The sequence below is a fragment of the Panthera pardus genome, unplaced genomic scaffold, assembly GCF_024362965.1.
Source record: "Panthera pardus isolate Hobbes unplaced genomic scaffold, ASM2436296v1 HiC_scaffold_13, whole genome shotgun sequence".
Lineage (NCBI taxonomy): Eukaryota > Metazoa > Chordata > Mammalia > Carnivora > Felidae > Panthera > Panthera pardus.
The window spans coordinates 83,264,294-83,408,472 of record NW_026526688.1 but is presented as its reverse complement, the minus strand read 5'-3'; the positions used below and the strand labels follow the sequence as shown (position 1 = coordinate 83,408,472).

General features: G+C 36.2%; 1 protein-coding gene across 3 annotated transcripts; it reads left to right on the top strand.

Moving 5' to 3' along the window:
• The first annotated feature begins 70,536 nt into the window (after positions 1 to 70,536).
• USP38 (ubiquitin specific peptidase 38) lies at positions 70,537 to 139,217 on the top strand. 3 transcript variants are annotated; one of them, XR_008421659.1, is made up of 14 exons: positions 70,537 to 71,789; positions 73,416 to 73,551; positions 80,278 to 80,407; positions 82,365 to 82,466; positions 86,085 to 86,243; positions 89,402 to 89,595; positions 92,167 to 92,260; positions 94,605 to 94,711; positions 95,844 to 97,197; positions 102,132 to 103,043; positions 118,334 to 118,425; positions 126,530 to 126,713; positions 131,904 to 131,957; positions 139,032 to 139,217. XR_008421659.1 is itself a non-coding variant. In XM_019420401.2 (10 exons), the coding sequence occupies exons 1-10, from the start codon at positions 71,108 to 71,110 to the stop codon at positions 102,291 to 102,293; spliced, it is 3,120 nt and encodes a 1,039-aa protein (XP_019275946.2). In that variant the 5' UTR covers positions 70,537 to 71,107; the 3' UTR covers positions 102,294 to 103,789. The 3 variants fall into 3 exon arrangements, 1 of the variants encoding a protein (XP_019275946.2); XR_008421660.1 differs by lacking the exons at positions 126,530 to 126,713; positions 131,904 to 131,957; XM_019420401.2 differs by lacking the exons at positions 118,334 to 118,425; positions 126,530 to 126,713; positions 131,904 to 131,957; positions 139,032 to 139,217 and having other exon boundaries at positions 102,132 to 103,789.
• Positions 139,218 to 144,179: the final 4,962 nt, after the last annotated feature.

Sequence of the window (144,179 nt, the reverse complement as noted above, 5' to 3'; positions counted from 1 at the left end):
AAAATCACAATGATTTTTTTTGGATTTGATACCAAAAACAAAGGCAAACAGAGCAAAAATAAACACATAGTACTACATCAAACTAAGAAGCTTCTGCATTGCAAAGGAAATTATCAGCAAAATAAAAAGCAAAATATGGAATGGAAGAAAATACAGGCAAACCACGTACCAATTAGGGATTAATATCCAAAATATATAAGAAACTCCTATAACCCAATAGCAGAAGAATAAATAACCCAATTTAAAAAATGGGCAAAAGACCTAAATAGACTTTTTCCAAAGAAAACATATGAATGGCCAACCGGCTCATGAAAAGGTGTTCAACATCACTATTAGGGAAAGGCATATCAAAACCAAAATGAGGTATCACCTCACACTGGTTAGAATGGCTATTATCAAAAAACACAAGAGATAACAAATGCTGGCAAGGATGTGGAGAGAAGGGAACCACCACACACTGTTAGTGGGAATGTAAACGGTACAGCCACTATGGAAGTTCCTCAAAATATAAAAGTAGAACAACCATATGATCCAGCAATTCTACTTCTGGAATATATATCCAAAGGAAATAAAATCATAAATCTTGAAAAGATATCTGCACTCCCATGTTCACTGCAGCATTAATCACAATAGCCAAGACATGGAAACAATTTAAATGTCTGTCAAAGGATGAATGAATGAATGGATAAAGATATGAGATACATAGACATATAGATTCATATATAGTGTGTGTTTGTGTGTGTGTGTGTGTGTGTGTGTGTGTGTGTATAATTCAACCTTAAAAAGAAGGAAATCCTGCCATTTGCCACAACATGGATCCCATTTGCCACAACATGGATAAAGCTGGAGGTTTTATGCTAAGTGAAACAAGCCAGAGAGAGAAAGAAAAATACTACATGGTATCACTTATATGTGGAATAAGAAAAATAAAAAATAAAAAATAAACTCATAGAAATAGTAGATTGGTGGCTGCTGGGAAGTTGGGAAAATAGGAAGAAGTTGGTAAAAGGTACAAATTTTCAGCTATAAGATGAATAAAATCTGAGAATCTAATGAATAACATGGTGACTATAGTTGCTAATACTGTATTATAACTGAAATGTGCTATGAAAGTAGAACTTAAATGTTTTCATCATAAAAAAGGTAAATAGGTAAGATAATGGGTGTGTTAATTAACTCAATGGGGGTAATTTTTTCACAGTGTATACATATATTAAGTCATCATGTTGTATACTTTAAACATCTTATAATTTTAGTCATAAATTATACCTCAATAAAGCTTAAAAAAAGAAAAAAAAAAAGGATGAAATGGGTCATGAACTCCAATCCTTTCTACTTGTAGATGAGATATTCCAGTTCTAGAAGTTTAAAGAATCTGTCCAAAATTTAACTAGAACATGGCAGCATGAGACATTAAACCTGGTTTTCCGATTAACTATCCAGTATGTATAAAAAGTTATAATGATTCAAAAAGACTGACATTTGTCTTCATAAAAGCAAGGAAACAGAGAGAAAGGGGTGTTTCACAAGCTGGTAAATAAATTTTCTCCTATGCTTTTTAAGCTTCACTAAGTTTTTGTGTTAACTATTTCCTAGGTCAAAGACAGAAGCATAAAAAAGGCTCACTTATTATTTTTTTTTTTGAAGAATGACTGAAATTATTCAAGATTTGTGTGAGAGTAAGTGAGTTTTAACCCTATTAAATTTAAATTACATTTTCAATATGGCAAATTAGCATGGGCTGCTGGCTGTCTTAACCAGAATCAACCCTGGAGAAACTATAAAAGCAAGAGGAAAACACAGGATTCCAGGTATTAACAGCAATGATGGCTGCAGGAGGCATCCATGCAGAAATTAAAGACTGTGTCTTGAACAGGTGTTGGAGGTATGGCTACAGCCCGGGGCAGAGAGGAGCAGAAAAGACTGCAGTGAAAAGACAGGTTGGGGAAAAATATTTAGGCTGTATTCTTGTCCATCCCTACAATTGTCTTAGGATAGTTACTATTTGCCCCTTCACTGCAGAATTCAACTAGCAATAGCCCACCTCTTGGGTGACTATGTATGCATGATAATGTCAAGTCAGGGCAAAACTTTGCTGGAGGCTGTGATTGAAATAGGGCTGGAGCTGATCAGAGAATTGTGGCATTTTCTCCACTCCTCTTCAATAAGGTCAAGGCTGGGGAATGACACATAGTAAGACACCTCTTCCTGAAGTGCTTCTCCATAGGCGCTTACAGGTGGAATTCTGACAAGAGACGTCACTGAGTGATGGAATAACCTAAAGGAATGTTGCAAATGGAGTAAAAATTGGTGAGCCAGTGGTGCCTTGGGCTTTGTCTGCCCCTCCCTTTAAAATCATCTCTAATGAACTAGGCCAGGGATTTATATCCTTCCCAGAAAAACAGTATCCTTCAGTCACTGGTATTGCTAGAGAGTCATAAGCTCACAATCCAAATAATTAGACAATGTATTACAGAAATACATTTTGTATAAAAGAAAATACAATCTAAACACTGTCTAAAGCATAATTTTGAGGTTAGTCAGACCAAGAATTTAAGCCAAACATAATACACATACTTAGGGAGATAAAGGAAGATATCATTAGCATAAAACAAGAATAAGAAAAGATAAAAAGAAAGAACTATATGGAAAAATTAAAAAATATAACAGTTGAAATAAACAACATGATAGAATAAGATGGTATTTTTAAAAAATAAGATCAAATTTAGAAATTCTCTCAAAAGGCTAGAGGAAAAAATAAAGAAATAGAAAATGTTTTAAAAAGCTAAGAATATATAAGTACAAATGCTAAAATTTGGTCACAGGATTCTTAGAGGGAGACAACAGTAAAATTAGAGAAAAAGAAATATTTGAAGAAATAATGAAGATAAATTTCCAGGAATTCAAGAAAGATGACAAATCTCAAGTAGAAAGTGTTCATAAAGTAACAGAGAAGTATGACTCCATGCCAAGACACATTATAGTATATTTCAAAGAGAAAATTCTAGAAAGTTTCCAGAGTAAAAGAGCTTGTCACCTACAATTAAGAAAAAAAAAAAGGATCAAATTGTCCTCAGACATCTCAGCACCCATAAATAAATACAAGTAGTCAATGAAGTAATATTTTTAAAGCATTGAAGGAAAAGAACTCTGAACCTAGAATTTCCTATAAAGCAAAATTAAAATGTGAGGATATAATAAAAATAATTTTAGGCATACAGGGTCTCAGAAGGTCTGCCACACAGAAATCCATGTTAAATACTACTTGCCAAAATATAAGAAAAAAAGAAAAAGAGAGAAAGAGACAAATAAAGGTAGGGAAGAAAGAAGGAAGGTAGGATTTAAATTCAGGACATACTAGAAGGACATGCAAAGTAAGAGTAATTATATATCTTGGCAAAGTTTCTATTTGTCTAAAAGATGAATTTAAAAAATTTAAAACAGGGAAAGATAAATTATATCTATTACCCAGAACTAATACTCTGGATAATATTTCTATGATAGGCATAGAGAGAGAAACCGAAAAAAAAAGGCATAAGAATATATTAAAGTACTTGTCTTATTAAGAGAAAGAGAAATGTATACATTAATAAAATAAATTAGTTGGGATACATAAACATCAGTACCAGTCTTAAGGGCAACAAGCATTACAAAGGCAACCAGCATGAAGACAAAATAGAATACAGTAAAACCTTGGTTTGTGAGCATAATTAGTTCTGGAAACATGTTTGTAATCCAAAGCACTTATATATCAAAGTGAATTTCCCCATAAGAAATAATGGAAACTCAGATGATTCATTCCACAACCCAAAAAATATTCATATAAAAATTATTACAGTACTGTAATATAATACAAAATAATAAAGAAAATACAAAATATAAAGAAAAATAAACAAATTAATCTGCACTAATTTGGAAAATCGCCATGAGGGAGACAAGAGAGAGTAGGGTTATTGTGTAAGATAACTTTCACTAACATTAATGGAATTCCTGCTATCTATGGGCTCAATGGAATCTTTTTCTTTTTGTGCAACTTTAACAAGGAGCCTATCCAATGACCTAGAATGAAGCAAAGCATTCCTAAGATTACTCTTGTATGGAAAAGCAAAGGACTGTCTACAGAGGTTTTGAAGTGACAAAAAATACACTAATGCCAGTTGTGGGCACCTTACAATGTTCTGAAAAATGAGATGTTCTGCCAAACACCATGGTCTGAAACCAAGCATCCTAGCATGGGAGACGATCACCCACAATCCTGAAGCGAGAGAGAGAGAGAGAAAGAGAAAAGAACCAATGGCTCAAGGGTACCTGAGTGGCTCAGTCAGTTAAGTGTCCAACTTCAGCTCATGTCATGATCTCACAGTTCATGAGTTTGAGCCCCGCATTGGGCTCTGTGCTGACCACTCAGAGCCTGGAGCCTGCTTCAGATTCTGTGTCTTCCTCTCTCTCTCTGCCCCTCCCCAGCTCACACTCTGTTTCTCTCTCTCTCTCAAAAATAAATAAACATTTAAGCAAAAAAAGAACCATTGCCTCAGTTTTGATCATGTGACATTTGGCATCACATACTACTCATATTGCAAGACATCACTCATCTATCAAGTTAAAATTTATTAGACATGTTTGCTCATCTTGCAGAACACTTACTTAACAAGTCACTTGCAATCTAAGCCAAGGTTTTATTGTATATAACTTTAAGCCAAAAGAAATAAATTTGATCTTTGTAATGGGGGGGGAAAAGGAGCGAAAATATACAGTAAGTAGAAAAATATGCTGGGAATGCAAGCTGGTGCAGCCACTCTGGAAAACACTATGGAGGTTCCTCAAAAAACTAAAAATAGAACTACCCTATGACCCAGCAATTGCACTATTAGGCATTTTTCCACGGGATACAGGTGTGCTGTTTCGAAGGGACACATGCACCCCCATGTTTATAGCAGCACTATCAACAATAGCCAAAGTATGGAAAGAGCCCAAATGTCCACTGACAGATGAATGGATAAAGAAGATGTGGTATATATATATATATACAATGGAGTATTACTTGGCAATCAAAAAGAATGAAATCTTGCCATTTGCAACTGTGTGGATGGAACTGGAGGGTATCATGCTAAGTGAAATTAGTCAGAGAAAGACAAAAATCATATGACTTCACTCATATAAGGACTTTAAGAGACATAACAGATGAACATAAGGGAAGGGAAACAAGTATAATATAAAAACAGGGAGGGGGACAAAACATAAGAGACTCATAAATATGGAGAAAAAACTGAGGGTTGCTGGTGGGGTTGTGGGAGGGGGGATGGGCTAAATGGGTAAGGGGCATTAAGGAATCTACTCCTGAAATCATTGCTTCACTATATGCTAACTAATTTGGATGTAAATTTTAAAAACAAATAAAAATTTAAAAAATTTAAAAAAAAAATCTTCTTCTCCAAAAACAATAAGATACCTAGGAACAAACCTAACTAAAGAGGTAAATGTTCTGTACTTTCAGAACTATAGAGCACTTATGGAAGAAATTGAAGAGGACACAAAGAAATGGAAAAGCATTCCATGCTCATGGATTGGACGAACAAACTGCTAAATATCTATACTGCCCACAGCAGTTAATGCAATTCTTATCAAAATAAAACCAGCATTTTTTCACAGAGCTAGGACAAACAATACTAAAATTTGTATAGAACCGCAGAAGACCCCAAATAGCCAAAAAAATCCTGAAAAAAGAAAAACAAAATTGGAGGCATAATGATTCCAAACTTCAAGCTAGATTACAAAGCTGTAGTCATCAAGACAGTAAGAAACTGGCACAAAAACAGACACACAGATCAATGGGACAGAATACAAAACCCAGAAACAGACCCACAACTATATGGTCAACTAATCTTTGACAATGCAAGAAAGAATATCCAATGGAAAAAAGTTTCATCAACAAATGGTGTTAGGAAAACTGGACAGCAACAAGCAGAAAAATTAAACTGGGAAACTTTATAATACCATACACAAAATAAATTCAAAATGGATGAAAGACCTAAATGTGAAATAGAAACCCATCAAAATCCTAGAGGAGAACATAGGCAGCATCCTCTTTGACCTCGACCACAGCAACTTCTTACGAGATACGTCTCTGGAGGCAAGGGAAACAAAAGCAAACATGAACTATTGGGACTTCATCAAGATAAAAGTCTTCTGCACAGCGAAGGAAACAATCAACCAAACTAAAAGCAGATATTTGCAAATGACAAATCTGATAAAGGATTAGTATCCAAAATCTATAAAGAACTTATCAAACCAAACACCCAAAAAACAAATAAGCCAGTTAATAAATGGGCAGAAGATATGAATAGACACTTTTCCAAAGAAGACATCCAGATGGCCAACCAACACATGAAAAGATACTCAACATCGTTCATCATCAGGGAAATACAAACCAAAACCACAAATACATACCACCTCCCACCTGTTCAGAATGGCTAAAATTAACAACACAAGAAACAACAGGTGTTGGAGAGGATGCAGAAATCCCTCTCGCAGTGCTAGTGGGAATGCAAACTGGTGCAGTCACTCTGGAGAACAGTATGGAGGTTCCTCAAGAAACTAAAAATACAAATACTCTATGATCTAGCAATGGCACTATGAGGTATTTACTCAAAGGTTACAAAAATACAGATTCTAAGGGGTATATGCACCCCAATGTTACAGCAGCATTATAAACAATAGCCAAACTATGGAGAGAGCCCAAATGTCCATCAACTGATGAAAGGATAAAGAATATGTGGTATATTTACATACAGTGGAATATTACTTAGCCACCAGAAAGAATGAAATCTTGCCATTTTTAATGATGTGGATGGAGCTAGAATATATTATGCTAAGTGAAATAAGTCAATCAGAGAAAGAAATATCATATGATTTCATTCATTTTTGGAATTTAAGAAACAAAACAGATGAACATATGGGAAGGGGGAGAAAAAGAGGGAAACAAACCACAAAAGACTCTTAATGATATCTCTATCACCAAACTGAAGATTGACAGAGGGAGGTGGGTGGGAGATGGGCTAGATGGGTGATGGGTATTATGGAGGGCATTTTTTGTGACGAGCAGTGCATGTTGTATGTAAGTGATGGACTACCGAATTCTACTCCTGAAACCAATACTGCACTATATGTTAAGTAACTAAAATGTAAGTAAAAAAAATATTTTTGCTTAAAAAAAAAGAAAAAGAAAATAGTAAAAAGCAGTATGTAGTAATGCTCCAAATTGGATAGAATTTAGGATAAAGTTCTATGCATGTACATACAAGTAATATCATGCCTTGTTTTAAATAAACATGGCTGTGTTATGTCAATAAAAAAAAGAAAGAAAAATATACAATGTTATGGAGCAATAAATCTGAGTAGAACTATATAGCATGATACCTACAAATAACATAAATATATTAGTTAAAATAAAAGATACTCAAAATTGATTTTTAAAATGGCTCAGCAAAATGTGTCTAGTAGAACACACTTAAAACAAAAAGACAAAGAAGGGTTTAAAATAAAGATTGAATATGAGGTAAATATGAAACAAAAGAAATCTGAACTAACAAATTTAGCCAAGGTGATAAATATAATTTTAGGCCAAAATTATAGATACTGTTAAAAAAGGAGGTTCCCAAAATGGAGTCACTTGTGCTAAACCCCATGTCAGCAAATCAAGACTTTATACCTAATCTAACTGCAGTTTCAACCACCCAGGAATGTAAAATTTCACCACTCAATCTGGAATTACCTGATCAGCACTAAGGAGGTAACCCACCTAATAAACCCTTCATTCCTCTTGGGAGGGTGTCCTTGCCTGAAACAATGCATTCTTTACTAATGATTTCCTCTTTCTGCCCCTTTTCTGCCTTTAAAAACCTTTTCTACAGCTTAATGGAGCTCCTTTCTATTGCTAACGGGGATGCTGCCTGATTCATAAATCATTGAATAAAGCCAGTTTGGTCTTTAAATTTACTCAGTTGAATTTCTGTTGTTTAACAATAGATGGACACATGTATATGTAAATACACATAGGTATATATTTATTATATATTTGCATGCCACATATATATGTATATATATATATATATACATACATATATATATATATATATATATATATTGAGAAAAAAACACAATAATATATTGGCAGAGAGAAAAATAGAAAAAGACATATTTATTATAAATGTAAATGTACCTAACAAGACATCCTCAGAATTAGGTGGTAGCCAAATTGATGAGAGTACAGCAGAATCACTTGAATTTGGGATATATTTTGAAGGTAGAGCTGAGAGGACTTGCTAATTGACTAGATTTGGGGAATGAAGGAGAAAAAAGAATCAAGAATTCATTGAGAAGGGGAAGATAAGAGCCAGGTGGCAGTTGTGGATGTTGGAGATTAAAGTGCTCAGTTTTGGACTTGTTAAATTTGGGATGCTCATTTGACATACTATTTGAGACAACAAGCAGGCAGTTGGATATGTAAGTCTGTAGCTCATGGAGAGTGCAGGATTGTAAATAGAAATCTGGGAGTCATCACAAATAGCGTTTAAAGTAATGAGTCTAGATTAGATTGCCTAGTCTAGTCTAGATTAGAGCAAACATACAGAAGACAGTGAGCTAAGGACTGAACCCTGAACACCCTACCATGAATAAACCAAACAGAAAATGCCATTCAAGCCAAGGAGACTAAAAAAAAGCCAGTGATGTCTGAAGAAGCCAGGATGGTTGCTTAGATGCCAAATACAGTAAATTTTAAGAAGAGAGCAGTCAACTGAGTAAAATATTGCTGAGAATGTGAGTATCATAAGGGGAGGAAATTAGCCATCAGATTTGGCAAGAAGGGGCTGGTGGTTGACCTAAATAAGAGTAGTCTCAATTAAATGGTGGAGAAATCAATATCTTGTAAGCTAGTTGAGCATGAGGCTTATCACCTGTAGGTAAATAAATCAAAATCAGTTTTTGAACCAGTAAAACTGAATTCAGTGATCTGTTGAGATGCTGCCACCTGCTGCCACCCCACTGAGAGAATCAGTTACCAACCCTTATCCTTCTGTCATGTTTGATGACCTTTTTAGAGTACAAATAGAAGTTTTAATATGATACTTTAATTGCACTGTGAGACTCTATGCTGACAGTAATCTAATGGTTAATTCCTCTGTCAAGTGAAGAATCTGCTTAAAAACCATTTGATCTCTCTTTTTAAATACATGAAAAATCTTAAATATTTCACTTTCATGAAGGATGCACTTAGAGAGAGAAAAAGACAGCCCACATCACAGGGCAGTTATGCAGAAATTCCAGGCTTGTAATAGAGAGCAGAGGGGGAAAATGGAAAATTTAAGAGCAGAGTAGGTTTGCTTTCAAACTCTTCAAGATATGGCTTATTCAGGATTAAAAACCTATAGAAATGTGATCACAAAGAATGACACATCCTACTTACTGGAGTGCTGAATCAAGTTGGTTGGGAAACAGGAATGTTCTATAATCCAATAAAGGCCCTTCCTCTTTTTAGGACCCTTGAGCCAGAATGGGGATGGGGGAGAAAAAGTGAATAAGAAAAAATATCTAACCTATATCCATAATTTTTGGCTCTCCTCCATTAGCTTCTATAACCCCACCCCTCATCTCTTATTCTTCAAAACCCATATATACATTCTCTTTCTTTTTCTCATCTTTTCTGACCTGGACACACCCGTGAAAAAAACTAAGAAAATCTCCCAACATTACCAGTATGAGAGAAAAGATAAGTAAAATTCAGTAACGATGAACACAAATCAAAATGAACTTTGCATATATGAAAGCTTCCAGTGCCTATTTCTCCTCTACTAATTTAAAATAGATAATGACTTTTTCAATAGATTCATAAGTACCTCATAAATGACTAACATTTCAAAGTGAATGTTGACTAAGAAAAGCAAGAAAACAGGGGCACCTGAGTGGTTCAGTCAGTTGAGTGTCCAACTTTGGCTCAGGTCATCATCTCACGGGCTCGTGGGTTACAGCCCTGCATCGGGCTCTATGCTGACAGCTTAGACCCTGGAGCCTGCCTCACATTCTCTCTCTCATTCTCTCTCTCTCTCTCTCTCTCTTTCTGCTCCCCACTTGTGCTCCCCACCCCCTCTCAAAAATAAAATAAACATTAAAAAAAAGAAAATACATGTGACTCTGAGAAACAGCAGTTAAATTGGAAAATAAAATACTAGTTAAATTAACCTAAGGATGTGAGATTTGTGCCTTATTCTGCATTCCTATTACTATTTTCGACCATATTTTCATGATCTCACACTTGGATTATTATAATGAGATCCTGTGTGTGTATGAATCTGTGTGTTAATATCTGACTCTCCTTCTCTATATAGTCTCTCTTTCTCTACATATATTGCCAAATCAACCTTAGCAGTAGCAATATACTGCTTTACTCATACCAATTCCCCAGTGAAAAATGTATAACTCTCTTTAACCCAGCACAAAAAGCATGACAGTCTATAGCCATTTACATTTACAATAGGCAGAGAGTCCAGTGTTCCAATAACTTTTCCCTCGTTCAATTCTTTTCATAAACTGACTCCATACCCTACCATCCTAATCTTATTTCTCATCATTCTCAAACGGATAATCACATCTCTAAGGCCTGTCTCTTCCCAGCTCCACACTTGTATTCCCAACTTTTTAGAAAATAGCTACATTTCAAAAATGTTAATAAATTTGACAACATATATTTATTTAGCATTTTCTGTATACCAAGGACACACTGAGTTCAGAATGAGAGAGAGAGATAACTCAGAAATACCATGGTTCCTGAAAACAACAGATTTTCTCAGATAAAAACAGTGATTTGGGGAGCTAGTTAATCAATTTGGGAAAGTCCATGCTGATCAAGAATATGTTCATGTTCTATTCATGTTTTCTGCCCATTTCTTCACTGGGTTATTTGTTTTTCGGGTGTGGACACTTCTCTAAAGAAGACATCCGGATGGCCAACAGGCACATGAAAAGATGTTCAACGTCGCTCCTTATCAGGGAAATACAAATCAAAACCACACTCAGATACCACCTCAAGCCAGTCAGAGTGGCCAAAATGAAGAAATCAGGAGACTATAGATGCTGGAGAGGATGTGGAGAAACGGGAACCCTCTTGCACTGTTGGTGGGAATGCAAATTGGTGCAGCCGCTCTGGAAAGCAGTGTGGAGGTTCCTCAGAAAATTAAAAATAGACCTACCCTATGACCCAGCAATAGCACTGCTAGGAATTTATCCAAGGGATACAGGAGTACTGATGCATAGGGGCACTTGTACCCCAATGTTTATAGCAGCACTCTCAACAATAGCCAAATTATGGAAAGAGCCTAACTGTCCATCAACTGATGAATGGATAAAGAAATTATGGTTTATATACACAATGGAATACTACGTGGCAATGAGAAAAAATGAAATATGGCCTTTTGTAGCAACATGGATGGAACTGGAGAGTGTGATGCTAAGTGAAATAAGCCATACAGAGAAAGACAGATACCATATGGTTTCACTCTTATGTGGATCCTGAGAAACGTAACAGAAACCCATGGGGGAGGGGAAGGAAAAAAAAAAAAAAAAAAGAGGTTAGAGTGGGAGAGAGCCAAAGCATAAGAGACTGTTAAAAACTGAGAACAAACTGAGGGTTGATGGGGGTGGGAGGGAGGGCAGGGTGGGTAATGGGTATTGAGGAGGGCACCTTTTGGGATGAGCACTGGGTGTTGTATGGAAACCAATTTGACAGTAAATTTCATATATTAAAAAATAAAAAAAAATTAAAAATTAAAAAAAAAAAAAAAAAAGAATATGTTCATGTTCTTCTAAGCAGGTCAGCTATAGTTACCCTAGTCAGCACTGGAGAATACCCTGCACAATTAAAAGTGAGGCCTAAAATTCAGAGATCTTGGGATGAGAGAACACACTGGTATAGTGAACTGGTGAGTAAATACTCTGGTTTTGTGCTTACTCTACAATTAACAACCTGTGTTACCTTAGGCAGTCCCTTAACTCTGAGTCTTTTCATTCAGCTGGATAAAAAGTATTGATATGATTGACTCAACTGTCTTTTCTAATTCTGAATTTTTATGACTTTAACAGGCATTTCTGGGGGCACCTGGGTGGCTCAGTCAGTTAAGCATCCAACTTCAGCTCAGGTCATGTTCTCATGGTTCATGAGTTTGAGCCCCACATTGGGCTTGCTGCTGTCAGCATGGAGCCCACTTTGGATCTTCAGTCTCCCTCTCTCTCTGCCCCTCCCCCACTTGCACTCTCTCAAAAATAAATATTCAAAAAAACAGGTATTTCTGGCACTCCAGATGTTTACAAAGCTATTGGAGTAATTTCTAACTTCATCATGATTCATGTATGACAAACTATCACAGCATGTATTCATGTATTTAACAAAGATATTAGGTATCTATCATATATGAAGTACATGCTAGATCCAGAAAATGCAAAGATAAATCATTGTTTGTTCTTGAGATCATAACTGAAGTGACATATGTCCAACAAATAATTCAAATATTCCATACACACTGTTTCAAGGTGCTATACCAGTTGCTGTAATAACCCGAGGGAAAGCAACTAACTTTTGGGGAAGGAGGGAAGCAGGTCAGGAAGTCCTTGAAAAAAAGGCTTGAGATGAACCTGGAATCTCTTGATTGATAAGAATTCCCCACCCATAAATATAATTTCCATTCATGGCCCATTAGGTGTGGTGATACAGCAGTTATAGATGCCTGGCTATCTACAGGGGCCTCTCTGAATTGTTAAAAACAAACAAACAAAAACAAAAAGTAAACAAAAGACCTCACCATTTAAAACAAAGAAAACAATAAGCCCTAGATTTTGTCTTTTTTTTTTTGAGAAAAATAAATCTTTGCTTGTTCTTTATTAATTTATGTGGTCTTGGAACCAAGCTATTCTGAAAATGAAGTTAGAAAAATTCATTCACAGAAAGGCATTGTTCATCTTGACATTTTATTCAGCTTTTATAACTTCTGTTTGCAACTGACTGGCTCCACTGAATCATAATTCATAAGTTTTTCACAATGATAATACATTTAAAACTCAAGAAAGCAAAAGTCATAATAAAGCTCTCAGAATTTTGCAATTTTAAAAGAACTTTTTAATTTTATCAGTTTCCCAAGTAAGATCTTTGCATCTCCAATGCTCATCACAATGCCTAATATGTATTTGGTATCCCACAAATACTTGTTAAATTTACATTTAATAAGTAAGTATAGGTGAGTAAAGAATAATATAAAGACTATAACATGAGGTATAAGTATAAAGAATAAGTCAAAAAAGAAGTGAATAAAAAAATGGATGAATATTAGAGACATTTTCTGGAGATGGTATCAAAAGAGAGATAACCAAGACTGTTTTAAAATGCAAATATTGAATTTGATCAAATTTCTCTCATCAAGAAGTACAGTCTATTTCCCAGTTCCCTGAATCAGAGTTGGCCTTTGAGTTTCTTTAACCAGTAGAATGTGGCAATGTAATGCTACATGACTTCTAGGCATTGGACCCAAACTTTAGAATTATTTTCTCACCCTCTTGAATATTTGCAATGGTTGTATTGAAAAATTAAGGTTATCCTAGCAGAGAAGACCTAAAACTAAAAAAAGCCCTCAGCCAACAGCACCAGTAAAAAGCCACACATAACCCAGTGGAGCAGCCAGATTACTGCAGCCACATTGGTGACCCCAAGAAAGACTAGCAGAAGAAACACCCAGCTGAAAATGGTCAAATTGCAAAATCAAGAGTAAATAAGTAGGTTGTTGTGTAAAGCCACTAAGTTTTGGGGTACTTTGTTAATGCAGTAATAAATAATTGATACAGAAATTGCTAGCTAGAAGTAGGATGCTGACTTAACAAACAACACGCATCATTGTATTTGGGATCCTGTAGTGAGCTGGAAACAAAGCAAGGATGGCTGGGAGAATGGTAAACAAACTGTTGGTAAACCTCATGAGTGGTGATGATTGTTATTGGAGTCTGAAAAAATGGAAACTCATGGTATGTAATGGAGTAATAACTGACGATACTGTTAGCTGAAGTAACCTGAAAGCTAGATAATATACCTAATGAATTTGTGGATCTAGCTAATGAGTTAATCAGAATGTTGAAAATGCACTTGTCTTCCTTGAGCTGTGTATGATAAACACAGGGGCAGCAATTAATATTTATAAGAAGATGGAGATTACAACGAAAAAAAATAATCAGTTTGCAAGCAGTATACAGGAAATACAGAGGTCCCTGGACTTGCTGGGCTGCAATATAAAACTATTTCTCAAAACATCTCTCCAGCAAAAAACTCTTAAAGTAAGAAATGGCCTCAAAGTAAAGGTCAGCTGAAGGATATCATTGTAAGACTTTTGCTAAGACCTTAGAATATTTGAGACGGTGCCCAGTAGACTCTCAATTACACAAATGGCTACTAAGAAATTTAACAGTGTTTTCCTGCAGCGTATGAAGAATGCTTCACCCGGAAGGAGGTCTGTCTCAAATTATGGAGGCCGTTTAAAAGATTAAAAGGATTAAAAGAGACTAAGATTGTGCAAATTGAAAAAAGTCCTCCAACTTTTGACAGCAGTGGATACTTTATTGTGCCATCCAGTATCCTTTCCAGAAATGAAGGACTTATCCCATTTTTAGTTACTCTGGCAGACATCTCTAGGCCACAGTATCCTCTAAGAATTGTCATAGCTAAAGAAAGCCAGCTTGGTCAAAGTCATGTCTCTGTTCTAATAGTCCTATATCCAGTAACTGATAAATTGTGTGTATAAATGCCCAGCCCTTTCTCCTCAGCACATTTGATCTTTATAACCTCCCCCTATGGTCAGCTGAGGCCTCCATTCAGACTTCATTACAGCAGCATAGCATTTCATTCTGCCCTATCCTGTTTCTTCCATCCACATCCATCCACAGGCATTGATCCCACAAGCATTCCTAATGAATCTCCCACACACTAATTCTATCTAGAAATCTACTTCCTGGAGAAGCCAACCTGCAAAAATTGGTACCAAGAGTAGAGAAAAGTAGAGGTATGTGAATGGATATATATGAGTGGGCATGAAGTGTGAAAATTCTCGCTTTACATTTAATAGCCACCAGAAAGCAACCACCACAGAATAGTCATTAAAAAGCCAGGTAAACAAAATGACTCAATCAGATAATGTCAACATTCTCTGTCGTTGGCCATCCCAGTGCTGGTGTAATGGACACATGAACAGAGTATCTCTGGTGTCAGGAATACGGACCATGCATGAGTGTAGTAGCATAAGCTCCCACTTACCAAAACTCATTAAGCTATTACACAACTGAATGTCCAATCTGCCAACAACAATAATGCTGAGTCCTTCATATAACAAGCACTATCCCTTGAAAAGACCAACGAGCCATATGATGGCAAACTGATTGCATTGGAACACTTTTACTCAGAAAGGGGCAGCAATTAATCTTTATAAGAATTCTGGGTATTGGTTTGCCTTTTCTGCCTCAATACATCAGACTTCCCCTCTCTCAGAGCGTTGATTGAATGATCCACCAACATGTGGGAGTGAGATATAGCACCACCATGATGAGATATAGCATCTCATCAGACTAAAGGACCCACTTAATAGCAAAGAAGGTGTAAGTATAGGTACCTGTACTTGGGTAAAGGCCATGAGATCCACAGTAATATCACCTACTATACCATCCTGAAGCTACTGGTCTCATAAAGCAAGGGGACAGACTGCTGAAGGCATAGCAGAAGCATATTTGAATGTGATAATTTCTTAACATAGGGCTCTGCCCTCCAGAATGCAGTGTACACTTCAAATCAACAAATATTAGATAATGCCAGGTCCCCAACAGGAATAATACTTTTGCCTGGGACCCAAGGGGCTCCTGCTTCTCATCACTTCCACTGACCCAGTAGGGAATGTAAACTTCCCATACCATCAGTTCTAAGTTCTAGGATTCAGAGTTCCTGTTTCGCAATAGAAGAATGCTTGCACTAGGGTTTACAGCAAGAGTCCCATTGAACTATAAGATGTGGCTGTCTATGTATTTCAGGCAATTTGTTTTAAAGGACAAGCAGGAAAGAAGTCATCATATTTCAGGGATAATTGTCAAGAGGAAGTAGGACTGCTGTTATACAATAGGGGCAAGAAATAATATGATTGATACCAGGTGATCCTGCTATGTACCAGGTATGTCATGGTACTCTTTGCCCAATTTTAACGGTAAATAGACAAATGCATTGACTCCATAGATCAAGGGCTCAAATCCCTCAGGGATGAGAGCCTGGGCCATGTTACCAAATAAGTCACTGAGACCACAAGGTCTAGCTGAAAGTGATGGCAGTACAAGATAATAAAGGGGGTAGAAGATGAGACTCAATTGCAAGGCCAGCAATAGTGGAGGTTATAGTTCCTCCTAGTAATTTTTCTCTTCTAAGTTTTAGCTAACAGAATCCTGATGAAACTACTTTCAAAACTTTTGAGAAGAAACTGATCTGAGCTGTATAAGGAGTAGACTGTGGTGGATTCTGTGATGCACCACTCAGACTCTCCTTCAAGAATGAGGAATCCATTATCCCGGCCTCTGGGAGTGCTACCAGCAGACAATCCTGAGTCATCAATTTCCTTCTTCAATTCAGCTAAAGAAAACAACCTCATCCAAAGTTATATCCACTTTCAGGGTAGCTTACAATGGTTTAAAGGCCCAGTCCTCTAACTCCAACTTGGTATAGCTTTGAGGAGTCATCCTACCTGTGGAATATATTGGAGGGACAGTGCAGGCTTCCACTGAGACTGCATCACAGCTCTAATTCACCCCTGCCCAATCTTACTCCCTTTCCTTCCCTTCAGCAAGTGTTGATCCCAAGAATACTCACCAATAAACCTCCTGCATACTAATCTCCTTCAAGGAGTGTGCTTCCTAATAAAGTCAATCTAATGGCAGACAAGACACAGTTTGCAGCCACTGAGCTGCAAACACCAGTCATTTCTTCTGGAAAATATTTGATTCCATTCCAAACTGGGTGTTCTTCAATTGAATTCTGGCACTAAGCACCTGAAGTCAGCATAGACCCCACAAGTTAAGGGCTCAGTCCTCCGCAAGACTGCCCTCACTTCCAGTGCCAGCTGCAAGTTCAGGGGGTCCCCAAGACACCCACATTTCTAACAAACTGGCTACAAATCCAAGGGTTACTACAACCCTCAGGTTCAATAATTCACTAGTATAGAACTCAGGAAAGCACTATACTTACCATTATAGTTTTATAATAAAGTATACAACTCAGACCCTCCCAGACTTGTAAAGTTCAGTCAGAAACACTTACCATTTTATATTCTAAAATGTCATTGTGCTTCCTACTATATATTACGTCCCTTTCAGTTCCAGAAAATAGTTTGGCAAAAGTATGGGCATTTTAGAAATTAATTTCAACTTGAATAATAAAATCAAAGGTCATGTTTCCATTTGTTTGTTTGCTTACACACTCCCAGGTTAAATAAGCTGTCCTTCCCACTTTCAAATTGGGAATGATTGTGTCTTTTTGGAACACGAAAATTTTTTTACATTAGGTTCTATGTTTTATCTTTTAAACCTATAGACACCAATGGAAATGAGTATAAAAACTTCTATACCTTTCTTTTAAAAAAAAGTTTACTTATTTATTTTGAGAGAGAGATAACACTTGAGCAGGGGAGGGGCAGAGAGAAAGAGGGAGAGAAAGAATCCCAAGCAGGCTCCATGCTGTCAGTGCAGAGCCCTACTTGGGCTCTATCCCATGAACTGAGAGATCATGACTGAACCAAGATCAAGAGTCTGACACTTGGGACACCTGGGTAGCTCAGTCAGTTAAGCATCTGACTTCAGAGATTCAGGTCATGACCTTGTGGTTTGTGAGTTCCAGCCCCAGGTCGGGCTCTGTGCTGACAGCTCAGAGCCTGGAGTCTGCTTCAGATTCTGTGTCTCCTTCTCTCTCCCTGCCCCTCCCCTGCTTGTACTCTGTCTTTCTCTCTCTCAAAAATAAATAAACATTTTAAAAAATTATAATAAAAAGATTTTAAAAAAAGGACTTAGCCAACTGAGTCACCCAGGTGCCCCTATGTCTTTCTTGACTTGTGTTTTTAAATATTCTTGGTGAGATCATGTATGATACTTCCTCCAGGAAATATATTTCACATTCATTTATTCCTTCAATGATATTTTTAATAATTCTTTCAACATGCATTCATAGGGCATACCTAATATACACCAGGTATTCAGTGAGCATTGTGGATGAAAAAATCCTGAACTTTCCCTAGTTTGGAAACTTCTAAAATTATAAAGTTCTAAGAATCCCACTATAACTTCTTGTGTTGAAAGAAATAAGATTTAGCATTATAAATAACTTACAACTTATCATTCATTCATTCAAAGTATTAAGTTGCAAACAAATGTTTTTTTCCCTGTCATTATCTAGGTTATGTCCTCCTAACATTATTTTATAACAAAAATTTCCATCTAACAATCTGAGCTTCTTTTGGTATCATTTATGATTGTGTTCACCTCTAAACTAAAAGCTTGACTGATAGTTGTTCATACCACAGGAACCTATTTAGCTCATGAAACAGGATGTCTGGGCATAGGGGATCCAAAGCCGCAATGGTGTTATCAAGCAAACTGACTCCTTCCATCTCCTGTGCCAGCATCCTCGGCAGGGCAGGGAGTTTTCCTGTCCATGCATGCAATATGGCTGTTGCATTTGTAGGCACCTGCTAGGAATCATCTCATCCAGAAAAAAAAAGGGAAAAAATAATTCTATTTATTTACCTCAACTATGTCACATGGCTCACCTTAGCTTCAAGGGAGTCTAAAGAACATGAATCTTTAAGATTTTTAACCACCCTAGAAGGAAAAAAAAGGGGGTAGGAGGGGATTACAAAAGAATTTGGTGTAGCCAATCTATTACATCTGCCACACTCTTCCAAAGCAGTTATTCTCAATAGATTTCATCCCTCCACAACTCCTTCTCACTTCAAATAAGAATCACTCTAGAGTGTTGTATTTCTCAGATTAGTTGGAGTGAGAAAAGTTTGAAAGGCATATATTATTCTGGAGAGAGTGGAAAATCTAACTTCTTTTGAAATATAGTTGGAAAACGTGATTTTTAATGTTGGAAGTTCAGACAGCTTCAACTCACCTCCGTGGGTTCTAAATTGTAAAGTACTCTTACAAAGAACTTATAAAAATAGAATCTATTTTATTCAATCAAGACAAATGCACAATCACTTTAAAATTAAGGTCTATTAACAGCTGGATTTGAGAACATGGATTGAGACCTAAGTGGGCATCCTACTAACACCGAGTCTGGAACTTAAGACCCACTCCTGGAGAGAAGCAGATTCACAGAGTAGACTCTAAAGCTACTTGCCAAGCAGCCAGCTGCTAGATGGCACAACTCTAAGGGCCTCCAGCCACATAGAGCAAAATGCAGTATATAACATGCAAAGATAGGCAAAAGCCTTGTAAGGACAGTGGCAAGCTCAGAAGAAAACACTGCCTACTTTCTTTCAATTCTATCACATAGTCAGAAATGCAAGGAAGTAATGAGAATAAGAGCCCAAATTAACTTAGCTCAGAGTGCAGCCTATCTCCCTATCTCCTTCAACTAACAAGGTAGAGAGAGGGATAGAAGACTCCCCACAACCTCTTCCCCTAGAGCAGGGGTCAGCAAACTATGACCTCTAGGTCAAATTCATCTAGCCTTTTATTTTTGTAAAATTGTATTGGAAACAGCTATGTCCAGTCATTCACTTATTTTTCATGGCTGTTTTCATTTTACAATGGCAGAGTTGAGTAGTTGCCACAAACACCATATGAACCACAAAACTGAAAATATTTACTAGCTAGCCCTTCACCAAAAGTTTGTCAATCTCTTTCCTAGAGCAACTGACTTGGCAAGACTTTTTTTAATCATACTCACAGTAAAAAATATTATTTATTATAATGTGATCTACTTCACAAAATAATATAGTTGTATTACAGATATAGACATGTAGATAAAATTTGAAGAAGTATTTCATGAGATGATACCCCCTTATCATATGTGATATACTCTGATATTTTCCCTTCTCTTACATATCATTTTTTAAAAAATGGTCCCAACCCACTAAATTGACTCTGCAACCCATTTATTAACCCATTAATGGGCTGTAAACTAAACCTTCCCTGGCACAGACATATAGGAACAACAGTTTCTCCCTATACTTAGGTGCATAAGAAACACAGAAAAAATAATTGTAGTTGCTGTTTGTTATTTACTAACTTTCTATTAAAATATATCATTTTAGTAAAGAAAAAACATATATTTAGACTTGTCTGTGCTCAATATTCATTTATTCAACTAATATTTCATCAAATATTTATACACTACCTATGTTCCAAATATTTGCTATAGGTATAAATGCAAGCAAAACAGACATGGAACACAGACTTCAACAGGGAAAACAGATTTGAAACAAATACTTACAAAAACACATAATTACCAACTTTGATAGGAGGGAAAATTACTAAGTCCCATAAGTTTACTATGAGAGGGAGATAGAAACATTTAGTTTTTGGGAAGGTAAGCCTCTGTCTAGTTGGATGGTTTTACTAGAGAACTGAAACTGGAGGTGATAACTTTAAGAATGAGAAGTTAATTAAGCAAATACAATGAGAGAGGAGGAGAGCAAGACCCAGAAAAGTCCAGTTGAAAATCAATTTTAATATTTACAATAGCTAGCATCATACAGTATCTGTTATACTTCTCTAAGTACTTTACACACAGTAAGTCATAATACAGCTAGTAAGAGGCAGATGTGAAACCAGGAGCAATGCCCCTAAAAACTACAATACCAAACTGCTAACTGAGATCAAATAAGATGTTATTGGTATCCCTGGAAGGCAACCTAAGAGAATGAGAGAAACAAGGACTACAGCTACACATGTATTTAAAACTTCAACTGAGTGACCCTGGGTACTTAACTTCTCCAAATCTCAGTTGCTTTGGTATAAAGTTAAATTTTATGAAGACTAAACTAGATAATATATTATACTATTGCCTGACATAAGGTAAATATACAAATATTAACCCTTTCTTTCTATATTCTACCCATTCTCCAGACTCTGAGTTCCTTGAAGTCATGCAACTAAACCTAAGTTCTTTATTTATTCATTCATCATATGAATTGTTGGGGAAAAGCAAAAGGATAAAAAAAAGGAATTCCTTCAACATTTTGAGGGAAAATTATTTTCTACCTAAAATGCTATACCCAGCCCCTCTATTAAATGAGTGTGAGAGCAGAAAAGATATTTCATGATATGCAAGATCTCAATAATTTACTCCAGTGCACCATTTCTTGGGTAGTTAATGGAGAATAAACTCCACTAAAATGAAGAGATAAACCAAAAAGGGAGAACATTCTCAGCATGTTGGTGAAGGGGAGTCCCACCAAGCCTACTGAGCTATTAATCCCAGCTGTGGTCTAACAAGGGCTCTGAGAGCCCTGGCTCCAGAAAAAGAACGTAAAACTAACAAATCATCAATGTATTTTACTATGTCAAGAAGCATGCCAAAGTTCCACAGGAAATTTAGAGGCTAAATTAATAAAATAAATGTAAGAACAGAATACAGAGCCCAGAAATAAATCCAGGATTATATGGTCAATTAATCTATATCAAAGGAGGTAAGAATATACAATGGGAAAAAGACAGTCTCATCAATAAATAGTGCTGGGAAAACTGGATAAATACATGTAAAAGAATGGAACTGGACCTCTTTCAACACCATACACAAAGCTAATCTCAAAGTGGATTAGAGACCTAAATGTGAGACCTGAAACCATTAAAATCCTAGAAGAGAATACAAGCAGTAATTTATCTGATATTGGCATAGCAACATTCTTCTAGATATGTCTCCTAAGGAAAGAGAAACAAAAGCAAAAATAAACTGTTGGGACTATACCAAAATAGAAAGCTTTTGCATAGTGAGGGAAACCATTAACAAAACAAAAAGGCAGGGGCCCCTCGTGGCTCAGTTGCTTGAGCATCTCAGATCATGATCTCATGGTTCTTGAGTTTGAGCCCTGCATCAGGCTCTGTGTTGACAACTCAGAGCCTGGAGCCTGCTTCAGATTCTGTGTCTCCCCCTTTCTCTGTATCTCTCTCCTTCTCATGCTCTCTCTCCCTTTCTCTCTCAAAACTAAATAAACATTTAAAAAAAGGCAGCCTACTAAGTGGGAGAAGATATTCAATAGGAGTTAGTATCCAAAATATATAAAGAGTTTATACAACGAAACACCAAAAAGAATAATTTGATTAAAAAATCGGCAGAAGACCTGAATAGACATTTTTTCAAAGAAGACACACAGATGGCCAACAGACACATGAAAAGATGCTCAAGATCACTAATCATCAAGGAAATGAAAATCAAAACTACAGTGAGATATCACCTTATACCTGTCAGAATGGCTAAAATCAAAAAGATAAGAAATAACAAGTGTTGGTGAGGATGTGGAAAAAGAGGAAACTTCATGCACTATTGGTGAGAATGTAAATTGATACAGCCCACTGTGAAAAACAGTACTGAGTTTCTTCAAAAAATTAAAAATAGAGGGGCGCCTGGGTGGCGCAGTCGGTTAAGCGTCCGACTTCAGCCAGGTCACGATCTCACGGTCCGTGAGTTCGAGCCCCGCGTCAGGCTCTGGGCTGATGGCTCGGAGCCTGGAGCCTGTTTCCGATTCTGTGTCTCCCTCTCTCTCTGTCCCTCCCCCGTTCATGCTCTGTCTCTCTCTGTCCCAAAAATAAATAAACGTTGAAAAAAAAAAATTAAAAAAAAAAAAAAAATTAAAAATAGAAATACCATATTATCCAATAATTCCACTACTGGGTATAGATACCAAAAACACTAATTTGAAAACAATATATGCACCCCAAGGTTTATTGCAGCATTATTTATAATAGCCAAAATATGGAAGCAATCTGAGTCCATGGATAGACAAACGGACAAGTAAGATGTGATGTGTACATACACACACACACACACACGCACACATACACACACACACACACACATGCCCGCACAGAGGAATATTATGCAGCCATAAAAAAGAATAAGATTGTGGCATTTGCAACAACATGTATATACCTAGAGGGTAATATGCTAAGTGAAATAGGTCAGATTGAGAAAGACAAATAAACACATTATTTCACTCATGTGGAATCTAAAAAACAAAAATGAATAAATAAACAAATTAAAGGACAATCAGACCTGTGGTACAAACTAACGGTTTTTAAAGGGAAGAGGGATGCATGGGAGGGATGGGCAAAATAGGCGAAGGGGAGTGAGAGATACAAACTTTCAGTTATGAAGTGAATAAGTCACAAGAATAAAAGCATAAGTAATATAGTCAATGATGTTATAATAGCATTGTATGATGACAGATGCTAGCTACATTTGTGGTAAGCATAGCATAATGTTTAAACTTGTCCAATCACTACGTTGTACACCTAAAACTGATGTAACACTGTATCAACTACACTTAAATAAAAAATAATAATAATTAAAAAGAAGAAACATAGATAACAAAGCAAATTTTTTAAATGAAACAATTGTTAACTCTATGAAAGATAAAAATTGTATAAGAAAGGAAATATAAACTAGGCTTAGCTATGAACAATATTTACATATTTATAGCTATATGTACAAATATTCATTTAAACAAACATTATGACACAGTTACATGGAGAGGAAAGAGGGTGAAGGAATGTGTTGGTCTGTGGCTGGTTATGTAATGGGTAGCACAGAGGGAAATACAAAAGCTATATGTTCATCTTCCATAGTAGGAAATCAATAGAAACAGAGTCTAAAATTTAAAAATTATTATCTCATCATCGTCTAATTTCCTCTTTTTTTGCTTTTTAATGTTTTATAATAATTATTTCTGAATTTTAAAAATAGTGAAATTTAAAAATCAAGAAAGACTAGAATCTAGAAATATGGTAGAAATAACAGAAGAAACAAGCTAAAATAGTACTGAAAGCAGCAGAGACAGGATAGGGGGTAGGCAGGGGGGACAAAAGAACTGTTGCTTTTGTTACAAGCCTTATAGTAGTTTTGTGTATTTGTGTGTGATAAATAAAAACTTAACTTAAAAATGATATTCAAATTCAATGTTTGCAGAACCCTTCAAGTACCTCTGCACACTTCCATAAAATAAGTGTTTTAAAATTATTTAGATATCCATCAGGAATCTCTTAGAATACTGGACAAGGTGCTAGTGCTTGCACAGTAGATAACAAAAGCATAGCGAGTTTATATAAATATTTTATTTGGGTTACTTGAATTATACTTATGACAATGCTATAATGTATCATTATCCCATCTGACAAATGGAAAACCAGTTTAAGTAACTCACTCAAAAAAGCACTGTTAGTACAAACAAGGTGTGTGTATAGCTCTACATAGCACCGAAAAAGACATTCACTTTCCCTTGAATATGAAAATCACAATGCTAGGGGTCAAAGCATTTTTTCAAGCGCCTAATACACATTTCTTTTCCTGAAATTTAATCATGTTCAAAGAGAAATTGGAAAAGTTGTTGATCATATTTCTACCTGCTATTCATTCCACTAAACTATTTTTATTACTGTTCTATTATTTATTGTCAATAATAAAATTTACTACAAATTCACAATGTGTGAAAAGTTATAAGCAGCAAAAAAATATATGAGCTGTAAAACTCCACAAAATCATGAAAACTCATTTATGGGGAATGACGGACAACAAATGATAATTGCATACTGATAAATACATAACAATAACCTGTGAGAATACCATATGTCCTGGAGTCAGATTCTATTTTTGATAAGCTAGTCATTTAAGTGTGAAATTATGGAGAATGCCTATAGTACATTAGGACCCACAAATTTAACTGGAAAGTGTCCTAAATAGTGTGAATAATCTATGATGAAGAATTTGGCTGAGGATTAAGACTTCATTCAGCATTTAAATAACCCCAAGCAAATCAAACATTATTTTTGCCCTTCGACCATCTGTAATGTAAAAATTCTTTAAAGGTGCTTATTTTTTTATAAATAAAAAGAAATTTGCCTCAAAAACTATTCCTATTAGGTTACCTACTAAACAAAAGTGACTCTAAAAAGTTAATATAATTATTCTGGGTGAATTATCTCCTTACTCCCTACATTCCATTTTCTATTATAGGTTGGAGTGATGGAAACAAACAAAAAGCAATTACAAATGAAAGGAATGGTTTCCTGGTAGGACCTCAGTGTTTCTAGGCAATTCTTTTATCTGTCTCTAGAGTAATCCCCCCTTATCCACTGGGGGTTCAAAGACCCCCAGTGGATGCATGAAATCATGGATAGTACCAAACCCTGTATATACTGTTTTTTCCTATACATGCATACTTATAAGAGAGTTTAATTTATGAATTAGGCACAGTAAGAGATTAACAACAATAACAACAAAAAAGAACAATTATGATAATATTTTGTAATAACAGTTATGTGGAGGAGACTCTCGGAAGATAGCAGCATAGGAGGACACTGGGCTCACCGCGTCCTGCTGATCACTTAGATTCCACCCACATCTGCCTAAATAACCCAGAAAACCACCATAAGACTAGCAGAACAGACTCTCCAGAGCCAAGCGTAAACAAGAGGCCCACAGAAGAGGGTAGGAAGGGTGGAGAGGCGGTGCATGCTACATGGACTGGCAGGAGTGAGCCAGGGCGGTGGAGGGGCAGTCTGCCTTGCAAGGCAGAACCCCTGAAGTCTGGCTTGCAAAAGCTGAGGGGCCAGACTCCATGAGTTCTGACAGCCAGTGGGACTTAACATCTGGAATGTTAAAAGTCAACAGCTCTGCTCGGAGAGTGGGAGGGCGAGAGGACACCAGGAGGGAGAGGTGTTGAGCCCTATAAGACAGAGCTCAGCTCGGCGGGGAACAAAGGCACTGGCAAGTGCCAATACCCTCTCCCATCCCCCAGTGGAAATTCCAAAGGGAACCAGTTCCCGTCACCAAACTTGCTTGCACGGTGCAAACGCCCAACACTGTGCTTCTGTGGATCCATCCCTCTGACGGGTCTGCCTCCCTCCCGGTCTGCAGGGCCCCTCCGCAGGGAACCACCCATGGCAAAGCAAGCTAAGCCTGCCCCTCCTGCCCCTGTGCACCTTGCGAATCCACCCCAACTAATACGCCAGATCCCATTGAAGCACACCACAAGCCTGGCAGTGTGCAAGCAGCCCAGACAGGGACTACACCACTCCACAGTGAGTCCTGCCCCTGGGAGAGGGGAAGATAAGGTACACACCAATCTGTGGCCCCAGCCATGGACTGGGGCAGACATCGGGTCTGACTACAGCCCCTCCCACTAACACAAGTTACTCTGGACAGCACAGGGGAAGTGCCCTGCTGTTTGGAGCCACTTCAGGGACTACCAAAAAGACAAAACAAAAGAATTCTCCTCAAAAGAAACTCCAGGAAGTAGCAACAGCTAACGAATTGATCAAAAACGATTTAACCAATATAATAGAACAAGAATTTAGAATAATAGTCATAAAATTAATCGCTGGGCTTGAAAAAAGCATAGAGGAAGGCAAAGAATCTATTACTACAGAGATCAAGGGACTAAGAAATGTCAAGAAGAGCTAAAAAAAAAATGCTATAAATGATGTGCAAAATAAAATGGAGGCAGCCATAGCACGGATTGAAGAGGCAGAGGAGAGAATAGGTGAATTAGAAGATAAAATTATAGAAAAATAGGAAGCTGAGAAAAAGAGAGATAAAAAAATCCAGGAGTATGTGGGGAGAATTAGAGAACTAAGTGATGCAATCAAACAGAACAATATCCGTATCATAGGAATTCCAGAAGAAGAAGACAGAGAGAAAGGGGCTGATGGTGTACTTGAACAAGTCATAGCTGAGAACTTCCCTGATCTGGGGAAGGAAAAAGGCATTGAAATCCAGGAAGGACAGAGAACTCCCTTCAGACGTAACTTAAATCAATCTTCTGCATGACATATCATAGTGAAACTGGCAAAATACAAGCATAAAGAGTGAATTCTGAAAAGCAGCTAGGGATAAACAGGCTCTGACTTACAAAGGTAGACCCATAAGAGTAGTTGCAGACCTATCTACTGAAACTTGGCAGGCCATAAAGGAATGGCAGGAAATCTTCAATGTGATGAACAGAAAAAATATGCAGCCGAGAATCCTTTATCCAGCAAGTCTGTCGTTCAGAATAGGAGAGATAAAGGTCTTCCCAAACAAACAAAAACTGAAGGAATTCATTACCACTAAACCAGCCCTACAAGAGATCCTAAGAGGGACTCTATGAGTGAAATGTTGCAAGGACCACAAAGTACCAGAGACATCACTACAAGCATGAAACCTACAGACATCACAATGACTCTAAACACATATCTTTCAATAATAACACTGAATGTAAATGGACTAAATGCTCCAACCAAAAGACATAGGGTATCAGAATGGATAAAAAAAAAAAAAGACCGACCTATTTTCTGTCTACAAGAGACTCATTTTAGGCCTGAGGACACCTTCAGATTGAAAGAAAGAGGATGGAGAACTATCTAACATGCTATTGGAAGTGAAAAGAAAGCTGGAGTAGCCATACTTATACCAGACAAACTAGACTTTAAATTAAAGGCTGTAATAAGAGATAAAGAAGGCCATTATATAATAATTGCAGGGTCTATCCATCAGGAAGAGCAAACGATTATAAATGTCTATGTGCCGAATACGGGAGCCCCCAAATATATAAAACAATTAATCACAAACACAAGCAACCTTATTGATAAGAATGTGGTAATTTCAGGGGACTTTAATACCCCACTTACAACAATGGATAGATCATCTAGAAAAAGGATCAATAAAGAAACAAGGGCCCTGAATGATACATTGGATCAGATGGACTTGACAGATATATTTAGAACTCTGCATCCCAAAGCAACACAATATACGTTCTTCTCGAGTGCACATGGAACATTCTCCAAGATAGATCATATACTGGGTCACAAAACAGCCCTTCATAAGTATACAAGAATTGAGATCATACCATGCACACTTTCAGACCACAATGCTATGAAACTTGAAATCAACCACAGGAAAAAGTCTGGAAAACCTCCAAAAGCATGGAGGTTAAAGAACACCCTACTAAAGAATGAATGGGTCAACCAGGCAACTAGAGAAGAAATTAAAAAATATATGGAAACAAATGAAAATGAAAATACAACAATCCAAACGCTTTGGGATGCAGCAAAGGCAGTCCTGAGAGGAAAATACATTGCAATCCAGGCCTATCTCAAGAAACAAGAAAAATCCCAAATACAAACTCTAACAGCACAGCTAAAAGAAATAGAAGCAGAACAGCAAAGACACCCAAGCCCAGCAGAAGAAGAGAAATAATAAAGATCAGAGCAGAAATAAACAATATAGAATCTAAAAAAACTGTAGAGCAGATCAATGAAACCAAGAGTTGGTTTTTTGAAAGGGCCATATTTCGTTCTTTCTCATTGCCATGTAGTACTCCATTGTGTATATAAACCACAATTTCTTTATCCATTCATCAGTTGATGGACATTTAGGCTCTTTCCATAATTTGGCTATTGTTGAGAGTGCTGCTATAAACATTGGGGTACAAGTGCCCCTATGCATCAGTACTCCTGTATACCTTGGGTAATTTCCTAGCAGTGCTATTGCTGGGTCATAGCAACGTGGATGGAACTGGAGAGTGTGATGCTAAGTGAAATAAGCCATACAGAGAAAGACAGATACCATATGTTTTCACTCTTATGTGGATACTGAGAAACTTAACAGAAACCCATGGAGGAGGGGAAGGAAAAAAAAAAAAAGAGGTTAGAGTGGGAGAGAGCCAAAGCATAAGAGACTCTTAAAAACTAAGAACAAACTGAGGGTTGATGGGCGGTGGGAGGGAGGGGAGGGTGGGTGATGGGTATTGAGGAGGGCACCTTTTGGGATGAGCACTGGGTGTTGTATGGAAACCAATGTGACAATAAATTTTATATATTGAAAAAAAAAAGAGAAAAAAAAAAGAGAAAAAAAAAAGAAAAAATAAACAAAATTGATAAACCTCTAGCCCGGCTTCTCAAAAAGAAAAGGGAGAGGACCCAAATAGATAAAATCATGAATGAAAATGGGATTATTACAACCAATACCTTAGAAATACAAACAATTATCAGGGAATACTATGAAAAATTATATGCCAACAAACTGGACAACCTGGAAGAAATGGACAAACTCCTAAGCACTCACACACTTCCAAAACTCAAACAGGAAGAAATGGAAAATTTGAACAGACCCATAACCAGTGAAGAAATTGAATCAGTTATCAAAAATCTCCCAACAAATAAGAGTCCAGGACCAGATGGCTTCCCTGGGGAATTCTACCAGACATTTAAAGCAGAGATAATACCTATCTTTCTCAAGCTGTGCCAAAAAATAGAAAGGGAAGGAAAACTTCCAGACTCGTTCTATGAAGCCAGCATTACTTTGATTCCCAAACCAGACAGAGACCCAGCAAAAAAAGAGAACTACAGGCCAATATCCCTGATGAATATGGATGCAAAAATTCTCAACAAGATACTAGCAAATCGAATTCGACAGCATATAAAAAGAATTATTCACCATGATCAAGTGGGATTCATTCCTGGGCTACAGGGCTGGTTCAAAATTTGCAAATCAATCAATATGATATATCACATTAATAAAAGAAAAGAACCATGTGATCCTTTCAATCGATGCAGAAAAAGCATTTGACAAAATTCATCATCCTTTCTTAATAAAAACCCTCGAGAAAGTCGGGATAGAAGGAACATACTTAAACATCATAAAAGCCATTTATGAAAAGCTCACAGCTAATATCATCCTCAATGGGGAAAAACTGAGAGCTTCCCCCCTGAGATCAGGAACACAGCAGGGATGTCCACTCTCACTGCTGTTGTTTAACATAGTGTTGGAAGTTCTAGCATCAGCAATCAGACAACAAAAGGAAATCAAAGGCATCAAAATTGGCAAAGATGAAGTCAAGCTTTCACTTTTTGCAGATGACATATTATACATGGAAAATCCGACAGACTCCACTAAAAGTCTGCTAGAACTGATACATGAATTCAGCAAAGTTGCAGGATACAAAATCAATGTACAAAAATCAGGTCCATTCTTATACACTAATAATGAAGCAACAGAAAGACAAATAGAGAAACTGATCCCATTCACAATTGCACCAACAATCATAAAATACCTAGGAATAAACCTAACCAAGATGTAATGAAGAAGAAAACCAAAGCGGGAGGCATCACAATCCCAGACTTTAGCCTTTACTTCAAAGCTGTAATCATCAAGACTACATGCTATTGGCACAAAAACAAGACACATAGACCAATGGAATAGAGACTCCAGAATTGGACCTACAAATGTATGGCCAACTAATCCTTGACAAACAGGAAAGAAAATCCAATGGAAAAAAGACAGTCTCTTTAACAAATGGTGCTGGGAGAACTGGACAGCAACATGCAGAAGAATGAAACTAGACCACTTTCCTACACCATTCACAAGGATAAACTCAAAACGGATAAAGGACCTGAATGTGAGACAGGAAACCATCAAAAACCCTAGAGGAGAAAGCAGGAAAAAACCTCTCTGACCTCAGCCACAGCAATTTCTTACTTGACACATCTCCAAAGGCAAGGGAATTAAAAGCAAAAATGAACTATTGGGACCTCATCAAGATAAAAAGCTTCTGCACTGCAAAGGAAACAATCAACAAACTAAAAGGCAACCAAGGGAATGGGAAAAGATATTCGCAAATAACATATCAGACAAAGGGCTAGTCTCCAAAATCTATAAAGAACTCACCAAACTCCACACCTGAAAAACAAATAATCCAGTGAAGAAATGGGCAGAAGACATGAATAGACACTTCTCTAAAGAAGACATCCACATGGCCAACAGGCACATGAAAAGATGCTCAATGTCTCTCCTCATCAGAGAAATACAAATCAAAACCACACTGAGATACCACCTAATGCCGGTCAGAGTGGCTAAAATAAATGAATCAGGAGACTATAGATGCTAGAGAGGATGTGGAGAAATGAGAACCCTCTTGCACTGTTGGTGGGGATGCAAACTGGTGCAGCCGCTTTGGAAAACAGTGTGGAGGTTCCTCAAAAAATTAAAAATAGATCTACCCTATGACCCAGAAATAGCACTGTTAGGAATTTACCCAAGGGATACAGGAGTGCTGATGCATAGGGGCACTTGTACCCCAATGTTTATAGCAGCACTTTCAACAATAGCCAAATTATGGAAAGAGCCTAAATGTCCATCAACTGACGAATGGATAAAGAAGATGTGGTTTATATATACAATGGAATACTACTTGGCAATGAGAAAGAATGAAATCTGGCCATTTGTAGCAACATGGATGGAACTGAAGAGTGTTATGCCAAGTGAAATAAGTCAGGCAGAGAAGACAGATACCATATGTTTTCACTCATATGTGGATCCTGAGAAACAACAGAAGACCGTGGGGGAGGGGAAGGGGTAAAAAAAGTTACAGAGAGGGAAGGAGGCAACCATAAGAGACTCTTAAATACTGATAAGAAATTGAGGGTTGATGGGGGTTGAAGGGGATGGGAGAGTGGGTGATGGGCATTGAGGAGGGCACCCGTTGGGATGAGCATTGGGTGTTATATGGAAACCAATTTGACAATAAATTTCATACAAAAAAAATAAAAAATAAAACAAATTAGCATAAAATAGAAGTACAGTACACTATAAAGTGAACAGTTCATAGTCTCTTAATTAATAATGTATGGAGAAAAAAAGTCTCCACATATTGGATCTACCTGAAAATTAGCAGGTAGACTTATAATCGACTCTCAGACAGAAATTGTGTTTCCAAAATATTAGCAAACTTTCCTTCACAGCAAATACTATTATATCCAGTAAGCTTGGCCTAACCAAAACACGTGGTTAAGCTCATTTATCACAAGACTCTAGTTCTTGGTTCTTTGTTGATTGTTCAAAACATAAAGGAAGTGAATGTTTTTAACTATTTTCAATACCCAGGGAAGTCCACCAGTAAGAGTAGCTGGGTAGTATTGAAGTTTTGAAAAGCAGTTTTAAAACTCTTAATTGTCTTTAAAATATTGTTTTCAATAAATAAATGAATAAAACTTAATTGCCAACAACCTGAAGAACTTTGGGTATTGAAAGAGATGCAGGGTGAAAAGATTTACTCGGAATTTTTTAGTTTAACATAAGAATTTAACCATAAAAAGTTTGGGCAATGGTAAAATAGTTATCACTTGATATATTATGGAAATCTTATTAAAGAGAAAAATTATACCACTGAATTTTGTGTGCCAATTCTAAAGTGGGAGAGACCTTACAGCAAAAGTTGAGAGAATTACTCTTTACCTGATAGGCTGGAACAGGCTAATATCATTTGTATCCATAAATACTGATCTATTAGATATTAGCCTACCTCTTATTGTCTATGATCAGTAACATTTTGTCTTGTCTTGATTGGAATATAAAAAACTTGCCCCATCTATATCTAATTCTCCTTAAGAAAGGTTTGGTTTGGTTTGGCTTAACAAAGCAAAAGAATTAACCTGAAAGTGTGCAAATAACTAGGAATATTTAATTGATCTTTTTACCATGTTCTGAAAAAAATTGCATAAATGCCATTTTTTCCATTATTTATCTAATCACATATTTAGTCAAACATACACAAAATTAATACTGTTCACTCTTTAAATAAACAAGACAATGTTATAGTCCTGATTCTCAACTCAAAAGAGTCAGACAAAGAAATATTCAGAACACCTTATTTTTCATTATTGAGTAAGCTCTGCTTTGAAACCTTCCAGAAGAGTTAATTGGAAGATCAAGATTAGTTCCTTCACAGATAACACCACAAAATCAATGAAGCAGCATTATTCACAGAAAGAAAAAGGAAATGTACAATTTTTACTGCCATTAGGGGGGGGAAAAGTTAAAAGGCAGAGTTTCCATATCATCACACAACAAATCTTGGTCACAAATTTATGTCATTGTGTGTATATGCATTTGAAGAGTTGGGAAGGGAAATTGTTCAGATTTTTTTTTAATGGATAAAGAGTAGAGGCAATTCTAAAGAGAAAAGCATTTTTCAAAATCCTGCCTTACTCCTGTATACAAAAATATTATTTCAAAAAAAATTATTGGTAAATAATGCATTGGATTCTTTCTAAAATATTTGGAACCCAAATTTATACCTTCCTTAGTTCCGTCTAGAATAAATAAATGCACAAATCTAAAAATGTATTTTGTTTGTTTTTAGTACATATGAAAAAAACTGGTATTTAACTCAAATTAATCTAAACACTGAATATGACTAATAATATATTTAACTTCTGGCTTAACAACAGCAGTTCCCATAGGTGATAATAGAGTAAAAATAGTGAACATAATGTGATGAAAGAAATATACGTAATCCATTCCAGTTTCCTCTATAAAATTTGATGAAATTAACAATTCCCTACAAGACCAATTCCCTACTGTTGAAGCTTTCTGAAAGCTTCATAAATCATTCTGAACATTTCAGTTTTGGACTGTCACTATTACATTCTTAAAATCTTTAGGAATAATCAACATTTTCATCTTATTGAGAAAAGAAACTGCAAGAACAGTTCATCTTTCATTTGATGTACCAAGTCTATTTCAAATATACACTCAATCTCTAGAGATAAATTCAATGGCATGTTCTCAAGAATAGCCTCTCAGTCAATACTATCTTCAAACCAAAGATAGCTGTGTTGCCAATATATTGTTTCTATGTTTTGATAAATGGCTATGGTAACATATCGTTCCAGTTAAACAGGCTCTATTCACCCTGTATCTAACTCTTTGTATCAGTCACCAACATTCATTTCTTAGATTAAACTTTGTTTCCTTCACGTTTTGTACAATATGTGCTTGAGAATAAACATTCAATTTTCAACACCATCATTATCATCCCTAACAATATCCTATAAGGGTAGTGTGGTACAGTAGAAATTAGATGACTTTGAAATAAGACAGACATTGGTTAGAATCCCAAGATCACTCACTCAATATAGGACCTTGAGAAACCTGAGTCTGTTTCATTATCCATAAAATAGGAAGAATAATAACTTCATTTGCAAATTTATTATAAAAATTAGATGTAGTACACATAGAAAGTACCTCTCCTCACCAAATACAAAGGCTTACATTAAAGCAACAAGTTCTCATTCTCTTTTTTTGATCTCTATCTTTCTGCACAGAAAGATATGCTTTTATTACTATTGCTATTTAGTAATGCTAAGAAAGCTTCCATGAATTATTTAATCTCATTCCTCACTCCCCATATTATCATTGATATATTTTCTACCTCTGTTGCTTTCATTCCCACCCAGGTGATCCTATGAGAACTGGACCCACCTCTAGAATTTCTATATAGCAGGGACTTGGAACAATGATCTGGTAAGAAGGAGACCTTGGAAAAATTGTCTTAAAGTTCAATTTGTACAGCAAGGACATTATTTTAGTTCCAGTGTAAATAGAGGGATTTCTGCATTGATGCTATACTTACAAGCAAGGACCCTGTTTCACATGTTATATGTTTGAGAGGTTTCTCAGGGTGCTGGTGTAGATACACAAGACCCAAAAATCCCCTTCTACTTACTGTGCCATGCCATCATTTAGCCTATCATCAACCACTAGCTTCCATGACACTTTTCAAAATTGCATTCTTAGATCACGTTTGTATCTATATCCGGAACACTTCTTTTCTTATAACCTATCTCCTCTCCCGTGTCCATGCCTATCCTAAGAGATATTCAAAGTTATAAGCTGTTCATTATAAGCTGTTCATCTAATCTTTTAAAAGTGTATATTTGTTTTGAAAGAGAGAGTTCAAGCAGGGGAGGGGCAGAGAAAGAGGGAGGAAGAGAATCCCAAGCAGGCTCTGAGCTGTCAGTGCACAGCCTGACACAGGGCTCATTCTTACAAACCCTGTGAGGTCATTACCTGAACCAAAATCAAGAGTCGAATGCTTAACCAACTTAGCCATCCAGGTACCCCCCACCTTCCTAAAGTTTGAATATATAAACATTAGCTATTATTAACCTTTATCTAAGTTAAAATGGTACCATCTTATATATATGCAGCATTCATGTAGGCACTTAACCTATAAGTAAATGCCACATAAGCAGGTCCTTCGGATATTTAATAATTAAGTCCCATTAAGCTGTGCCACAAATCCATTCTTTTTCCATTTTTTGATTTGTGTTATTTTTTTCGTTCATTCTACGTATATTTATTGAGTACTAACTATGTGCCACACACTGCGCTGGAAGCTGAGAATATAACAGTGAATAAAAACAGATTGTTTCCCCTTGTGTTGCTTTTGTACAGTGGAGGAGAGAACCACAGTTCCAATAATCATAAACCAATAGAAAACATTAACTATGAAAACTGGTACAAGGTGAGGAACATGATGCTGTAAGGTGGCCAATTTGCCAAAAATCAATTTGCAGAAAGTCAATTTGCCAAAAGTCAATTTTCCAAATGACTGATTCACTGAATTCCCTAACAGACTATTCACTGAAAGTGAGTTCGCCAAAAGCCAATTTCTAGAAAATCAATTTGATGAAAAGTAGTCTGCCAAATCATCATTTCACCAAATGACCAATTCACTGAATTAGTGAGGATTTTTTTGAAGTCTTCATTTCACAGAAGTTTCAATTCAGTCCTTTTATGACAGATCTTCAGCCCCAAATTCGACAGACTATCTGGGCTGAGTATCAATTTCATGTTTTCACATTTCAGATGCCAAGCCCTTTTCTAATGTCCAATGATCTACTGTAAGCAAATGGTGGGCTTCTCTTTAAATGCAGTTTACTCTCTTCACAGTTAAGCTTCTGCCTGTCTCTACCTCTTCCAGAAAGACAGCTGCAGAGAACCATCCAAGACCAGGATGATGAAATGGTCATCTGCAAATTGGCTTTTGCCAAATTTGTTCTAAGTAAATTGTTGATTCATGGAATTGAGTCTCACTTAACTGTTTCTCAATGAAATTGAGAGTCCATAACTTGAGAGGCTATCAACTGGGGAATTTGACCTTGTCAGACAGGTGGAGGAAGGCTTCATTGAGTAAAAAATAACTGATGTCAGAAGGATAACTTTAAAAACATCCAAACAACAGGAAGAGGAACAAAGAGAACAGCATATACAAAAACTATTTGGAAGGAAAAAGCACCAAAATCACAACAGTTTGCAAAATGACCAGAGTGGCTGGAATACAGAGAGCAAGGAGGAGCATAGTGTGAATCGAAGCTAGAAAAATAGTTGGGAGCTAGACCAGGTTGTGCCTCACAGACCATAATAAAGACTTCCATAAGTATGATAAGAATGAGGATCCTTAATATATTTTAAGTAGAGAATGACATGATAAGATTTTCATTTTGAAAGATCATTTTGCAAGTGATGTAGAGACTATTTTTTAAGAGTGTGCTGGCATAGGCTATTTTCTTACCTGGAAATTTATTATTGCAGTAGTTCAGGAGAGTAAAGACAGTACTTAGATGAGAGGTATAGGAAAAGTGGAGTAAAACACATCACTTACAGAAGTTTGTTAAATGTAGAAACAACAGAATATTGGATATGGGGAGGAAGAAGTGAAAAGTACCATGGACAACTCCTACATTTCTGATTTGCAGAAGCAGATGGTGTTGCCATTGCTGAGAAAGAAAAAACTAGACTAAGTTTGTGTAGTATTCTCTCTCAATGTATTGCTATACATGTGTATATTTTATATACCTATAAGAATATCTTCTTTCAAATTTTAAGCTATTGAGAAATTAAATGTGAATTTGGTTGAGGATTTATATGCAATTTAGTGCCTCATGTATGTAGGTATTTAATAAACCACAATCATTGTGATCCAGCCTCCTTTGTTTACTAGCTGGTTGACTTTATGCCTAACTTAAACTTATTATGCCCCAATTCTTCAACCTCCAAATAGGAATAATACCAGTGCCTGCCTGGGAAGAAACCAGCTAGCAATATTCCTGCAATCCATTCTCTCCTTTGACAGGAAGGCCCCTAGAAAAGAGGGAAGTTGATCAAGTCAAATCTCCTTATGAACATACTAATGACAAAACTGGCAAACACATTAATTATGCCAAATCATCATTTTACCAAATGATGCTAGTGAGAGAGTCCTTGTTATGGACTGGATGTGTCTCCCCTCCCCCAAATTCAATTAGGTTAAAGCCCTAACTTCTAATATGACTATATTTGGAGACAAGACCTATAAAAAGGTAATAAAGATTAAATCAGGTCGTAAGGGTGGCCCTTAATCCAATAGAACTGGTGTCATTATAAGAACAGGAGGAGAAGGGCGCTTGGGTGGCTCAATCGGTTAAGTGTCTGACTTTGGCTCAGATCATGATCTTACAGTTTGTGGGTTCAAGCCCCACATCAGGCTCTATGCTGATAGCGTGGAACCTGCTTGGGATCCTCTCTCGCTCTCCCTTCTGTCTGACCCTCTCTGAATTGCACTCTCTAAATAAATAAACAAACAAACAAACTTAAAAAAAAAAAAAAACAGGAAGAGACACAAGAGACCTCTGTACCTCTCCGTATTGCACAAAGGAAAGACCATGTGAGGATAGAGTGAGAAGCCTACTACCTAGGACTAGGAAAAGAGACCTCATCAGAAACAAACTTTGATGGCACCTTGATATTGTATTGTTAGCCTCTAACTCTGAGAAAATAAATTTCTGTTTTTTAAGCCACCCAGTTTGTGGTGTTTTGTTATGGAAGTTCTAGCAAACTAATACAGTCCTTATCTATGGAAAGCCTGCAACAAAACGTACCTCATCTGTTTTGATTGCTTATAGTACACGAATCTAGAATCTAGGGATTTGGGGGTTCAGGTACCGAAAACTACCTAAGTATAAAATGGAAATGTGTCATTATTAAAAAATCTACCTTTTGTGAGGGCGCCTGAGTGGCTGAATTGGTTAGGCATCTGACTTCAGCTCAAGTCATGACCTCACAGTTCGTGGGTCCAAATCCCATGTCGGTCTCTGTGCTGACAGCTCAGAGCCTGGAGCCTGCTCCGGAATCTGTCTCCCTCTCTCTCGGCCTGTTCCCTGCTCACTCTCTCTCGCTCTCTCTCTCTCTCAAAAATGAATAAACATTAAAAAAAATTTTAATATTAGTGCAGTTTCTAAATAAATGTGACTTCAATCCAGGGAGCTACTAACATCAGGAGAAGTACAAAAAAATAATAATCGAGAAAACTAGTGTTTTTACTCCATTTCTCAAAATGTAATTGCTACCAGGTCACATAGTTCTTGTCCCAGATGCACCAAAGAATTAGAGACCTAAGACCAAAATGGGCAGATAGAGTTTATTGAGTAGGTAAGTATAGCACATTTTCAAGAGTGAAAGCAGGCCACTGCCTGAGCAAGAGTGGCAATGGCCCGGAGAAGCTCTTGCTGCATGCATCCTTTTAAGACTGCTTTGTGTACATGTAAACTTGGCTTTGATCAACATTTATGATTCACAGTTGGTGATTATATTACATTTTGGTGTCTGCGCATGTACCTACTACCCATGATGCATTCTGTTATAATTGTATTTATTTATGTATTGCATATTTACAGACTTTTAATGAGCTCTATTGTGACCTTAAAATTACTTGAGGATGAGTTGCACCCTCCGTGCACTTGTTCAGCTCTTAGAAGTCCCCTTGTGGCTTATCAGTCAGCTCTGTAGCTAGGCCTTTCCTGATCTGTTAGCCTTTAGAGGTGACTCAGAAGATGTGGCTGTTAATCCTTGGTGGGGGTACACCAAGTGTGTGGCCAGCACCTGCTTTATCCCTCCTCAGTCATGTCTAACTAAACCTGTAACATAATGAGCCTTTGATAGTCCACTGAGCATAACCCTCACCCTTCCCTTATGGTACCCCAAAAAGAAACATGGGCCAGTCAATTCTGAAACAATAAAATAAAACTGGAGTTTTAAGAAAATTAACAAGAGGTTTAAGTGAGTTTCTTTTTCCTCTCTGTATTCATAGATTATGCAAGCTGTTTCATCTCCCCATTGCTTTCTCATATACCACAGTAGGGATAAGCAAAGAAGAGATACAAGCAACTCTCTCAACTTTGTTAAAAGTAATAATTAGATCAACATGTATGACTAAAATATTATTTTGAAGGATAAAAGAGTGTTGATTTGATTTGAAATTACATTTAGAAATGACATAGGCATCCCACAACCTTTATTACATAAATGATACTCATAAACTACAGGTACTCAATTTAGTCTTATTCCATTTTACTCATTAAGGACATTTATTTTTTTAAAAAAACACCTGTAGATTGGATATTGAATCCTATTTCCACAGATTTTTATCAACCTACATAAAATTGAAAATAAAATAATTAAACAACAATTTTCCTGGAATTGATGCAAGTAACTGGGAGGAGATTATTTTAAAATGTTACCCAGGAAGGATTATGGTAGCCATGTTTCTGCCCATTGTGGCCCTGTTTTCAGTCTTGGTATCAAACAGGAAGGAATTTTTCCTGCCAAAGGAAGTAGACCATAGCCTTTTTCATTGCAGAAATCAGGGTATAACAATGAAAACAAGGTGTATAGCAGTCATATTAGGAAAAGACCACATTTAAAGTAAGGTCTAGAAACTTCAAAATGCATAGAAGAAGAAATTTCTGCAAATAATAAAGGCTCTGATACAAAAAGAAAAGTCACCATTCCATGGAAAGTGTGCATGGAAACTTCCAAAGCAAGATTAGGAAGACCAAAAAGAAATTAAATCTAGATTGGACCAGAACAGAGAAAAATGCTTATTAAGAATAAATATAAATTGACATCATATCCCATTTGTGAATAATTTATACTTTATTTTATATACCTATATATAGATATACCTTTCAACTGCACATGACAATGCATATTTGTTGTTTTTAAAAATCCTAATGTGAAGCATTTCTTTCTCTAAGCATTGTTAGAAAGAGATACCATAACTGAAAGGACCTATTGAAAGAGGTGATGCACCATGAGTAGTTAGGATCCTGCACATTCTTGCAGAGTGTGCCAGGAATGCAAAGCCCTGACCACTCTTTGCCTAGGCCTTTTCTAAAGGTTGTGTTTACAGTGAGCAATCTTGAGAGAGAGGGTAATGCACTCATCCCAAAGAGCAGGCTTGCTCACTGCCTGCTATAAAAGCTGTGGATTCTCACATGTGGTATTCTTCTCTCGTAACACAATCAACTGCATAAGTAGGCGTGTAGTCCTCTGTGCCACCTTCATGTGAATGAAAAGCAAGGAGAACTGATGTAAACATACTGATGCTCATGCATTGATGAAACAGTTACCAGGCTAACTTATTAGCTTGCAAGCATACTAAAATCAAGTCACAAAACCAACAAACCCTGCTTCACTCTGTAATAAAAATTTCAGGGCCCAGAATAGACAAATGAGATAAATAGCATCTTTCATAATGTGTTTTTAATGGATTTTATTTTTTAGAGCAGTTTTAGATTTAAAGAAAAATTCCCCCAGAAAGTTTAAAGTTTTCATATACCTTCAGGCCACAATTTTATTATTAACAACTTGTGTTCATGTGGTACATTTGTTACAATTGACAAATATTAATACTTTGTTATTAACTAAATCCCATAGTTTACATTGGAGTTTACTCTATGTTGTACATATTCTATGGGTTTAACAGATGCATAATGTTATGTACCCATCCTGACAGTATCACATAGATTAGAATAGTTTTAATACCATAGAATTCCCTACACTCTACCTTTTCATCTCTTTCTTCCCCCTAATCTCTGGCAAATATTGATCTTTTAACTCTCTGCTTAGTTTTATCTTTTCCAGAATGTCATATAATTGAGATCATAAAATATTTAGACTGGCTTTTCACTGACCTTTTCAGACTGGCTTCTTTCACTTAGCAACATGCATTTAAGGTTCTTCCATGTCCTTTTATGGTTCAATAGTTCATTTCTTTTTAATTTCATCCCCTTGTGGTCAGAGAAGATACTTGCATAATATCTGTCTTTTCTAAACTACCGAGACATAATATGTCACCTAACATATGACCTATCCTAGAAAATGTCCCATGTATACTTAAGAATATGTATGCTGTTGTTGGGTAGAGTATCCTGTATATATCTGTTAGATCCACTTATTGCATTGCATTCTTTTTTTTTTTTTTTAGTTTTTTTTTTCAACGTTTATTTTTATTTTTGAGACAGAGAGAGACAGAGCAAGAACAGGGGAGGGTCAGAGAGAGAGGGAGACACAGAATCTGAAACAGGCTCCAGGCTCTGAGCAGTCAGCACAGAGCCCGACGTGGGGCTTGAACCCACAAGCTGTGAGATCATGACCTGAGCCGAAGTCGGACGCTCAACCGACTGAGCCACCCAGGCGCCCCTGCATTGCATTCTTAAAGTCTTCTAGTTCCTTATCTTTTGTCTGTTTGTTCTACCCTATATTGAGAGTATAATGAAGTCTTTGAAATATTATTGTAGAATTGTTTATTTCTGCCTTGTTTTTCCAGTTTTATTGAGACATAATTGATATATTGTGTTAGTGTAAGGTATACAACATAATGATTTAATATATGTATAGTTGCGAAATGATCACTTGGTCTTTTTTATTCAAGTTCGTTAACACATTCATTTGTTAACACATTCGTTAACGTATTTATTTCAGAAGTAGAACCCAGTGATTCATCTCTTACATATGACGTCCAGTGCTCATCCCAACAAGTGCTCTCCTTAATGCCCATCACCCATGTAGCCCATCCCCTACCCACCTCCCTTCTAGCAACTTCCAGTCTGTTCTGTTTAAGAGTCTCTTATGGTTTGCCTCTGTCTTTGTTTTTATCTTATTTTTCCTTCCCTTCTCCTATGTTCATCTGTTGTTTCGTAAATTCCACATGGGTGAAATCATATATTTGTCTCTCTGACTTATTTCACCTAGCATAATACACTCAAGCTCCATTCATGTTGTTGCAAATGGCAAGACTTCATTCTTTTTCATAGCTGAGTAATATTCTATTGTATATATATACTGCATCTTCTTTATCCATTCATCACTTAATGGACATTTGTCTCTATAATTTGGCTATTGTTGATAGCGCTGCTATAAACATTGGGGTCCATGTGCCCCTTCAAATCGGTATTTTTGTATCTTTTGGATAAATGCCTAGTATTGCAATTGCTGGGTTGTAGGGTATTTCTTTTAATTTTTTGAGGAAACTCCATACAGAGTGGCTGCACCAGTTTGCCTTCCCACCAGCAATGCAAAAGTGTTCCTCTTTCCCTGCATCCTTGCCAACATCTGTTGTTTCATGGGTTGTTAATTTTAACCATTCTGACAGGTGTGAGGTGGTATCTCATTGTGGTTTTGATTTGTTTTTCTCTGATGATTATGATGTTGAGCATCTTTTCATGTGTCTGTTAGCTATCTGCATGTCTTCTTTGGTGTCTTCTGCCCATTTCTTCACTGGATTATCTGTGTTTTGGGTGTTCTTTATAGATTTTAGATACTAGTCCTTTATCCAATATGTCATTTGCAAAAATCTTCTCCCATTCCATCAGTTGCCTTTTAGTTTTGTTGTTTTCTTTGTTTATTTCCTTTGTTGTGCAGTAGCTTTTTATTTTGATGAGGTCCCAACAGTTTATTTTTGTTTTTATATTCCTTGCCTCCAGAGACATGTCTAGTAAGAAGATGCTCTGGCTGAGGTCAAAGAGATTGCTGCCTGTTTTCTCTTTTATGACTATGATGGTTTTCCTGTCTCACATTTAGGTTTTTCATCCATTTTGAATTTATTTTTGTGGATGGTATAAGAAAGTGGTCCAGTTTCATTCTTCTGCATGTTGCTATACAGTTTTCCCAGCACCATTTGTTGAAGGGACTGTCTTTTTTCCATTAGATACTTTTTCCTGATTTTTTGAGGATTAGTTAGCCATACATTTGTGGGCCCACTTCTGGGTTTTCTATTCTGTTCCATTGATCTATGTTTTTTTGCTTTTGTGCCAGCACCATCCTGTCTTGATGATCACAGGTTTTTAATACAGCATAAAGTCTGGAATTGTGGTGCCTCCAGCTCTGGGTTTCTTTTTCAACATTACTTTGGCTATTTGGGGTCTTTTCTGGTTCCATACAAATTTTAGGATTTGTTTGTTCTAGTTCTGTGGAAGAATGCTGGCGCTATTTTGATAGGGATTGCACTAAATGTGTAGATTGCTTTGGGTAGTACAGACATCTTAACAATATTTGTTCTTCCGATCCATGAGTATGGAATGTTTTTCCATTTCTTTGTGTCTTCTTTAATTTCTTTGATAAGCTTTCTATAGTTTACAGTGTACAGATGTTTTACCTCTTTGGTTACATTTATTCCTAGGTATCTCATGGTTTTTGGTGCAATTGTAAATGTGATCAATTCCCTGATTTCTCTTTCTGCTGCTTCATTAGTGGTGTTTAGAAATGCAACTGATTTCTGTACATTGATTCTATATCCCGTGACTTTGCTGAATTCATGTATCAGTTCTAGCAGTTTTTTGATGTAGAGTATCCTGTCATCTGAGAAGAGTGAAAGTTTGACTTCTTTGCCAATTTTATGCTTTTTATTTCTTTTTGTTGTCTGGTTTGTGAGCCTAGGGCTTTCAATACTATGTTAAACAACAGTGGTGAGAGTGGACATCCCTGTCGTGTTTCTGACCTTAGGGGGAAACTTGCAGTTTTTCCCCATTGAGGATGATATTAGCTGTGGGACTTTCATATAAGGCTTTTCTTGAGAGCTTTTATCAAGAAAAGATGCTGGATTTTGTCAAATGCTCTTTCTGCATCTTTTGAAAGGATCATATGGTTCTTATCCTTTCTTTTATTAATGTAGTCTATCACATTGATTGATTTGCAAATATTGAACCAGCCCTGCAGCTCAGGAATAAACCCCACTTAATCATAGTGAATAATTCTTTTAATGTACTTTTGAATTTGATTTGCTAGTATCTTGTTGAGAATTTTTGCATCCAGTTTTATCAGGGATATTGGCCTGTAATTCTCCTTTTTGTTGGGGTCTTTGGTTTTGGAATCAAGGTAAGCTGGCTTCATAGAATGAGTTTGGAAGCTTTTCTTCCATTTCCAGTTTTTGGTGTAACAAGAACTTCTAGGATTTAGTCTTAGCAACTTTAAAATATACAACACAGTAATGTTAACTGCAGTTATCATGCTGTATGTACATCACATTCCCAAAATTTCTTTGTCTTCTAACTGGAAGTTTGTACTTTTTGATCACTTTCAGCCATTTCCCCTATCCTTTCCCTTGCCTTTGACAGCTACCAATTTGTTCTCGATTCCTGAGTATTGTGGGGGTTTTAGACTTTAAAAAACGCATACAAGTTAAATCATATAGTATTTGTCTTTGTCTACTTGACATTCCACTTAGTATAATGTATTCCTCCCTTTAATTCTGTCAGTTTTTGCTAATGTCAGTGGGTGTGTAAATGTTTATAATAGTTATATCTTCTTGCTGTACTGAACCTTTTATAATATGTAATCTCCTTTTTTGTCTCTTGTAAGCTTTTTTTGTTTAATGTCTATTCTGTCTGATATTAGTATAAACTACTTCTGCTCTCTTTTGGTTACTATTTTCATGGAGCATACTTTTCAATTCCTTCACTTTTAATCTATTTGTGTCTCTGAATCTAAAGTGAGTCTTTTGTAGACAGCATATAGTTGAATCATGTGTTTTTATCCATTCTGTCAATCTCCATTTTCTGGTTATCATTTACATATAAAATAATTACAAGTAAGGAAGGACTTCTGTAATTTTTCCCAGTTTTATTAAGATATAATTAACATTTAACATTGTGTAAGTTTAAGGTATACAATGTGATGGCCTGATACATCTATATATTGTGAAATATATAATACAATAAGATTAGTCAACACATCCTTCACCTCACATAATTAACATTTTGTTGTTGTTGTTATGGTGACAACATTAAAGCCCTACTCTTTTTATTTTTATCTTCATAATATAATGTTTCTTTTTAATTTTTATTAAATTCCATTTAGTTAACATACAGTGTAATATTAGTTTCAGGTGTAGAATTTAGAGATTCATCACTTACATACAACACTCAGTGCTGATCACAATAAGTGCCCTCCTTAATAATCACCATCTATTTAACCCAAACCTCGGCCCACCTCCCCTCCAGTATCCCTCAGTTTTTTCTCTACAGTTAAGTCTTTTTCCTGGTTTGCCTCTTTTTTCCCCCACTGTGTTCATCTGTTTTGTTTCTTAAATTCCACATATGAGTGAAATCATATGGTATTTGTCTTTCTCTGACTGACTTACTTCTCTTAGCATAATACTCTCTAGCTCCATCCACATCATTGCCAAAGGCAAGATTTCATTCTTCTTTATGGTTGGGCAATATTCCATTGTATATATAAACCACATCTTCTTTATCCATTCATCAGTCAGTGGACACTTAGGCTCTTTCCATAATTTGGTTATTGTTGATAGTGTTGCTATAAACATCAAAGTAAAAGTTCTACTCTCATAGCAATTCCCTAGTATAAAATACACTATTGTTAACTATAGTCACCATGCTATACCTTAGATCTCTAGAAATTATCTTCTAACTGAAAGTTGGTACCATGTGACCAACATCTCTCTATTTCTGTCCCCCTCAGCCCCCAGCAAACATGATTCTACTCTTTGTTTCTGTGAGTTTGATGTTTTTAGATTCTACATGTGAGTGAGATCATAAAGTACTTGTCTTTGTCTGCTTTATTTCACTTAGCAAAATGCCCTCAAGATCCATCCCTATTGTTACAAGTGGCAGGATTTCCCTCCTTTTTATGGATTATTGTATTTCCATTCCATATATATACAGTTGATGCTTGAACAACACGAGTTTAAACTGCATGTGTCCACATATATGTGGATTTCTTTCGATAAGTATGTTGAAAATTTTTTGGAGATTTGTGACAATTTGAAAAAAATCCATAAATGGGTAACCTAGATATACTGAAAAATTTTAATTAGGTATTATTGTAAGAATACAGTACATACAACATACAAAATATGTGTCAATCAACTGTATGTTAGACTTCCAGTCAACAGTAGGTTATTAGTAGTTACCTTTGGGTGGGGAGTCAAAAGTTACACATGGATTTTCAACTGCATGGGGAAGGGGGAAGGTTAGCAACCCTAATCTCCATGTTGTTCAAAGGTCAGTTGTATACCTCATTTTCTTTATCCATTCATCCTAATACATCATTTGACCAAGATGAACTCTTAGGTTGTTCCCCTGTCCTGGCTATTGTGAATAATGCTACAGTGAACAGGCAAATGCAGCTATCTCTTTGAGATAATGATTTCATTTCTTTTGGATATACACCTGTAAGTGGGATTGTTGGATCATATGGTAGTTGTATACTTAATTTGTTGAGGAACCTCCATACTTTTTGCATACTGGCAGTAACAATTTACATCCCCACAAATGGAGCACCGTTTCCTTCTCTCCACATCCTTGCCAGCATCTGTTACCCTTTGTGTTTTTGAGACTAGTCATCCTAACAGATGTGAGGTGATATCTCACTGTGCTTTTGATTTGCATTTCCCTGTTGATCAGTGATGTTGAGCACCTTTCTTGTTCTTGTTGGCCATTGGTATGTCTTCTTTGGAAAATGTCTGTTAAAGTCCTCTACCCAATTTTAATTGGATTTTTTGTTTTCTTCTATTGAGTTGTATGAGTTCCTTATATATTTTAGATATTAATCCCTTATCAGATATACAGTTTGTAAATATTTTCTCCTATTCCACAGGTTGTCTTTTTATTTGGTTGATTGTTTCTTTTATTGTACTGAAGCTTTTCAGTTTGATGTGGTCTCACTTGTTGTTTTTGCTTTATTGCTTGTGTTTTTAGTATCATATCCAAAAAAATATCATTGCCTAGACCAATGCTAACAGGCTCTTTCTCTATGTTTTTTTCCAGGAGTTTTACAATTTCTGGTCTTACATTGAAATCCTTAATCCATTTTGAGTTCATTTTTGTGAGTGGTGTAAGACAGTGAAAAATACTCATTTTTGCATGTGAATATCCAATTTTCCCAGCATCATTTATTGAAAAAAATTATCCTTTCCTTATTGATCCTCTTGACAAAGATAAGTTGATCATATATGCATGGGTTTATTTCTGGGCTCTCAATTCTGTTCCATTTGATCTATGTATCTGTTTTATGCCAGTACCATACTGCTTTTATGATTAGCTTTTTTTTTTTAATGTTGTGGTTTGTTTTGTTTTGTTTGAGAGAGACAGACAGACAGACAGACAGCACAAGGGGAGGTGAGGGGCAGAGGCAGTGAGAGAGAGAAAGAGAGAGAGAATCCCCAGCAGGCTCCACACTCAGCACAGAGCCCAATACAGGGCTCATTCCCACAACCCTGGGATCATGACCTGAGCTGATATCAAGAGTCAGATGTTCAACTGACTAAGCCACCCAGGCTCCCCATTTATTATTATCTTTGTAACATAATTTGAAATCAAGAAGTGTAATGTCTCCAGCTTTCTCAACATTGCTTTGGAATTTTGGGGCCTTTTGTGATTTCTATCAAGTTCTAGGATAGTTATTTCTATTTCTATAGAAAATGTCATTGGAATTTGAGTAGAGATTGCATTGAATCTATAGATGCTCTTGAGTATGGACATTTTAATAATATTAACTATTCTGATCCATGAACACAAGCTTTCTTTCCATTTATCTGTGTCTTCTTCAATTTCTTCCATCAACGCTATAGTTTTTAGTGTTCAAATATTTTACTTCCTTGATTAAATTTATTCCTAAGTATTTTATTGTTTTTGATGCTATTGTAAATGGGGTTGTTTTATTTCTTTTCCAGATAGTTTATAGTTAGTGTATGAAAATGCAACTAATTTTTGTATGTTGATTTTGTATCTTGAAATTTTACTGAATTTGTTTATTAGTTCTAACAGTGTTTTGTCACCAGCAAACAGAGGCAGTTTTATTTCTTTCTTTCCAATTTGGATGCCTTTTATTTCTGTTTCTTGCCTAATTGCTCTGGCTCAGACTTCTAGTACTATGTTGAATAGGAATAGGAATAGTGTGCACTCTTGTCTTGTTCCTAATCTTAGAGAGAAAGATTTGAATACTTTGAGAATTATGTTAGGTGTGTGCTGGTTATATGCAGCCTATGCTGTGTTCTAGCATGTTACTTCTATACTTAATTTGTTGAGAGTTTTTTATCATTAAAGGATGTTGAATATTGTCAAATGCTCTTTCTACATCTGTTAAGACATCATATTATTTTTGTCTCTTTCATGCTATTAATGTGCTATAGCACATTTATTAATTTGTGTATGTTGTGCCACTTGCATCCCAGAAATAAAGTCCACTTGATCGTGGTGTATGATCCATTTAATGCATGGTTGAATTCAATTTGGTAGAATTTTTTTTTTTTTTAGAATTTTTGCATCTATATTCATCAGGGATACTGGCCGGTAGTTTTCTTTTCTTGAAGTATCAGGGTAATACTGGCCTCATAAAATGAGTTTGAGAATGTTCCCTCCTCTTCAATTTCTTGGAAGAATTTGAGAAGTACAGGCATTAATTCTTTAAATATTTGATAAAATTCACCCATGAAGACATCTGGTCCTGGACTTTTCTTTGTTGGGAGGTTTTTGATTACTTATTCAATCTCCTTACTTGTTATTGATCTGTTCAATTTTTTTTCTTCATGATCCAGACTTGTTAGGTTGTACTTCTGTCATTTTGCTATGTTTTCTGTATACCTTATAGCTTTTTTTATCCCTTATTCCTGCATCACTACTCTCTTCTTTTGTATTTAATTTTTTGTAGTGATGTGTTTAAATTCTTTTCTCATTTCCTTTTGTGTATATTCTGTAGCTATTTTCTTTGTGATTACCATAGGAATTACATTTAATATCCTAAAATTATAGTATTCTAATTTGAATTTATGCCAACTTAACTTTAATAACGTACAAAATTCTGTTTGTCTAAAGTTCATGCTCATTAATTTCAGTTATTGCCACAGAATTATATTCATACATCGTGTGCCCCCAAAATAAATTAATAATTCTTTTAAATGCATTAGTCTCTGAAATTATGTAAAAAAAAAATATGTTATAATAATACTGGGTTTTAGCATAATTAGGCTTTTAATCATTAGTTTCTTAAATCATGTAGAAAACAAAAAGTTACAAACTATTATAATAATCTTAGTTATTATAATTGCCCATGTATTTACCTTTATTGAGATCATTGTTTCTTCATATAGCTTCAAGTTACTATCTAAAATCCTTTCATTTCACCCTGCAGAACTCCCTTAAGCATTTCTTGCAGGGCAGGTCTACTGGTAATTAACTCCCTTGCTTTTGTTTATCTGGGAATGTCTTAATTAATTCTTCCCTCTTGAAAGGCAGTTTTACCAGATATGGATTCTTGGCTGACAGTTTTTCTTTTTTTCTTTTAGCATTTGGAATATATCAGCCCACTGTCTTCTAGTCTCCAAAGTTTCTGATTAGAAATAATCTTAGTTTTTGAATCCCTTGTCTATGACAAATTGTTTCTTTCATGCTACTTTCAAGATTCTTTCACTGTCTTTGGAAATTATGATGACAAAGTGTCTGAGTGAGGGTTTCTTGGAGTTCATTTTGGAGTTCACTGAGTTTCTTGGTCTTTGTATCCATTTTTTTCATCAAATTTGAGAAGTTTTCAGCCATTATTTCTTCAAATATTCTCTCAGGTGTAATTGCCACAGTGCACATGTTGATCCAGTTGATCATGTCCCATTAAGTCCCTTAGGCTCTGCTCACTTTTCTTCCATCTTTTTTCTTTCTGTCTCTCAGTCTTGATAATTTCCATTATCCTATCTTCAAGTTCGCTGATTCTTTTTTCTGCCTGTTCAAATCTGCCGTTGAATCCCTCTAGGGAATTTTTCACTTCAGTTATTTACTTTTCACCTCCGTAATTTTATTTTGTCTTTACAGACATTTTCCTTTCATTCACACATCATTTTCTTGACTTTCTCCACATCTTCCTTTAGTTCTTTTAACATCTTTAAGACATTTTTAAAAAATTGTTGTGTAGTACACCTGCCACTAGGTGTTTTCTCTTTTTCTTCTTCTTAGTTTTTTTAATGTTTATTTTTATTTATGTTTGATAGAAAGAGAGCACAAGCAGGGCAAGAGACAGAGAGAGAGACACAGAATCTGAAGCAGGCTCCAGACTCTGAGCCATCCCCACAAAGCCCAATGCAGAGTCAAACCCACAAACCATGAGATCATGACCTGAGCCAAAGTCGGACACTTAACTGACCCTCTGCCATTAGGTGTTTCTACAGACAGTTTCTGTTGATGTATTTTTTTCCTTTTAATGAGTCAAACTTTCCTGTTTCCTCGTATACCTTGTGATTTTTTGTTGTTGAAAAGTAGATATTTGAGGGACACCTAGGTGGCTCTGTCAGTTAAGCCTCTGACTTTGGCTCAGGACATGATCTGATAGTTCGTGAGTTCGAGCCCCACATCAGGCTCTGTGCTGATGGCTCAGAGCCTTGAACCTGCTTCGGACACTGTGTCTCCCTGTCTTTCTGCCCCTCCCCCACTCACACTCTGTCTCTGTCTCTCTCAAAACCAAATAAACATTAAAAGAAATTTTTAAAGTAGATATTTGAATGTAATAATGTGATAACTCTGGAAATCAGATTCTCTTCTTTCTCAAGGGTTTACTATTTTTTGTTATTGTTTTTGTTGTCTTTGGTGGTTGTAGTGGTTGTTGTTGCTGTTGTAGGCTATCTCTGTGCCAAGAATCAGCTGCAAATGTAAAATTAAGATCTTCCAGGTCTTGGGGCACCTGGGTGGCTCAGTACATTAAGTGTCCAGCTCGGCTCAGGTCATGATTTCACGGTTTGTGAGTTTGAGCTCTGCATCAGGCTCTGTGCTGACAGCTCAGAGCCTGGAGCCTGCTTCAGATTCTGTGTCTCCCTCTCTCTCTGCCCCTCCCTGCTCATACTCTGTCTCCTTCTGTCTTGCAAGAATGAATAAAAATGTAAAAAAAAAAAAAAATTAAGGTCTTCCAGGTCTTTTCTGAGCCTTTCTCTGAGTATGCATAGTCACATTCTAATTTTCCCCATATGTGAAGTTGTTTTTTAATGTCCTAATCTTTAATGTCTTGCTCTCAAAAGGGCAGAAAGAAAAAAATGACTGGGAGAGGAAAAAGTTGTTGGCCCTTTAAATCTCTAGAAGTCACTCCATCTGGGGGGATGGGGTCATACAACAATGGGAGGAGGTACAACAATGGACACCTGGATCTCTGTGATCAGACCTTGAGATGTGGAGGACAGGGTCTATTTTGCCCAGTTTGGTTCCTGCAAGCTATGTGCAGACTGATCCAGTAACATGTGCACAGCTGCCTGCCATAGTGGCTAGGAGTGGGGAATTGGTAGCTACTACTGTGCTAAGACCTGAAATTGACCAAAATAACTGCAATTTGCCATCCAAGATATCCCCTGGAATTTGCAAGTCTTCAATAGATTCCAGAGTTCTGAAACAGTTGCAGCAGACAAATTCTGCCAGTGTATTGTTGTCTCAATGGGGAGACAGATTCTTGGTGCTTCTTACTCTGCCATCTTCCAAGAATCCTCCAGAATGTGTTTTTAACATTCAATAATTTTATAGGTTTTACCTGCAAAAAAGTGCCTCCAAATTACATTAAAAACCTAACATTTGTATATTTCATTTGAACTTTATTACTATGTATCTTTTGTGTATTTATTTCTCTAATTCTTGAAAGTACATATTTAGGTATGAATGTAAATTTGTTCTCTGGTCCTTTTTTTTTTAATGTTTATTTATTTATTTTTTGAGAGACAGAGACAGAGCACAAGCGGGGGAAGGGCAGAGAGAGAGAGAGGAAGACACAGAATCCAAAGTAGGCTCCAGGCTCTGAGCTTTCAGCACAGAGCCTGACGCAGGGCTCGAACCTAAAAACCATGAGATTATGACCTAAGCTAAAGTCGGATGCTCAAGCAACTAAGCCACCCAGGCAACCCTGTTCTCTTGTTCTATATAATATGCTATTCCCATATGCCAACAGATGGTCATAGGTAATAATGCTTTGATTGTGTTAGTGATGTATTTTAGTCACAACAGTTCTCATAATCTCATGAGACATATATTTTTGCCATGCGATGAAAACATAGTTGTTTGGCTATTTCATTATGGCATGGTGGTATTTAAGTGATATAAAGCAGCATGAGGGTTTTTTTAACTGGTTTTCAAAAGGTTATATTGCTGTTATTTCTAGGTTTGGTAGGATAGGGTTGGCCTTGATTAATTTCTGAGACAGCAAAGTATCTCAGTAGTGTATTTTGTAGTATAACTACAAAACAGTCACTGAAATAATGAGTCTGATTTTCAGGGTAGAAAATCATAAGCCCAGAGAGATACAAAAGTACCCAAGAGGGGGTTCTTCCTGCAAGAATAATGATACCCATTTTTTCTGGTAAATTATATCAATTTTTGTCTAATAGATCACTCTTGAGTAAAATATGAATAGAGGAAAATAATTTGTTGTTAAATTAGTAAAATTAGAATATGCATCTAATCACATAAATAATTAACATAAACCTATTTTCAATCATTTAAAAGTACATATGCCAAAATGAATCACACGGTTAAGGTTAGTTTTACTAGTAATTCTCAGTGAGGCTCCTAAGCTACAAGAGTCAAGTGTACAATCTTTTTCATATAGTTTAGACAATGTAAGGCATATATTACTTTATAAAGTGTTGTTAAAATACCGTGAGCTCTTGAAGGGCAAATAAATAAGATAACAAGATTAACGAAAAAAACATGTCTGTTGAGGGAAAGTGAGGAGAATGGAAAGAGACTGATGATACAAGGATATAATTGATGAAGCAAAATATCACCAAAAGGTGAGAAGAGATGGAAGGCACAAGCATCAGAATTAACAAAAAGAGGAAATTTTCTTTTCTGAGATTGGAAGGAAGATGGAAAGTATGTAAAAATTCAAAAACATTTTTCCAATGAAGAGGAAAATTAATAGAATTGATGTGATAGTCCTCAATCTTTCCAATGAAGAAAGAAGGACATTATCAAAGAAAATCATGGGTGGGGTGATTGAGTGCTGGAGAAATACAAAATATTTAGAGTGAAACATAAAACTTGTTTAACAGCAATGAACACACCTATTTCATGGGTGGATAACATGAACTAGAAATGTATCAATTAGTTCAGTTTCTTGACTTAATATTTCAGCAGTCAGGGAGTAAGAGAATTGAATTATAGAGTTGACCCAGCATTTGAATCAAATTAATAAAAATTTAACTGAATTACGTAATACCTGGGGCCTGTGACTGCTGATTAGTTGAAATTGTTCCCTTTCTTAAGGAAGATCTTTTATTAACCGTATAATAACCTACAGGGAGTTAAAGTTACTGTGGTACATATCACTGGTAAGAATCAAAAAACTCTGGAGTAGAACAAATGAAAAATATGAATAACTGGAATTTGCATCTACTGTAAGCTAAATTGAGTAGAGTGGTTAATATATCCTTGTGATCCATCACTTCCAGATGATTTGACCAGAACCAAAATATGGAATTATGAGATAACATTAGATAGAAAATTTTTTTGTTAGATAAATACAGTCACACTGACTTTACCTTACAAATGACATTAAAAGGGGACAGGCTTTGGCTTTGGAAGAAAACACTTATAGATTACATTCAAAGTTCTGATTACAAGCTTAGAAACAAAGTGCATCACTATCCTTTTTATCTCAAACAAACCAATAAACAACCAAAACAAACAAACAAAAAATGATTTCTAGTCTGCCTACCAATCCTACCCGTCTCTTTTCATGGGTCCCTTTGTAATATAGAAACTCTGTAATAAGCTCTTGCACCTATAGTACAGTCATGAATAATAAATATATTTAATAATCTATTAACTGTTTTCCTCAATGCTTTTATTAAACATTTTCTTCCCAGTAAACTTACTACAACCCCTCAGTTTTCTGAGCTTTCTAAACCAATCCAAGATCCAGATGTGGATAGTTGAGAATGTATCCCTCATTATTCTCATCCCCTAGTGACCTTCCTCATAAAAACAAATTACAACTCAAAGCACAACCTTTACTTTTCTGATAGAATGGGGAAAAAAGGAGGAAAGAAAGGGAGGGCGAGGAGGGGAATGGAGATGAGGGGAGGGATGGGGAAGACCTGGTCTAAGTGTCAAAGGATATTGCTCAGTAAAATCCTACATCTCTGTTTTTTCTCAGCCAAACTACCAACTAATAAAAGACGGGAAAGAAATATTTGTTGTGTGTTATTATGTGTCAAACACTTTATGAACACTGGATTATTTAATCCATAGAACATTCCTAGGAATAAGGTGGTACTATCCTCATTTTGCAGATGAGGAAGCTGAGGTAAAATTATGTAACTTACCCAAGGCCCACCATAAAAGAGAGGATAGAGTGAATCCACTTTGGTCTGTTTTGAAAAACAGTAATAGTTTTTCTTCACTAATCTGCAACTGAAAGTGAAAAAATATACAACATATTAAAAAACAGAAAGACAATGTGCTCTGCTTTGTTCCTAATTCCCTGGTGCTTTGTTTGCCACCACTTAGAGCTTGAAGGGATACTTCAAATAAACACTCTGGATTGCTCTTCACATGAAAGTGCTTTATAGCTAAACTTGACTTAAGTACCATTTTCCTAAAATACAAATATTTTTTTTCTACATTGGAGCCTGTAACGGAGTATCACATATTGTTTCAGCTAAGAAATAAAACTAGCTGGTGATAGATCTTTCAGAAACAGTATGTACAAAGCCTCAGAAATAAGACAATGAAACATTATTTTAAATATTTAATAACCTACAGACTATGTCCACATTATCTTAAGAAAACTCATATATACATATATGTACCTATGTATACATATATAGTTATATATACATATATACAACTGTGTACGTATACATGTGTATGTATGTGTGTGCATATATATATATATATACACACACACACATATATTGTGTGTGTACGTATACATGTGTATGTGTGTGCGTATATATATATACGCACACATATGCGCACACACATATATTCCAGTTACAGCAAAGGAAGTTAAGATGCAAAATTCCTAAAGATTCATAATACCACTGAAGAACTTATTTCTTGTCAAATCTCTCTTTAAAAATATTTATTTTTGTCAAATGAGCATATCCCCAAATAGATCTTGACTAAAACCAAGATTAATTATTTAATAATTGAGTGCTGAGTCCTGGGAGATATGGTGTCAGGTGCTGGGTAAGGAGCAGGAACCAAGATAAATATGACCCCTGTCCTCATGGGACTCACTCCTAGTGTTGAAGAAAGATATTCAAGAATTACAGAAAAAAATAATTATAATTGTGTTGAGTGCTAGACAGAGATACAGCATGCTCTGAGAATATTTTATAGTACAGCATTAAAGATCTTATCTAAATAATAGAGAAGTTTGTTGCAACCAGAAGTCATTATTTTATTTCTATAATACATTCAAAAATGAATAGGAAATTTCTCGGGAAATTTTTAAGAAAGTAAGTTCGACCTAAGCCAAGCACCAGGCTATGTACTTTGCACATTTTATTTAATTTACTTTTATAAAACTATGAGGTACCTATTGACAGACCCTAGTTTTATTCTTTCTAAAATGTGCCATGCCAAAGTGTGTCTTGCACATGAATTGTCAGGGCAGAAACTTAAAAAAAACCTAAACAGTAAGTGAAAAAATTCTCAATCCTGCTGTTCATCTAAATCTTCAAAACCTATACAAAAACACTGCACAATTATCTATTCCAGCCCTCTCCCTGTTTTAACAAACACAAATTTTCAGACCATGCAAAGACCCCAATCACAAAATAAAACTACAACCATGCCACAGCTCCCTACTTTCTCACTCTCTGCTTCACTCCTACTGTACTGTACACTTCACTTGTACTGTCCTGTGGTTACATACCTCTCTCCAAGCAAGGCAACACCTTGGTTGTCTCCAACCAGAATATTGCTTCCCTTTCAACATTTAACAGTAGCAATGGTTATTTCTGAATTCCTGTTATAAATAAGTGAGGAAGAGGAGACACACAGGTCTAGTCTTAGGGAAGATAAGTGGGTTGACCAAAACAAGACATACACAAAACTTAATACTCCCTCCCCCCACTGTTTTTTCTTGTATTATTTGTAGATGATTCTAGGAAACATAGGGGAACGTTATAGTTTTCTTATGTACCTATAAACATTTCTGTCCAATTTATAGGGCCATTTTTGGAGTCCCCCTATCATTTCTTTATTTTGAATTTATGTTCATCCAGTTATAATTGCTTTAATCTTCTGGGATTTATTTTAATCAAATTTCAAGTTTAAAATTTCATTTGAGGGGTGACTAGGTGGCATCCAACTTTGGCTCAGATCATAATGTGGGTTAGAGCCCTGCATTGGGCTTTGTGCTGACAGTTCAGAGCCTGGAGCCTGCTTTGGATTCTCTCTCTCTCTCTCTCTCTCAAAAACAAATAAACATTTTAAAAATTTTTAAATTTTGTTTGAACGTAACAATAGGTAAAATGTCTATAAATCAAAAAGATGCTACTGTTATACAGACTCTTCTCAGGTAAAAGGGAAAAAATTATTGCTTAGCTTTTGAGAAAAATCTCCTTATGATAATGAAAATCTTTGAGATAGCAGCAATAATTGCCATACAATGTAAACCAAAGGCAATGAATAATATGCCTTGATTACCTTCAAGGTATTCAGATTCCTTCATAACCTCATATACTACCCTATACCCTTTAGAGGCAGACATTTTGCCAACAGGTATTTCACTCATGAGTAAACTAAGCCCAAATTTGTCCTTGAATAGGCACCAAGGGTGCACATTTGTTTCATTATTAGTTTCAATTCTGAACTTAAGACTTCTATCAAAGACTTTCATCAAGATTAATCTCAGAATGCCCTTTATGCCTATTGATTTTAGTTTTCACAAAAAGCCAAAGTAAACTCTCATCTTCAGGACTCTAATTCCTGTAAGGCTCTGAATATCCACTTTTTGACCCCCATTTCTTACCCTTGTCCAACACCTTAAATCTTTCAACTGTGCCTTTTGAGAGTCAGTCATCAGCAAAATGGCCTTCTTTGAACATTTTCTTCACTTCTTGCTTTAAAACTTGATCAAGCCTGTAGCCCTTCTCTGCAGCTCAAAGTCCTCATTCCACCATTAGGAGGCCTAGATGTAAGAGAAGAAAACATTCTTGTTTCCTGTTGCTCCATACCATTCTTCCTCCCTCTTCCATAAACACATTCCATTTAAATTTCATTACCTTAAGCTACAGCATTAATTCCCTCTTCCTTGCTGCAGTGCTCAAACAATCTTATCCTCCTCCATCCTACTCCTTCAAGATTTTTGTTCTTAACTCTCCAACACCATCTCACACCCTTATTCATGTCATAATTTTCAGGTGACTTCAGTGTCCACATAGATGATCCACCTAGTACATTGTCATTCAGTCCTTGACCTCCTCTCCTCTGATGATTTTATCCTCCACCTTACTTCAGCTATTTACTTACATGACCATACCTCCATCTTTGTCATCCGTAATAACTACAGTTTCTCAATCATCTCAATTTGAGGCATCCCACTTTCTGGCCACCATCTCCTATATTTCTAGTTAACTACCTCTAGCTGGAATCTGAAGAATTCCCACAAGTCTCTGACCCCACCAAAATCTATAATTCATTGGTTCTAACATCTTTTCTACAATTCATTGTCTCTCACCCCCTCATATCTTAACTTCTATCCTTATTCACCTTGTATTGCATGGTCAATCATAATCACTTCCTTGCACACACCCTGAACTCCCCTGCCCTTCTCTTATTTCCTTGTATTTGGATAGACCACAACCCTGTTTTTGTCCTTTTCTCTGCCTATTCCATACTTCCACCTGTGCATGTAAACATAGCTGGAGGAAACAAATAAATAAATATACCGGTCTTTTTTTTACATTCATGATCTCCAATTTCAAATGGGCCCTTAATGCTGCCTAGGAGTCATACTGTGTTTCCTACATAGCTTCACTGATGTCTCTCCTAAAATTTCCAACTCTTCTTTTACTCTTACTTTCAACTGATGACCTTGCTTTCTATTTTACTGATAAAACAGAAGCATTCAGACAAGAATTTCTGCAAACTCCCACAACCACATTCACCCACCTACCTGCAACTACTGTTTCTCTTACTACTGAGTGAACTTGTTCATGCTCCTAGCAAAGAGAAACCCCTCAACTTGTATACTAGGTCTTTTCCCATCTAGTCCAGAGCATGATCTCAGCAATTCTTCCTTCTCTCCTCAATATCAATAATTTTCCCTCTTTCCTAGATTTTTTTTTTCCATTTGCTAACAAGCATGCTTTTTCTATTTTCTTAAAATGAAACTTTTACTTGGTCCTGCTTCACTTTATAGCTACCACCCCATCCTTTCCCCTTCACTTTGGCAAATTTCCTTGAAAGAGTTTATTATACTTGATGTCACCAATTTCTTTCCCATTTTCTCTTGAGTCTACTATCAAGCTTTAACACTTACCACTCCATCCAACCACTCATCCTAATGTTATTAAATCCAGTAGTCAGTTCTCAATCCTCATCATATCAGACCGCTTAGTAATATGAGATGCAGCTAATTGTTTTCTTCATATGATTTCCAGGGTACCACTCTCTCTTGTTTTGTTTTGTTTTTTCCCATCACACTATACCTTCTTCATAGTCTCTTTTGTTGTTTCTTTCTAGTATTCTGAATACCTTAAGTAGGATTGTCCAGCTTAGAGGGATTTCTCTTCTTCTAACTATACTAATTTATTTAGCAATCTCAGTCACCCCATAGTGAGCAAATTAGAAATACCAAACCTACCTTGCTTTAATGCAGAAGAAGGGATTCAAAGGCTTAGGGAGATTGGAATGTTAAAGTGGACTTGTCATTTAATATCTACTTACCCACACCAGGAGGGCCCATAAAACATATTGTTCACTACTACTGTAAAAAATTTGACAGGAGAGCCTCAGCATCTTTGAAATGCTCAGTGATTGCTGATCTCTATAGGCCTGACCTTACAATGTAGACCGCAGTCACCAAATTAGAAAATCTAAATGCAATGAGAGTAATTGGATCTCAAAGTAGCAGAAGTGAAGTGGCAGCCCTCAACTGACAGTCAAGATGTGGTTACCATAATGGACAGCACAGTCAAAGTAGCAATCTGAATAGCCTAATTTGCACAGATGTATAACATTGGCTACTGATCACGGTATTCCTAGAAGTGAAATAGAGAAAGATAGGAAGCCTACTAAATTCTTACTTGATGTGTATAAACAGGAAGGTTCTAGGTCAGGTAAACAAAAGTCCAACCTGAATCCTAAAAATCATGACCCCTCAATTAGTTCTCAGACTGTGAGCTAGTTTACAGATCCAGATCCCTTTGAATGAAGGGAAGGCTGGATACCCTTGAGGAAGAACCCCAGTACATTGCCAAATATTTATATTGTTAATCTTTCTCTCAGCCTTCCTCTAAGTGACATATAGGCTTTTGCCAGGGTTAACTACATTGCAGGAAAAACAAATAATCAGAGTCTTCAGAGACTGCTAGACACTGATTCTGAATTGACACTAATTCTAGGAGATCCAAAACATCACTGTGATCTACCAATCAGAGTAGGAGCTTATGAAGGAATAGAATAACAGAATTTTAGTTCAGGTCTGTCTCACAGTGAGCCCAGTGAGTTCCCTAGCCCATTCTGTAGTTATTTCCAAAGGTTCAGAATTCACAGATGTACTCAACAACTAGCAGAATCCCCATGTTGGTTCCCTGACCTGTGCGAAGTGAGGGCTATTAAGGTGGAAAAGGCCAAGTAGAATCCATTAGAACCACTTCTACCTAGGACAAGAGTAAACCAAAAGCAATATCATACTCCTAGAAAGACTACAAAGATTAGTGCCACAACCAAGGACGTGAAAGTTACAAGAGTGTGATTCCCACCACATTCCCATTCAACTCATTTATTTAACCTGTGCAGAAGACAGATGATCTTGGAGAATGACAATGGATTATCACAAGCTTAACCAGGTGCAGACTCCGATTGCTGTTGCTCTACGAGATGTGGTTCCATTGCCTGAGCAAATTAACACATCCCCTGGTATCTGTACGCAGCTTTTGATCTGGCAAATGCTTTCTCAAAATCTATTAGTAAATACCACCAAAAGAAATCTGCCTCCAGCTAGCAAGCAAACAATACATCTTCACTATCCGATCTTAGGCTATTATCTCTCCAGCCCCAACATAGAGGTCATAAGGTAGTTCACACATATCTTGATCACCTTTTCCTTCCACAAGACATCACACTCGTCTACTACATTGATGACAAAATGCTGATTGGACCTGGTGAGCAACGTGGACTTATTGGTAAGACATCTGTATGTCATAAAGTAAGAAATAAATATGCCAAATGTTCACTTCTACCTCAGTGATTTCTAGGAATCCACTGGTATAGGGCATGTTTAGATATTCCTTCTAAGGTGAAGTAAGAGTTGTTGCATCTGCCCCCTTGTACAACCAAAAAAGAGGCAGAACTGCTGGTGGACCTCTTTGCATTTGGGAGAAAACATATTCTTCATTTGGGTTTTTTAATCCATTCCATTTACTGAGTGACCTGAAAAGCTGCTAGTTTTGACTGGGGTCTAGAACAGAAGGCTCTGCCAAAGGTCCAGGTGGCTGTGCAGGCAGCTCTGCTATTTGTGCCATATGATCCGCCATATCCAATGACCTTGAAATGTCTGTAGCAGATAGAGATGGTATTTGGAGCTTTCAACAAATCTCTAGAGGTGAACCACAAAACAAGCCCCTAGGATTTTAGAGTACAATCCCGCCATCTTCTGCAGATATTGACTCTCCTTCTGAAAACCAACTCCTGGCCTACAACTGGGTCTTCGTAGAGACTGAATGTGTAACCATGGATCACCAGGATAGCATGTGACCTGAGTTGCTCATCATGAACTGGGGGTTATCTGACCCACTAAGCCACAAATGTGGCATGCACCGTGGCACTCCATTATCAGGTGAAAATGGTATATATGTGATTAGACTTAAGCAGGCCCTGAAAGCACAAGTTACCTGTAAAGTGGCCCGAATGCCCATGGTCCTCACTCCTGTCGCATTGCCTTCTCTCTCCCAGTCTGCACCTATGGCCTCATAGGAAGCTCCCTACAATCAGCTGACAGGGGAAGATTCTGGCCTGGTTTACAGACGGTTTGGGGAAATATGCAGACACCACCCAAAAATGGACAGTTGTAGCACTACGGTTCCTCTTTCTGGGACATCCCTGAAGGACAATGGTGAAGGGAAACCTCCCCCCAGTGGGCAGAACTTTGAGCAGTGAACCTGGTTGTTTACTTTGCTTGGAAGGAGAAATGGCCAGATATATGATTACATATTGATTCATAGACTGTGGGCAATCACTTTTTCCCCAGCCACCCCTGGCATCATCCAATTGGCTCATGAACAAAGTGGTCATGGTGACAGGAATGGAGGTTATCATAGGCTTGGCAACATAGATTTCCACTTACCAAGACTGACCTGGCTATAGCCACTGCTGAGTGTCCAATATGGCAAGAGACAACATTAATTCCCGATACAGCACCATTCCCTGAGGGGCTAGCCAGCTACCAGGCAGCAGATTGATTACATTAGACTGCTTCCATCATGGAAGGAGCAGTGTTTTGTTCTTACTGGAATACACATTTTCTCTGGATATGGGTTTTCCTTCTCTGTATAAAATGCTTCTGCCCAAACAACAATCCGTGAATGCACAGAATACCTTACCTACCATCATGGTATTCTATATAGCATTACTTCTGATCAAGGAACTCATTTCACAGCAAACAAAATGTAGCAACGGACCCATGCTTATGGAATTATCTTGCCCCCCCCCCCCAACCCCAATCCCCACATCCTGAAATAGCTGGCTTGACAGATCAGTGGAATAGCCTTTTAAAGACTGTTACAGTGCCAATTAGATGACAATAACTTGCAGGGCTGAAACAAAGTTCTCCAGAAGGCTATATCGTCTCTGATTCTGCATCTGATACATGGTGCTATTTCTCTCACAGCCAGGATTCACAGGTCCAGAAATCAAGGGATAGAAATAGGAGTGGCACCACTATTACCCTTGGTGACCTACTAGCAAAATTTGTTATACCTCTGTGGCCTTATGCTCTGCTGGCTCCTTCAAATGCTCCTTCAAATGGAGGAATGCTTCCATCAGGAAACACAATGATTCCACTAAACTAAGAATTAAGGATGCCACTAGGACACATTGGATTCCTCACACCTATGAATCAACAGGCAAAGAAGAGAGTTGCTGTGCTGGTTGTGGTGATTGATACTGACCATGAAAGGGAAATCAGACTGCTAGTCTACGGTAGAGATAAAGAATATACTGTCTGGAATACAAGAGATACATTAAGATACCTTAAGGCATCTCTTAGTATATACCCTAAGTGATTAAAGTCAGTGGAAATCTATAATAGAATCCAAGCAGGACTACTAATGGCCCAGACTCCTCAGGAATAAAGGTTTGAGTCACTCTACCAGGCAAAGAGCCACAACCAGATGAAGTGCTTGCTGAAAGCAAAGAGAATAAAGACAGTGAGAAAAGGTTCTTATAAGTACCAGCTATGTCCGCAACACCAGTTACAGAATTGAGGACTGTAGTTATCATAAGTATTTTCCTGAATTTGTTAGCTTTGTGTGTGTACTATATTTGCATGGTATATATAACAAAAGTATTTGCTTAGTATATATATTAATATATGCAGCAGAAATTTTTTCTTTCCTCTTATTCCCTTATGTAACATAAGATGGAACATATAGTGTGTAAGTACTATTAATTTTACATCAATGGTTAAAGTTTCAGGATATTTGGTAAAATTGTGATCTTGTTATTGTCTTTATTTGGAGATTAAATATGGTTTAAGGAGATGTTTGTGGGTGCCAAGTTGATAAAGGGTGGACTTGTGTAGTTTATTTTGTATTACTCTAACTGAGCCACAGAGTGCCCAGATATTTGGCTATTATTCTCTAGTGTGTCTGCAAAGATATTTCTGAATGAGATTAACATTTGATTCACTAGACTGACTATATAAAGCAGATTGCTCTACCCAATGTGAGTGAGCCTCACCCAATCCAATAAAAGCCTGAAGAGAACAAAAAGGCAGAGTAAGAGAGAATTCATTCTACCTGCCTTCAGATTTAGACTAGAACTATAGCATTGACTCTCTTGGGACTCTAGCTTACCAACTTTAGATCCCAGTACTTCTCAGTGTCTGTAACTGTGTGAGAGAACTCCTTGTAATAAATGTCATATTGTTCTGTTTCTATCCATTCTGTTTCTCTAGAGAGCCCACACTAATACACCACAAAACTATTTCATCACCAAAAAAATCAACCTCGTGCTATCTCTTTATAGTCATACCCACCCTCCTCTTCCCCAACCCCACCATCCCTAAGCTCTGGCAACCACTAATCTGTCCCTTATGTCTAAAATTTTCTCACTTTGAGAATGGTATATAAATGGAATCATACATTATATAATCTTTGAGATTGGCTTCTTTCACTTAACATAATGTCCTTGAGTTCCAACCAAGTTGTGTGTCTATCAAGTTTTCTTTTTGAGTAATATTCCATGGTATGGACATACCACAGTTTATTTAGCCATTCACCTACTGACAAACATTTTGGTTGTTTCTAGTTATTGGCTATTACAAATAAAGCTGCTATGGACATCTGTGTATGTGTTTTGTATGAATAGTTCTCATTTCTCTGGAATAAAAACCCAGTTTGACTGCTTAGTCATAAGGGAGTTGCATATTTAATTGTTAAGAAACTGTCAAATAATTTTCCAGAGTAGCTGAATGATTTTGCATTCCTACCAGCATGTATGAGATCTAGTTTCTCTGCATCTTTTCCAGCATCGGTAATGTCACTATTTTTTATTTTAGCTATTCTAATAGATGTGTAAATGATATCTCGTGGTCTTAATTTATATTTCCCTACTAACTACTGATGTTTAACATCTTTTCTTGTGCTTATGTGCCATCTGTATATCCTCTTCAGTAAAATGCCTTCATGTCTTTTGCTTTTTAATTGGATTGCTTAATTTTTTTACTGCTCATTTTCTAAAACTTTTTACTGTGGTAAAATACACATAAAACATTTTAATCATTTTTAAGTGTATAGTTCAATGATATTAAGTACATTCACAATGTTGTGAAATCATCACCACTATCAAATTCCAAACACTTTTATCCTCCCAAACAGAAATCCTGTACCCACTAAATATTAATTCCCAAGCTCCTCCTTCCCTGATCTCTGGTAACCTCTACTCAACTGTCTCTAAATTTGACTTTTCCTAAGTGGAATCCTATAATTTTTGTTCTTTGGTGTCTGGCTTATTTCACTTAGCATGTTTTCAAGGTTGATTGATATTGTAGTATTTAACTCCTTTTTAAGGTTGAATAATATTCTTGTGTATATATACCATATTTTGTGTATCCACTCATCTGTTAATGAATACTTGGATATTGTGAATAATGCTGCTACGAACACTGGCGTTCAAGTATCTATTTGAATCCTTGCTTTCAATTCTTTTGGTAATTCCTAAAAGTGGAATTCCTCAATTGGATCACATGGTAATTCCATGTTTAACTTGAGCAAATCCTCAAATTGTCTCCCACAGCAGCTACATCATTTTACATTCTCAACAGCAATGCACAATTTCTGCACATCTTTACCAATACTTGCTATCACCCCCCCCCCACTTTTAAATAATAGCCATCCTAATAGGTATAAAATGGTATCTCATTGCATCTCCCTACTGACTAGCGATGTTAAGCATCTTCTCATGTGCTTATTGGTCATTTGTATATCTGTACATCTTCTTTACAAATTATCTATTCACTTCCTTTGCCCATTTTTGAATTGGGTTGCTTTGTTGTTGAATTATAGTTTTTTATATATTCTGGATATTAATCCCTTATTAGATGTACACTTTGCAAATATTTTCTCCCATTGTTTAGTCTTTTCACTCTCTTGATACTGTCATTTGATATACAAAAGTCTTTCACTATTGAATTCTGAGAGGTCTTTATCCTAGATACAAGTCTTTTGTCAAATACCTGGTTTACAAATATTTTCTCCCACTCTATAGCTTTTTTACCCCCCAATCTTTTAACAGGGTCTTTCACTAATGAAAAGTTTTTAATTTTGATGAAGTCCAATTTATTGATTTGCTTTCAGTATCATGCCAAAATACTCTTACCAAGCCCTAGGTCCCAAATATTTTTTCCTATTTTCTTCTAAAAGTGTTATGATTTTATGTTTCACATTTAAATCTATGGTCCATTTTGAGTTAGTTTCTGTATAAAGTGTGAGGTTTAAGTCAAGTTTTTTTTTCTTTGCCTATAGATATCCAATTGCTCCAGCACCATTTGTTGAAAAGGTTATCCTTTCTCCATTGAATGGCTATGCATCTTTGCCAAAACCCAGTTGAGCATATTTATGTGCATCTATTTCTGGATAGTCTAACCTGTTCCATTGATCTAGGTGTCTATCCCTCTGCTAGTACCACACTGTGTTGGTTACTGTAGTATATAATAAGTTTTCAATTTGGGTAGAGTGATTACTCCCACTTAATTCTTCTTTTTCAAAATTGTTGTTACTATTCCAGTTTCTTTGCCTCTCGATATAAATTTTAGAATAGTTTTGTATCTACAAAAAAAAATTGCTGGGATTATAACAGGAATTATGTTAAACCTGTATATCAGTTTGGGGATAATTAACATCTTTACCATAAATTTTCCAATCCATGAACACAATACGTACCTTCATATATTTCCTTTTATATCTTTCATCAGTGTTTTACTGATTTCAGTTTAATTCCCATGTTTTATAAGATTTATACCGGGGTGCCTGGGTAGCTCAGTCAGTTGAGCGTCTGACTTCAGCTCAGGTCATGATCTCGCAGTCAGTGAGTTCGAGCCCCATGTCGGGCTCTGTGCTGACAGCTGGGAGCCTGGAGCCTGCTTCAGATTCTGTGTTTCCCTCTCTCTCTGCCCCTCCCCCGCTCAAGCTCTGTCTCTCTCTTTCTCTCTGTCAAAAATAAATAAACATTAAAAAAATTTAAAAAAAAAGATTTATACCTAAATTTTTTGTTTTGGGGTAATTATAAATGGTGTTATTTTTTTTATTTGGGTTCCCACATGTTCATTGCTAGTATATAAAAGTACAATTGATTTTTGTCTTTTATCTTGTATCCTGAGACCTTGCTGAACTCACTAATTCTAGAAGTTATTTTGTAGATTTCTTGGAATTTGTTTAAATATGTGATTCATCGTGTTTAAAAAAATTAACAAAAAGTTCAATAAATTGTTCGATAAATTGTTAGGTTATTTACTTTGTGCCAGCTATTGTTCTAACTACTAGATATGGAGTTTACTAAGAAAATTGGGATTTCTTGACCTCATGGAGCTTAGATTCGATTCTACAGGAAATGTGGAAAGAACTGCAGGCAATTAAATAACAATTAAGTTAATTTCACATGGTGGTTAAGTACTAGAAAGAAATAAACAGAGTAACATAATAGAGTGGTAGATAATCTAGAACTGACTCTAGGAGGAGATGACTTCTGAGCAGAGACTTAAATTATAGCAGCCAGAGCAGAACATTTCAGTAAGTACAAAAGCCCAAAGACCTGAAATAGTTTGACATGAAGAACATAAGAAGACCAGTGTGGCTGACATAGTAAGAAGGAAAGTGGTAGGAAAAGACTCAAGAGTCTTATTGTTAATGGAAGCACTTGAATTTTATTCTAAATAAGATGGAAAGCACTGAAGGTTTTAAAACTGAGTAGTTAGGGAAGTATGGTGTACATTATGTAAATCATAAAAAAATATTATACCACCATATCAAAGTGATTGGTATCTTTCCACCTTTTTTCTTACAATTTAAAAAATGTACATGAACATAAATTGCATAAAGTGATTAGTAATCATTCACAAGATGATTTATTAATCACAGCTCCTTCTAATCTACACAATGAATTTGCTTTTGATTCTATAGGATGATATCAACATCCTGGGGAAACACAACCTCATAGTAGCATGGTTGCAGTTGGCCAACTCTAACCACTGCCTTTGGAAATGCCTTTCCTCTTTGCCTATCACAAACATATAAACACACACACACACTTTGCATCTAACAGCTATTTATTTGACCTCTCACACTTTCATTACCTTATCTATAAATTGTAGACCCTAATGTCTACCTCCAAAAGTCTGTTTGAGAACTAAGGATAAAGTATACTATATTGAGTCCCAAGCAAATAGTGGTGCCTGGTAAATGATAATTCCTTATCTTGAGCTTTTTCTCTTTTACCCCCATCACTTAGCTCCCACTCCCAGATCTAAGATATTCATAAAACCATTTAATTTGCAACTGGGGCCTTAGAGTAAATCTTTATACAAAATTTTAAAGGCTGTAGCAATAACACCTATTAATTCAATGATCAGTGGCATAACCCACTTCCAACAAAACCTTTCCATAGACTTCTGAAAATATCTTAAGATGTTGAATAAGAACATGGTACTATTATACAACTTTTAGTTGTGGTATAAAATAAACTATACAAAGTTGACCACTTTTTCAAGTTAAATCTTCTAACAAGAAGAGCATATTATGTACATTTTTTTTAACCAATGGCCAAACAGGGAAACATGCATTGAATACTTTAGCATAAAACCCCTAGTAAATATTTTTTGTCATGAACCTATCACTCAGGAAGTACTTTTAAAATACTGAGTCATGGTGCTTTTGGAAGCATGATAGTATAAAACTATGCTATGTGTATTATGCAGACTGAGAACAACTTGCACTACGTCCTCTCACATATTTTATTTTACAACATTCAATTTCTCAAGACATAACAGAAAAAATGAAATGTCATTAATTATTTAAAGTTATTTGTCAAGTTTTTAACCAACCAATATTTCTTCCTGCATATTTTGGGGTAATTACCTCACTGTTGTTTAGCAATCTTCAGTCATCCTCAATTGGCTCCCTAGCAAATTCTCCACTAAGCTAATTCCAAATCTCTGCTACACCTTAAATTCATCATCCTACCATTCATTCTTCTTAATGTTTTCCTTTCTACATTATTTTTGTCTTCCAATGTGGCACCATTCCCAGTAAAGTCAAACTTTTCTCTGTGGTTTTACCCTCTATTTGAAAAGGAAGAATTTCAAAGCTATTCCTGTGCTCTAGCATGATAAATCAATTGTTTTATTTCTCTTTTATCTGCAGTTTCTTCCTACCAACTAAGTCTCAAGTTTCCTCTACTTAACCCTTTTCTCATCTAAACTATTCTATTTTTGTTTGTTTAAAAGTGTGTTTATTTATTTTGAGAGAGAGAGAGAGAGAGAGCGAGCAGGGGAGGGGCAGAAAGAGAGAGAGAGAGAGAAAACCACAGGCAGGCTCTGTGCTGTCAGCACAGAGCCCGATGTGGGGTTCCAACTCACGAACTGTGAGATCATGACCTGAGCCGAAACCGAGAGTCAGACACTTAACCGACTGAGCCACCCAGGAGGCCCTCATCTAAACTATTCTTAAGATTACCCTAATTGACAATGTTAAATATATTGGTGTAATCATTTTGTAAATTGGTAAAAGCAAAACAATATTTAGCAAAGTAAACAATCTTAAACCATTTCTTTAAAATTTGGTCACCATTATAGGCTATTTATGCCAAATTTCACAACTATATTAGGCAAACCTGAATGGGGCTATAATGAAGCAATGTTTTCCCAATTTAAAGGCCTCTGATTAAAACCTAAATTCTTATTGTGAATCTTTGGTATTTAATTTGAAAGAGTACAAGCATGATGACTGCATCTGTTTGCTATAAACCATCTCCAATGTCAGCAAACACACATGCAGGCATACCTCAGAGATACTGTTGGTTCAGTTCCAGACCACTGTAATGAATTACCACAATGGAGTCAAATGAATTCTGAAGTTTCCTAGGGTATACAAATGCTAATTTTACACTACGCTGTAGTCTATTAAGTGTGTAATAGCTTTATGTCTAAAAACATACACACCTTAATTTAAAAATACTATATTGCTAAAAGATGCCAACCATCATCTGAGCTTCCAGTGAATAATCACAGCTCACAGATTACCCTAACAAGTAATGACCAAAAAGTTTGAAATATTACAATTACCAAAATGCGACAGAGCTACGAAGTTAGCAATAACAGCTGGAAAGCCCGTGCCAAAAGACTTGCTTGACACAGGGTTGCAACAAACCTTCAATTTATAAAAATCCCAGTATCTGCGAAGCACTATTTAAGTGAAGTGCAAGAAAAAGAGGTACTAAATACTCTTTACTACGACATAGGCAAATATGTGCCTTTCATCCTTTCTCATCTGCCATTTTCCTTACTCTTCTATTTTGGGGACGGCTTTTAGTTTTTCCGTACGTTCCAAAAGCTCACTAAAAAGACTTAGACGCTTGACGAAGCAAACCTCTACCAATACTGACCTTCCTAAAATGTGTATGCAGCTGCCAGCACAGTCCTTACTTTAATAACCACAACATAGGAGAAAGGCATTCGCGTTAAGCAGCCTTAATTCATTTCTCGATGAATGACCCAAGACCTTAAACATTTTCTCCTCAATCCCAGTTTTGAGTTCCCTTCCTTACTTTTTACTTAAATGCTCTTCTCGCGTTTCCAAAACTTTCTTATTCACAAAATTTTACATAAATAGCACTTCCTCGGGCTTTCACGAGTAACCTGACCTGGACAGAACCTACAGAGATCAGGAAGTAGGAATCCTAAAAACCCTGACCACCTCCTCAGCTTCCGCTCGCGGCCGCGCCTCCCAGAAAGCCGCCTGTGACTCGACACACGGTGCCCACTGACGCAAGCGTCGCCGCGCGACTCGACAGGCAGCGGCCGCGCCTGCGCAGCAGTAGCAAGACGAGGAGGGATTCCGCGCGTAGACGGGGTGGGGGGCGGGGAGTCTGCGAGTTGGGGCGGAGGAGGGGGAGAGGGAGAGAGGGGCGGGACGGCGGAGGGGCGGAGGGGCGGCGGGGCGGAGGAGGGGCGGCGGGGCGGAGGAGGGGCGGCGGGGCGGGCCTTTCCGGAGGGTCTTAGTCCTTCACTTCCTGTTTGTGGGACCTTCTGAATCCGGGTCAAGTGTGTTAGCTTCTTCTCTTCTCCGGAGCTGACCCGGCACGTTCAGTGACAGCGGCTTCTGACTCAACCCAGGGCGGGTTTCATCTTATGACCTGCCAAAGGCCGGACGCCCACACCTGCCCCAGGAAGCGAAGGCGAGCTTCCTCCACCTACTGGCTGGCAGCCCCGAGCCCTGTGTGACCGCCGCTGCCGAGGGTCCCCGCCATCCCCTCCGCGCTGATGCTGAGAGGGAACGCAGGCCCGGGGCGTCTGCGGAGTGCGGGCCTCTGGCTCCTTAGGCCCGCGACGGGCGGTGCTGGCTCTTACGCTACCCAGGCTTGCCACCCCCCACCCGGACTTGGATGGGCTCCCCTACCCGATAAATGTGGCTGCTGAGACTGTGGTGGCGGTGGTCGGTCCCGCTACTGCTGCGCCCCAAGTTCCCCTTTGCCACGGGACTCTCGTGCCCCACGTCGGGACTGTCGGCCCCCGCTCCTAACCCCGTGGCCCTGGCCTTGCAGCTTGGCGACAATGGACAAGATCCTGGAGGGCCTGGTGAGTTCTTCGCACCCACTGCCCCTGAAACGGGTGATTGTGCGGAAGGTGGTGGAATCAGCAGAGCATTGGCTGGACGAGGCGCAGTGCGAAGCCATGTTTGACCTGACTACCCGGCTCATCCTGGAGGGCCAAGACCCCTTTCAACGGCAGGTGGGGCACCAAGTGCTGGAGGCCTATGCACGGTACCACCGGCCGGAGTTCGAGTCCTTCTTCAACAAGACGTTCGTGTTGGGCCTCCTTCAGCAGGGTTACCACTCGCTGGACAGGAAGGACGTAGCCATTCTGGACTACATTCACAACGGCCTGAAGCTGATCATGAGCTGCCCGTCGGTGCTAGACCTCTTCAGCCTGCTTCAAGTGGAGGTGTTACGTATGGTGTGTGAGAGGCCGGAGCCGCAGCTGTGTGCCCGATTGAGCGACCTGCTGAGCGACTTCGTGCAGTGCATCCCCAAGGGAAAATTGTCAATCACTTTCTGTCAACAGCTTGTTCGAACGATAGGCCATTTCCAGTGCGTGTCCACCCAGGAGAAGGAGCTGCGGGAATATGTGTCTCAGGTGACAAAAGTGAGTAACTTGCTGCAGAACATCTGGAAGGCCGAGCCCTCCACACTCCTCCCTTCCCTGCAAGAAGTTTTTGCAAGCATTTCTTCCACAGGTAAGTGTTACTATATTCCAAAAAAATCTCTCTTGGAAATTCATTGTGTCTCTTACACACGCACACGTACACACACACACACACACACACACACACACACACACACACACACACACAAAACCATGTTTGGTTCTCTGCCCTGAAAACATTTTCAATGGAAAACAAATCTCCATACCCTCATCCAAAATTGTATTCCTATTCACTACCCTTTTTATCCTGTCCCTTTGTGCCTTAAAAAAAAGACAGCGTTCCTATTTTAAATGTTGAGAACATTGAGGTCTAAGATCTTTGGCACTAAATAAGTTGCTTAATTGCCCAGCCTCTGCTGAAGTTATGGAATGCTTTGAGGATTGACAACTACTATATAAAGCTTCTATTCATTAGTGACTAATGACAGCATGATAATGTTTATCATGTTATTATTGTACTTTGACTCTGTCATCTTGTGGTTACGAGTTTTTCCCCTGTTGTTTTTTTTTTTAATTTTCCCACTTTTTTATTCATGGGCTGTGCAGTTTGTTTTATTACTGGATTATTCCAGTTAATTATGTAGTTTTTAAATATTGACATTTTCTGTCTGCTGTAGTGTAGGAAAGAAAGGGTGCAGGTAGAATGAGCGAAAGGAAAGAGTATGAGGCCTTAAATAGGTGCTTTTGTGCTCAGGGTATAGCCCATGAACTACATCCTTAGAAAGTGGGAAGGAGCCAAGTAATAATTGGCAAGAATATGCTTTCTCACCAGGGATTTTACCTTATATCTACATTCCTTTTTGGACTTGGAGCTTTCAGCTCTGTAATTTGTGAAACTAGATCCAAAACTGTGTTTACTTCCTCTCTTCTTGGTACAGTCATTCTCCCTGGCTGTTGTTTGAATCAACTTCTTAAGGAGGTGTCTTCCTTTTATCTTGAGAACCAGAAAGAAATAAGAGTAGAGTTTTAACAAGCTTCATGCATTGTGATGAATTAAATATGTTTAGGAAAGAATTACCAAGTGTATATTTGCAGCATCTTAGTTGTTTTATTCTTTTGATTGTAATTTTTCTTGTATTACCAGTGTAGCTAGAACTGTAAGATTTCCCCAGAACTTTGTCAGCTGTAGCAGTAAAGGTGCTCACCTTGAATTGTTCAATTATTATGTAGTTTAAGCAAATTCCCTCAAAATTCACCTTAATTTTTACTTCATTAAGATATTTTTTAAATCTTCCTTAGAACAACATAATGACTACTGTAATTCATGGTTATAAGTTACATTGAAGGGTCTAAAGTGGGAATTTAAATGATACCTTTCATTGCTGACTTACAAATGAAAATTTTAGCACAACAGTAACTTAATATTAAATAATACAGGAAAACAAAGTAACTTACAGACTAAATCTGGCAATAGCGAACCATAGTTTTTATATTGTAGTAATTTTCTGTGTAATGAACAGTCATTGCTATTCACCCTCATCTCTCATTTCTGTAATTTAACATCTACCCATGAGATAGAACATTAACAACTGCTTCCTGATTAACACCTTTGCTGCAACAACATTTTTTTTTTTTTTTTTGGTAAATTGTTTCTCTCTAAATACTTTACTTGAATTTTCTTGCCATATTCCTTTTTCTTTTTCAATTAAAAAAATAGATGCATCATTTGAACCTTCTGTAGCATTGGCAAGCCTTGTGCAGCATATTCCTCTTCAGATGATTACAGTTCTCATCAGGAGCCTAACTACGGATCCAAATGTAAAAGATGCAAGTATGACCCAAGCTCTTTGCAGGTACTTCTTCATGACACTATAGATGGTGTTGTAGATTTGGGAGGAGGAGATATTTTGTTGTATTGTGTGGGTAAGGAAAAACTTAGATTTTTAAAACTGAAATCATAGAATCAAATGCGTAAAGATTCTCCAAAGTAATTGGAATGAATTATTTACCATACTATAGATTTGACAGGCATTCCAGTAATTCAAAGAACGTTTTCAACTAAACTTTAATTCCAAAAATATAGACATATGCTTACTGTATATTAGATTATCAATATATTTTACTAATTTCTTTACTCATTATTGTTTCTGGAACCTATTTCTTCTCTCTGGGTTGTTTTGTTTTGTTTTGTTTTTAAGCTAAGTATATACTTTTACTTTCTCTTTCAACTGGAATTTCTGGGTAATGCGCTCGACCTTTGCTTGAAATACGTTTTTTCTTCCTTAATCTTCAGTGGAGAACTTGGCAAGATATAGAATTCTAATTGATAGTCATTTTCTCCTCGTATTTTCAAAATAATACTGCATTGTCTTCTGGCAACTATTGTTGCTGATACGGAGTCTGCTGTCAGTCAAATTGTCATTCCTTTGTCAGTAGTTAGGCTTTTCTGCTGTTTGTTTTTCTCCTTCTTGATGTTTTGCAGTTTATTCATATATCTGTAGGTGTAAACTTAATATTATTTATCCTTCTCAACATTTTCATGCTTTTATTAACTCATTCATTTATTTATTCAAATCACATTTATTGGACACTTACCATAAGTGCCAGGCAGTGTTTCAGAATCTCCTTGAACAAATGGATAAAACTATCTGTCTTCATGGGCTTACTTTCTAGATGGAAAGGCATACAGTAAACTAATAACATATTTTATTGATTCCAAGATGCATCCTGATTTCAGAGATGGTAACATGTGGAAATACGTAGTCATTTGCTGTAGACGTGACTTTTCCTGCCTTAGTGATATGTAAACTAATTATACATCCTAAAGTTGATTTTGTTTTAGATTTTATTAAATATGATAAATAAGATTATAATTTAGTATGTTGAATAGTGAGGAGTGCTTTGGGAAAAAAGTAGATAGGAAAGACATAAAATATGAGGAAATGGCTTGGAATTTTAAATAGGATGGATTAGGAAAGCCTCAATGAGACAGTGCTGATGAAGTAAAGATGTAAATGAAATGAGGGAGCAAACCCTGTGAAGAGCTAAGGGGAAAAACATCAGAACTGTCTTACAATTTGCTATAATTTTTTCTTCAAAGGTACCCATTTATAGAGCTTATTCCAGCTATTATGTTTCTTTATTTCAATGACTCTTTTTCTAATTGAGCTTTTCCTCTCTACCTATTTTTGTTTCATATCTGCCTGGGGTTTCTTGTAATTGTGTGTGTGTGTGTGTGTGTGTGTGTGTGTGTGTGTGTGTGTGTATCTGTGTGTATCTATGTGTATAGCACATCTAAATAAAATACAGGGATTTGGAACAAAATGGTTTCTGTGTACCTGCTATAAAATTATAGTCATGACATAAACTTAAGTATTTATGTTGGTTTCTCAGAAAGTTACATGTATACATATCTCACTGTCTGTAACACAAACTTTGAGGACTTTGATATTTTCTACCTTTTTCCCTTTTTTGTCTAGTGTTTAAAAAGGACTTTCTTTCTCTTCTTGCTTTCCTTCTTTCTTCCTTGTGCTCTTAAATTTAACTGAATCAATTTATCTGTAACTATTACTTTCAGATTCTCATTGCTCATTCTCTCCTTAATTTCCATAGATACGTGAACTTGCTTTGTATATTGAAGAAAAATCTATATAAATCGTTCTTGCTGTATGGCCTCTATCCCCACTACTTTTTTTTTTTAAGTTTATTTATTTATTTTGAGAGAGAGAGCAGGAGGGAGCAGCGAGAGAGAGGGAGAGAGAGAATCCCAAGCAGAGCCCAACACAGGGCTCAATCCCATGAACCATGAGGTCATGACCTGAGCCAAAATCGAGTCAGGTGCATAATTGACTGAGCCACCCCGGTACCCCTATCCCCACTACTTTCAATTTATGGTGATCTCTTTGCCATATTTGGTGGTCTGTATTGCTGTTTTCATCTTCTTGGTATCTTTATATTCATAGTTCTTAAAGTTCTAGAAATGTTGTGACACCATTCTATTAGGATTTTCTTCATATTGTCCTTTCTATTTTTACTTCTCCATTTATTCTTATCATTTTATCAATTCTCTTCTATACGTGGTTGAATTCCAAGTCTTTATGTAAAATTCTCATTGTTCATTTATTTTTGAGAAACACTCATATCTCATCCATCTCTCCATAATGAAATTCCTTCTGTGTCCTGCCTAGCAGTAATATTCCTTTGTCAGTGTGACTACAACTGCACTAAAATTTCTTTCTCTTTGAGATGAATATATCATAAATTATGTGGTCTTCTAAATAAAATGGGAAGATTTCAAGAATTATAGATTTCAGAGCTGAAAGTGAAATTAGATATCAATTGGTCTGTCACCTTCATTGCATAGGGAATAATATTCAACATTTTTCATTATATGCCCTAAGTCATTACAACAGAATCTTCTAGTTGGTCTTTTTGCCAGCAGTTGACTTAGCTCTCTTCTCTAAATCATCCTGACCTATTCATTTTTCTCTTCTGATCAACAAATTATAATGACTTCACCACTTGCTACATCAAGTGCAAATTCCAATTCTTGGCAGTCAGCACTCTTAATCCTAATTTTTCAATGTTTTCAAACAGTCATAGTATCCAACTTATGAATTTGTTTTGTTTAAAAAAAATTGTTTTTAATGTTTATTTATTTATTTTTGAGAGAGAGAGAGAGAGAGAGAGAGAGAGAGCAGGGGAGGAGCAGAGAGGGAGACTCAGAATCCAAAGCAGGCTCCAGGCTCCGAGCTGTCAGCACAGAGCCCGATGCAGGGCTTGAACTCACAAACTGTGAGGTCATGACCTGAGCCGAAGCCAGCTGCTCAACCGACTGAGCCACCCAGGTGCCCCATGAATTTGTTTTGTTTTTAAAATATATTTGTGGGGCACCTGTCTGGCTCAGTAGGAAGAGCACACAACTCTTCATCTCAGAGTCATGAGTTTGAGCCCCACATTGGGCATAGAGATTGCTTAAAATAAATAAATAAATTTTTTAAAATAAAATATAATCAATAATTAATTTTTGCCTATTTGTTTGGATGGGAAGTTGTGATCCAGTTTTTGTATTGCATTTCTGATTTATCGTACATGATCCTATTTAACCTACAGTGTATCTGGAGTAATTACTCTTATGTTGCAAATGTAACTGAAAAGAATAGCTATGATTAGTTTATAATACTCCCACCTTATAATTCCCCATAGTCCGTACTACCCCACACAGACCACTTACCATTCTTTAACAGTTATTTTCTATAATACAAAGAACTCCAAATACCATACCAGGACCAGATAAGTAACATTAAAGTATGAAATAGGCTGTATGTAACTGAAATAATAAGGGATGGGGTGCACAATCACCTTCCAAAAGAGGAAGCTGATCCTCCACTCCATTTTTCTTGAGCCACAAGGAAATTTGAGTTCAGTGTGGCTGATCTGATTTTTCAAAAGAAACCTGAAAGTTTTTTATGTGAAATTTCCCAATTTTTAAAACGGTGTAACAAATACACAACTGAGGCTGGATCTAGCCATGAAGCTGCCTTCTAAAAGTGAAAATTGGTTTTGTTCTCCACATATTAAGAATAAATCTATTTTATATCCTACATAATATTGCTAATTTTAATTTTAAGGGTTTTCAAGTTGCATATTTTTTAGCTCTAGAAAGAAATGGTTTTATTTATTCCACAAATTTGAGCTCCTTCTCAGTGCCAAGCACTGTGCTAAATATTGGGGGTCCAAAGATTAAAGATCGAAAAACAAACAAACAAACAAACAAACAAAAACCCAATAGTAAGATCACTGCTCTTAAGCTCCTGGCCTAATGGAGGAAGAAAGACTTCAAAGTACATAAATTACAACTACAGTTAAATTTTCTTAAATGGTAAGAAATTAACTTGATATATCAAGGTTAAGTGTCCTTAAAATTCATGCAGTAACCAATGCATGGTGGACAAGATTACTGTCATTAACCATAAAAATAACTGATCTCACAATGCCTGTGCCTGAAAGGATTTGGGCATATGCTAGTCCTGTCAGATTGAAGCACAATTGGAATATAATTAAAGTGTAGCTAAAAGTGTTCCACTACTTACCAGCAGACCTTAGTTCAAATAGCAGTACTACTTACTGTTTATTAATTGTGTAACTGTTGACAAATTTCCTAACTTTTCTTACCAATTTGAAAGCAGAAATTGTAACTACTATTATATTTTCAGCATTTAACAGAATACCTGTTTTATAATAGGCACTCAAATATTTGTTGAGTGAATGGCTTCTAATTCATGTTACTTCTGACTTGAAGTTTCTTTAGGATGGTCAGGAGTTTGGGTACATATGGGATAAGGTAAAGAGTAGAGGCTTATGAGATGGGAAGCTAGAAATGGAGAGGCGAGGAAAAAGCTGATAGGGTGATTAGGTATAATGAAGAACCATAGCCAAGTGGAATTTTCTACTCTGCCCCCTTAGACCTGACCTAAGGGGAGTTCTGGCCCAGGGCCCTGTGTTCCAGGGAGCCTAGTTTCTATTCCAGCAGTGCCACTCCCTACAGGGCAGAGTCCATAGAGCCCAGGAGATGTGTTCCCATATACTCCTTCTCTGAACCACATCTTTTTCTGTGTGCATATTTGCACTCAAAAAATGTACAATATGTACTCACATGATTTTCTTTTAAACAAAAACAGTTTTTAAAAGACTTACTGGCACTTTTTTTCTTTTTTAATTGAACAGTATTTCAGATCTTTCCATGTTGGACCCCCATGGATAGATTCATATACATCCATCTTATTCTTTAAAACTCTACATAATGTTCCATAGTATATTTAGCTATTTCCTTATTTATAGACATTTATATTGTTTGCATTTTTTTCATATCCTAAATACAGTGCTACAGTGAATTTACTCTTTGTACACAAATACAAGTGTCTCTCTACTCTATGTATGTAGAGTGACTATAAACTTTTATGAAAATCAGCTTAACAATGGTTGGAAAATGTGGAACAGCTGTCAGGGACTACTTAAATGATTTATAACCATCATTGTTAGAAGAAGATGGCCAGAAAAACAAGAGGAGAAATTAATATGTGTAGAGAGCATAGGGAACATACAGATAACTAGTAGTTAATGTGCATTTGGACTTTGGACCACTCTTGATGTCGGATGGAACATTTTAATCTTAAGAGCAAAAACCTTAAAAAAGATAACACTCCAGTGTTAATGTAGGTAGTTACAACGTAACTGTTGTGAAAATGACCAAGTCAATTTAGAAGGCCATTTTTTAAACATGTTCGTTGCTCTTTTGGTCATATGTTTGTATACTTAGTATTTATATTGGACATTTTGTTCAATTATTTATTGCCACATATGTTAATATTTGGTAGAAGAGAAGCATGCACATTGAGTATTTCCAGTGTCATACATTAACTCATGTAGTCTTCACATCAGCTCTGTAAAATAAGCATGTTTATCTGTAGTCTCCAGATGAGAAAACTGAGACACAGAGGTTAAATAACTTAATCAGGTATTAGAGCCCCCCCTCCGCCAATTAATAAATGGTAAGTTGAGATTTTGAAACTAGATCACTCTGATTTTAAAACTTTTGTTTATCCACTACTATTTTCTTCTTATGTAATCCCCAAAATTGGATCATTGGATCAAATAATATGAACATTTGGCCCAAATGCTTTCCAAAAGAGTTGTACCACTGTTCATTGTGATTGATGTCTAACATTGGGGATAGTCTCTGTCAAACTCCATCTTACTTTGCTGTTATTTCCATTAAACTGGGTTGCTACTCAAGAAGAAAAACACTAATTCAATATAAACACTCACTAATTCAATATATGGTATATTTACACTTCAGTACACTTTTATCTATTTAACATTTCCTTTTTTCTTGGTATGGTAGGATACTGAAAGGTGAAGAGACCTGTTTCACAATTCAAAATACAGTCTTTTTTAAAAGTGCATTTCATATTTAGACTGCAGTTACCAGAAAGGAGAAATTTTGTTCCCTTGTATCTTAGAGAACTACATTTGAACTGTTCTTCTTAGAGTAAGTTTGCCTAATAAATGCTAGATTCCACTATGTAACTTCAACTTAAAACTTTGCATTTATGTGAAATGACCCTTTATCAGAAATTCTTTTTATTGAAATATGTGAGAAACTATCAGCTTACAAGATTGGAAACTCCTTGAGTACAAGCACCCATTATACTCATTTCTACATCTTATAATTTTATTTATTTTTTTAATGTTTATTTATTTTGTGAGAGGGAGAGTGTACAAGCAGGGGAGTGGTAGAGAGAAGAAGAGAGAGAATCCCAAGCAGGCTCCATACTGTCAGCACAGAGCCTGGTGTGGGGCTCCGTCTCACCAACCATGAGATCATCACCTGAGCCGAGTAACCAACTGAGCCACTTTGGCGCCCCTCATTTCTACATCTAAAACAACGCTTTTCATAAGCAAACTCAGTAAATACTGAGTCACAAAGGGAGTGGTTATCTACTCTAACCCTTGTTGTTTCCAACTAAAAGATGTTGAAAATATTTTCAAGATTAATAGTTTTGTTTTTCAATTTTCAGAATGATTGACTGGCTGTCCTGGCCATTGGCTCAACATGTGGACACATGGGTAATTGCACTCCTGAAAGGACTAGCAGCTGTCCAGAAGTTTACTATTTTGATAGATGTTACTTTACTGAAAATAGAACTGGTAAGTGGGAGTATTTAAATCTCTTAAAATGAATGGTCTCCTAATCAATGGTTTTATCTTTGAGTTGTCCCCTGTAAAGTATCTAATGTTGAATATGTTCTTATTTTGGGTTTTGTTTTGAATAATAATTTTGAAACAGACTTTAGAAACTGAAAATGGTATTTAAGTATAGGTAATTAAAATAGTTTTGCTGTTTTCAAGTATTGAATATGAAAACATTTCCTCCCATTATCTTCCTTTTTTAAAAATGTTTATTATTTTGAGTGAGAGAGTGTGTGTGCAAGTGCACGCACGTGTGCGCACATGGGGGAGGTCAGAGAGAAGGGAGAGAGAATCCTAAGCAGGCTCCACACTGTCAGCACTAAACCCTATGTGGGGATCGAACTCACAAACTGAGATCATGACCTGAGCCGAAGTCAAGAATAGGATGCGTAACTGACCAAGCCACCCAGGCGCCCCTCCTATTATCTTTTGCATCCAACTAATCAAGCTTGTGCCACCATCATTCATCCAAAACTATCTTTGACACCAGTGCTTTCCAGTATTGCTAAACTCAGAGTTATTTCTCAGGCCTCCTCTCATTTAACCTATCAACAGCATTTGACAGTTGATCACTCCCTCTTGAAATACTTTCCTCACTTAGATTTTGTCCCAGTTCACTTCTTTTTTTGCCCTGGTTCACTAGCATCTCAGTCTCTTATAGTGGATCTTTCTAACTTTAGAGTGCTTTAGAGTTTCTTTCATCTTTGACCCATTTTCTTCTCAATCCATACTCAGAGCATATATGTTCCATGGCTTTAAATAATGTTTCTAAGTTAATGACTGCCAGGTTTCTATTTCTCATTCATTATTACCTATTTACCATTATTACCATATTTACCTATCCACCTGTCTATTCTTGGGTCTCAAATTCAACTTTTTCAATGATAACCTCTGATTTTTCCCTCCCAGACTGGTCTTCCCCATCTTATGTAGTTAATTCATCCACTCGCCCAGGCCAAAACCTTGAAGCTATCCTTCTCTCTTTTCATTCTCTCTCAGCTGTTATCCTACAAATCCTGTTGATGCCGCATTTAAAATATATCCAGAATCCTATCACTTTTAACCAGCTACATCACTATCACTTTGGTCCAAAGCCATTATCATGCCTTGATGTACTGATTGCAGTAGTCTCCCTGCTCCTGCCCTTGGTCCCCGACAGGTGTCTTCTAACTCCTACGTGATCTCGCCCACTGCTGCTTCTCTCATCAAATCTATTACTGCCTCAGTCTTTGTGCTTTGCTTACACTGTTCTCTTTGCTGTATCTCTAGTACAGCAAGCTGCAGGCCTCAGGGCCTTTGTAGTGCTTGGCATTTGCCTTGCTTATTATGCTTTTCTCCCAGGTATCTGCCAGGATTATTCTCGTTTCCTTCAGTGTTTTTTATAGTCAGATGTCACCTTTTACATGAGTAATTTTTTGAATATCATAATAAAATAGCAGACCCCGTTGCTACTCAGCAGTCCCTGTTCTTCATAGCACTTATCTCCATGTTACTTTTCATTGTCTACCCACCCTGTAGACAGTAAGCCTGATCGGATCAGAGTTTTTCTTTTAATCCACCATTGTATCTTCAGTGCCTAGAACAATGCCGAGCAGTAGTAAGTACTCAGTAAATATTTGTTGAATGAATTGAATGAAGCGTGGGTAAAGGAACTATCACTTTGTAAATAAGGTTTGACAGATTTTTATTTGATCAAGGGGTTTTAAGAGTTATTTAGGCCACTGCATTCCCATGATGTCAGTCATGTTGTTATCTCCCACCTTTCTCTCTCCCAGAGTTTAATAACATGTTATGATAGAACTTTCCAGAAAGGGGGTACTCAGATACATATTTTTGGTCCAAGGAAAATAACCGCTGACTGGGTTAATGATTTCCCTACAAACTCTTTAAGATGGATGTCTTATCTTTTTTGAAGGTTTTTAATCGACTTTGGTTTCCTCTTGTGAGACCTGGTGCTCTTGCAGTTCTTTCACATATGCTGCTTAGTTTTCAGCATTCTCCAGAAGCGTTCCATTTGGTAAGTTGGGACACAAGCTTTCTACATTGAAAAGCTTTGTTTTAAAATTTTAGTTTAATATTGAGTCACATTTACATGTAGTCAAAAGATCGTAAGTTAGTCCTGAATCTATTTTCTTGTAGCTTTATGATTTCTTAGAAAATTGAGGTTATGGGATTTCCCTCCAAAGAATATATTTCCGGAATGTCTGAGTCTCACCAAAACTGCTCCACTTGCAACCACTACCAGCAACTGAAAGTTATTGTTCTACACGAGAAATGTCACATGTCTGCGTCACTGATGGTTGTCTGTTTCATGTATGAACAGTGTAGAAGAAGAAAAATGGTTTAAAACCACTGACTGCTCTAGAATTTCAGAAACGTGAAAACATCAATTGTTTTATAGCCCCAGAACTAAGACTTCATTCTCTCCCAGCGTATAACCTACAAATCCTGTTGACTCCACCTTTAAAATATATCTGGAATCCTACCACTTTTAATGAGCTACATCACTGGTTTTGATTTGATCTGATTTCAGTTATTTGGTTATCAGTTATTACAGGTGGAAATGATAAAATGTTATTCAAAGAACCTGTCCACTTATCTATCTAGCACATCACAGAAAGGCAGTGCTTTATCTGGTTACTTGCTTCCTCCAGGGTCTGATCCTCGGTTTTATAGGACTAGAACCTCATTATCAATCCAGCCACAATGTAAAAATCTTAGGAATGCGGACCCACTACAAGCAGATTCAAAGGAGACTGATGAATAAGTGCTGAATCCCAGTTGTTCATTGTTAGCTAGAAATATAACTAACTAGCCTCAAGAACCATATACATGCATAGGCTGCTCAGTGCCTCACTGCCACTGAAGGAAAATCTGCAGGCTTTGTAGAAAGTAAACCTTACCAAGAGGTAATTACATTATGCATTGTCACTTAGGTTGTGTTATTCCAAGAATTTCTACAGTTAATTGCCTAATTGGTGATGTTGACCATCAACCAGTAACCTTATATTTGTTACACAAACAAAACTCAAAATTTAAGCTAATATAGCAGGTATACTAGCAGAGTCTAGTGAGAATTTCTACAGTTAATTGTCTAATTGGTGATCTTGACCATCAACCAATAACCTTATATCTGCTGGTTATACAAGCAAAGCTCAAAACTTGAGCTAATACATCAGGTGAACTAGCAAAGTTTAACAAGGTAAAGAACATCAGTTATTTGTGTCTCTTCAGGCACAATCGTGTAGGCCAATTGAGAAAAGCTTTCTTTTCAGAATTTCTGGGAAGGAGATTCTCTAACATAACTTAGTCATCCATTCTAATGTTTATTGCTCCTCAAACTGAGGACATTTCTTAATCTGTCTGATTAGTCATTTATGCCATACTCTAAACCCATTTCTTTGTTCACAGTTTTTTAAAAGATGGAAGATACTCCATATTGTTGTATTGCTTTTATTTTCTGAAAAAAATATAGTTTAAAAAAAATGGTTGACTGAAATATTTAGCTTATTGAAATATGAAATCATTTATTTAAGAAATCATTAGATCTGAAATTAAAAGTTGTCATCTGGCTTAGAAAATTCTAAAAACTGAGATCTAATTATTGCTTCCATACTGTAAGCATGGTGTATGTATATATACATACATATATATGTATATTTGTATAGCCAGACCAGCTACTCAACTAAAATGAACTTGAGCATCTAGTGGTAGTTAAATCATGTGGTAGTTAAATCAGCTATAACTAATTCAGTGAAGGATTCAGGTTTAGAAGTTGTTAAGTATAAGCAATAATCTGGAATAACCATCACTCTTCATTACATTACCTGTTTATACTATTTTAGAGCAAACCAAGATTGATGTTATAATGTGTGTATTTATAGATCAAATTACTTTTCTTATGCTTTTTATAAGTGGAAAGAAATTTATACAAAAGAAAAATATCAAAGCTTCTAATAAGTTATATTCATTGTCTCAAATAGTAACTTAAGTTTAATGAGTATTACAGTAATGTTGACAAATATTTAGGTTTTCTCATTCAAAAAATATCAACTTCCAAGCATTTAGAAGGTAATAGCCTCCTTGCACATATATATCTATGCCTATGAAAAACTTAGTCTCATTTCTATGTCAGTGATAATTTTAACCATATAGGATGTATAGCAGACAACTATATTACCTGATTGCAAAGAACAGATCTACACTAGGAAGGCTTTTGGAAGATTTGGAAATAAATTAAATAATCATTTTTTTTGGTTATTTTCTCTTCTTCTCTTCCACTTCTCTCTCTCTCTTTCTTTTTACCTGTGAGGAAACAAAATAATTTTGGATTTCTGACTATTTTAGCAAGAGAGTATCTGATAGAAATGGCCTTATGGAGCAAAATTATAACTCAGCTTTGTGTAGAAATGTAGAGATAAGAGCAGCAGATTGAACTCATTAGGAACTGATGGTTTCATGGTCAAATTAATACCTTTGATGGAGGTAAGATTAAAGAAGGTAGTGCAAAAGCTAAAATATAATTTTAAGATCTCCAGCATAGAATCAGAGCAAAAAGAGAATAGCAGCGTTAATTTAAGAATATGATTGTTCTTTTTAGAAGGAAGGAAAGAAAGTTGATTGTGATACTACTATAATTTGCCATTTGGAGACCATAAAACTTTAACTTCACCTTTATTACAACTAGGCAACCAAAAAATTGTTTTAGAAATAGAACATAATATTCTTAGATACCTTTTACATATGAAGTATAAATGTATAGTAATAGATTATAATTAATAATTAGTTGGAACAAGGATACCACTGTACTAATGGAATGAACCATTTAAGCAAAACAGGGTTTATTTGTTAATATCATCTTGAATACGTAATGGCACTGTATTGACTTTAGCCTAATTTTATAATGAATGGACACTCTTGTGCTTATTATCAATGCTGTTTTCTGTGTGTTTTTGAGCAATGAGTGTTTTAGATTTCCCTTTTATTTTTAACCCCAGTTTCTTAGAAATCTCTGATTCCCTTTTAGAACCATCTCCTATTTTTGGAGGTGGAGAATGGCAGTTGTTAATAAGGATAACCATGCTAACATAAGACATCATTTATTTGTTTATCTAAAAGAAAGGTAATCCTATAGCCTGAGCTGTAATTTTAGTTACTTTACTTTCTTGAAGTAGACTTTAATGTGCAAAGTATATACAGCATTTAATTCTTTCAAGTGAAAAATCTAAAGTTCACACTAGATGGAGCCCTTAAGCTAATTCTCAGTTTATCTTTTAAAAATTTGTTCCTATTGTAAACAATCTGGTAAATATAATAATCCTAACATTTTTCAACTTAAGGCATTTTTCAGAATGGCAGGAGTAACTAAGCCTTCTATTTTGTACCTTAGTTTGTTTTAGATGGAGCATAAGGATGAGGAAAGGGGTCTCATGGAATTATAATTATATGTGACTTTGAAACTAGATTTACCTTGATACTCGAAATTTTTAACTTCATAGCTTTTTTAGAAAAAGGCTGTGACTGAACATACAGAAAAGTATTTGCTGATCATGTAACATTTGCATTCCATTTGTAGGCTAGAGAATTTGTTGCCAATTTGTATAAATTGAAGAATGTTTGTCTTTTTTCTCTTCAGATTGTTCCTCATGTAGTTAATTTGGTTCACTCCTTCAAAAGCGATGGTCTGCCTTCCAGTACAGCCTTCTTAGTGCAGTTAACAGAATTGATACAGTGTATGATGTATCATTATTCTGGATTTCCAGATCTCTACGAACCTATTCTGGAAGCAATAAAGGTATGATGATAGTTGCACCAGTATTTATACAGCTGCAGACCATGATGTGATAGATGAATGTAGTGAAAGATTTCTATAACCAGCTATTCAATTTACTATTCTGTATAATATGCATTTTGTTTGAAAAATGTAATTGGAATCAGGATTCATTAATATTTAGGAAGTAATCTCTTACTTGCTGTAACTAATCTGAGTTAATAACCATGTTTCTTTAGCTCTACAATGCTATCAATTATGAGGCATATCTTTAAATTTGTAACAGCCTGTGGGGCACCTAAGTGGCTCAGTCAGTTAAGCGTCCAACTCTTGATTTTGGCTCAGGTCATGCATGATCTCACGGGTTCGTGAGTTCAAGTCCTGCATTGGGCTCTGTGCTAACAGTGCAGAGCCTGCTTGGGATTCTGTCTCTCTCCCTCTCTTTCTTCTCCCGTCTCTCTCATTCTCTCTCTGTCTCTGTCTCCTCAAAATAAATAAATGTAAAAAAAATTTATAACAACTTTTGGGGAAATTTGTTTAAAAAGAAATGGCACACGATCACTTCTCAGACTTTTGGCAAAGATCAAGTGTAAAAAGAAATGCTACATTATGTAAATACATACATCACCATTGTATCCCAATATCAGAAGTGCTAAAATACATTAAGATTATCTTAGAATCCAGAAAGGCAGTTTAATAAAATATTTGACTTTTTTCCTTACCCGTTTTTATTCCATTTTTGCTGTGGACTATTCATGAATATCCATATTTTATAGAATCTTTACTTGAGTTATTAGTGAACTTACCCTCCTTTTTTAACTTTGTATAGTTATTAGACCTAAAAAGCACTGATTCTGTTTGTCTTAAAGAATGGGTCACAATGTGTACACTTTACTCAGTAAACTTACTGCATGATCAGGGTATAGCAAAAGAATTGGAGAACTTGCCTCAGCCAGAACTAATCAGAAGTTATTAGAAATCAGTTGTGTTAATAATGTTTTTTTTGAAATGTTAAATTTTGAGATCTTAAATACAAGATAAATCTCATTATCTTTATTACTTCTTCTGTATCTGAAATGAATGCAAAGCTTATTCTTTTTACTATATGGGTGAAGTCAAATTGATTTTGGTTGAACCCAGAACACAAGATTCTTGTACAATTAATGTATACTACTGGTATGGCACTTTGATATTTATGTATGTCTTTGTGTAAAGGAGCTTTTTATCATAGATTCAATAGTAATGTTAATGTCTTTCTGCGTTGTCTTTCTGTATCCATAGATGAAACCTCTTGCTGTTTGTTATTTTTCAGTGGTTCACATATTGAGAATTCTGATAACTGAACTAGGCTCAGAAGAAGCAAGGTTCTCACTCTAAACCCAAGGGAAGCACTTTTCTATTAGCTGGCAACAATAGCAAGAAAATCAAGAGATTAAAATTCCTTCAGAAAATGTTTGTTTTCTAAGGTCTAAGTACCAGATGGTAATAGCAGTCCAAAAAAGGTTGAATGATGTTACCAACTTTCATTATTCTCCATTGTTCTATTCGTGCTTGAATTCACTTTGATTTAAAATTGTATCTCATATGTCATAGAGCACATAAAAGAATCTGTATCTTGTAATAATTTTCTATATTGTTAAACACGACATTGAGTTTTATTTTTCAAAGTCAGCGGTCATTGTGCTTAGATGATTTTCATTTTTCATGTGCAGATTTCTTTGAGCTTTTGTTTCTAAGGGTTAATATTGAATAAATATTAGTGAATGAAAAAGAGATATTTTTTATTTTTACTAGAAAATTTGAAAGCAAATTATTTATTCAATTATGTGTTAAGTCCATGTTCTATTGCCTTTGAATAGCACTACAGTATACCTTGATCTCAAAGTTTTATTTCGAAACATTCTTCTGTCAAGTTCTATAGGTGATTTCAAAAGTAAGTAAGTGAAAGATGGGGCGCCTGGGTGGGTCAGTCAGTTAAGCGTCCAACTTCGGCTCAGGTCATGATCTCGCAGTTTGTGGGTTCAGGCCCCGTGTCGGGCTCTGTGCTGACAGCTCAGAGCCTGGAGCCTGCTTCAGATTCTGTCTTTCTCTCTCTCTCTCTCTCTCTCTCTCTCTCTCTCTCTCTCTCTCTGCCCCTCCCCTCCTCACACTCTGTCTCTGTCTCTCAAAAATAAAATAAAATTTAAAAAAATTCAAAATAAAAAGCTTCTGCCAAAAAACAATCCAGTGAAGAAATGGGTAAAAGACATGAATAGACACGTCTCCAAGGAAGACATCCAAATGGCCAACCAACACATGAAAAAGTGCTCAACATCACTCAGCATCCGGGAAATACAAATCAAAACCACAATGAGATACCACCTTACACCTGTCAGAATGGCTAACATTAACAACTCAGGCAACAGCAGATGTTGGCGAGGATACAGAGAAAGAGGATCTCTTTTGCATTGTTGGTGGGAATGCAAGCTGGTGCAGCCACTCTGGAAAACAGTATGGAGGTTCCTCAAAAAACTAAAAATAGAACTACCCTACGACCCAGCAATTGCACTACTAGGTATTTATCCAAGGGATACAGGTGTGCTGTTTCGAAGGGACACCTGCACTCCCATGTTTATAGCAGTACTATCAACAATAGCCAAACTATTGGAAAGAGCCCAGATGTCCACCAGTGGATGAATGGATAAAGAAGAGGTGGTATATCTATACAATGGAGCATTACTCGGCAATCAAAAAGAATGAAATCTTGCCATTTGCAACTACATGGATGGAACTGGAGGGTATTATGCTAAGTGAAATTAGAGAAAGACAAAAATCATATGACTTCACTCGTATGAGGACTTTAAGAGACATAACAGATGAACATAAGGGAAGGGAAACAAAAATATAAAAACAGGGAGAGGGACAAAACAGACGAGACTCATAAACATGGAGAACAAACTGAGGGTTACTGGAGGGGTTGTGGGAGGGGGGATGGGCTAAATAGGTAAGGGGCATTAAGGGATCTACTGAAATCATTGTTTCACTATATGCTAACTAATTTGGATGTAAATTTTAAAAAATAAAATTAAAAAAAAATAAGGAAGGAAAGAAAGGTTAAATGTCAGCAGAAGAATCTTCTTTATGGTGTTAATAACAAAAATGGTTTATATTTTTAAACTATTTCTCCTCTTTATGATCTACAGGATTTTCCTAAGCCCAGTGAAGAGAAGATAAAATTAATTCTCAATCAAAGTGCCTGGACTTCTCAATCCAATTCTTTGGCATCTTGCTTGTCTAGACTTTCTGGAAAATCTGAAACTGGGAAAACTGGCCTCATTAATCTAGGAAATACATGTTATATGAACAGTGTTATACAAGCATTGTTTATGGCCACAGAGTAAGTTTAAATTTGAACATTTTGTTTTTTAACTCTAGAAATTGATACATAGTGATGAAATGTAAGATAATGGGTTTGTCTTCACATTATTTCTTATAAATGGCAGAAATTTTAATATTTTTATATAATTGCCTTACTCAGAAATGAAATTGCTCTTAGTGCTCAGGAACTATTAAATGTTAACTTATATAAATTCTACTTTACATTTATATTATGTATTGCATTTAGAATATTCTGAATGATGATATTTTTTAGTATAACAGGGATTAAGTGAGCATATTCCAAAGAGTTTAAGTGTCCTCAAGTACTAATTTATTATTATCCTGTAAGACAGTGTATTTTTAACCTATATGTCTTTTAAGGGAGTTATGTTTAGTTTTTTCTGCTTGCAGGTATTTTGCTGTTTATCAGATTAATAACTTCTTCATTGCTGCTAAAGAAGTTTAAGCTCTTTTTCCCACCTCAAGTTGATAAATAATAAACAAATGTATAAATGTATATGTTTCTTTGTCCTCGTACAGATTTACTTTCAAATTCACTTTCTTTTGCAACCAGATAGGAAATCAGAGGTTGTTAGCTATGTGAGTGCTATCTGTAAAGGTACAAAATAATGATAAAATTTTCCAAAAGGCAAAAACTTGGTTGAATTTTTCTCTTCAGTACCAATAGAGTATTTATGAATCTTGACCACAGATCTTTACCAATTGAGTTCCAAGCCTTTGTAAGTTTTTATGCCTACCTAGAGGAATCACAAACTAAAAGATGAAGAGTTAGGTTTATTTTCTGGCCCCAGAGTCTACTGTTAACACTAAGGAGTTTTTTTTGTTTGGCTTAGTGTTTTCTTTTATTTTTTTAATTTGTTTGTATTTGAAATTTTTAATTAAAAAAAAAAGTATACTCTTCCTCACAAGTAATACTATGCATGAAACTAAATTCAAATCTGTATCTCACCACCAGAGGTCATCTAGGCCTGCTGTCTCATTTTACAGAGGATAGTGAAAGGAAAGACCCAAAGCAATTATAACCAGGAACAGCAATTCAAAGAGCTTCAAAAAGTATCATCTTTTTGTATGATACTATGATACTAAGAAAAGGCAGATAGTATATTTTATTCCTTTGGTAATAATGTAAATTCTTTGTGGTTTAAAAAATTAAATTTGGAAGTGTATAAAAAAATTCCCATCCCCAAAGGTCATTTGTTAGCAGTTTTGTGTGCATCATTTCAGACCATTTTTTTACTGTTATAAGATTTTATCTAGAAGAAGAACAAATGCTATTTAAAAAAAGTTTTTTTAAATACTTATAATCTTATTTTTAAAATGTTTTTTAAAAAATATTCATAATCCTATTTATATGCTTTTTCCAAGCACTTGCTTTTATCTTTTAATGATTCTGGTTGGAAGTATTCCCGTGATAGGGTAGTGACAGAACTGTCATTCTGAATAAATAGATGTACTGTATATTTTATTTGACGATACTCCTATTGATGAATATTAAGTTATTTTACTCATAATTAACATCTCTCTGCTCTTGTGCAAATGTATAGGATTTGCTTTGAATAGGGTTTGCCAAATTGCTCTCCGGAAAGACTATGGCATTTGAACTTGCATACTAATATACAATTGTACCTGTGACCCCATACCTTTAGCAGTACTTGATATAATTAGTCTTTGAAATATTTTCTAATTGGGGGAAAAATGTCTTTTTGCTTTAATTTGCAACATCGCTGACCATTACAGAGTTTTCCCTCCCTATTTTTCTTTGTTCATTTGTGTTTGTTTTCTAAATAACCTATTCTTTAATTTTGTGCACGTTTCTTTTGGGTCTTTGTCTTTTTCTTTTTCATATTGATTTATATGTACTCTGAATGATAATCTTTCATTACATTCTCTCTTCGTATCAGTGTGATTTAAATTTGTAGAGTGTTTCATTTATAGTTTTTGTTTTATACAGCGAGATCGGTTATTTCTCATTTGTGGGGTCTGAATTATAAGAAGTCTTCCCCCTCTCCATTTCCCCCCCCCCTTTTTTTTCCTTTTAAGTACTCCCATAGTTTTGTATTTCACATTTAGCTCATTATTCCTCTGTGGCATTTGTAATAATGTAAAATTTTATCTAATTCCATTTTTTTCCAAATGGATACCTATTGTTTCTGTTATCTTTTTTGAATAATTTATCCTTTTCCCACCCTGTACTTGTACCACACCCATTAAATAACTCTAACTTTACAGTATGTTTTGTTGACAACACATTTTTTTATTTCATGCTGGTATGAAAGTAAGTTATTAACTGATACCGTAATTCATTTCTATTTGCTAATCCAGAAAATAGGAATAATTTACAACAGTACATGGGCCATTGCCCAGTCCCATAGTAACTGTTAATTTATTGTCATTCTTCCTTTCCTTCTTCACTTCATTGTAAGTAGTAACTTTGCTAAGTGAAGGGCCATCAAATGAATCAAATTTTACTTTGAGGATAATTTCTTGAACTAACTTCCTTTTAGCTTTTAATAAATGCGTGTGTATGTACACATGTGAACAAAAATCACTATGTTTTATTCTCTTTCAGTTTCAGGAGGCAAGTATTATCTTTAAATCTAAATGGGTGCAATTCATTAATGAAAAAATTACAGCATCTTTTTGCCTTTTTGGCCCATACACAGGTGAGTTGTGTGTGTAGTTATATATATGTTAACTTCCTTGCACATTGTTCCAAACTTGGTGAATCTTTTTAATATGTATGTGACCATTTAACATATATTAAATCCACTTAGATATACTAAAGAGATCCTGCCTAAAATCACGATATGATCGAAGTTTTTATTTCTTCCTCCTGTTTTCCATTCTTGTAAATGAATATTATACTGACCCTTTGTTCTCATTATTATAGATAAAATCTGATTTTCTATCCAATAAATAAGCTTCTATGTAAGTCTTTTTAAATGCATATTTAATAGGTTATAGATACTAAATGGATATATTTTTCATAATAATGAACAATTAAAATAATTTTATGGTACATTGGCTTCATTTTCTCCTGTTTCTAATAATATGTACCTTCTCACTATGTCCAAAATGTTAAGCTCTTGAACTTAATGGATAAACAACTTCATCTGTTATGTTCTAGGGCCTAAAATTTTAAGATGATCTTTTACATCCACACATTAATCCAAGGAAGTGAATTTATGCTACTGGCAAGAAAGTCACATGTAGTAAACATTCATTCAATAGACATTTTTGAGAGACACAATATGGAGTCTGATAAGTATTCAAAGAGGAATCCTTATGCTCAAGGAACTTTAAGTTTTGAGCAATACATATGAATGATATATATATATCATTTATAAATGATGTATATTATTTCCTGGTGTTGCTCTGATTATGTTAGTTTCATAGAGGTCTAAGGAGTAGGTAGGTAGAGGCAGAAAGATAGCTTCAAGATTGGTGGGATGAGTTGATAAGAATACCTTGTTTCCTATCTACAAGCTATGAAATAGCTCAAGTATAACTTTTTAAATGGAAAAAAATTAACATATGAGCGATGGCCTATAAGTAGCAATATACTCAGAGATAATTTTATTATTCACTTTCTGAGGGAAGTATGTTCACAAATTAAATTTAACATCCCGGGATCAAGGGAGATGAAATCTCTACCCTCCAACTGGCAAATAGTATTTTTCCAAGTAAATTGACTTATATATTTGCTTTATCACTAGTCTACGTTTACTGCATATCGTATATGATATATATCTGTGTATATGTAGATGTAAATACCTTACATATACTATATTGTGTACTGTATTACATTATTAAACCATAGTTGTTAGAAAACACCATAGGAGGGTTCCATGTTCCCTAGAAAAGAAGAAAGAACACACAAGAGAACCTAATTAAAGTTCTGTCACAGTTGAGACCCTGTCTGATAGCAAGCCAACAAGGATTATTTTAGTAGGTAGATTGCCCTATATAATTGAAAAGTCGTCTTTTTTTTTTTTTAGTTGATAAAGCTAACATGCAATGAGCATTTAAATTTGCCTAGCTTCTGTGCAAAGTAGTTTACATGTATTATCTCTTAATCCTCAAAAACCATCTATGAGGTAATAAGATAGTATCCTTGTTTTATAGATGAAGGAAGTGAGTTTATGTCACATGCTTTTCAAGGTCATGCTAACAAGTGACAAGTGGGGATGTGAACTAAATGACTCTAGAACTCATGTTCAGTCAGTATGCTAAAGTTCGTTCCTTCAAAATACTATCAATACGCATACTTTGATAAGTTTTTTCTTAACTGAGGATTCTGCTATATACCACATACATTCAAAATGTCAGAATTCTAAAGTTTCAAGTTATAATCACATCTTTTCAGATGCCCTTTTAATTCCTTTTTGTTGTTGCAGAATCTAGGATTTGAACCAAGATTGCTACAAAGTCCATAAGCAACCATTTCACTAAACTCCATGCTAAAAAAATAAAATCAACAAGGACCCTAAACATAGTGCTTACATTCTGTACATTTATGAAATGTGTACCTGGTCAAAGAAATTTTCACCCAAAGTAGATATGCATGGCCCTATAGAGTTTTCCCCTTATTACTTTATCCAAAATATATATTGGATATATTTATATATAGATATATAATTATATATAGATATTAACATGTCTTTTTCAAATTTGGTTTTTCAAAAAATTATGGACTCAAGCACATGACTGTCATAGGAGGGATAATGCCAGTAACATTATATTAAGTGTTCGAGAGATCTGGGTTCTAATTGGCTCCCTCTGGCACTAATTTAGCTGTATGACCTTGGGCAAGTCACCTGTTTCTTTAGATGATAATTCTTACCTGCAGAATGAGAAGTTGTGACTGAAGATTACCTAAATTTAGTTGTAGCACTTTGTAGTAAGGTTAAGCACAGTGTAATTTTATTAAACTTATATTAAGATTTCAGTTATTTGATTCATGGTGTGAGAATCACTTCCTTGTATTTTCTCTACTGATATCAAAAGAGAGAAGCATATGCACCTCGGGTGTTCTTTGAGGCTTCCAGACCTCCATGGTTTACCCCCAGATCACAGCAAGACTGTTCTGAATACCTCAGGTTTCTGCTAGACAGGTAAAAAGCATTTTTAAAGTTATGATTTAAATTTTCTTTCATAACAGATTATTTCTGTAGCATATTGGTTTTGCCTTTAAAAATATATTTCAAGTGTTAATCTTTAAAATACCTTGCATTCATTGTATGTATTTAAGTGTACTTTTGTTTTTAATTTGGTTTCTTTTGTTGATTTTCTTACTTTGGAACAGCTGTTCTCATAGTGTAGTACAAAGACCTCCTGTGGGTTCGTCAAACATTTTCAGGGGTCTTCCCTTCTAACTCTTTATCTGTAGATCTGTAATTGAGGCCAGATTTTCTTCATATGCTTCATCCAGAACAACATATCACAATAGATTGAATGATACAAGGATCCAGCTGCCTTCTTATTAAGCCAGATACTTGAAATATTTGCAAAATATAAAACAATGCCATTCTTCTCACTAAATTTTTGGGTTTTAGAAAATATAACTTTTTCATAATATTATTAACATTAACATGTAATGGCTTTATTATTGTTTTTAAATATTACTTTTATTCTCAGCTTTTGAATACAGTAAATACTGGTGGATATAACCACACGAATGAAAGCTCTTGGGTTCCTCAATTACTTTTAGGAGTATAAAGGGGTCCTGAGACCAAAAAATTTAATATTTGCTCCTTTAGACCAGTTCATATTTAGATGGGTTTGGTATATTTAATGGTCTCCTTACCACTTAGTTAGTAAAACCTATATCTTTTTCCTTCTCTTTGTGATTGCCTCCCTTCTGTTACGTAAATGACTAGTAAAGTTAGTTGAACTCAACATATGCAATCTTCCGTTGATTCAGGTAAGGGCATGTTGAGTGGTTTCTTTATTCCAGGCTTTCTATGAGATGTCAGGCAGACAAAGATACAGAAGATAAATAATAGGCATATATAATTTACTAAAGAAAGTATGAGAATATAAGGTAGTGATAACCCCTAACTTGTAATCTACATTCTCAAACTATTCAGTGGTCCTATTGATTGAAAGAGGAGAAACTTGATTTTTTACATTAAGCATTATATTTGATAAAAATAATTTGGCTGTTCATATAAGGCCCCAATATTTTTAAATAAGTGACATTTAAACTTAAGTGAAGTAGCTATATAATGATATACTCTCCTGCAGGCTACATGAAGAAGAAAAGATCTTGCAAGTTCAGTCCTCACACAAGCCTCCTTCAAGTCTGGGGTGCAATGAAACTTCTTTCCAGGAAGTGGCGAGCAAGGCAGCTGTACTAACAGAGAGCCCTTGCACAAGTGAGGGTGAGAAGACTTTAATAGAAAAAATGTTTGGAGGAAAACTACGAACTCACATATGTTGTTTGAACTGCAGGAGTACCTCACAAAAAGTGGAAGCCTTTACTGATCTTTCACTGGCCTTTTGTCCTTCCTCTTGTATCGAAAATTTATCTTTTCAAGATGCAGCATCATCACCCAATACACAAGATGGAGATCTAATGCAAGCCAGTATACCTTCAGAAGAACCAGGAGTTTATAGTCCAGCAACAGCTGCCTTTGTTTGTGATTCAGCTGTGAATGAAAGAATGTCACGCAGTCCTCCTGATGAGTTTTGCTGTACTGATAACACTTCTGTCCCTCATGAATCTAGCAAGATTCTTGTTAATAAAGATGTACCTCAGAGACCAGGAGGTGGAAGCACACCTTCAGTCACCGACTTACTAAATTATTTTTTGGCTCCAGAGATTCTTACTGGCGACAACCAGTATTATTGTGAAAACTGTGCCTCTCTGCAGAATGCCGAGAAAACTATGCAAATCACAGAGGAGCCTGAATACCTTATTCTAACTCTCCTGAGATTTTCATATGATCAGAAGTATCATGTGAGAAGAAAAATCTTAGACAACGTGTCCCTGCCACTGGTTTTGGAGTTGCCAGTTAAAAGAACTACTTTCTCTTCATTGTCAGAAAGTTGGTCGATAGATGTTGACTTCACTGATATTAGTGAGAACCTAGCTAAAAAATTAAAGTCTTCTGGAACTGAAGAAGCTTGCTGCTCCAGATTGGTGCCGTATCTGTTAAGTTCTGTTGTCGTTCACTCTGGTATCTCCTCTGAAAGTGGGCATTACTATTCTTATGCCAGAAACATCACGGGTACAGAGTCCTCATACCAGATGTGCCACCAGTCTGAAACTCTGGCATTAGCGTCCTCCCAGAGTCATTTACTCGGGAGAAATAGTCCCAGTGCAGTTATTGAACAAGATTTAGAAAATAAGGAAATGTCAAAAGAATGGTTTTTATTTAATGACAGCAGAGTGACATTTACTTCATTTCAGTCAGTGCAGAAAATTACAAGTAGGTTTCCAAAGGACACAGCTTATGTGCTTTTGTATAAAAAACAGAGTAGCACTAATAGTTTAAGTGGTAACAATTCAACCAGTGGACTCTGGGTAAATGGCGACCCACCTCTACAGAAAGAACTTATGGATGCTATAACAAAAGACAATAAACTATATTTACAGGTAAGTTGGAAACATACGCTTCATCATTTATGGTGAAGCAATTGACAGTGGTGAAGTGAGTGCCCTAATTTTAAAACCCAACTTAGACATTTTCAAGGAATTTACAGAGTAGTAATTCTGAAATTTGAGTCTGGGTTTATGTGAAATGGGTTCAGCCTATATAAATTATCTTGCTTTCTAATGTTATGAATTAATTATGAATAGTTGCAATTAGATGCAGTGTGAAAGACCTCACTTGTCTTTAATTTACAAAAGATGTGATCATTGTAAAATCATTCCATACTGAAATATAGGAAGTTCCCTCTTCCCTTCAATCCTACCTACCAGGGGAAACAACTACTGTTTGGTATTTACTCCTTCTAGACTATTGTATAAATATTTTAAGGGTAATTATTAACATTCGGGTGAGTAAGATAAAAGACACTGCAAGGTAGAATATGTAAAAAAAGGTATTTGTATTCTTTAAAGACTTAAGCAATAAAACCAAAAAGATAATAGAATAATTAGTGTATAAAAGCCATGGAACAAAGGTTTCATATGAGCTGAACTTACTTACAAATATACTTTTTGCAGGAAGTTAGTGATTTTATTACTTAAAAGTTAATAAAGACCTTGCTGCAAGTGTTTTTCTTTGAAACCTGCCAACTTGTTACCAGCATAAGGACCAAAACTAAATTATCAGTGAAATTGTAGGTATATTCATTGGGTAGTCCAAGTGATTTTATGAGTTTACATAAGTAAGCTCTAAAAATCTTGTGTTTGAAACTCAGAAAGCTGAAAAATACAGATGGAGTAAGAGAAGAATTGGGTCACTATAGTATTTATTTTGAGAGGAAAGTTTTCTCAAAGGTCTTCAAATTGACTGCATTATAAAATATTCAAATAATGATACATGATATATTGTTAAACGAGTATGGCAATGTTCTAGAGTCACACAAAAATAATAAATTTCACAGAAAAAAATTAGAAACTCAGAATATTTATTAAACCTGATTTACCACCAAAGATTCTTACATCCAGTCAGAAGGCTTATGATCAAGGTAATAGAATGTATTCAACCCTATCCTTCTTGCTAGATTTCAAATAAGCACTAGATATTAATAGTCATGATTCTTGAAGATTAGAGAATAGGAGTAAGGGCAAGAGGGTTAGGTTGGAATAGGAATTTTCTGTAATTTAAAATCTAGAAAATAAGATTCAGTGCAATCTTGATTTATAGCAATATGCAGATTATTTATCAATGATTGAGTAAAATAGCATATTTATCAAAGGGGGGACATGGGTTTTAAAAAGATGAGGAACTGCTCTGTTTCTGTGATTGGATTGCCAAAAACTCTTATAACCATAACAACTACTTCATTACAGCCTACCTCTAAATGATTTTCTTATTCTTACTATTTACCCCATGACAATATTTACAATATCTGAGTGTGAGGAGCCATTCTTTTCATTATTGTTTTAAGGCCTTTATGTCACTATAAAGGAAACTATTATGTACTTTGTTAATTCAGTTTTTCAGTGTTTGCAATTGTTCTAAATTCCATCGTAAGTCTCAAATTGGCAAGTTGTTTAATGTAAAAATGATACTGCCAAATCTTACATTAAGATTTTTATGTTCCAGTATTAAGACAGGCTATTAAGTCAAAGCTTATTACCAAAGTACCTTTTTAAAGCAAATTATAAATACTCAACTCTTATTTAGAAACTTAAACATTTATATTTGTCTTATTTGCTTTTAAATACAATAATGTAATTGATTTGTGCTGATTTGAATTGTGATGGTTCTCACTACTCATACTATTTAACTGAATCATCCTAGTATTTTAAGTTTGTGTTAAGAGACTATGTTGTTTTGAACACGTGGAACGTGTATATATATGGTTTTGTTCTTATTTTCTTTTTTTTTTTTTACATTTTTGAGATATAGTTCAAAGTCTGTGCTCATTTCATAGTAATAATGCTTTAAAATAGATTGCTGTGTCAAGAATATGTTAGTTTTAAGATACAGCTTTATACCTATTTGTAAAACAATTATAAAAATTTAATCCAGTCTAAGTAAAGTAAGGATGTGGAGTGGACATTTTGAGTTCCTTTGCTACTAAGTAGTGCTGCAAATGAATTTACCAGTTTAGTACATATAGGGTAGCTACTTTTCTAGTTTTTCACATTACATTAGAACTTTATCTTGTATCATTTTAACAAGCTCTTTTTGGGATTCCATTTTTAAAGTTTACTAAAATCACATCTAGATTGACATGTGTTAGAAAGAAACGGTGAGATTAGTAGTTTTGAAAAGCCTGGGCAAAAAATCCTGTATGACCAAACCATTTTCTGTGTGTGTCATAGCCTGTGTGTGCACATAGGATCGCAGTACAGATTGTGGATCTCGAAGTAAATTTGGGGAAGGGCTTCTTTCTTTCTTTCTTTCTTTCTTTCTTTCTTTCTTTCTTTCTTTCTTTCTTTCTTTCTTTCCCTTCAGTCCAACTTCCATAAGGAGTATCTCTATTATTTTAGTGTCTGGACTATAAAAATTATGCTTTTGTTTAGGATCCAGTGAGACAAAGATTATGAAAGTAGCACCAGCACGGCACTGTGAAGATCACCAGCTATCCCCACATGTCCCGCATCAACTACAGACAGAGCTTCTGTCCTTTCCTGTTTGGTTTCTTTCCTGTTTCTTTAGAAGACATGGTAGCTTAATGTCTTAGTATTTTTCTTTATTGTACATACAGAAGAGTATACGTAATATATATGTGTAGTTTAAAGAAAAATAAAAGATGGATTATTGTAACGTTAACATAGTTACTTGAGTGAGAGATCTAAATATTCTGAAAGTTATTTGTCCCAAAGCAACAGTAACTAACTCGAAGCCAAGTCCACTACTGAAATAACTGATTTTAATACCTGATGTAAAATTGGAATATAAATTCTAGATGCTATGAGAATCATATTTTTTTACATACAATGTCACAATGTCACACAATGCTCACATCTATATTAAAAGAAAATGAAAGGCAGTTTTCCCTGCTTCTATCCATTAAGTTTATTTTCTGAAAACAGAATATCCTACATTTTTGTCTGTCAGCTATGTATTTATATAAGTAGATAAGAAAGCAAAAAAGGAATATTCCTTCCTTGGGAATCTCTGTCTTGAAATATAATACAGTTTTCATGTGTCTCAGAAGCAATGAAGTTAATTTTGTATTATGTATGTCCTTTAACACTACTTCTGGGGGGGTGGGATTACTTTTTAATGAAATTTGCCTTATCTTTTGGGAGCAGAACTTCTTGAACTCTACCTTGCATATTCAGTTTTATTTATTTCATTAGGGAACATGATCTCTATCTGAAACCAGATCTTAGACACAGAGTCAGATTTTCATTGCTTGTTTGGATACTTTAGTAGGTTATAGAGCTAGAGCAATGAGGATTTTGTTTCTTATTTTGTATCTATTTCTTACATATCCATAGCTTTTATTTTCTACCTGTAAAACTAAAAATTTTATTCTATTTAAAATTCTTATTTTATTTTCACAGATTAAAAAATAAACTGTCTCTTGAAAAACATTATACAGAGGAACCAGCACAGTAAATGGAAAAAAAAAAAAAAAAAAAGGTTTTTGAGAAGTATCTTACAAATTAAGTTTTAAAAGCCTGTCTAAGCCCTGCCAGAGACTGGTTAATTAGACCATTCTGTTACAAGGATTTTTTTATGTAAGGTCAAATTCAGCTATAAAAGTATGTGATTCTTTATCATCTTTTCTATTGGGAATCACACAGCTGTTGCTATATGCTACTGAGAAATTAGGGGTTCATAATGTGAAAAATAGATGTCCAAGTAAGCCTGGTGGTTTACTCCATAATAAAAAATTGGGCATCTTGTGAAGATGCTTTTTTTAGTTAACTAAAAAAAGTAGCTAAAAACTATAACACTACCTTGCCAGTTGGAGCAAAGTAACTGGGCTTATCTGAAAATTGGAAATAGTATAGTTTTCATGATTACTGTTAAATTATTTTTAAGTTCTTCAGGATGATTATGCCTAACACATTAAAAGTGTCTTCTAGACCTTATTGACATTGACTTCATTTGAAAGTTATAGACCGTTTCCCAGAAAAATGGGCATATGCCAGAATATTTTGTGTTTTTTTCCAAGGAGTTTGTACCAGTTATAGAATGCGGTTTGACACCTTGCCAAATGAATTTGCCATTATTTATTTACATTTGCTTCTTTTGAGGCTAAGTAGCTAATAGTGTTCTAATCTATGATCATTAATATTTACTGAGCACCTAATATGTGTCTGGCACATAAATGAATATGACTGGTTCCTGATAAAAGTTATGATACTGGTAGGGAAAAGTTTTAAGTAATACTGTAAGAAGATAGGCTCCATTTTCTTTAAGAATGTTATTGAAATATTACTTTTATTTACTGAGAAGTATTCTAAGGGTAGGAAACATTCAGTGATTTTTCATTATTTATACCTTTTATCACCCACTTACAAAATAGCCCCACTTGATAAAGAGTAGATAATCCATCGTCATAACCTTTAAATTCTACATTCAGTATATTAGAAAGGAAATCTATTCCCATATGTGTTGATGAGTATTTGCAAGAACACTAATATTTCCAAAGAGGAATTTTAGGATGTGGGGCTTCAGTTTTCTCTTCTGCAAACTGAGGTATTGAACAGAATGGCCTTTAGGATCTGTCATTCTGTAGAGTTACCCCAGGATTTTGCATTCTTATTTGTTCCATCTGTGATTACGTACTTTAGTAAGATTTGACAGGGATTAATATAGTAAATATTTTTTAAAATACTGAAATTTAAGGGATGCTTATTAAGGATTAAGTCAGTTTTAAAATGTATGTAGATGATATACTCATCCACTGTGTTTAGGGTTTTAATTTTATAAAAATTCTTTTTAAATTTAGGAACAAGAGTTGAACGCTCGTGCCCGGGCCCTACAAGCTGCATCTGCCTCATGTTCATTTCGGCCCAATGGATTTGATGACAATGACCCACCAGGAAGCTGTGGACCAACTGGTGGAGGGGGTGGAGGAGGATTTAATACTGTTGGCAGACTCGTATTTTAATCCTGAGAGAATCCAAAATGCACTGGTCACAAAACATCTATTACTATGACTGTTAAAATGTCAGATTGTAACAAATATCATACCTATCTTTTATTTTTCTTTTCATTAGACCCTTTTACTTTAAGAAAACACACTCAGTGCTTGTTTTTATTTTCTTGACAATACATTTATTAACAGATGCATCATGGGAAAAAAAAAAAAACTACCTCTTAAAATTCCATTTACTTTTATGGTTAGACATGCTTGACCAAAAATTTTCAGAGGAAAGTATGTACCTGGTCCCTAATTAAGCTGCATTAAATTTAGTAGAGGCATTTAAATGATCTCATTCTCAGTTTTACTAAACAAAAAGTATAACTCATTTAGCCTCTTTTATAAAAGAATTGATGCTAGAAATGATGGAAAAAATTTTGTTTCCTGTATATTACCCCATTATGAAATTCAGATCTCTTAAAATGCTAAAGATAATACAGTCTCTAATGAAGGCAATAACATAAAACTTATCAACTATAGTACGTTTCAGGTTTTTGTTTAGTGCTGTCCTCAGCATCACTGTATCTGCATTTCAAGTACAAATGTTTTAAAAAAGGATTATTTATACATATATGCTGAATTGATTTTAAGAAAGGTGCATGATCCTGTAGAAACAACATTTTTACCTAAAGATTGCTAACTTTGTAGTATTTCTAATTGTTTAAGGATTTTAAAATTCTATTTCAGGGAGTATATCTTCTCTGTGTTTTGAAGGAGGTGAGTTCTGTATGTGCCTTGCAGTACTGTAATTCAAAAATAGGAATCTTTGGCTGCGGAAAAGTTTTTTAAAAATGAAATGTTAGGAAGTAATTTTTTGTGTTAACATTAAAATTATAACTTTTTGAAAGGTATTAGATTTTCCTGAAGTAAAATCTGATGGTTCTAAATCAATAAGTGTGATAGATTATTTTTAAATCTTAGAAGAATTCAGAGGAAATGAACCTAGTCAAGTAAAAAAATCTTTGATTTTGTTAATCTTCAGATTATTAAACATCAATTGCATATTTCTAGAGTTGTACATTTGGGTTTTTTTTTTTTTCCATTTGAATCTTGTGTTTTGCACAGTTGTTTCTGTCTCATAGTTTCAGATAAAACGGTAAAATGTCAGACCCTACTATCCCACATTTTCTTTTACCAGAGAATGGGAAACAAGTCAGTTCTCCTGGGTCTTGATTGTACATATTCAAGAGTTATCCCAGTTGTCCCCTTTCCTAAAGGTTTTTAACTTATCCATGATTGTACAATCATTGTTCTGAAATTGGTCTCATATTTATTTTGAAAACATTTTAAGGAAAGACTGTTCTTTGGTGATTTGGAGTTTATCTTTTTCCCGAGCTTTTAATGGGGTAGTTAAAAGCAGAACTCCTCATCTTCATTCCACTATGTCCCACTTCTAACTTGTTTCCAGTCACCAGGAAAATTAGGAAACCTGATTGGATTAAAATTGGACCTTCTTTGCAGCATTTGTTGAGATTTGTCTTTTCTATAATTGAATGAAACAGACAAATTTTTATCACACTGTCTTTCCTGTGAGCTTCCTCTTATCTTAATAGTGAATTCCTAAGCTACCCTTTGTGTTCAGTTATCCACTGGCTAATTAATGATTTATTAATGATTAATCAGTGTTAGTATTTATTGAAATTGGTGAGGTCATTTAATACTTGCTGTATTAATACTGGGCTCAGCTACTTCTGGGAACTTTCTTAAAGACAGACCTACACATGATTTTATTTATGAATACCAAACAATTCAAGGATTTTATGTGTCAAGGTAATATAGAATTTTCAAAATGAGAAAAAGATAAAATTTTAGGGGCGGCTGGGTGGTTCAGTTGGTTAAGCATCCGGCTTCGGCCCAGGTCATGATTTGTTTGTGAGTTCAAGCCCCGCGTCGGACTCCATGCTGACAACTCAGAGCCTGGAGCCTGCTTCAGATTGTATGTCTCCCTCTCTGTGCTTCCCCTGTTCATTTTCTCTCTCTCTCTCTCTCTCTCTCCCTCTCTCCCTCCCCTCTCCCTCCCTCCCTCTCTCCCTCCCTCCCTCTCCCTCCTTCTCCCTCCCTCTCTATCCCTCTCTCTCTCAAATAGATAAAACATTAAAAAAAATTTTTAAGATATAAATTTTAGTTATATAAGAATACTGGGGACTATGCAGATGATAATTTCATACCAATACCAAAGACTTGAAATTAAAGACTTTTAAGATTAAAAATGTAATAACATTAATCATTTGCTGAAATTGAAACCAGAATAACCAGAAGCTCCATTTCCCATTTTCCTAACCCTTGTGCTTTCTTCTTCCTCTTGCAAATTCTATTTCCACCTCTCTTCTCGCTAAATAATCAGAAACAAAGCAACATTGGGCTAGAGATCTGACTTTTGTCTCCATACCTTAAGATTCCAGAAGAATCTTTTGGATGTAGAAATAAAGATCCCTCGTGATGTCTAGAGGTATTGGGGGTCCTTGTAACAGGTTCCAAAAGCCTATTATTAACTCCTATCTAGAAAGAACAAAAAATATTTAAAAACTAAGTTGTAAGCTCATCTAAATCTTCTTCAATTAGTTTTGTTCTTTTTATGATAATGTTTATTTACAAAAGTAGTTGTCTTTTTGTATACTTCCTCTTTAAAAGCTTTCTGAATGCTTCTTGAGTGTGCAGGAAGGACAGTTGAAGAAAAACAAAATTGGTACAGTCTGTCTAGTATTCAAATCTTAATGGAAATTACCATTTTGATGTCATATACGTTGTTACAGTTCTTAATTCTCAGTATATCTTTTTCCTGTGATTGTGCACTTCACATAATATACTCTATACAAAGAGTTTTTTAAGTGATTGTTTCAGAAGAAATAATAGTGCACACTTATGTATGGTATCTTTTCTCATATGAATGCTATACTTTCTATATCCTTTCATCCTCTGCTAATGAGTTTAGATTTCTAAAACTATTACTAAAGTAAAGAAGGATAAGTTATTCACATTTTATAAAAACTTATTAGGAAGTATTAGCTGACTTCTATTAACAACTCAGTAACGTCATCTGGAGAAGTAAGGTTAATTTGGGTAATGTAATCTAAGAAGCTAAAGTACAACAACTAGCAAATTTAAATTAAAAATTATCTCAATGAAACTTAAAAAATAAATTTAAAATAGCAGTTGCTCCATATATATACATTCTTAAGTATTTACCAAACCGTCACTTTCCATCATAGTGTTAGCCTTATTTCATTTTACATTAATTTTTTTATAGAGTTCTTTTTAGAATCTCAAAATGAATGGGGGATTTGAAAAACAAAGATATAAAGTAAACAGTGCTTTATAAAAAAGCTATCTTGTAAAGAAATTGCTATAGAAATAATTTTTAAAGAAATGAAATAAAGATTTTTATAAAATCAACAATCTGGGTTTTACAAATTCAAAGGGATTTGTTATGTAAAACCTTTAGCCCCAATGTTATATAACCAGTGTGGATTTGACATTGAAAACAGAATCTAAGAAGTCAGCCAAGTGTGTTGCCAGCACTCCTCAGTGTCAATTATGGCCTGCAGTTGTTTTTCTCGTAATAGATCTTATGTTTTCACATTTTGCTTTGTGTGCTAGACACATGTACACACATACACACACAAACACACAGCCTTTGAATTTCAGAGAGATGAAAAAGTTGTCTCTAGCTAGATCAGTTTTCAACCTTGCATTCATGTTAAAATCACTTGGAGAGTTTATAAAAAATAATAGCATATCCAGTCTTCACCCCACACCAATTAAATTATGTGAGGATTGAACATCAATATTTTTTTGAAATTCTTCATGTGATTTTGATGTGCCTCCTTGGTTGAGAACTTCTGGGCTAGAAAAGGAGTTTTTTTCCTGGTGCTTTTATCCAAAAGGACTAATGTGTTGAGTTTCTACCATGTGCTGGAGACTGGTTGACATTTCTGTGTGTTTTTTCTCATAACTTTGCTCTCCCTAAGCCCTTTACACTTGAATAAATAGTCTTATGAAGGAATTTGCTCAAAATCATGCAGCTAAAAAATTAAAAATTGAGATTTTTAAACATCAGAATTGATATTAACTCAAGGCTTAAGGACTCCAAAGTCGGTATTCTAATGGAGAGATAGTAACAAGTGGGAGAAAAATGTGAGCAAAAGACTTATGCAAATTACATATTAATAAAGGCTTCCAATAAATTTTATGAAATAAAATTTCTGTTTCACTTCTTGTACCCTTCAAATATGATTCAAAAAAAAGGAAAAGTGAGATCTACTTTGTTAAAACGTACAGGTAATGATCTAAACAGTTGAGCAAACTCATTTCCTAAAGCAAAGGAAGTTAAATTCCACTTCCTTTACTAGCTTAATCTCTTCCATTTTTCCCTTTCTGTCCTCCCTCAATCCTATTGGATCTTGCATAGTTCTTATTCAAAATCATTACTTGCCATCTCTAGGCATTTGTATATGCAAATGTCAGTTAGCATACCATTCCCCTTGCTCTACTCTCCCCTCCCTGCTCTCTGTTGACTCATTGCTGCTCACCTTTCACTATGCTCAAGTCTTCTCATTCTGAGCTGCCAAACTGATTAGTCTCCCATTTTATCCTGGGTTGTGTCTTATGCTTTGCTTGAAAAGACCATGGTTTAGTTGTGGAATGAAATTAGTCCTAGGGAAAAAGCTGATCATTTACATCCAACGAAGATTAAAAGTGGGACTTGAAAGGATCAAACTCATCTGTGAGTAATTTAATGGCAGCACAAATACTAACTCCAGCACTTTACAATAAACTTCGCATTTAAGAAAGATTCCAGGGGCACCTGGGTGGCTCAGTCAGTTGAGCCTCTGACTCTTGATTTCAGCTCAGGTCATGATCCCAGGGTAATGGGATGGAGCCCTGTATCATCAGCATGGAGCCTACTTAGGATTTCTCTCTCTCTCTCTCTCTCTCTCTCTCCCTCTCTCTCTCTGCCCCTTTCCCCTGCTTGAGCATGCTTTCTGTCTCTCTAAAACTAATTAAAAAAAAAAAAAAAAGTAAAATTCCAGCATCTGATAAAAAATTATCAAGCATTCAAAGGAGGAAAATATACCACCTAAGGGGGGAAAAAAAAAACAGTTTCAGAAATTATGAAAGAGAATTGACAAACTAGGAGCTTGAAAGAATGTAGGGGCACCTGGGTTAAATAATCAACTCTTGGTTTCAGCTCAGATCATGATCTTACAGTACGTGGGATTGAGCCCCACATCAGTCTCCATACTGATGCTCCATACACAATCTCTTTCTCTCTCTGTCTCTCTCTCTCAAAATAAGTAAATGAACTTAAAAAAAAAAAGAATGTAAAGAAAAACGTGAACAGAATGAAGAAAGTGGAAAATTCAAGAAGCTCAACCCTAGCAGAATAACATAAATCATACAATGACATCATAATCAAATTAGTTAAAAGCAATCATAAATTCTTAAAAGCAGCCAAAATAAAACCACATTACATATAAAACAGGTCAGCAAATTGTACACAACCCTCAAGCCAAATCTGTCATGCCTCGTTTTCTCATAAAGTTTTATTGGAACACTGCTACACCTACTTGTTTACCTATTGTCTGTGGCTGTTTTCACACTAAAAAGGCAGAGTAGTTTTGACAGAGACTATTATGGTCAGAATGCCAAAAATATTTACTAGAACATAATATTTTTAAAAAATAGTGACTCCTTATTTAAAAAAAAAGAGTCATAAGAAAATATGCAAGCTAGAAGGTAATGGAATGACTCAGATCTAAATAGTGCAGAAGGAAAAAAATTGTGAACCGGTAAATATTCACTGTATCAGTGAAAATGTCATTCAAAATGAAGGTGAAATAGATATTTGTAGACAACAGCAAGAATTTTTCCTTGAATATTTACACCCCATGATAATGTGAAAAAAAGAAAATCTTCAGGCTTAAGAATACCAGATGGAACCTTGGATCTACATAAATGAATGACGAGTACTGGGAATAGATTTGGCACCATTGACTCAATTTACAGACTATCGAGGAAAGGAGGAACAGCTTTGGAATAGCTCAAGGCTCACTCTGTGCCCATGAACAGCAATTTGGATCTTCTGCTGCATCTACCATGCATCTAGCACACACCATAGAGACAAGAGACTCCCTGCCAGGAAAAGAAGTATAAACATGGACTAAAACAGAATTCAGCAAACTATACGCTGTGAGAGCCAGCCACTTATTTGAAAATCCAAAATAATGTAAGAATGTTACATATAGCTTACATAGAAACTTTTAGAATTAATAAGTTTAAGTTCCCTGAATATAAAGCCAATATATAAAATTCAAGTGTATATCTATACAACAGGAACAAGTATTAGAATGTACAATTTAACGATATTATATACAATAATATAAAAAAAATTTTTTAAACCTAACAATACATGTATAAGACCTCCACACAAAATACTATAAAACATTTAGGAAATTAAAGTAGACCCAAATAAATTATGGCTTAGAAAGCTCAATATTATAAAAATCTAATTTTTCTCAAACTGATCTATAGAATCAATGCATTCCCAATCTTGGGATTCTTTTTTTTTTTTTTTTTTTCTTTTGTATTAATTGAGAAGCTGGTTCTAAAATAGAAATGGAAAATTTATAAAAATTAGCCAAGATTCTTGAAAATCAAGAACAAGTTAGGATTACCTTCTTTACAGGATAATAAGTCATTATAAAGCTAAAATAAAGACAAAGTGGGCTTATTATTCTGTTCAGGAGAAAGAATTGAGAAATAGACCTATACTTACATACACATAAGATTTATAACAAAAGTAAGATGACATACATCCCGGTTTGCCTGAGACTGAGGCTGTCTCAGAGTTTCAGAGCTAAAATTAGGAAAATTTGGAATGAGTTGGTCACCCTAGACAACAGTAGTGCTTTAGAGTGGTAGGGAAAACTTTACAATAAATTATAGTGGGACTATTGGATAATCAGGTAAAATGAAAGAAATTTAGCCTTTACCTCATACTATATACAAAAATATACTTCAGGTGTATTGTAAATCTAGAAGGCAGAAAAGATAACACTTCTAAAAGATTACTTAGAATATCTTCAAAACCTAGGAATATAGAAAGATTTAAATAGGACCCAAAAAGTCTTTGTCATGAAGGAAAACAGTGATAAATGGATAACAAAATAAAAACTTATGTTCATCAAAGACACCATTAAGAATGAAAAAAAAATGAGCCTGGTTGGCTCAGTTAAGCATCCAACTCTTGATTTTGGCTCAAATCATGATCTCACAGTTCATGAGATCGAGCCCTGAGTCAGGCTCTACCCTGACAGTGTGGAGCCTGCTTGGGATTCTCTCCCTCCCCCTGCTGGCGTGCATTCTCTCTCTCTCTCTCTCTCTCTCTCTCTCTCCCTCTCTCTCTCTCTCTCGCTTTCTCTCTCAAAATAAATAAACTTTAAAAAAAAATAGAAAAGAATGCCATGGAATGGAAGATATTTGCAACTCATAAGTGAATATATAAGTAACTCTGCAAATCAATTTAAAAAAACAGGCAATTAATAGAAAAATGAGAAAAAGACTTCAGCAGGCAGTTCAAAAGAACAAATTTCTAATACAAAAAGGTGCTGAACTTATTAATCATCAAGAAATGTAAATAAAAGCACAACAGTAATCCTTTAAATGTTCACAGAATAAACTTAAAAAGGTTGATAAATCCAGAATGGCTATAATTAACAACACAAGAATCAACTGGTGTTGGCAAAGATGCAGAGAAAGGAGAACCCTCTTGTGCTGTTGGTGGGAATGCAAACTGGTGCAGCCACTCTGGAAAACAGTATGGACGTTCCTCACGTAACCAAAGATGGAGCTACCCTACGATCTAGCAATTGTATTATTAGGTATTTAGTCAAAGGATACAAAAAAACAGGTTCAAAGGGATACATGCACCCAATTCTGCTTATAGCAGAATTAGCAGCAATAGCCAAACTATGGAGAGAGCCCAAATTTCTATCAACTGATGAATAGATGTGGTATATATGTGTACACACACACACACACACACACACACACAATGGAATATTAGCCAGCAAAAATAATGAAATCTTGCCATTTGCCATGACGTGGATGGAGCTAGAATATTTTATGCTAAGTGAAATAAATCAGAAAAAAACAAATACCATATGATTTCACTATCATATGTGAAATTTAAGAAACAAAACAGATAACATATGGGAAGTGGGGGTGGTGGAGGAAGAGAAGAGAAGGAAACAAACCACAAGAGACTCTTAATGATAGAGAACAAACTATGGTATGGAGGGAGATGTGTGAGAGATGGTGATGGGTGCTAAGGAGGGCACTTGTTGTGATGAGCACTAGGTGTTATACATAAGTGATGAATCACTAAATTCTACTTCTGAAACCAATATTGCATTGCATATTAACTAAGTAAAATTTGAATTAAAAAATTAAATTAAAAAAATTTTTTAAACATGAAAAAAGCCCCACAAAAAAACTAATAAAAGGAAATTTGGGGGATATCATGTAAAAAAATAAAGATTGTCAAATCAGGGATGCCTCAGTATGTCAGTCAGTTAACCATCCGACTTCAGCTCAGGTCATGATCTCACTATTCATGGATTAGAGCCCTGTGCCAGGCTCTCTGCTGTTGGCACAGAGCCCGCTTCAGATCCTCTGTCCCCCTCTCTCTCTGCCCCTCCTCCGCTCTTGCTGTCTCAAAAATAATCATTGAAAAAAAATATTGACAAATCAAACATTGATGAGGATGTAGAACAGAAGCTCTCATATGCTATTTACAGGAATGTAAACTGATAAAAACTACTTTGTAAAACTGTTTGGCATTATCTTCCAAAACTGGGCATATGCATACTCTACTAGCCAGTAACTCACTTCTAGGAATAGATTGTACAGAAATGTGTGTACAAGGGGCGCCTGGGTGGCTAGTTGAGTGTCCAACTTCAGCTCAGGTCATGATCTCATGGGTCAACAGTTAGAGCCCTACATCGGGCTCTGTGCTGAGCTTGAAGTGTGGAGCCTACTTCAGTTGTGTCTTCCTCTCTCTCTCTGCCTGTCCCCTGCTCACGCTCTGTCTCTATCTGTCTCTCTCTCTCAAAAAATAAACACTAAATTTTTTTTAAATAGAAATGTCTGCACAAAACAAAATTTTAAATGTTCTAAGTAGTATTATTCATAATAGCCTAAAACTTGAAATATCCAAAGGCTGTATGAAGAGTAGAATAGGTAAATCATGGTATATTCATATGTTAAATTCCTGCACAGCAGTGAAAATGAATGAAGTCCAGAAATACATCTTAATATGGATGAATTCCACAAGCATAATATTGAAGAAAATAAACCAGACATAATGGAATGCATAATCTTACAATTCCATTTATATAAAACAGGTCATTTGTGGGTGTGAGAAGTAAGGATATTACTTTTGGAGAAAAGGAAGAGGGAAGTGATCAAAAAGGATCATGGAAGGGAACTTCTGCAGTGTGATTTTATCTGGTTGTTCATTTACCAGTTGTGTTCATTTTATGATATAACATATCAAACTGTATACTTATAATTTTGTACTTTTCTGTATGCCTTTTATACCTCAAGAAAAGCTTGAAAATTTAATTATATTTGGAAGTTCTTTTGAGACTGGCCTAGCAGGGTAGAGTATAAGACCAGAGGCCAAGGGACCCTGGGTGGCTCAGTTGGTTAAATGCCGACTTTGGCTCAGGTCATGATCTCAGGTTCATGAGTTTGAGCCCCACATATGGGGCTCTCTGCTGTCAGCACAGAGCCCTCTTTGGATCCTCTGTCTTCCTCTTTCTCTGCCTCTCTCCCTGTCCCCCTCACTCTCATACACTCTCTCTCTCAAAAAAAACTAAACATTAAAAAAAAAAAAAAAAAAAGACTAGAGGCCAGAAAGCAGTTAAGAAACTATTGCAAGAACCCCAATGGTGAATGATGGGTTCGAACTAAGAGGAGAGTTGCAGAAAATTGGAGAGGATGAAAATGAATTGTTTACACATATTCAAATTGAGTATTTTTAAATTTAAATTAAATTAAAATGTCAGTTTTTCAGGTTCATTAGCCATATTTTAAGTGATGGTGTCCCCATGTGGTCATGGCTACCATAATGGACATGACTTAATGGTGGTAAACTACAGTTTGTAATTTTATGCCTCATTCCCAACCTGAATACCCATTATCTGGGTACCCTTTTAAAAAATTAAATACATATCTATTCTCTAATTATGAAATAAATCAAAATACTTAAGAAAATAACTCTGGGTACCCATCTTCCTGGAAATTTCAGGCTCAATCCTACTTAGAGAATGGACCATATATGACTTCTAAAAGAGGAACTTATAACAATATTAATGACTTCCCAAGTATTAATGCTACAAAGCAATAGACTTATTATAGTGCTGCTTCTGTTGACCACTTATTAACCATTCTGCACATGGCTACAAGAAAGGAAATAGCTCATAATGCTTGCTTGCCCTATTAGAACATCTTGTCCTCTTTTTAAGTTTATTTTTATTTCTTTGGGTTTGGAGTTATACTCTCTCCTCCACTTGCTAGCGCTGATCCTAGTTTCTTTAAGCAGACAAAAACAGAAGTGAATATTTTTCAGGATGTCTGCTTTGTGATATCAAAATCACAGCATGACAGTAGAGAGCACTGCCACCATTCAATTTCTCTAGAATGGTCTATATAGTTGACCAAGTCCAAAGCACATGATTGATTATAAATACTACTCATGCTATATTTTGACAGCTTATATTTCCAGAGAACTTCATTTTCAGGTGTGAAAGACAGGCTTGACCTTCATTTGGTTCTGTCAGGAGCAGTTTGTTTTCAAACACTGTCCAGAGTTAATGAGGAAAATATTGAAATTGAGTTTCAAAACATGGAAAAGTAATTTACTATGGTAATTTTTGGTACACCTCTGTATGTCTCTGTTGAATTATTTCTTGCCTTGGATAATGTCCACTCTCTTGGTGTTCAGTAATAACAGAAGCAACAGCATAATCAAACTGGCCAGTGGCCAGAGGCAAGTTTATTATTTTCCTCACCCATAGCTAAAATGAGTACAAAACTAAAAGTGAAATAATAATAATGATAATAATACAAAACTTGCCTTTCAGTCACCACTGGCCTGCCCTAAATCCTGCCAAAATAGTAATAAAGAAAACATTCCTAGCTAAACTAAGAATCTTGCTTTGGGAAATGATTGCCATTTTGTCTATTTTGTCTTCAGCAAGGACACTGGCTACCAATATAAACAGGTCAGCAATTGTCTGAAACAGTTACAGAATAGTCATTATCCCTTGTTGGAACATCATGGTTAAACACTTGTAAGTATATAAAGTATGTATGGGCTAAGTTTGTATTAGATACTAGAGACAAAATAAGAGATTGGCTGCCATTTGGCAAATTATCTTCCCAGATCTATCACTGACTCAAGATAAGTGCCTTAAACAATCCGTATCTCCATTTTCTAGGCAACCCAGTGTCGATTAACAACACCTAGTATATTGGAGGCTTGGTTTTGAGAAAGAACAATGAAAGAGTTAACAGTGTTTTTTATAAAGAGGATCTCGATAAAAAGACACATGAGCACAATTGACAAGACTTCAGTGATAGTCCCAAAGGCTCACAGTCATTGGTGACTTTCCTGACTCTCTCCATAGGAATTGAACAGAGCTGCTAGCAAGGAGTTACATGACTAACCTAAATGCACTCGAGCTTTGCTCTAACCTTCATTTCCTGTCTCCTCCTAGCCATCTTAAAGAGAGATTTTAATTAAGAAATAAAGTATCCCAAAAATAGGCCACAGAAAAATGGAAAAATTAAGGGTCTGAATCATCTATAGATCCAATAATCAAGCACTTAGAAGAGTGAGTTGGTTTTCTTCATCACTAGGAAAATTTGTTAATAAATGAGGGTATTTTTATGGTTGTCAAATAACTTTAAACATCAATCATTAATGTATTGAGCTATTTGTAAACATTCTCTGGTACACCATTTTTAGGGGGGAATTTGTTTTTAATTTTCATATTTCAAGTAAATTGAGTAATGTGATTTTTTTTGCCATTATAGGTTTTAAAAATATATATTTAACACCATCCCCATTAAGGTGTTGAGTACATGAAGACAGTCAGTCGTTAACTCTGTTTATTTGAAAACATGACTGAACTAGATTGAATTCCCTCTGAAGGAATGCCTTCTTCATCTTTGCATCCCAATGTCTGTGATTGTATCTGACATTTTGTGGGTTTTTCGAAACCAAAGAAAAATACAAATGTGAGGCAAACATTTTTTCAGAATTGTTTTTCTGAGCTGGCTATGCAAATGATAGTCCAGAAATAAAAAGAAGCCCTAAAAAATCACAGAGTGGGAAAAGTTAAAGACTATTCAATAATTATATTTAATTATCTACCATTTGTGATATGTAATTATATTTTCTGCAAATATATTTATATCTCAAGAAATAGACAATAGACTATTAGTATTTTTTATAAATATTCTTTTTTTAAATATTTATTTATTTATTTATTTATTTATTTATTTATTTTGAGAGAGAGGGAGAGAGAGAGGATCTCAAGCAGGCTCCACACTGTCAGTGCAGAGCCCAACACACGGCTCAAACCCACAAACCATGAGATTATAATCTGAACTGAAATCAAGAGTAGGATTGGGGCGCCTGGGTGGCTCAGTCGGTTAAGCTGCCGACTTCGGCTCAGGTCATGATCTCGCAGTCCGTGAGTTCGAGCCCCGCGTCGGGCTGTGTGCTGACAGCTCAGAGCCTGGAGCCTGTTTCAGATTCTGTGTCTCCCTCTCTCTGACCCTCCCCTGTTCATGCTCTGTCTCTCTCTGTCTCAAAAATAAATAAACGTTAAAAATAAATAAATAAATAAATAAATAAATAAATAAATAAATAGAGTAGGATGATTAACTACTCAGTAGGATGACTGAGCCACCCAGGCACCCTTAACTGTTAGTATCAATGCTTCCAGAGAGAGAACTGGGGGACTAGAGATAAAAGGGCTCAGGTCATGACCTCACGGTTTGTGAGTTTGAGCCCCGCATTGGACTTTGTGCTGACAGCTCAGAGCCTGGAGCCTGCTTCAGATTCTGTGTCTCCCTCTCTCTCTTCCCCTCCCCTGCTTGAACTCTCTCTCTCTCTCTCTCTCTCTCTCTCTCTCAAAAATAAGTAAACATTAAAAAAAAATTTTAATAAAAATAAAATAAAAATCATCATTTACCTAACTAGACAAAAAGCCTAAATAAATTCTGATCATTGGTGTAAATGTTTTTCATCAATAGTGCCTCTCCATTCTATGTCTTTTTTGGTTAGACTTCTTTAAACATTTATATTTAGGGAGATCTTCTAAATCTGCTATAGAGATGATTCTCTTCTGTTAGCCTTATGCTGTAGGAAAAACTAATAAGGTAGTGACTATAATAGCCTAGGCATAATTGGCAAAGACAGAATTAGGCTGGTGGCAGAAGGGAAAAAAAAAAGATGAATGAAGGAAGCAAATGTGGAGGCCAGTTTTAAAATCAGCCCCAAGAACCTCTGAATACTGATCTCCTCAAAGCCTTCATCATTCTCTTGTGGTCTGAAAGAGTACATTATCTGGAGGGGTTTGAAATTCACAGAAGAGGACACAAATATCCAAATCTGGCTAACGACCTCAATTGTGTGAAGAAAACTTCACTCACAAAACTTGTAAATGTACCATTCAGGGAGAATTTTATGTCTCCTGCTGCCCTGTATACAACTTATTTTTTAGACTGGAAAATTTCAAAGACATAAAAAGTTGTATAAATGAGCCCCATATACTTATCACCACTTTCCCTCTCCTAGGATTATTTTGAAGCAATGCTAGGCATAATTTTGTCTTTAAATATTTCCATTTGTATCACTAAGGCCTAAGAACTCTTTTTAAAATAAAATTTAACCAATAAAATTTTCATATCTAAAAAATTAATAATTGCTTGTTAACATCATGAAATTTCCAGTCAGTATCATTTCCCCTAGTGTCTTAGAATGTTTTGTTTTATATATTACTTAGAAATGTTTTTTCTTAGAATGTTTGTTTAATTTCCTTGCAAATTTTTTGTTGTCATTGAATAAACTGTTTTATAGTTTCTTATAGAGAGTATCCCTCTGGGATTACAACCAAATTACTATTACAAAAAGTCATTTAGAATAGTTATTTACTGTATGATTGTGCCTCTAACTTGATTCAGAGTTAGATTCATTTGTCTTTTTCTTAATTTCTATTTTTGTGAATTAAAAACATTTATTTTATTTTATACTTATGTAAAACATATACATGATTCCAAAAGCAAAAGTATAAAACAAGGTGTATTCGGAGAAGATCAACTTCTACCCTTTTCCCCATTCTAGGGTCTTCCCTAATAGTGACCCATATTGTTTCATTTTATAGTTTATCTTCCTGGTTTTTTAAAGCAATTACTATATTATTAAAGATACATATATTAAAGTATTAATATATTAAAGATATAAGTATTATTATTCACATATTATTATATTAAAGATAGATATATATATATTAAAGATAGGTACATAGATGATAGATGATTGACTGATGATAGATACTTAGATAAATAATAGCACACTATCCATGATTTTATCCACCATACTTTTTAAAAAAGCATATCCTAGAGATCACTCCACAATAGTACAGAGAGACAGTGTTCCCTCCCTTTTGGAGCCAGAATCATCCTATTGTGTGGATAGACAATGGTTCATTAGACTAGTCCTCATCGGTGAACATTGGGTTGTTTGCCTGTTACCCTCTTTTTGAAGTGTTAACTCCTTGTGTTGTACGGATGGACTGCAGAGGGTTCAGGGCCCTGTTGCCTTATCACGAAGACCAGCCTGCAGTTCCTTTGAGTTCTGTCATTCCTCCCTAGATGTCCTCCATTTCTGAGCTTTCTCCTTCCTCTGTTTTGGGGAGGTTTTCACTCCCTCTCTTTCCTCCTACCCTTTCCTATCCTCCTGCATCATGTTCACTCCACTTAATGGAGGGGGGTGGGCAACTGTACTCTGCAACATTCTCAAGGATTTCATGTCTTCTTCTCCTTTGTCTCTTGGTGGAAGGTTGAAGGAGGTCTTTCTTTTCCTTCAGAAAACTTGTTATTTTGATAAAGTAAGTGGGTTGCAGGCAGCATCACCAGAAATAAAACCTCCTCAAAAATGAAATCCTCAAGTCCAGCACTTCCTGGTTTCTGAGAACATAAATTATTAAGTATTCTCGTGTCAAACATTTCTAGCCACAGCTGCCCAACACCATGTGCAGCGCAATCCTCGCTTGTGATGCTGGGCAGGGACAACGGGCCACAGCTCCCAATCAGCCGCGTGATCAAGGGAGTGAATAACCGATACATTCACAACCATTCTGCACGCATGCAGCCATTCTGCTTTTCACTCCAGCACAGATTCAGTAGGTTACATGAGATAGTCAACACTATTATAAAAATTGGCTGTGTGTTATAGGATTTTGCCCAACTGTAGGCTAATGTAAGTGTTCTGAGCACATTTAACATAGGCTGGCTAGGCTATCATGTTTGGTAGGTTGGGTGTATTGAATGCATTTTCGACTTAATGATATTTTTAACTTATGATAGTTTTATCAAGACATAACCCCCATCTTAAGTCAGGGAAGATCTGTGTTGTTGGGAGTAGCCCACCTCAGTCTGTTCAAAGGGTCTGAGGGTCCTGCCTTAATTCTCACCCTTATTAGAATTTATTCAAATGCAAGAAAAGAAAGCAAGGCTGTTGAGAATCCAAAAAACAGGGCACAGTGGCTGAGATGTCACCTCATGCCCATGTCTTAGTGAACAAAATAAAGGTAAATCTACTGAAAGAGACTGAGGTGTGGCTTCTACATTAGAGGTGATGTGGGTTGGAGATAAATATTCAGGAGAATGACTTACAGTACTGAGCTGGCATTTGTTCCTCTCTTCTTTAGTCTTTCATCATCTCCTCCTCTCACCTGGCCCAGCCTAAATCCAGGGGGATTAAGACAGGGCAAAATAAGAACAAAAATCGGCCACAGTAAAGGTAAGACACACACCAAGCCCTCACTCACCTCTTACCTTTTATTGCTAGTCTTCCCAAGTTATTTTTATATTGTTATGAGTCACTCTTTATATATATATATAGTAGCTAAATATTTATGTATATATATATATATCTTTATGTGTATATATATATATATCTTTATATATATATATAAAGATATCAATTGCTTCTTTATATCTATATCTAGATAGATAGATGGAGAGAGAGTGAGAGAGAGAGAGAACAAAGGGGTATATAGTGAAAAGTAAACTTTTTCTCCTGCCCCCACCCCACACCCTACACATGTTCAACTCCCCAGAGACAACTGCTAAAGGAAAAACTCCCCATTCCTGATTTTTCCTTCTATGTGGGGATGTCAGTCCTGGCCTCTCTCCATTCCACCCTGGAATTTATTTTAAAATGGCTTAATCCGAGTGGTGAATTTGAGAAAGAGAAACTAGAGAGCAGAGCTTCAGGGTGAAGGCATGCTCTGCTGCTGCCCAGTTGTGGGCTCTGCCCCAGTCCAGCCCTTTTATTACTGCATGGGTCAAGTTCCTGCTCCTGACATGCATTACACAAGCCTGTTAGTTCTCCCAGCCACCAGGTACTCCAGTTCAGCCTTTATGAATAATAAAGTAACCCTGGAATCTCCCATCAACCCTACTCCTTGCCTTATTCTGCAATTTGTTCAGAAACCGGATGAGAAAGAGGAGCTCCATTGATTAGTTCTCTTCAGAAACTCCAAAGCCACTTACTTATCATAACACTACTTGTAATATTTGTAATGTTAAAAAAAAAAACACACCAGTATCTTCTATTTCTCAACCCACCTGCTTCAGATAGTATTTCTCAACTGCCCAATATATGAGGAATTAGTTCCCTACATTTTTGCTCCAACTCTCCTTCTACACTATCCTCCAGCTTATCAGCTCTATGTTTAATTTTATAGTATTGAAGTTTAGAGTATTTTTATTTTATATAGATGTACATACATGCCCATGTGTGCAATTATTATAATTCAGTGTTCTAAACTTTGTCTGAAAGCCAAATTATGAAAACTAAAAAACAACTGTAAATATTTAAAATGTGATTAAGGAAATGCTATTTTCAGCAGAACGAATGAAAAAGTGAAATGTAAGCTTATGTCAGTAAACCTGTGCTACATGAAGAAACCTCTATCAATGTCAAGATCAAACAAATTTTCTTTTCTTATATTCCATTAATCACTCACTATTATGCCACATTTTTTGTTTGCTTCATATTTAGACAATGAGTTTTATACAGATGATTGTTTTCTCCTATTGTATTAGTCAGCTCAGGCTCCCATAATAAAATACCAAAGACTGGGTGGCTTAAACAACAGATACATATTTTCTCACAGTTCTGCAGGTTGGAAGTCCAAGATTAAGGTGTTAACAGAGTTGGTTTCTGGTGAGATCTCTCTTCCTGGCTTGTAGATGGCCACTTTCGCACTGTATACTCACATGACCTTATCACTGGAGATCTTTCTCTTCTTATAAGGACACTAGCGCTATGGAATTAGAGCCCTACCCTTATGACTGCATTTAACCTTCATTACATGAAGATTACATCCCTAAAAGCCCCATTTCTAAACATGGTTACATTGAGCATTAGAGTTTCAATGTATGAATTTTGGAAGGATACAATCCAGTCCATAACCTCCATGTCTGTTCAAAATCTACATATTTTGTAAATACTAGAATAGGAATCCCCTATGTCCATAAATAAACTATCATTTACCAAATGTCTAGAAACTAACCTGAGGATGCCCTAAAACTAAATCATGGGCTTGTCTGCTCTGGAAAATATGTATAAAGTTGTATAATTCCCAGGCCAAATTACTCTTGTCCTCAGAGAAACCCAAATTCTTACCTAAATTCTAGAGCTCCCACTGAATGATCAAGGACCAGACACTGAGGACTATTCCCTCTGCCCCAACCTCCTTTCTCCATCTGTCCCACACCCTAATGAAGTTTAGTGATAGATACTATGACCTACATCCAGGAATGAAGTGGTGATGACCCCAGCAATCACTCTTTTCATAAAATCAGGAGTGAAAGGCAACTTAGATATCCACTTGTCCAAAGTCTCCATTTTATAATTGAGAAAACTGAAACCCAGAAATTTGGATGATGTTTTATGCCCAAATTACAGAGCAAGGTATATTAGAACCCAAGACCTCGACATTTTGTTCTGTTTCTTGTCCATGGAACCATTATGTTTTTCAATTCCTCTCAATGAGCAGAAGGACTCTGGAATTCAGGGAAGCTGCCCAATTGTTATGGATAAACATACATTTAGCCCAGAGTTAGAACTACAAATTGTGTCTCTGTTCTAAAGTTTGAGGTCTAATTACTGTCAAGAGCTAAACTGGAAAAAACTGAGCTGACAGATGCTGAAGTGGTCAACTAAGACAACAAGCCAAACCGAGAGTAACAATTAAGCCTGCATTTACTTGTTGCAATAGCATAACAAAGAGGCAAAATAATAAAAAGCACTGGCTCCCACAATGTTCTATTTTCCTTTCATAGGTCAGCTCCAGGTGAGGTTCAAATGTAACAGCACAGCTTAGGGGATTGTCTGACTGCTGGGGAAGCTCTGGATGGGAAGGAGGACAAAAGTGGAAAAGCACTAAACACTGAGTCAGGGTGTAGGAAAGCATCCTGAAGTCCCCTTGAGAAGGAGGCCTCTGAATAGAGGCCTTTGGACTAGGAATGTTGAAACATGTAACAGCGCGGCTGGCCTGTGGGGGCAGGTGCCAAGTGTCTGAAACTCCCTCCAGACTGTTATCAAGTATGGCAAGGACAGCTTTCCCCCAAGGAGCCTACCAGATAAAACCTTTCTAATTGCCTATGATTGGGCTTGAAAGATCATACATAGAATTCTGGTCTGGAGCCAGACTCCTCAATTACATATGCTAACATCACCTTTTCATGTCCCTAGACATGTTTACAAATAGTCTCTCACTCCCTCAGCATGACTATTGCTTAATGTATATTTTGATTATCACAGTAACTATAGCCAAAATAAAACTAATTATCACCAAATTTGGGGGGTGAAGATACCAAAGGTAATATAATTGGACATTTTGTGCATTATTATGAGTGCTTTTCTGTGTTCAAATACAGAGTTGGGGAAATTGCAAAATCTCACTCCATAAATACATGCATATATTTCTTGTCTTGTTTTGGTTACTCTAAAGATCTAAATATAAGCAATAGTCCATTATATTTTCATTTCCTAAAGCAGATGGCCATTAAATTTACTTTCTAATCTTATTATTCCATAAATTGTATATGGTTATAATTTTAATTCTCTCATATCTTTCTTAGTAGAAATAATCTTGGTAGAAATAAAGAAGATATTAAAGATATATTGATTGATATCTAAAAGATGCTGCCTGAGAAGATTTCATCATAAGAAAAGATACCCCAGATAGTATATAGGAACCTCCCTTTCCTAATCTTTTTTAAATTTTTTTAAACATTTATTTATTTTTGAAGGAGAGAGAGACAGAGCATGAGCAGGGGAGGGGCAGAGAGAGAGGGAGACACAGAATCTGAAGCAGGCTCCAGGCTCTGAGCAGTCAGCACAGAGCCAAACACATGGCTCGAACTCAGAAGCCTCAAGATCATGACCTGAACCAAAGTCGAAGCTCAACCAACTGAGCCACCCAAGTACCCCAGGAACCTCCCTTACCTAGTCTTGCCTCTAGATTCCACCTGCTTCCCTGCCTCAACACATTCCCTAAACTAGGACAGGAAATTTTGGAGAAAGAAGAGATGGGAAAGAGAAGAAATTCACATCCTGAAACAAGCCAAAGCATGTTTCCGCCCATTTTGTGGGACTTTTCAAAACTTGCTAAAGTAAACTTACCTCTGTAAATGTTTATTTTTAAAGGTTGGATATTAAGTATGGAAGGGAAATTGAACTGCAGAGCAAGATGGAAGTGTTGTGTGAAATTTCAGTAATTGTTCCCATTAACTGAAAAAATATTTGCTTAGGATTTCTTTGCAGTACCGCCCTTTGGTTAGCCAAGGACACTGGAATGTGCCTGCCAGGAGAGATCTACTGCCATTTTACCTACCACATTTGCAAAGCTGGCACATCTCCACCTATGCCTTCCTATGTTTAGTGTATTTACATACCTTCCCCTATTTGAATAAATAACACACAGAATGTTAATAGATCGGATTAAAGTGGAAACACACTACAAAAGAGAGAGCAATCATTAAGCCTCATCTTTCTGCTTCTTCCAGCTCTGCCTCAGGCTTGGAACACTTCTTTCTCCTGAGTTTTAAAAAATTGTTGATTATGATTTTATTTATACGACACACAGTAAAATTAATTTCTCTTTTGGTATACCATCCTACAAAGTTTGTTTCAGGTTTCTTTTGTTGTTGTTGTTTTTATTTTAGTTGGTTTTTTTTTTTTTTTTTTGCTTGGCTTCTTTTATTGATTTAAGACCATTCATAGGCATTGATGAAAGTAGGCCTTTAGTATTTCCTTTCCTTGTATTTTTTTTTATAAATGATTTATAAGTCTTCCCAATACCTTGCTCTTTTTTTTTTTTCTCTGCCTACTCTCTTCTCAATTTTTTGATCTTTCTGCTATCTAGTTCAGTCAGTTTCTATATGCAGGCAGCATGATATGCACACTATAAAAGACAGTTGTCCTGACTTGCTGTTTTCTATCTTTATGTTTGGACACAGAATAAAATTTGGGAAGCATAGGTTTCCCACCTTCTGAAAAGCCATGCTGTACCAATTGGTTTAAATTTTTTAAATCCAAGTTCAGTTGGCCTATGTTATGACTTTCACAGGTTGTTTTGAATAGAGCCAAATTCTAGCTGCCCAAATCAACCGTCTTTTAGGCTGGATCCATGCTATTGCCTGGATCCCCATGGCTCTTCTGGCTCAGATCCACAGATCATACCTTGACCACTCCCGGCCCTGCCCTTCTCAGCCCTCGTTAGAGGATCGCACCTTTGGTGCAAGGTAGGAACTAAAGACTCAATAAGGAAATAAAGGTAGAGACGTTATGTCAAGGACTCAGGACTCTTTAACATCCAGAAATGCTAACAGTCCCTGGTTTCCTTCTGGCCACCCTTTGAGACCACTGGGAGTATAATGACCATGTGAGCCTCCTTTATTCATGAAAAGAAGTAAAATTAACCTAAATGATATTTGGGTGAATTCTCTTCCTCATGTATTCAATTCACTAAGAAGGACAACACATATATACATGAAGCCAATACATTTCCATCATTTACCCACAATTAAATTACTTAATATTTCAGATGTATTAGGATTAACTATAATCCTTTCCAAAGAAAATCTACTGAAGATAGTCATAAGTAATGAGTCAGTCTCATCCAAGAAATCACTCAGAAGTGGCATACGAGCAAAGATAATGAGGACTTTTTCATGGAGACATGCCAAAAATAAGATATAGAATAAGAAACCACTCCAAACTATTTTATGTCTAAATATAAACAATAAGAGCAATATTATAAACCATAGACAAGTAAGAACTTGAGTGAGTGCTTCTGCATATTATCCATCTCAGGAGAACAACTTGCCAAGACTTGGGGAGAAACTATGCTTTACTCGCTACTAATAAAGAGGAAGAAGTTTGGATCTTCACACAGGAAAAAAATTTGTCTAGATATGCATGTGACATTGAGTAGCAAGGAAGACAGAAAGTGCCATCCCTTTATTAAGCATCCCAGGAAGATGAGTTTCACCAACAGGGCTTTGGACTCTATGCTTCTTAATATGGAGACTCTGTTTTCCATTTGGATCCACAATCAGGACTCTTGTTATCCCACCAAGAATAACTGCCTTAGTCACAATGAAGCACTTAACACAAAGAAGCAAAGGAAACAACATCCTATCTCAAGTTTCAAAACTCACATCAGAGCAGTGCATTGGATAGGTCAGGGATTTCTCCCTGTTTTGTTCCCTGATATGTTCCAAGTACTTATAACGATTCCTGACACCTAGCAGATGATCAATAAATATTTACTGAGTGAATGATATATGCAAAAAGTGAATAAGCAATGATTCAACATTATTTGCACTGATGGATAAACTATTCCTTGGTGTAACTATCAGACATATTTTGCAAAATGTTTTAGAAGTATAGTTGCCTCTTTCACTTGCTATTCAGCTACCAAATATTATATCTGAAATGAATTCAAAGCAAAAGCATAAGCATAGTTTATCTTTTTATTTCAACAAATAAGTCATTGTGGACCTACTATGTGCAGACCATCGTAATAAATAAAAGTAAGAGCTCTTATGTGAAAAGCAAATCACAATACAGGTATAAGACAAAACAGGAGTAGAACACACAAGAGAATGAGCACAGTGGATAGCATAAGAAAAAGAATGTATCTTGTTTTAATCATCTGAGCCTTGATGAGTAGTAACTAAAATCGCATAACAAAAGTCTACCCTTTTACCCTTAATGTCTCTTCTGCTTGGTTATATAGATTGTACCAGTCAGAATTTGGTCAAGAAAACAGAAACCACTCTAGGTATTTCAAGCAGTAAGGTATTTAATACAGACAATCAAAGCTCTTACACAAAACCACTTTAAGGGTGAAGAGAATAAAGGTCAGGGAAGCTCCTCACAGCATTCAGAAAGTACAGGGATCAGAAGAAATCTCTGCCACTGATCTCAGCTTTCTGCAGCACCAAAGTGGGTGATTTCTAGAAGAATACTTAGAAACTTCTGGCAAAGCCTCATGTCTGCCCGTTACTAGAGCTCACATGCTTATCCACAGCAACTGAGTCAATGATGGCTTCTACTTCTCTTTTTTCCTTCTGTTGTGTTGTAAATCTCAAGGAGTGCCTTCTCATTTCTGGAACCTATACTGGAAGCCTGATGACAAAGCAGTTTTTAAAAAGTAGTTTCCAGGCTTCCAAATGTACAATGCAGGGAGGAATGGAGAGGAGTTGCAATGTTGCTTAGATCCCAACAGAAAATCCAACACAAAGATTTAAGTTAAGACTATAGCCAACAAACAAACAAACAAACAAACAAAAAACAGAAAACAAAATAAAACAAAAACATAAACAAAACACCCAAAAGCAAAAAACCAAAACCAACCCCCCCCAAAAAAAGAATATAGCTAAATATAAATTGTTTTCATTCATCATGTAGATTCAGTCATCTTCCTTTTGTAGTTCTGTTGTTTTTGTTGTCTTTCTAAAAATCTCATTTAAGAACCCCTCTAGGTACCATCACAGAAAGCAATTGGACTGGTGGGCCCAACTTGTTCCCACTTGTCCCAGAAGGGACAAAAACCTGTTAAGCAGCTTGCCTATAGGTTGCTCAGAGAATGCTGTTTCAATAAAGCTTTATTTCCACCAGGGTAAGTCACTGGGAGGTCATAACAAGATGGAAAGGAAATGCTCTCAGGGAAGGTTTTGCAGAGTAGCAGTCCTCTGAACAGACAAGAAAGCAGTGGATAGTGAAAGCAACAGAAACAGCGTGTGATAAGCCTGTCCTAGAATTTAACAGAAGGGGGAAAACATGTCTCCCCTGACCACCTTGCATGTTTTCTCATATCCGCTTAAAAAACCTACATTACAAACTTTAAGTTAATGATATCTGTTGAGGGGAAAAAAAAAAAAGGCATACTCTAGAGGTAGGGCTGAAGAAAAGATAAAGAATGGAATAATACAATCATATTTCTCTCATTTAAAACAACACAGAAAAGAAATTATTTCCAGCAGCCCTCCCAACATAAGCTCCAAACAAAAGCCTCCTGGGCAGTGTAGGGAAGAATGAGCACAAACCACTCACCTACCCATTGCTCTGACCACTCCCTTACTCTCAGTTCATCTCTCCAGGAGGAACTTAAGGGCCACCCAGGCTGTGAGCAGTGTTCTGCTCTGGAGGGAATGCCTCTGGGAACTGGATTATGGCCTCCTAAGTGGAGAGAAACTCCCTGCCCTCCCTCTTCTGACCAGTTTCCTTGGGTTAGGGAGCCCCAAAAACAAAGCTCAAGTATCAGTTTCTTATTCTGATCTGTAAACTAAGAAAAACATTCTTTTATCTTTTTTCCCACCAGACCCTAGAGAGTTTTTCTCCTGTAAGTGCAGTGGAAGTTCAGGCTCCAAAAAGCCACCTAGGAAGATGACCCATGGCCAACTTAAGACCCACACCCCTCAAGACCCAGCAGTAATGTACCGGAAGACTTAGCCAAAAGCAACATGGCAGGAGCCGTGCCAGGAGAGGAGCAGAGGGGTGAGAAGGTGTGTTAAGATTTTAAAGTTATTTCTTCTTCACTGGGTTCCATTACTCAAGATGGATAAAAATGAAGCACTTGGAGAACAAAAACACATTGAGAAGTAGCCAAAGCACTAGAATCTTCTTCATAAAAGAAGGAGGAAAAAGGAAGGGAGGGAGGGAGAGAGAGTGATGAGTGAATGAAGGAGAGAGAGAAGATTTTAATTTTTCTTTAGGGGAAATTAAAGTCTCTTATATGAGGAAGCCTAGATTTAGGGTTGCAAACACTTTCAAATATATCAGTGGCATACAGAAAAGACTGAAAATAAGTTGATAATACATCGCTTTTCAATGTGTTTACTTGCTCTCAGCTCAGTGGGTGGTATGCTTCGATTTGTGCTTTTCCTCATTATATAGTATAAAATGCAATTAAGGAAGGGTCATCAGTAGACTAAACCTTCCCTTATAATAATCTTCTGTAATAATGAATAATCAGTCACAGGGAAAAGAAGATTAAAATAAAAGGCTTAGTCAAATCCTAAAACTACAGGTTGAGCACATAGCTTGCAGTTGTGTGATTGCCTGAATGCCTTTGCATGAAGCCAATAGATGAAGAATATGTGTTACAGAAACGTCCTTATGCTCAATCAGTTCATTAAGCACTAGTTTTTTTTCTTAACGTTTATTCATTTTTGAGAGACAGAGAATGAGCACTGGAGGGGCAGAGAGAGAGAGAGAGAGGGAGACACGGAATCCAAAGCAGGTCCAGGCTCTGAGCTGTCAGCACAGAGCCTGATGTGGGGCTTGAACCCACAAGCTGTGAGATCATGACCTGAGCCGAAGTTAGACGCTTAACTGACTGAGCCACCCAGGCGCCCCTATGTGACAGTTTTAGTTCAAAGTCTATCATGCTGCATGGCTAAACACATTAGTACAAACCCAACTTTCCCCAAATTGGAACAACGACAATGACAATCAATCAGTCATCAATCAATAAATATTAGGCCAATAGACTATTGGACTTTTTTAGGTATAATTAACATACAATATTATGCTAATTTCAGGTGTACAACGTAGTGATTAAACATTTGTACACATTAGGAAATGATCACCAAAATAAATTTAGCTTCCATCTGTTACCAAAGTTGTAACAATATTATTGACTATATTCCCTGTGTCATTACATCCCTATGACTGATTTATTCTATAACTTCAAGTTTGTACCTTTTAATTCTCTTCCCTTATTTCACCCATCCCAAGATGGCCCGCCCCTCCAGCAAACCAGATTGGTCTCTGTATCTATTAGTCTGTTTCTGTTTTGTGTTGTTTTGTCGGTTCATTTGTTTTGTCTTGTTTTTTTTACATTCCACATGTAAGTGAAATCATAGGATATTTGTCTTTCTCTGTCTGACTTATTTCACTTAGCATAATACCTTCTAGGTCCACCCATGTGACTACAAAGGGCAAGATTTTACTCCTTTTCATGGCTGTGTAATCTTCCATTGTATATATACCACATCTTTGTGCATTGGATATTCTTTATCTATTGGATTGTTTTGAGTAAGAATTAGGCTCAAAATGAAAAATGTAAATGAAAAGTATTCTTTATCTGTTTGATTGACATTCTCTGTATTCAAATTTGCCATCCCAGAAGTCTAGATAAAATTATAAAGCCCAGAAAAGTATAAAGGCTGATAAAAATTCCAGCTGGTATATTTTTGAAACCTGATTTTTTGTAAGCTTCTCTCTAAAATAAATTTCACAGTGTTACCACTTTCAGACTCTAACTGAAGAATTCCAAAGCAGCTGGTTTCTCCCTGGATGATGTTGCATAAGGGTATCTAATAAAGCCCTTCCTAATATACTAGGTACATTCCTGCACTGTGGAATCATTACCATCAAAACAAAACTTGATATTCAGAGAAGTGTGTTTTGCTTCTGTAGTCCCCCTCCTCCTTCCATTTTTGATGATAATTTCATGATCATTCCCAGCTTTGCTCTTCTAGCGTTTTCTTATAGGGTCATTACTGGAATTCTATGGGGGATGATTCCTCATTATTCAGGACAGTCTACGACACTATAGGACAACATTAGTATTCCCAGCCCTCACTCACTACATTGAGTAACACCTCCTAGTCATTCTGACATCACACATTCTCCCCCACATTTCCAAATGCCTACCAGGAGGTGGTACTCCTCTGGTTGAGAAGCACTAATGCCTCTAATACATGCTTCTGTACGGACAACTACTATCTCTCCCAGTCCCAAAAGGCAATTTATACTTCTTGTGGCTGGGACACAAGATTTCTTCTCAGAATGTGGTGATTTCTCTCCATCGATGTATTCCTCTCTGCTGAAGACATGGTTCCTATAGAACGTGGGCCCATTTTGACCATTACACATGATCAGTGTTGTTTAGTGTTTTCCTATCTTATATAAAGACACAGGCCAATGTGGAAGTAGAAGTAAATGTATTTTCTTCACCTAGGAGTTCCCTCTCAAGTTCTCTCAGCACAGCTCTGTACACATTCATCACTTTATACCACTTCCTCATCTGAAAGGACAAATGAAAGTGTTCCCTACGGGCGCCTGGGTGGCTCAGTCAGTTAAGTATCCGACTTCGGCTCAGGTCATGATCTCACACTCCGTGAGTTCAAGCCCCGTGTCTGGCTGTGTGCTGACAGCTCAGAGCCTGGAGCCTGCTTCAGATTCTGTGCCTCCCTCTCTCTGACCCTCCCCTGTTCACATTCTGTCTTTCTCTGTCTCAAAAATAAACATTAAGAAAGATTTTTTTTTTAAAAAGAAAATGGTTCCCTAGATATTGCTGCTGCACCAATTACATTCTTTTCAAGAAAATGATTCTCAGTTCTAGTAAGAGGAACTACTTTTATTCACTGAGATCTTTTCCCAGCAGCATATTTGGTGCAACCTCAGCCACATGAAAGAATTTCAGCAGGCCTAGGAAAGGGCTTTTTAGGCTCAGGAACGTTCCTAAAGATAAGAGACAAACAGCTGCCTGGTAGAAAACAGGGAGAAGTTATGGATTAGGAAGAAAGTAGGCCACTCTGATACCACCTAGATACTCTCTCATCAATCATGCTAAGGTCTTGAAGAGCTTTGTGTTGAACATTTCTATCCCTTGTGATGGTGGTCTTATCAGTTCTCAGGTCTGTCCTCATCAAGAATTTTCCATTATTCAGATTATTCAGCATGAGAACATAGAAAAATCAAATCCTTAAGTCCACATGGTGTTTGGAGAGAGGTAAAACATTTATTTTGATGCATAGGTGGTGATCTTGGCATGACATAATGCTTGCCATGAACAGTAAAGCATTTTGGAATAAGACCAAACAAATGAAAGAGATCACCCTCAATTCCACCTCACTCCAAAAACTATTTTTTATTTTTTCCTGTATAGATCCTATCTATAACTGCAATCAGTTTACATGTCATTACTTATTGTGCTTTTAAAAAGTACATCACATTTTCTGTATTCTTACTTGCTTACATAACCATTACTATATTTAATGGTGGTACTAGAGTCCCTCTCATTTATAATCTGTAATTAGCTACATTCTTTTCTTATTGTTGAATATTTAATGTTTTTCTTTTTCTGTTTTTCTCTTACAGATAAAAACATCTGTCCTACATCTGTCAAAATATTTCCTTAGGAAAAATTCTCTAGCATAGGATTACTTGGTCAAATGAGATGAATGTCCTTGTAGGTTTTACTTAGGGTTACCTTATACCTTTTAAAAGGAGATATGTCCATTTGAAATGCTCATCGCTACATATTTATATCTCTACTTTACTTTCAACCCAGATGACATAAAATAATAACTCTCAATTGCATTTCTTTGGTTATTAGCAAGAGCACCTACCTTTGATTAAGCTATGCTCAAATTACCTCCCTACTCATTTGCAATTCTTTTGTTAAACGTTTTTATTATTTATTTTTGAGAGAGAGGGGGGCAGAGTGTGCAAAGGAAAGGGGTAGAGAGAGAAGGAGACACAGAATCTGAAGCAGGCTCCAGACTCTGAGCTGTCAGCACAGAGCCCATGTGGGGCCACGAGATCATGACCTGAGCTGAAGTTGGAGGCTCAACCAACTGAGCCACCCAGGGGCCCCTCATTCGCGACTCTTACAGTGGAAAGTATAAGAGCAATAACAGTTTATGAGCTTATGTTGCTTTCATCCAAATTTAAATCAAATTGCAGAGGAAAACACTCAAAGGAGACAGAGGAAGTATCATTTATCCTTTGTGTTTTGATAAACCCTTTCCTGACTTTCTCCTGTGATGTAAAAAAAACAAAAAACAAAAAACAAAAAACCCTCAAATATTTAGTGAAAAGCTTATATATGAGTTAATAAGCCTATATAATAAGTTAATGTTTCTTTGGCTGCACAAAATATAAATTTACATTAGTTACCCAAGTGAGAAAAAGAATTTGTAGGCAGTATACTAATGAATCTAATAAAATATAAGGAAGATTTTGGGCCATATGGTCTATCATTTAGGATATATTTTATTGCAAGTAACTGAAAATTTAAGAGTGGCTTTATAAATGAAGAGATTTAATTATCTAGCAAAATAATATTCTACATATTCCAGGGCTGGTTCTGCCACTTGACAATGTTATCAAGGAGCCAGACTCTTTCCATCCTTTTATTTCACCAGCCTCAGTATGCCAGCCATTTGGGGGCTTAGTTGTCTCATGGTCACAAGATGGTTTCCTTGACACCAGGTACTCCATTCAAAGACAGGAAGCAGTAGGTGAGGATGGTGGCTAGGGTAGAAAGGAACTTATTCTTTCTCTTTTTCTCAAGGAGTAATAAGCATTTCTCAGAAGACACTTGGCACATTTCCTATTGTGTCACAGTAGATAAAACTGAGTTTATGATTATTATTAGACTTATTAGACTGAACTTGGTTATGACCATCCCTAGCCTGGAAGTTAGGACCACTTTCTATGAGATCAAGGAATCTTCAGCTAACACTGGAGGGAAATTGTGGTGTTTGATAATTGATAAGAATAGAAGCTATGCCTCTAGGTAGACAACCAGATTGTGTGACACATATGGGAACCAGGGAGTTTGTGAACCTTCTTTTTTTCTATAAATGGGTTTTCATTGACAAGAAACTCAAATGTCTGTTTTTCTCCTTAGATCAAACTACAAATGTCTAAGAGTCTTATTGGTTCCATTTGCCTTTCAGAGAGCACCTCAGAGTGAAAGTATGGCTTCTGATGCCTCATCTGATGATTCACAGGTGGGAAAGGGGAGAGCATCAGCCTTAAAAAAAAAAAAAGGGAATCGTCTCAAACAGCAATAAGCACAATGTATATCCCTTTCATCTAAATTAAACAAAATACCATCAAAAGATATTTATTTATTCCCTAACTTGTAGAAGAAATTGTACCAGATCCTATGGGGATGCAATGTATATCCCCTTGTCCTTGTCCCTAAAGTGACTACAATCCATTTCAGGAGTATAGATAGCACTACAGGGAATAGATGAGAGCTAATTTTAAGATACAGACCATAAATGTTTTTTACCCTAACAACTTTGTTAAAAAGAATGGCACATAAACTATTTCAGGTGAAAGGAGAAAAGGACTGGAAATGTTTAATTCATTCAACAACCCTCATGTAGTCAGCTGTGCCACAGCTCTTTCTTGGTCACTGGTCACCCAGGGTCTCAGCCTCTTCTTATGTTATATAGCCCACCATTTTGATGGCATGGGCCAATGGTGTGGCCTTAGAGATTGCTTCAAGAAATCCTGCTTCTTTCAGGCAGCCTTCATCTTTTCCACCTCTTCTTGCCTTTTTCAGGACATTCATTTTAACTCCTTCCACCTCTCACTGTCATTTTCTGAGTGGTTAGTGAAAACTATATTATTAGGGACAAAATTTTTCTAATCTCTTTTATAGCCACTAAGCAAACACATAATATAGGACACAGTTAATGATTCTGCTTTTGGTTTTCTGTGTGATAAAGAGCAAGTCTCTTAAATTTTCTGTGCTGAAGAAATCATTTAAAGGAAAAAATAATATGATTTGTTTCTTTTTCACCTTTTCAACTGAGTTTCTGATGTAAATCAGGGAAATAGCCCACCAAAACTTGTAGTATTTTAGCAAAATATTTTATGAAAATGTGTAGTTCTTTTAAGAAAATACCAGAGTTCAAATGGATTTGTTGTATATTCTCTCTTTTTTGAGAGAGGTAATAGCTCTTCAGCTGGAAAACCCAATTACTAAAGTCTATATATTTTATCTTGGTCATCAGAGCATTCAAGAAACACTATGAATCCAGTTAAGAAAAATAAATGTTCACACCCTTGAATGAATGATAGTAAGGAGGACTAAAATACAATTAGAAATGCTATTATCTGAAACTATTTGTGAGTCAAAAACCAATTGCTTAAACTGAAGCAGAGAGACAGACACCCAAAGGCTCTGGAACAGCATTTGGGTTGAAAATTTGGTTAATATATTCCTTCCAGACTGAAGCACCCAGATCTGGATCCATTATTGTCACACAGAGGTTCTTGTTTTTTAAATCATTAACTGCTATTCAGGACTTTCCTCAGGAAGCAGACCCTTAGTAACAGGAAGACTTTCTAAAAATTTCTCCTTTCAGGAAAAAGACTGGAAGTCCGGAAAAGGGGAATTCACTATATATTAGACTACATTATTTGCAGATGCAACTGAAAACCACTCCTTTGTAAAACCTTTTTTGATCCCATAAATTAGCAATTAACTTCCCTGTGTTGGAGACTACCAGGGCTGATAATTTTAATCTCTTCCTAGCATTTATGTTATTAACTTACACTACTGTTAGTTATTTCCCCATCAATCTTCCTCACCAAAGTTACAAGTTCTTGGGAGGAAACAACCAGTTCTTTCACATTTTTGACTCCTTCTTGCCCCCACAGTGTCTGGAATAGTTAATAATAACTTGTACTATGCGTCAGGCATTGTGTAAGCTACCAGACAGAAAATGGACAACAAAATTAGTACAGTACTCTTTGCTTCCTGCTTAAAATCTAGAATGTATAAGAGATACGATTGAATAAGCAATAACAACAAAATGCCATGCATCCTGGGATAGGAGTTGAGGTGTTCAAGGAGGGCTCATTTCCGTGGCATGCTTGCATTATGAATACCTCATGGGTATGAATACCTGAAGTGTAGTTTGTTCAGTAGCATTCCATATGAGATTGAATATAAATTCATGGAAAGCTGGGTGAGTTCAGATATCAGTTCCTTGTCTTTGAGTCTGATACGAATCACGTGAGCCTCACACTCAGACTGTGTATGCACTAAAATGAAAAGGTCCCAACAGGCACCCTGAGGCTTTAGGATGGGGAGGAGGGAACTCTAACCCCCAATGCCCCAGCTTTGTTGATTGTTCCTTTTAATGAATGTCTTTCTACATATTTCTGAAGTCCAGTGTTTGCTTGTGCTAACACGTGTACGAGCTTCATCTTTCATGAGGAGTTCAATGAACTGCGCTGGTAGATATCCCTTGCACGAAGGAAAGTACAGGAAACTGTGGAAACACACAGAGCATATAACGTAGTTTCAACACACGTTCATTTGAACTATGAGTAAGTGATTATCAAAACTTGAGAAAAAAACAGCATTCAGATAACACTAAGAAAATTAAAATGGAAACAGAAATTATGAATTATTCATTCAACTAATAATTATTGATGACCTATTGCATGTATGTTATCTTACAACTATAAAATCTGTGATTACTTTAGAGTTTGGAGATTGTTCCTTCTCCTCCTCCTTCTTCTTTTTCTCCCTCTCCTTCTCCTCCTTCTTCTTTTTCTCCCTCTCCTTCTCCTTCCCCTTCTTTTTCTCCCATCAAAGAAGTGAAAAGACAACCTATAAGATGGGGAAAAAATATTTCCAAACCATATACCTGATGAGGGGTTTCTATCCAACATATATAAAGAATTTATACAACTCAATAGCAAAAATAAATAAATAACCCAATTTAAAAATGGGCAAAGGACCTGCGTAGACATTTCTCCAAAGATATATGAAAGGCCAACAGGTACATGAGAAGATGCTCGACATCACTAGTCCTCAGGGAAATGCAAATTAAAACATAATGATATATCACCTTATGCCTTTGAAACTGGCCATCATCATAAAGACAAGAGAAAACAAATGCTGGCATGGATATGGGGAAAAGGGATCCCTTGTGCACTGTTGGTGGGAATGTAAATAAGTATAACCACTATGGAAAACAGTATGGAGGTTCCTCAAAAAAATTAAAAATAGAACTACAATATGATCCAGCAATTCCAATTCTGAGAATATATCCAACATAAACAAAAATATCAACTCAAAAAGATATCTGCACCCCATGTTCATAGCAGTATTATTTAAAATAGCCAAGATACAGGAACAATCTAAGTGTCTATCAGTGGACGAATGGATTAAAATATATATACAATGGAATATTATTCAGCCTTTAAAAAAAAGGGATAGGAAACTGTTCTGGATTGTGGACTAAAGAAGTGCAACAACTAAATGCAATGAGTTATTCTTTTTTAGATCCTGGATTAAAAAAGTAAAGCTATAGAGGATATCATTCAGATAATTACAGAAATTTGATAATGGGTCATATATAAGAGAATAGTTTCATACACAAGCTACTTGTACCTCCTAAGGGTTGGTGGATTATGATATTTTCAGATGGCTCAGAAAGAGAGAAATGGAGAAGCAAAGGATTAAAAATGAGCTAGCCTAGATAAATAGATAAATATATAGTTGCTCATTGCTCTCATCTTGCAAATGTTCTGGAGATTTGAAATCTCATCATCAACAATGAAAAGAAAACAATGCAAGTGCTCTGTCTCCAGAGGTGGAGATTTATTTTATTTATTTAATATTTATTCTCTAAGAGTAGAGAACAGCTTTCTCCATTCAGTCACTGTGCAGAACAGCATGGTAAAAGGCAGCATGGTGTGGTGTTAAAGAGGAAATTCCACCATTTGCAACAATATGGAGGGATTTTGAAGCATTATGCTAAGTAAAATAAGTCAGACAGAGAAAGACAAATATTGATCTTACTTATATGTGGAATCAAAAAAGAAGAAAAAAAACCAAACTCACACAAAAAGAGATCAGACTTGAAAGAGGAAGGTTCTCAAAAGGCATAAACTTCCAGTCATACAAAAAATGCATACTAGGGATGTAATGTACAACATGATGACATAACTAACACTGATGTATGATATGCAGGAAAGTTATTAAGAGAGTAAATCCTAAGAGTTCTCATCACAAAAATATTTTTTTTCTCTTTTCTTTTTTCTTTTTCTTTTTATTGTATCTATATGAGAGGGTGGATGCTAGCTGAACCTAATGTGGTAAAGGAATAGGCTCTGGAGCCAAACTTCCTGGGTTCCTATTGCAATTTTTTGCATAGTAACTCTGTGGCTTTGAACAAATCACTTAACTTCCTTGTTCCTTAGTTTCCTATAAAATGGGAATAAAACTAGCACCAACCACATAAAGTTTTTGTGAGGGTGAAAGTATATAAAGTGATGCTGGCAAATAAAGAAGTCAATAAACATAAGCTACTAGTATTTCACCCCAGTGGTCTCTTAAGGCAAGACTGAATGTCCTCAAAAGATGTCAGTGAGAGAATACATCCTTTAAAATGTAATAATTGTGGGTCTCACCAATAATAAAAATTATCATCTGGGAATATTTTTATTATTTCTTATTCCCTCTCTGGTATTCTCAGAACTTCAGTTTAGTGGCTTATGGGTTTTTTTAAATGAACAATTTTAATAATATCTTCCTGGTAGGGTTATTGTTATGATTAGAAGTCCAAGAATACTCACAACGATTATTCTGAGTAAGCAAAAAAAGTTAAATTATGCTTGATAATCTCTATTAAATATGACAGGGAAATATTTTAGAAATATTTTCACTTAGGGTGCCTGGGTGGCTCAGTCAGTTAAGTGTCTTGACTCTTGGTTTCGGCTTAGGTCATGATCTCAGGGTTTGTGAGTTTGAGCTCCACATCAGGCTCCATGCTGACAGTGCAGAGCTTGCTTGGGATTCTCTCCTTCTCTCTCTCTCTACCTCTCTCCTTCTCATGCTTACTCTCTCTCTCAAAATAAATAAATAAACTAAAATTTTAAATAATTACAAAAATTAAAATTAAAAAAGAAATATTTTCACTTAAAATAATTTTAATTTTAATTTTAATATTTAAATTCAATTATGCTTTCAAAACTACTTCCTTCAAGACTTTTCTTTCTGTTAAACCCACAATGGGGACTTGAAATAAAACCCAGGGACAAGCTAATGTATGAACCTAACAAAATATGTTCTTCCCCTTCCCCAACATGACTTTTTTCCTTTCATCACATTGACATTTTTTTTTTTTTTTAGTCCAGGACAGACAGTTATTGTTGCAGATTGTCCCTCAGTTTAGATTCATTTTATTGCTTCCTCATGATTGGATGCAGGTAAAACATTTTGGAAAGGATAACATTTAGACAAAGTGGAGCCTTCTCAGTGAACCATATCATGGGCAAATAGGGTCAGTTTGTGTCGTTATTGGTAATGCTGAATTTGATCATTTGGCTAAGGTAGTTTCTGCCATATTTCTCTGTGGTAAAAGCAATGTTTCTCTTTCAAATTAATAACTAATATGTAGTGGGGGAGCACCTGGGTGGCTCGGCCAGCTGAACGTCTGACTTGATTTCAGGTCAGGTCAGGACCTCTTGGTCTGGGATGATGCTGGAGGAAAAGGTGAGAAACACTGCCTGCTTCCCTAAACCTTCTTTCATATGAAGCAAAAGCTCTATACCATTTGGATAGGGGAAGCAAACCGTCGTGCTGAGACCTACTTCCTGAAGGGAGGGTAGAAATAAAAATCCTGCAGGGCACCTGGGTGGCTCATTTGGTTAAGCATCCCACTCTTGATTTTGGTTCCAGTCATGATCTCATGGTTCATGATTCGAGCCTTGCATTGGGCTCTGCTCTGATAATGAGGAACCTACTTGGGATTCTCTCTCTCCCTCTCTCTCTACCCCTCCCCTGCTCGTTCATTCTCTCTCCCTCTCCCCCCCCCCCCCCGCCTCAAAATAAATAAACTTAAAAAAGAAGAAGAAATAAAAGCCCTGCTCCTAGGGAAAAGACAGGAGTACCTCCTGGGCTCATATTCCTGTACTGGTATAAATTAAAGGTCTGCTGCCACTGGAGGGAGGGTAAGAATATATAAAAATGCTATTGAATTAATACATAAAGGAAAAAAAGATAAAATTTAGCAAAAGATATGTGCATATGTGTCATTAAAGAAGAAACTCAAATGACAAACATATTAAAAGTATTCAGCTTTATGAATAATTAGATAAATGCAAATAAAAATCATAAAATATCATTACATATCCTTAAGGTTTGTATAATTTTAAAAATCTGGCACAACCAAATGCAAAGAAGTGAGTCAGTGGAGATTTTCATGCATTTTAGGGGGTAGAAATGGGGTATAACTGTTTTGAAAACCAATTTTTCATCACTAGTAAATGTAAATTTGTACATACACTGCAGTTTTGGTAATTTCACTCCAACATATGTACCCTAGATCATCGATTCATGCCCATGAGCACCTGGGGACAAGTGTAAGAATAATCAAAGCAGGATTGTTCACAATAGCTCCAAACTTAAAACAACACAAAGCCTATGACCAACATTTGGATAAATAAAATATAGATACTAACCAGCAATGAAAAGGAAGGGACTACATCTACACTGTTGAATATCACAAACATAATGTAGAATAAAATAAGCAAGTATAAAAGTATACATAAACTATGGTTGTATTTATAGAAAATACAAAGCAAGGCAAAACTAAAAAATATATTATTTAAACATGCAAACATTGGTGACAAAAATATGAAGAAATAAACTGAATTATAGACATAAAATTTTTACTCTCTCTCCATGCAAAGCGTGGAGCCTGCTTAGGATTCTCTCTCTCTCTCTCTCTCTCTCTGCTTTTCTCCCCACTCATGCATGCTCTCTCCCTCTCTCAAAGAAAAAAAGAAAAAAAAAAAAGAGAGATACCAGCTCTCAAGCCTCATCTAGACCCGCTGAATCAGAAACTCTGAGGGTGGGGCCCAGTGACTCTCATTTTTACCAATTCTCCTGGGTGATTTGGATGTGTGCAGAGTTTGAAGACACATCTCTATACCGTCCTTGGATTTACCTCAGAAAGCCACTAGTTCTCATCTGAACAAGAAAGTCTTCCTCTCTTCTCTTCTGAGAACACATTCCCCACCCCCCTCTTTTTTTTTGTCTTTTTCAGGCTCATCTCTAATGCTACTTAATGCAGGAAGCTTTCCAAGCCTGGAAGAACTAAATTTGGTTTCTCCCATCATCTGGAAAGAGTCACCTCTCTGACTCCCGCCCTGACCCAGCAGAGGATATTCACATTGTTTCTTTAAACAAAAATAAATAAATACAGAAAACCAGAATCAAAACTTCAAACCAACCACAGAAAGCATTTGGTGTGTGTTTAGATGATATGTGAGTAAACATGTGACATGTTTATTTTACTGCTTTAGAACTTAAACTTCTGGACTCAAGGAACAATAACATATATTTACTCTTGGGCAACAGAGGAGCCAAATACATTTTTAAACACTGTATAATTGTGAAAATACTCCCAAATCATGATTCTGCCCGATTATCTGCTGTAGAATCCCAGGGCTGGATTGAATCAGTGTTCATGTAATTGCTTGCATTTAAAATTGTTCCTCAGAGGTTATGTCCCCATGGTGCTCTAACTACTGCATGGAATATATGACAGCCTGGCCCCTGTTCCCATGGCCACTTCCCTGTGGCTTTCTGTGCTTCTGGCTGAGCTTTCCCTGGGAAGAAAAACTGGATGCTTTCTTGGTACTGAGCCATGCTCTCATCTGGGATAAATATTAAGAAAGAGGGAGGGAGCTTTTGTTCAGATTATAAATGCCAGATCCTGCCACATTAATTGTCCTGCACATCCCAATGGTGCTTACTTCAAACATTTGGTTTTCAAGCCCTCCTCTCTAAAGGATGTGCTGGGAACTGTCAGGAATCACAGAGGAGTGAGTCCTACACTACTTTCATGAACACTTACTCTAAGATTGCCACTGACAGAATAAAGGGAAATCCCTGGACCATATTGTGGTTTATCAGCTTTCACGTAGCACAATGTTTCCCAGATTGGAGACTTCCATACCCCCAGGGAATCATGAGAATTGTTAAAGAGGTCACCATTTTGGCTTCAAGCCAAAAGGACATAAACCACCACCAATGAAAGGCTTTTTAGCCTTAGAGTTCGTATTGACTTATAGGAAACCACTCAGTTACTATAAATGAAAGAGCTCTTTGACCGTTTTCCTTGCAAAATCTGAGGGAGAGTAAATAGGCCATGGCTGATGGGCAGAAAGTAGCAAAAAGAAATGTGAGTGAATGATAACAGAATAAAGAGGAAAGAAAAGAATAGTCAAAGAAGAGAATGTGGAAAGAAAGAGCAAGCAGTGAAGAGGGAAAAACAGTGCAACAAGACGAACTCAATTTCTAATCCTATGTTTTTAATCACGGTGATAACTTTAGACACAGCTTTCAAGGAAAAAAAAAAAAAGGGTTACAAAGGATCCTAAATAAGATTAGTAATACTGACTTTTCCTTGTGTCTTAAGTTCCAGTATGGGCTGGCAAGCACTATTACTGATCCTGCCTTTCTTTAATATTTTAAAATTCTGTTCATCCTGGATTCTTTTATTTTTTAAATATTATTTATCCTGATTACTGTGTTTTTTGGTGTCCCCTAAATTTTGCACCTTGAGGGGGTTGCCTCTCATGCCTCACCCTAGTCCTGGCCTCATAGACCAGGCTTTTGTTCAAAATTTGATTTGGTCTTGTCAGAAAATGAGATGGAGAAAAAATACTTCCTTCGAATGGAAAGTCTAATTAAGTGTCTCAGTTGAGTTGAACACAGATTTTGAGGACCGGAAGGTCTCTTGAGAAGCTATTTTCGCAGATTATAGGGTTAGAGAAACGCTTGTACCTGAAGAATCAGATGTGAAGACTTTGAGTAAAGTTTCCTCCAAGTGCTCATTGACGTCATCTAGCCAAAGCCAGGCAAGTAATTTTCTCCTGGTTCTCTCTTGCTCTGTCACAGATGTAAGGCCCAAATATGAAACCAAAGACTCTTGTCCTGCCAAATCTGATGAGAAGGGCAAACCAGAAACACAGCAACTCCCAGGTTTAAATTGCAATTTGAGGGGCGCCTGGGTGGCTCAGTCAGTTGCACATCCAACTCTTGATTTAGGCTCAGGTCATGATCTCAGGGTCGTGGGATCAAACCCCGGATTGGGCTCTGTGCTGAGTGTGGAGCTCGCTTAAGATTCTCTCTCCTGCTCTCTCCCCTGCTCTCTCACTCTCTTTAAAATAAAATTTAAAAAGTAATATAAAAAAATGCACTATGAACCTGACAAGCTTCTCCCTAGAGCAATGTCAGAAGGTTCAGGAAAAACATGTTTTGAATGTTGTGGGAAAGGATATGTCAACCAGGCTTCATACGTATTAAGTCTGAATCTGTAGACTCTAGCAGGAGACCACAGAAATGCATTTGGATGAAGAAAATCCTTGTGGAATCAAACTAAATTGACCGACCTCAAAAATCTGATCTTATGCTACCATTCAAAGAAATGTACAATGGTATGTTCCAACTACAAATATGGGTGAAAATTTGGTATGTGTAGCTAACGATAATAGTTTTATGAAATTGTTACCAATTGTTAAGGGAGAACAGAGTACTAAGCATTTTATTTGTGTTACTTTTATTAATCTTCATTTTAACCATGAATAGAAGATTTTACTATGAAGAAACTGAAGCTTAGAAAAATAATCTGTCCTCAGGCTAATGAAGCAGCTTTAGTCATGGGGCTGTATTTTTAACCTGAGTCTATCTTAGTCCCAAGTCACCGTTCTCTCTTCTTTTTTTTTTTTAATTTTTTTTTTCAACGTTTTTTTTTATTTATTTTTGAGACAGAGAGAGACAGAGCATGAACGGGGGAGGGGCAGAGAGAGAGGGAGACACAGAATCGGAAACAGGCTCCAGGCTCCGAGCCATCAGCCCAGGGCCTGATGCGGGGCTCGAACTCACGGACCGCGAGATCGTGACCTGGCTGAAGTCGGACGCTTAACCGACTGCGCCACCCAGGCGCCCCCACCGTTCTCTCTTCTAAACCAGGACTCTGCAGGCTACAGACCACACGCCAAGTTCACTGGGCCACCTCACAGTCTGCAGACTACTGGTTTTTACACCTTTAAATGGCTGAGAAAAATCCAAAGAAGAATACCATTTCGTGATGTGTGAAAATAATTATTTTGTGGCATGTGACATTCAAATTTCAATGTCCATAAACGAAGCTTTGTTGGAACACAGCCATGCCCATTCGTTTCCTTACCTATCTATGTGGCATGCCCACCACAGCGGCAGAGTCGAGCAGCCACTACAGAGACCTCACAGCCCACAGCCTAAAATATTTACTGTCGGACTCCTTATAATAACACTTGCTGACCCCTGCTCTATATCACTTTGCACCCTAATTTGGTAGTAGCAATTTCCTTAAAATTTCATTTTGAAAAATAATAATCCCAACATTGACAGGCCTTCTTTCCTCACTGTAGACATAACCAATATTCCTGATCCACATCTCTTTTTCTCAATTTCCCTGCTTGCAACCTCCAGCCTGCAAAAGAAATCTTATTCCTACTTAATGTTCTACCAATCAGATCAAGTCAAACTCTTGTCTAATTCAATTCTAGTCTATGTGGAAAAGAAAACCCTAAACAAGCACATAGACATGACTGCTAGTTTCTTGATAAAACACACATTTCTGCCAACACCATAACTGATTATAGGAATCCTACACCAAGCCAAGAGAAAGACCCCACTTAAGTAGCATCAAGAGAATATTTGTTTCAAGCTACATAATCCTATGAATAGAGAATAACAAAATGATGGCAAGGTAAACATCACCATGCCACAATGCAAACAAAACAAGCTATTGCAAAATTCTGTATAAATATCTAGTCTTTAACATCTTCTTCCAATAGATTTTTGCTGCCTGCATTTCCTCTGACACTTAATCTGCTGACCTGGCATCCCAGACATCATTGTGCAAATGTTCTGGGAATCCAAGAGTCAGTTCTCAGCACCCTTCTTCTAGCCCCCAAGCATTATTCATAATGCGAATGTCATCACCATGATCCAACTGCAGTCTCATAGTCTCCCTGAAACAGTGGAAGGAAGAAAATGAGAGAAATGTCTATCCCAGGGACTTAAAAGGTAAGACTGAGAGCAGTGCTGCCTTCACAACAACTAGGTAGCCTGTTTCTGCAGCCCTTGCTTCTCAGGTCTCAGAGCTGCCTCCCTGGACACGTCCCCAATGCTTTCCAGTGGTACCCTCCAGTTCATAATATTTATGGCTCTTGCTGTCCACTAAAGGAATTCATTGAACAGCAATGAACTATTATTAATGGGCTGGTAGGAAGCTCTTCCTTGGCTGATGAGATTGAAGTTTCTATGCCAAAAGAAATTTTGTTACGTAGAAATTCTACTTCTTTGCCTGGTCCTTAGTGGTTTAATTTTCCCCCCAATCTTCAGCCTTTAGTTATATCATCTTTTCATAGGGAAAAATATTCCCAGCAACCTAAGTATACAACCAACTTTCCATGAAAATAAACTCCATTTCTCCATTCCCCTGACCTCCCAGATTTCTGACACATTTGATATTTTCTAGAGTCTGCTAAAGTCAGAGGAGTTCCAAAAATACCTCGCACACCAATCTGTTTTTCAGACCTACTTGATATGATGCAGTTGAATTTTGACAGGCTAGCAGAAAGGAAGTGACTTAAATCAGAAGCAGGCTCGGTTTAAAATTGTCTTGTCTGTCTGATTGTTTTCTTTTTTCCTAGATGGTTCCAGAAAAAATAAATCCGATTCTTTGTGAGTGTCTACTTTGGAAATTTGTTTTTTTTCCCTTCTTTGTCATTCTCTGTGTGCATTCCAAGGGGCTGCTGAAGAAAATTTTCCGGGAGCAAAAGGAAGAGAAGAGTCAGTGAAAGACTCAGTTTGCTTTTACTAACGTAACTCTTTCTTACTTGTGGGTGAGTTATCAGTCAGCCAGCAATGGGATTATCGTTGAAAGCTCACCTAGTTCCTTGACCTCAGGAAAGTAAGTATCCGTTAGTTCTTAAATGAAGACCAGTTTGAAAAGTTCTTTTTAAGGATCCTGGTAACTATGCCAGAAATGACTTAGATAATTAGGTGGTTCGAGACCAAACTTTTAAAATATAAAGTACTTTGGAGAGAAAAACAAGATTTTTAAAAAAGTGACATTCCAAGGAGAACAAAGATAACCCTTTAAAATGTGGGAAGAGGCTGAGTCAGACCCTGTCAG

Excerpts from the sequence above, each read along its gene's own strand:
- USP38 (XM_019420401.2), top strand. The coding sequence starts at position 71,108 with ATGGACAAGATCCTGGAGGGCCTGGTGAGTTCTTCGCACCCACTGCCC. Across the intron at positions 80,408-82,364 it reads CTTTACTGAAAATAGAACTG|GTTTTTAATCGACTTTGGTT; the intron begins GTAAGTGGGAGT and ends TCTTTTTTGAAG. Across the intron at positions 82,467-86,084 it reads CTCCAGAAGCGTTCCATTTG|ATTGTTCCTCATGTAGTTAA; the intron begins GTAAGTTGGGAC and ends TTTTCTCTTCAG.